This window comes from Anomalospiza imberbis, chromosome 1, assembly GCF_031753505.1.
Source record: "Anomalospiza imberbis isolate Cuckoo-Finch-1a 21T00152 chromosome 1, ASM3175350v1, whole genome shotgun sequence".
In the NCBI taxonomy this organism is placed as follows: Eukaryota; Metazoa; Chordata; class Aves; order Passeriformes; family Viduidae; genus Anomalospiza; species Anomalospiza imberbis.
Window position 1 is genome coordinate 57,940,214 of NC_089681.1, and position 144,179 is coordinate 58,084,392.

General features: G+C 36.4%; 1 long non-coding RNA gene across 1 annotated transcript; it reads right to left on the minus strand.

Annotated features, from left to right (window-relative positions):
• Positions 1 to 33,532: 33,532 nt before the first annotated feature.
• Positions 33,533 to 36,916, minus strand: LOC137478861 (uncharacterized). The gene is made up of 3 exons (XR_011001856.1): positions 36,176 to 36,916; positions 35,716 to 35,819; positions 33,533 to 34,961 (listed from the first exon to the last, which is right to left on the minus strand). It is a non-coding gene; the product is annotated as an uncharacterized lncRNA (long non-coding RNA).
• Positions 36,917 to 144,179: the final 107,263 nt, after the last annotated feature.

Genomic DNA, 144,179 nt, shown 5'->3' on the forward strand with positions numbered 1-144,179 from the left:
ATACCCTGGCTCACTAGGTATATAGTTTTAAAGAGGAAAATATCCTTAATCCCATTTGCAATAAAGTGTCTCCCAAGAGACAAGTTATGGTTGAAATGTTGACTGATGGCCCAAATCTTAGGCTTTTGGGATAATTTAGAGAGAGCACTACTTCTGAAGAATTCAAAGGAGAGAACGTTTTTCCTTTTTTTCTCCTGAAGCTGAGGAGTCAAAGAGAAGTAGAAGATATATGAACTTGACTGAGTTCTCATTGATTTATACCTCACAACTGACCCTAAAATGTGGATATCTCCAGGTGGATTTGGCAGCCTCAGGCTGAAATATTATGAATTCATCCAGAAAGAGCATTTTGAAAAATATTGGTTAACATGAAATCACCTTCAAAGCAAGTTTTCTTACACTCTGTCTCTGTATAAACAGAGACAATATTTACAAGTCCAAGTGGTAAATTAACATAAAATATAAATGTGCAAGCAGTCATAGCCTGTTTTATCAATATAAAAACTTCCCAATACCTCTAAGTTTCTTCCTCTAAGAAATACATTTAATACTAGCATTTGGAATAATTGTCTAAAACAGTATCTCCTGTGTAAATCTACCAGATTGACAGAAAAGGCAACTCTTCAATTTGTTTCAGGAACTGTAGACATATTTGAAACTTTAATATGTATTTAAGGTTGCTTTTTTTTTTTTTTTCTTTTTATCCTTTGTGTAATTCTTTGGTATTGCCCTAGCTTATTTAAAAAAATGTTAGCTCCCAGAATGACTAGAATCTTCATAAAGAGATTCTTTTGTTTTGGTCTGCTTTTTTTTGTTGGAAGTCAGTACACTCCAAATCAGTTGGAATATCAAGGGGGGAAAAAAAGGTGATTGCATATAGCCCAATATTTTAGGATTTATTTCTAGCAGGCTGGCACAATAGATTAATATATCTCTGAAATATTAATTTTCATTAAAGACTGCTACAGCAGAAATTTAAACTCAAAACAAATTATGCAATACATAGTAGTGACACCATTTAATAAGCTTAAGTTCTAGTTCTTTCTGTATACTTTCCTGCACTAAAATCAGACAGAAATACTCAATATCATTAGTAGATAGCAAAATACACATGACAACATTTTACCAAATTTTCATGCATACTTTGCATGGCAATAATAATGGAGAGAAAAGGTCAAATTCAAATCTATTTCCCATTTCATATTCTGTTGATATTTATCTCCCTTTAATATTTAGGTTAAATTACATAGCTGGTTATCTTACACCATGGAATCTCTGATAACACGAGTTATTTTCCTGCATAAATACTGACTACAATGACAACGTACCTGCAGTCATCCCACACAAGTCATTGTGTGTTCTGAATTATTGAACATACTGTTCTCCTTATAGTCAGTAAGGAAAAATCAGTCTCTGTTCTGTCAGTAGTTTTAACAGGAGAACTTATCCTGAAAGGGAAGAAACATCCCCTGAATAAGGAAAAACTAAGGCAGGGCTGGAAGAAGCCTCAAGATCCACAAGTCTGGCCTTCAGTAGAAAAGGAAAATAATGTAGATCATCTCTAACCAATATCAATTGTTTTTTACTCTATACAGCATGGACTGAAGAAGGTTCCACACTCTTTCTTGGTAGGCTATTCCAGTGGTTTATGAGCCTCACCATTTAAAAGTGGTTTCCTCACTCATCAGCAACATGTACCTATTATTTCTACTTTCTCCTAGTACTACTGGGTTGTGGGGAAGCAATTGCCATCTTTTTATTAGGGATTTGCATATCTTGCAAAATATATAATCTCTTTTTAAACTTACCAGAGTGGAATTCTTTCATGATTTTCACTGTTTTCCAAACCTGATGGATTTCTTTTCTTCTGAATATCCCTCACTTTAGCTATGCATTCATTTAAGGATGATACTTAGAGCTTCACACACTGTTCCAGCCGAGAGTTTCAGTCACATCAGAGAATAATAATGAACTCCCATGTGTTACAAGCAAAACTCCTGCTACTTCATTTCAATAAAAGACCTGTGATTTTACTCCTACAAAAAAAGAAAGAAAGTTTATGTGACCTTTTCCTTTTTCTAGACATGTTGCTGCAATCCTCCACTGCAGTACCAGTAATTAGCTGGTTCATCATTTCTCAAGGTTTATTCTGGTGTTTTCCTGTCATATTTAATATATACCCAACACAGTTATATCCAGAGATGTTCTAACTATATGCTGCATTCTAACAAAAAACCTAATTTTTAAAGCATTAGCTAGAGCTGTACCAAGGAAGACCCTTTCGATCTGAGAGAAAACCACAGAGTGTGGGGGACAGGATCAGCCAGTTGCACATGTTGCACTGATCAGCAGTTTCACCTGGGCAATGTCACTGGTCATTTTGCTCATATCACATAAGATGACATCAGAATTCTAACAGGGTAAAACGACAAAGGCTGCTCTATTTCTTTATCCACTAGATGAGCATTTTCCACTGAAGAAAGTAAACAGATTTTTTGACACACTTTGCTCTTGTCAAATTTATCTGGTTGTTTTCTTCTTATTTCATTATCCTCTAGCTTCTATAAATTGTTTCATAATTCATTTAGAGCATGTTTTTTCTTCCCTAGCACTGCACATTGAGCTCATTTTTTTTCACCCTAAACTACATTTTCTATATACTGTTTATTCTTCTTCAGTCCCCTAGGATCTAACCTGTCCTCCATCATTTTTCAAAAGTAATTAATGATTCAAAAAGTGCCTCTTTCTTTTTTATAAGCCCTTGAAGATAAAAAGACATTACAGTTTCCCAATTAAAAACTGCCAAATTAATGAAAGAATCTTAAGTCTGTTCTTTCTCTGCCCATATTAAAAATTAATGCATTAGAAATATAATTACAATGTATCTTTATTATTCCAAAACAAATGCTTTAATGCTATCATTTTTTTTTTTGAAGAATGATGAATGCTTTCCTTTATATCTCTAATTTTTCCATGAATCTTTTCATCTTTTTTGCAAATTAGGCAGGTTACATGCTAGTTTAGTTCTCTGCATTATGTATTCACTTATACTATCCCTTTTTATTGTCCTCAGATACAATCAGGATTCAGAAAAAATATTTTTGAGTATACAAAAAAAGTAAAGTACCTTCTCAGTCACTACTGATTAAATTTAAGAAGCAATGGAAGAAGGCTGAATAGCCACAAACTCAAAAAAGAGTACACAATTATATTGAAAGTATAATCAAGCAGAGGACCATGGGAAGCACTGCAGAAATATTGAAAAGACCCAAACCAAAACCAAACAACCAACCAGAAAAGCCACAAAATAAAAGATAGCAAAACAAACACAAAATAACAAAAAACCCCAACTTCTCCATATGCTGTCATATCTCTACTTCTGCACTAGCATAGATTGCCATTGGTTTTTTTTAACATATTCCATTTTCTCATATTTAGAGAAGGTATGAAGAGAGCTTTATTACTTAGCTATTTTTCCCAAGAGACCCTGATTTTCGCAAGTTTATTCACTTTACTCTGCCACTCTATTCCTTTCTGTGGGGTTGTGAACACTGTCATTTCAGAAACTCTTCCAGCACCTTAATAGGTCACTTAAACTTCTCCACTCCCTGTGGAGTGAGAATATAACTTAAAATAGTCACATTCTCTACCTCCTCCACCTTCTGAAACAAAAGCCTGTCAGTGTGGCTTTACAGTGCCATTCAGGTTTGCTGTGACCTGTCAGGCTGTTTCCCTCAATAATTGAAGTCTAACATTGTCATTAGCTTCTGTGCTTTGGATAGCTCTTTAAATTTCTCAGGATCAGACACATGAAAAATAGAGGAACTTCTTGTTCTTCTAATGCTTAACCAGTGACATTGTGTATTTGAAAAGCAAAGTTTGAAAAGCAGCCAAAGTCTTGATGAGCTATGGAATATAACAAGTGGAAAAACTTGCAGTTTAGTTAGACAGACTTTTCCATTTTTACTCATGCTGATAGTACTTTATTCCATAAGTAATTGCATTGATTTAGCTCATTACTCCAGGTTTAGGGATAAACAGTGCCAGAAAGAAAACTTTGGCTGAAATAACAGGGGGAGGGAGGAGCATGTGAAATCAGTGATATAGCACTTAACTTTATATTTCTTAATCAAACAGTTCTCTCTGTAGCTACAATTATGGGACTTGCAATTAAAGACTGTAAAACCACGTTAATGATTTATTCATGTCCAATGAGTAATTTAAACTGCTTAGATTAAGTATTTTTAATAAAGTACAAATAGAGGATGAAAACACACCAGATAAAGCAAACCAAGATGGATAGCTACTGCTATTTACATAAAAGTAGGCAGCAGACTGTTGATAAACACGTGTTATAGACAATATTTAATTAACAATTTAATTGGGGAATACAAACATACACTAGAGAATTTAAAGGTAGGATTTTCTTCAGTATGACTTGACTCTTATAAAGTATAAGAGAAGAGAGATACGCTAGGCACCAGAATGACATATATAATAGGATACATTGGAGACATTTTTGTCCTTCACTACCCAATACCTACATATAGAAAAGAAATAGAACAGTATCTAAAATGTTTATCTAAAATAAAAAATGAATTTTTAAATGCTCTTTTCTCTCTATTCACTATAAAAGAAGTCTAAACTAGTTTCAGTGCGGACATGAAAGTCCTCCAAAATATAATTAAATGAATCCTCTACAAATTACCAGTTTTATAGGTGTCTTCCTCAAAGCTCACACATAAGTCAAATAATAATTTCAACACAAACAGATAATTTCAATTGCATATATGATATAAAAAATAGAAGATTGTGTAATCCTAGGAGTATAAAGACTCCTACTGGGTGAGCAGAAGTGAAGCAGCGTGAAGTAAAAATGCTAAGGTGCACATGTCAGTGTAGGCAGGTGTTTGAGAAAGAGAAAAGAACATGTAAAAGCTGCTGATAAATAACACTTGGTCTGAAGCCATACCAATGCATCAAGTCTAACTAGGACAATCTGTGGTTTACTGCAGTGTTTGTTACCACGACCAAATGGGCACTGCCCTCCATCTGTGTGCAGATCCTCTTGCACTAGAGCTGCATGTGAAGATTTTGCTGACAAATAGATCTTCTCTGCTGCCAGGACATGGCAACAGCCACCTCTCAGTTGTTCTCTTGCCTGAGGGCCCAGCTGACATAGGAAAAGCCTCAAAACAGTAAATGCATACATCATACCATGAAGAGGAACCATGGGTACACCAGGAATGTTGGAAGATACACTGGTAACTTGTTCCTGCGACTTATCTGGAGCAGCACAGAAAAGCAGCAGAAACAGCTAAGCTGAGTCAAACATTTTGGGCTAGAAATAGCCCATGGGCTAATGGCTGCTCCTCCCTGTTCTCCAGATTCTATAAAACTTAATTAATGACCTACTGTGAGAGGTGAAATGTTATGATTGATCATTCAAACATTATTATAAAGGGCTTTTTGCCCATTATGACAAAACTGTATAAAGAAGCTGTGACCACCAAAGACTACTCTTGCCTGGATCTGCCTCCTTTCTGGAACTTTGAACTATGAATTAAGACACCTAAGGGAACTTGAAATAAGATAAAAGTGACACTATTGTCCAATTATCTCAGGTCTGGGGAGAAGTAAACAAGACTGAGGGAGAAGAATGTATTCACAAGAAAGCCACACCTACCAGCTGTCCTGAATATCATCTCTGTCTGGGTTCAAGTTGGGGGAGTCCATAGCCCACAGGCTCATCTGCTGAGGCCAGGTTTGCACATACTTCCCCCCAAGCAAGATGGGGGAGGAGATGTTGTGTAGGGGACTGTTTGAACTATCTATCAGAAGTAAATAATATTTTCTTATTTTCAGTCCTGGGCAGCAGAACTTAGAACAGATAATATTCAGAGCATAAAGTAGTGAGCTAATCATCATTAAAAGTATACTCAAACACGAGACAAGGGACCAAAGCAATTGTGTCAGAATTTATAAACATCTTCCATAGGTCAATGAAGCTGTTGGAACTTCTTGCATATGACAGAAGCAAGGGCCAAGCTAAATCCATTTTTAAGGTCTTAGGAGTAGGGAACATTAATATCGACAGACATTTGTAGAATATTAGGGCTATTTAAGAAAATGTTTCCCTTGGATTCATACACACAGGCTTTGAGTTGTGCATAATACATAAAGGTAGAATCCATTAATGAGCTAAGCTGATAGACTGATATTTATAACAGCCATCAACTTTCACTGATACAACCACACTGTTACATCTAAATTCCAGTAAAAACCAAAAAACCACACTTATCCCATACTATAGTAAGCCATCATATTTTTACTGTATGATCAATTATAGTGCAGAGATCCCTGACTTAGCAGAGTCAAAGGCACTGTGTTGACTGATTCAAACAGACATTCTTAACAACTTGTACTGAAGCTAATTAACCCTTTAAGATGCAATTGTTGTGGTTTGGGTTGGTTTAGTCAGGAGTTTATTTCATGTTAGTTAGGTACGTTCCTTATGCACCCCTACCTTTCCCTCACAGTGGTTTGCTCCAAGTTGTTTACTCCAAGATTTCCCACCGCTCAGATCCACAGTCAGGTGTCAATCTTGTAACCACTCCCAGCTTCTTTATGAAAGTTCATGTATCAATCACCCCACCTTAGCCTTTCTATTTGTCCCAGGACGCTGTGCCCACCTCTGTTATGTCACCATTGGTTGTGAAACCCTATCTGGTTTGTCCCCATTGGGCGAGGCAGGTTTCTACCCCTGTCCACCCACCCCCTACTTAATCTGCTGTAACCCTTTGTTATCCGGCATTTTGCATTGCATCTCGCTCTAAGAGGTTTTGTTCTGACTGCGCATGGGGGAATAAAAGTTCTTTGGGCTCGCAAACAAAGTGTCCTTCTCTCATCCCTTCATCTCCCTCTCAGCGCGTGAAGCTACCAAAGCTGCATTACCCACGCTGCAGCAATCAGCATTACCAGGGAGGCAGACGCAACTCATGTGGCAGCCACCCAGCCTCATACGGGCAGATTAGATCTGGTGCATTTCGACTGCTTGAAGTCATGGCAGGTAGCTGACGCATGCAATAGCACTTGTGACTCTTTAGAATTCTAGGATGCATATTTCTACAACCTGTTTTGGAGTAAACTTCAAACCAGGCATCCACAACATCCATAACAGAAAACCTGAATGGGCAAAATTAGAAGATCCATAGAAAACAAGAAGCTTAAACACCTCTTGCCTACTATGATCAGCTAAATTCAGAACATGTTTCAAATGCAGAGTGCTTTTTGAGTCTCAGCTAACTTCCATCTCAAACACAGACTGCTTTTTGAGTCTCAGCTAAGTTTCACCTCAAATGCAGCCTGCTTCTTAAGTCTCAGATAAATTCAACCTCGTAATAGAGTTATATTGAGACCTACTAAAATAAACACTCCACTTACAAATGAACTTAAATAGTCCAAATCTAGAATTCTGTGAATTTAAATTGCTGAAAGAACTTTCAAAATAATAATAAAAAAGAAAAAAAAACATATAGTGGACATCCGTGCAGTTACTTTGTGTACACAACTACCAGACATAAATGCACTCATTAAAATTTACTAATAATCAAACCTGAATTGGGGTTTCAATACAGGCTGAGGGATGAAGGGATGGGGAGAAGCCCTAGGAAGAAGGACTTAGGGTTAATAATGGATAAAAAGCTGGACATGGGCCAGCAATGGGCATTATCAGTCCAGAAGACCAACATACCCTGGCCTTCATCCCAAGCAGTGTGGCTGTTGGGGCAAGGGAGGTGATTCTGCCCCTCTGCTCTTCTCTGGTGAGACCCCACCTGGAACACTGCATCCAGCTCTGGTGTCCCAGCACAAGAAAGACATGGAATTGTTGGAGTCCAAAAGGGAACCACAAAATTAATCAGAGGGGTCGAACACTTCTCCTATTAAGAATACCTCTCTGTGCTGAGAGAGGTTCACCTTGGAGAAGAGAAGGCTCTGGGGAGACCTCATTGAAGCCTTTCAGTGCTTTATAAGCATTTAGAAAGATAGAGACAATTTTTAGCAGGGTCTATGGAGATGGAACAAGAAATAAAGAATTAAAAAAAAAAGGGCAGATTTAGACTAGATATAAGAAAGAAATTCATTACTGTGAGGGTGATGAAACACTGGAACCGGTTACTCAGAGAGGTGGTAGATGTCCTATCCCTGGAAATATTCAAGGTCAGGTTGGACAGGGCTTTCAGCAGCCTGATGTAGTGGACCATGTCAATGCCCATGGAAGGGAGGTTGGACAAGATGATCTTTAAAGGTCCCTTCCAACCCAACCTATGCTATGATTCTGTAGTCTGGTAATAGTTAACTTCCTAATTGTTGGCCTCTGCTCAAGTCTCTCATTCTGAAAACTGATTGCTCTCCATGTCTTTTCTCCCATGAGAGTTCTATGGTTCTCCCATACTGTTTCAGAGGATACAATAAGTCAGTGGATTTTATATGAACAAGACAGTAGTATTTACTTGCATTTTTTAGTGTGGTTGGTTCTAATAGAAAGCTGCCTGGTCCTCCACCCTTTGTTTATTCTTTGTCTGCCTTACCTAAGAATGCCCCAGAGCTGAGGACAGCAAGCAAGATGGGTGAAACATAACTAACTTTCTGGTTCATCTCCATGAGCCTTCTTCTCTTACTTCCTACAAGGTCTCTTCAAACTTTCTTGAGGCTTGACAGAAGTACAAAAAATCTGAAATGCATACATTAGTGCCTACACTACTTCGGTAACCAAATTAAGAAAAATTCCATACCATTTCAGTTGCCTCTGAAGTGTTACTTCAACACTCCAGGTCAGGGTACTACAGGAACTTAGATAATGATCCTGTTGGGCTCAGTGACTCTATGACTCTTTGTGTCACTACCCTTCTTAGGTTTCCACCAGTGTGAATGGAACTACCGGCCTCTGCGGCAAAAGTGTTCGTCATTCCCCACTTACCTACAAAGGTTTTTGTGCATTTGGCTGTTCACACCTAGACCATACCATTCTTAAACCATATTTTTAATGGCAGGCTATAAGTCAACATAAGGGTATAATTTATATTTTTCAGAGTTTACTACCTATGAAAATATTCATACATCAAATTTCTCATTTGGCATCCTCCACGGATGTTCAAAAGTGTTGTCCTTTGCTGCTGGGTATGTCAGAGTTTAATTGGGAGTATATACTCATTAGTAAAATGGCTACCTACCAAAAAACATTAATAAACCTTCAATCAGACATCACACTTCTCTAACAAAAAACATACTTCAAAGCCTTAGTTGCTAGTTAAAAGCCTTACAAATAACAAAATCTACAGGGAGCTCTGCAGAACAGCAATGCAATTTGTTTGTTTTCCTCCCTCTGTGGTCTTCTCATGAATTGCCTGGCATTTGAGAAAGACCATCATGGTAACAACAGCAGGAACACATTTTGGTTTGCTCTTTTTCTGAAAGCTATTCATTCCTCAGCCACAGATTCACAGCTAAATTTCTCTCTTTTACTCATAACACCACCAAATGGCAAAAAATGTCATTGTTCCATGATATTTGAGAAAATATGGATCATATTTTTCATGATGTTCCAAATACAAAATTTGTCAAGACACAAAGAAGTTGTAGACAATCCTGTGTTTCAGGTCCAACACACGTTTGTGCATGTTCTGGAGCAGTTTGGATGTGCTACAGTGAAACACCAACAGTCTAACATATTAAACATGAATAGGCCTGTTTGTATATTACATATTAAAAACAGGAAAAAGCAAGGGAGACCTTTGTATACTAAGAAAATCTAGTAAATATTAGTAAAATAACAAGCTCCTTGGAACATACTTGGCAAGGTAATTAAAATATGTAATATTACTTGCTATTCCTATATTATAACTTATCAGCCATACCAATAACTGTGTATCATATTGCCTTAGGGTCATGTTTTAGACAGAAATTTTTAGAATACCCAGACTCTATACCCACAGCCTGCCTTCTGTGACTGCCTTCTTCACGTGCCATTCTGTGTTCAACATCAAGCTCTAACTCCATTAATCTAAATTATCCCATAACTATTATTTAGCGACAGAAGGACTGGAGATTTTTGTTAAACCTACCTTGCTCTCCTAAAGTGTCAATGAAGATTGTTGAAAGATAAACAGCTCAGTTAAATCATCTCTAATGGACACAAATGCGTTTAACTTTTTGTATTTCCTGCTGAAGAAGAATATTAATTTAAATGAATCAAGAAATATTAATGTAAATATGTTGAATATTCATTGAAATATGAAATATTAAAATAAAATTCTGAATTCATTTTTAAAGTGTTAGTATAAAAGACATTTCTAAAAATAAATGATGATAGTGTCCAAATCAGTTCCAAAATGTTACTAAGAGATTAATAGTGCAGCCATTTATCAGTGTCTGTGTCCCTAAACAGTTCTTTCCCACACTTGCCCAAATAAAGAGTAGAACTGAATGGAAAATTGCTCCTCTGTCATGCTTATACTTACTAGGATCTAAGTTATCTCAGAGTGACAAAACTCTATTAAAATATGAATTAAATAAAAATGCCTAATGAATATTTTGCCCTCTTTAGAAAAGATGCATCTCTTAGCTAAATGTGCATCTTTTGACATCCTTTAAAAACTTCCTTCTTTTCCAATATTTCTTTTTATTAACTTTTGAATCTTATCAGTCAAGTCTGGCTTCATGGTCCCTACAGCATTCATGGATTATTTGAAATGCTTCTGAGTTTGATGCAAAAAGGCATTGAAAATATGTGCACCTCAGACTGTTTCTGTGTTGTTGATATTGTAATGACATCATTACTTTTTTAAGAAGTGATTGATGTTTAGGCTGCAATTGATCAATTTTATTTTTAGGTCATATTCTGCTACAAAGAAAAATAATAGGAAAAAGCCCTAAAGAGTCATTTGAGTATTTCTTGCTAATAACAAGGTGAAGCAGAGACAGTTTAATATGCAAAAACTATTTCTTATACTCCAAGAATTTCATTGGAAAGGAGACTATAAGCCCTGGTTTAAAATTAGGCTAAAATTTTTACGATCACTGCAGTATATTAAATATGGGGTTTTGAGATACCAAGAAATAAAGAATGATGAGTCTGGCAAAAAATACCCCAAACATATAACTATTTTTCATTCCTTCTCTGAACATCCTTAAATAGGCAGAGGATATCTAAATCTATTGTTTCTGTAAATCACTATGATTAGTGAGTATGCAGTGAAATACACAGATATACAGCCATGTTTTTTCTTCTTTTCCCTCTGCAAAAAAAAAAAACAAAAAAACAAAACCAAAAACAACAATAACAACAAAACAAAACAAAACCCCACCACCCACAACAAAAAAAAACTAGCAAAAAAAAACCAAAACCCTCAACCCAAATGACAAAAGAATCTTAGACTACACCCAAGAGAGAAGAAAATCAAATCCGTGTTTATTTTGTAACACACAAGTAAGCTGAGAGAGCAGCCCAGGTAAAGGCTGCAAAGGAGTTAATTACACACTGTTAGCAAGCAGTCTCAGTCTTACTGAAAAAATCTTCAATATTGGAAAAGTTTAACAAGACAGGATTCAATAGGTTTTCTCAGAGGCTATGACACATACATGGATGAGCTGCTAAGATTTCCTCCATGGATTTCAGCTGTTATTCTCTTCATATTCCTTTTTTCTTTCCCCTTCTCTTTCTCTCTAGAGGACTTTCTGTATCATTCTCGTTCCTCCATGGACATTGTACCTCCATGTGAAACAGAAAGACATTGTTCTTACTGCTTTACCAAGCAATACTTCAATGCAAGCTTCGTTACCAGCTCAGATCTTAACCCCAGATTTATCAGCATGTTAGCCAAAGTTAATGATCCTACATTTTAACATCTCCAGACCCAGCCAGGGTTTGAGTGTCAGTGCAAAAGACATGCAAGGACCAAGAAGGATGCCTGACTGTGAATGAAACTTGAGTAGTTTCTGAATTGTACTTCCCTCATCTTTCTGGAAAGGGTCTGTTTCTCACTCAAAGATTTATTTATCTTAATAAAAATGAATTTTTAAAAAAGGTAGTAATATTGCCTCTTATTTATGAGGCATCATAAATCATTCAGCTGTTAGCACGTCACATAGTAAGAAGAAAGCACCGAACTAGTGAACCAGTATCATAAGCTTTCTTTTTCTAGTGCTCAATTGCCACTGCTATTGTAAAGTCAGGACAAGACCCTAACACAGACCTTTTAACAGAAAATGCTTTACTTTTCCACTAGCTGCCACAAAGAATCAGATGATTATTCTGAACACTCACAAGACGACTATACCATGGCTGTTATAAAAGGACATTTTCAATCATGGAACAATAAAAAATAGTTGATAATTTTAGGGTAACGTGTACGTGAGCAAGCTTTTCTGAGTTTATCTGAGTTGCATTAATGTTGACTCTTTCAGAATATCAATCTCTGAGAAATCCAAAATAAGTATTTACTTAGACATTATATAACATCACTGTGTACTTTGCGTATCTATTTAAAGTAAACAACATAGCTCCCTCTAAAAAGAAAACTTCTACAAATATAGACGTGAAAAATTCAAACATAATAAGTTATACTAAATATTCCCAACAATTAAAAAAAACTGCAGAAAGGAATGAAACCACACACACTCACATTCACACACACACACAGCCTGAGGGGGAGCTACCCCCTCAAGGTATGCACTCCAGTATGCACTCCTAAAGAACATAACATTTCCATACAAGAAAGAGTTCACTCTTTGCAAGCCTTCCCAAAAATACCATTTTGGCTCATTTCGGAGTTAAATTAGGTAAGTATGTTTAAAGTATTTGCCTTGACATTGGAGTTTCTTAAGTGTACCTTTTATAAGACAGTTATCAGAAAAAAAAATCATTTTAAAAAGTGAATCTTTAGAAAAATATTTGATCCCTGATATTGGAAATGATAAGCTAAGAATAACTGGGGTTTACTTCTTAGTATGTGAAGGAGCTACTCCTGCTTATTTAGTCTGACCATGAAAACTGTGGTCTGGCTGCTAAGCAGTGCCAAATGCAGTCTTTTGTTTCTGGAGGACTTCCATTGAATACAATACAATGCAATATCCTTTCCTGTAATTTCCTTAAAAGTATTTATTAATCTTGTGCCAAGAGGTGCCAGTATCAAAGACGTAAGTGGCAACATGCACCAATATCAAGCTGTATAAAGTCAATTCTCAGTGCTGAGTTATAAAACCTTTCTAATACAAAAGATGAGCAGACTATTCTTCGAGATTACTATTGACACAATATTTCCAAAAAAAAGGATGATATATTACTTCCATAATTTTAGAGATACCTGAATTTAATCAATAGCAGGCAAATTTCATCCAGACTAATGCTGAAGTTCCCATTCAATCATAAGAGCTGTCATTTCACTTGAAAATTACTATGGATTCCATGATAAATAAAGCATCATGGGTAAGATCCATTAAACTTGACAAATTCAAGAGGAGTGCCAAGAAAACAACACAAATCAATATTTGCTATTTATCAGCTTGACAAAAAGCATGTGATAGAAGGTACAGAAGAGGCTCATGAACACTCATTGCTTGATCTATTTTTTTCTTAAAAACAGCCATATAATAATTCATCCTCAAATGTCATGTACAAGAAGATAATACTTGAGAAGAAAATCTAAACGACATGGCCTACTCTCAGCAGTGTCAGGTATGTCTGTGTTTTTGCCCTATGTTTAATATCTTTTCAGTTTTGGCAAATAGCAGCGAGATCAGACCTCAGTGCATCTGCTGTCTATGATTCAGATGGCAGACTGTGTGAACTTTGCAAAGGGCAAGTCAAAGCCAAACACTACAGCATCTATTAGGAGTGTTTTGCTGATGACTGTGAAGTACAAATAGCCTATTCGTAGACAGAGTGCTCTTAATCATTCCTCTGAAAGTGCAAAGCACTGAGCAATTTATGGGCCAAATCGTGACTGGCTTGAAAGTAGTATGAGGGCACAAAAGCCCCTAAGGCTGAATAAACCAGCATTGCTTTCAGCTTTGTGATCCTGAATATAGCCAGGATCCATAAACAAAGTTCTAGGTATAAAAGTTAAAATTGTTAGAAGCCAAAGATTTTATACAAATAACCTTGTCTTCATCAATGTGCCCTTTGTCTTCGTAATAGCGTCCCAAGCTACGGTTAAACCTCCTGTGGCTGCTTTAAAAAGAGGAAAGAACAGAGATTCTCTTAGAATCATAGTATTGTTTAGGTTGGAAAAGACCCCTAAGACCATTCAGTATACCCATTAATCTAACACTGCTGTATTCACCACCAAACCATGTCTCTAAGTGCTACATCCACATGTTTTTTAAACACTTCCAGGCATGATGATTCTACCCTGAGCAGCTTGCTCCAATGCCTGGCCAATCTTTTTGTTCAGGAGTTTTTTCCCTAATATCTAAGTTATCTCCTCCTGGCCTGTCACTTGTTACCTAGGAGAAAAGACCAGGCCCCATCTTGATATAGCCTCCCTTTATGTGGTTATAGAGGATGATTAGGTCTTCCCTGAGCCTCCTTCTCTCCAGACTAAAAAAGCCCAGCTTCTTTAGTCACTTCTCATGAGACCTCCTCCAAAAGAGCATTGAAGGAGGGAACTTTGGCGTGATGGACTCCACCACTGGCCCTGATAACCACTTAGATGTCTCATACATTGGGACACTCTAAGATCCAACCAAATGCAATGTTCTGCAGACAGCAGGTCCTCATGACTCAGCTGCTGTGGTCAGCAGTCCATTTCTGCAGAGTGGCAGAAATGTGAAGGAGAGGCACTGCTGTTGCTATCATCAGTCTTTCTCCTTCCTCTTCAGGGTGTAGAATGACCTACACCGCTTCATACTTTATAGGACAAGATGATGTAGTTGAATTAAAAGTGTCTAGCAAAGGCTGGGTGCACATGCAATATATGCACATGATGGTTTGATATAAATAGCCTGATGGTCTGATGGAGTTTCATGTACTTAGGCCAGGAGGTACACTTAAGCTTAGTAGTTGCACAGCCCTACTCACCCTAGTGCAACTCCTCAGTACCACAGCTTTGGTGCAGAGAAAGGACTGCAACACTGAGGTGCTGAGAGGAAAAAATACTCCTTTTGCCATATGGACTTCCTGGAGTTCTGAGAGTCAGACATGGGTGAAGATATTATCAGTAAAATTTCAAAATAATGTTAAAGAAATACTCATATATATTTGATTTTTCATAAAGTTATAGACAGTATTTCAGTGGCTGAAAAATAAAAATGTACACATATTTTGAAAAACTATTAAGAAAGATGGAATGCTTTCCATTACACAGTAAATGACCCCAAGATTGGAATCCAAGCCCAAACATGAGATGATCGTTCCGAAAGAGCATGAGAAACAGATCATTCTGATAGACAAAAGTGTACATAGTGTACATAGTGTATGATAGGCTAAACCTAAAAGTGCTAGGAAATTTCAAGAAATCCTGGAAAGTTCAGGTGTGGCATTAGTGAAAGCTGCACCATTGATTTCTTTTTAGTCAGGATTTTTTTCCAGGGAATTTATGGAGGAAGAACATTTTCTTAGAAAAAATGAGAATGCAAACAGCAAATTTAAACAAAACAAACAAAAAAGCCAGGGAAAAATCAGAAAAACAGATGGTTCATTAACAGTGTGGAATTAGGGCATTGCCTCTAGCAGTTGCAGGTAGTGTTATTGATAGTCTTCTCAGACTTCCACTAATTTCTGATTTTCAAGTCTTTAGCAGAGTCAACATCTCAGTAAAAGTTTACCATTTACCTAAGTTAGTCTGGTCTAGTTAACAAAAAGGCAAAAGATGAGGAAAATCCCATGCAATTCAACAGAGTGTGAACTTGGAGACTCAGAAATGGGACTATCCTGTAGTGGGTGGGTTTCTCCCTCATGAGTTCCTCTAAGGTATTTGTCATACAAAAGTGTCAGATCAGTGAAACACTTCTAGAGCAAACTTGGAAACCCAGTATACTTTTAAATTTAAAAACAATAAAAATAATAAAAAATTAGAGGTATACAGGATGGCACAGAGGGGTTAGAGAAGGAAACCCTTCTCCAGAAAACTGAAAAAGTCTGGAGCTTAAAAGCCTTCATTCTGCAATAGGCCAAACTTATTTTTAAAACAAAGTTTCAATTTCAATTAAATTCAATAATTCTTCTTTCACTGTTTTCATGTTTAATTTCAATTTTATAAATTTTTATTATGAAGAAATTACTAGCACAATTTTCTATTTTCAAAGCAAAAATATGAAATCTTTAATTTTTTTCTAAAACAATTAGGATTTCTCAAAAGCAAGGGGTTTTGTAATAAGTTTTAGTCTGTGAGTCTGTGCTGTCTAAGAGCTGCATAGCAAAATGTCTTGTCAGCTCCACTTGGTCATGAAGGTTGCTTTCTAGGAAACCACTAGTTTTACTGACTAAAGACTAGATGAATTCTCCTGCTCTTTCTATGTTGGAAAAAAAGACCTTGTGGTGGTAAACTGTGTGTGGTAAGAGAGGTAAAAATTCAATTTTCATCTCACACCCAGCCCCAGTTACACAACATCTGTGAAGTACGGCAGTACTTCTTGAAACTGAGCATGAGCACAGGATTTTTTGCTGAGCTTAAAACCCACAAATGGATCCAAAGGTCAGGAAGTTGTAAATACAGAAGTTTGAGCTGTCCATCAGCCCAAAGGTTCACAGTTTTACTGACATACAGCACATATCCTGTTTCAAAATGCTACATATTTCTGAAATAAACACTGAAAGTATTAATCTTTGCATATTGTTGATTAGCAAACAGTTAAGTGAATGTCTGAGGGATGAAATTTTTCCTTTTTCTTGTCTGACTCCTTTTAACTTTTCCACTATTCTTCACTTTTTTTCCTTTATCCATTGCAAATGGGAGAAAGTAATGAAAGAAAGAAAATAAAACTCTTTTCATCTATCAGTGGGTCTCCAAGAATATAAGCCAGCCTTTTGCACAAGTTAAAGATATCCAACTTATTTTAATTATATATATATTTATATATGTATACATATATATATCTCAAAGACATCACTTGAAAAGAATCTTATTTTAATATGTTGCAAAATTATACACTGTGTATAGTTGCTGGAAGATATCCTGTTCTTGATTGTGACAAACATTTTACTGATTGAGCAGCCAACAGAAATCATGGACTTCAGGCAGACATATTGACAATACCATACTGACAAACCCTGCCTCCTTCTCCAAAACCATGTCACAGGAAGAACAATAACCTTGCCAAAATATTGCTTTTTCCGAATATCACAAGTTTCATATAGAGCAAGCAGCTTTATCTTTCACTCTTGTAATTTAGCACAGAATATTTGCTAAATTTGTAATTTAGCACAGAATAGCAGTACTCACTTTCTGCAGAGCAGCAAATCTATCGTCGAAATTTTACTTTGAAATTTTCCTCTGGAGAAACCATAACAAACTTTGTCTAACCATAGGAACACTGGAAACAAATTTAGGGATAGGTTTTGTTACTTGACACTCAAATGTTTTGAAGTTGAAAATGAAGCAGATCTACAGAATATAGATTTGAGGTTGACTTCTGTCACATCAGCATGTTTCGCTTCAGCATTTTCTCATGGCTTCCTTAGGCAGCCAGGACAGAATGTTCTTTTACTAAAAATTATATACTACATGTCACTCTAAGTATCCTTGTAAGAGCTTCTGTTGCAAGAATTTCCAGCAATATCTGCAGTTATTTTATGTTCTCAAAGTCATTAATTGCCCATGATTTTCCAGTTCTCCAAGTTCCCTAGAAAGTGTAATATCAGCATATCTTGACATTGGACTTCATAGCGAGACAAAGAAGGTAAATAGTTGTTCATCATTATTTGAATAATCTCAGAGTGTGACTTAGGGAGTGAATCTCGCATATTTCCAACTTCTTCTGCTATTCTGGCTTACAAAACCAAAATATTTATTGTAGCGCTGAAAAAAAAAAATAAACCAACTAAGTAAAGCAGAAGAGCATTCTATTGTGCATTGTGAGAGAGCATTCCAGATTTTGGTTGAACATCAGTTTACCCCCAATATGAAGAGAATTTTTTAAATAGCCTTGGCAATTAGCTTTTTTGCAGCTCGAATTGAAAAACTTTGAGGAAAATAGGTCATACAGAGGAACTCCAACTTTCAGGTAGAAGAAACCTGCCACAAGTGACACTCTTCTGGGTATAGCAACTTTTCAGTAAATTTCATGGCTCACAATACAAGCATCTATTGCTTCATTCTTTCATCCAAAAAGTGTATATCTATAGCAGACAAAGGAATAATTGATGTCAAATCAATTCTAATATTTCCTATCTTATACACGACAAGCTCAAATTTAATAATGCACTCATGCTCAGTGGTCCAACTTGAAAACAGAAATTCTGCCTAGGAAAACCTATCTGAAAATTCCCAAAACAGTGTAGAGAGGGCTTTGCTATCCTTCATTACTTTTATCACCTCCTTATCCTGTGCAGTTGCCTCTTAGATGAAACGCTGAAGATTCTGTGCAGGCTTAAAATGAAGTGTGAAGTGAAGAGAAAGTGTTGCTATAGCAAAAATCTATTAATTTTTTTTTTTCACTAACAGTACTAGGGACAGATTCAAATTTTATTTGTGGATAAAGAAAAATCTGAATATACCTTTTTACTTAACTCAGTACATTAATAAAAAAATAATATAATTTTGATGGTTAATTTGCACCTACCTAAAATTATCATTTTTTGCTTTCTATCAAGTTTTTGGTGTGATGAACCATGTTTAACACCTTAAAAGCATTTAGGGGAAAATGTCTGTTAAATTCATTAAACCTTGGTACGCTATAATTGTGAATCTCTTCACATTAACTGTTCCTTTTGGGTGGATGATATTCTACCCATGAATACAAGCCTTTGAACTAATTTAACACTCATGATGCAAGGTTTAAAAATTATTATGTTTTTCATAACTGCAAAAATCATCTTTTAATAAGACAATTCTGCTTGCATGGCTCTCTCACAGTATTTAGTTAAAATATGAAAAGAGGAAGAAGACCTTACAGACAATCATCACCCGTGTAATGACACATCAGTTAGTTAATCTTGAAGTGCTTTGGGTAGAAAAATGCCTTGTTTTCACTATAAACACCACTGAAGTTTTCACACAGGAATGCTTGGTATATTTGGTATTGATCACTAAAAACAAACAAAAACAACTCTGTATTTACAGCAGCTGATAAGATTTTCGTAAGCTTCACAGTGAGACGACGCTCACACAAAGCATTCCCTGTATGGAGCAACATTTTTTTTATAAACTCTATTTTCAAAAAGCTCTTGAGAACATGCAATGCATGCATCTCACAGCATTTTATAGCATAAAAGATATTTCCAAACTAAGCACTTTTTTCCAGAGTTCCAAAAATCATCACTTCATATTAGTACCTTTTATCACAAAATTGAACAAAATTCAGGATACACAGTGCTAACAATAAAGAGAGGCCAAACATCTTACCACAAGGCTCCATTTACAGAAAGATAACAGGCGTGATTTAGAGAGCAAATTAATAAATGTTCTGAAAACTTTCAGGTATAAGGGACTCTGAGGAGTAAGTGCTTTAAGGTCTGAAAACCTGTGTAGCAGGTCTGAAAACCTGAAAATCTGCATAGTAAATTTTTAAATAGAATTGCCAGGTGGCAATAGAATTGCCAGGTGGCATACTTTCAGCTTTATTTTTTTTATTTTCATGTTAATATTTTTGTACAATTTTAATTGCATTTATTTGAAATTTTACTCTCTAGCATTTTTATAAAAATTCCATTCAGATGCAAAAGAACATTCAGCCACAACTGCATGTAGATAAAAATAAATTGGAATCAAGTTTTGAAAGAAACAAGCCTATTAGCAGCCCAGTGATGCACAGTATTATGTATTTAAAGTGTAAATTTTACAAAGACAAGAAATTAATTTAGATAATATCCACATAAATCTTCCTTTCTGAAGCATACTCAAAAATCCTAATACTTAACACTGAAATGTCTCAAAGTTGTTTTTTGAACTCTGGGAAAACTGAGCTAATATAAAACATCAGTGTCTTGGCACATTTATTACTGGATAGATAGACAGATAAACATTTCAAAGTGATAACTGCAGATGTAAATAAAGGTGGAAAGGATTGTTAAACTTTGGAATAGCTGCCCAGGGAGGTGGTGGAGAGACAGTCTCTGGAGGTGTTCAAGAAACCAGTGGATGTGGCACTCAGTGCTATGCTCTAGTTGATACGGTGGTGATTGGTTAAAGATTAGACTTGATGGTCTTTTCCAACCATAGTGATTCTGTGATTCTAATCTCCTGTATTCACATGCTGGTTAGCGGTAAAGCTGCATTATATTAAATTTCCAAAACTCCTTGTGTACTTGCTCTAGCATGAAACTAATTCAAATTATTACCTTTGCTTCTAAAGAATTTCCAGAAGTCTGCTCTATGTCTTTGATCTTCTCTACCTTTACAAATATTGACAGATACTTTTTCTTGTCTATCCAACTAAAGCAGAACTTAAATTAGCCTCTTCCATAATATTTCTTCACAGATGGTGCTACAGTGTCTCTGGGGACCAGCAGCACATTCATTCTCAATGCTCTGGCACAGACATACCCTGTGGTTGACCAAGGAAACCAGAAACTTTCCAGATAGCATCCCACAGAGTAAACTGGATACAGAGTGGACAAGTCAGCGATGCTTAAGACTGCAAAAGACAGTTAAAATCGTCACGATTTAAAGGGAGAATAAGGTCAGGGAATGGTGAGAATCAGGCATTTTGTGGGAATCACACTCAGAAATCTTCAGAGCAATTGCTTTAAAATGATTAGGAAAAATAATGGAGTAGAATATGTATGGGGATTTCATCCTGTTTATCAGCAGAGACAGTATTGTCACTTTAGGATTAAGCTCTAATAATGAGTAAATACACAGAGCACATTAACCAGGTATCTAATTATCTTCAGCTAGAGAAAAATGCCTTTTGCCGAGTGACAAATATTAAAAAGCTGAATAGAAGAGATATTAATTTAGTGATCTGAAAGACAGTGAGCAAGTTTGGAAGCTGAACTTTGAGGAAGTTATTGGACAACATCCAAGGATAGCAAGTTAACAGCTTCACACTTATTTTCCTCATGGTACAAAAGCACTACAATAATTCATTAGACAGATGGTTTTTTCAAAGCAGAACGATTAGAGGGGAGAGAGAGCAGCCCCATCTCAGCTCACAGGTTTGACTACATGAGCCAGAAGAAGGGCTGGCAAGAAGAGCTAGAGAGGATGGAAGCTATTTGCCAAAATGCAGGTAACAAACTGCTAAGAAAGCATGAAAACTACACAAGAGGCTCTTATCACTTGTTTGCAGCCAAAGCCAGTAACATATCTTCCCCATCTTTAGCACTTCTATATTTTTCTGTAAGCCAAATTTCATAAGGGAATTTATCAGGCTGGTAGAATCACCTAATCAGCTCCGAACCACCTATTGATCCCATGTTTTCAAAGGAAGCACTTTTAGCTCTCTCTGGCATATCACTAAAGATAGGTAAGGAAATCTTGGCAAGAAATTGCAGAGGCTGTTTGCATATCAGGAATTATCTGTGAAGAAATTCAGAATTAACAGAGTTTTTTTTTAAATAAATATAAGAATTTATTTGACCTATTGGAAAAAATCCCAGTGCAAAGACCCATAAAGACCCATTTTTCAAAGACACAGAAAAAGATTTTTCAACATTTTTCCTCCCCTCCCTCTAATTAGAGAGAAATCACTAGTAAAAACAAGTCAGAAATTGATGTTGGCTAACCCTCGCCACTGGCTTTAACTAGACAAGCTGATTGTCTCTTCCTTCTTACAAAGGAAGCACAGCATATTGATCATATTATTGATTAGATTATCTTTATCATCTCTCCTAGAGGTAAAGTATTATAAAAATACTTATAAAAAAAGTTTTTAAAACCATTATAAAAAAAGCTTTAAAAATACTGACATGAATGTAACAAGAATATAGACAGAATGGAAGAGACAATCCTCCAAAAATGTAATGACTTCTTCATTAAGCTTTGTTACTCAAAGATTATTCAGTGTAATATCCTGTGATTGTATCATTTAATCTTTTTTTTCCCCTATCTTTTAGTTTACTAAGATCAAGCTGAACTAAAGATTCAAAATCTTCCTTTTCTTCAGCGCTTTTCTTAATAGGCTTCCTTGTGTTTGAAGTTAGAACCATTAAGGATATAATCAGTTTTTCTGTTGACAGGCATTTTACATCACTAGGACCAGCTCTCTGAACTATCCTGTCAAAAAACTCCAAAACCAAAAACAAACCAGAAAAAAAAGGAGACATTCTCAGTAAATACCAAGCAGACATGATTTAACTCATAATTGTAAATGGCTACATTAAAGGAAAAGATAACAAAAACATGCAGCAGCACATTTAGTGGAGTTTAGTACTATTTCATAGTCATAGAATCCTTTATGTTGGAAAAGCCTTGCCAAAGGTGCATAGACAATGTGTTGTCTTGCTCCATAAGGGACACTGCACACCTGGACAGCACTGCAGCTCTGCTCACAAGTTGTAAAGAATTCTGTTATGTAAACTCTAGCTCTGGGCTGATACTCAGTATTCAGGGATGCTCATGTATTTCATGAAAGGGGAAAAAAACACAGAAGTTGGAACAAGAGAAAATTCTTTCGTTTGAACAGGTGAGTTAGTGTACATTCTGGATGAGAAGCAGAAAGGTGTTTCTGTTTCGGGTGAGGCAGAGTGAGGAAGGAAAATGCAAGGGAGTAAGATCAGCTTGCTGCATCTAAGACAACAGGAAACCTCTGGCCATGTCTGCTGCTATAATTTTTAGGATCACAAAGTTGGATTTCCTTCAGAAATCCCTTCTTAACTTGTGTCCATTAAAATGCTGTGGTTTTAACAAGGCTCATTCCCACATTAATACAGTACAAAATAAACAAAAATTACAAAAATATTGGTTAACTACCTTTTCACCTAATACAGCTCCTCCTTCCTTCCACCTTACCCAGCAATAGTAACAAAATTTACAAAAAAGGTCAAAGGAATCAATTTAGAGGATGAAAGTAATGTCAATATTTTTTTTAGGAATAAATTTTACTTTGAACATAAATAATTTTTCTCAGATGTTTAAAGTCAAAACTACAGTATAAGTAATATTGAATCAGATGTTAGAAATACATGCCAATCTGCAAAAGAAAATTAAAAAAATAAATCTAAAGCAATTTTAGAGGCTTTGGATTCTAAGATTAGAGGTAAGCCCTGATATATATGGAAGAAAAACAGAAGGATTATTTCTCAATAAAAATCAATCCCATGGAGAAAAACAAACAAATAAAAAAACCCTACATATGGCCAAATTTTCTGCATCTTTCTCTGAATATTTAATCTTTTCATATGAGAATCAGTCAGAAGCACAGAGGAAAGTCTTCAAGATTGTTAAAAAATGAAAAGAAACAAACTAAGCATACCAGCACTATTATATTAAGGCTCAAATCCTTACATTCACAATGAGAGATTTAAAACTAAAAAAAAAAAAATAAGTTGGATAAAAGATTAAATAAGAGATTTAAATAGACAGTAGGTTATGTATACAAATTATGACTTGTGAAATCCATTCATATAGTCTTAGGATCAAGGGCAGATTAGTTCATTGAAAAACCAAAGCAAACAGAAAACCTCTGGTGAACTGCAAGTGGAGGTAATAATATTTCCTTGCAGGGCTTCTTCCCCATCCTCTCCCCTTTTTTGCTAGGGATAAGACAATATTCTGAATATAGATTTCACAGCACAGAAACACAAGTAAATTAATCAAGGCACCATGTGCCCTTTGATATGCTACTGCACATTGCAATTGATAGTCACAGAAAATGTCACAGACTGTGGAGGGCAATTTAGGAAATCTAAAGGACAGTATTTGCTTCTAATCACACATTCCTGTCCTCCTCAATATAAAACTTAGTGAGACATGCTGATGTACCAGCTTCTTTTTTAATTTTTTTTTTCAAATGCCAAAAGAAAGAAGATGGCAGCAGTAGAAAGCTGAGAAAAGGTGAACAGTTTGGAGAAGGGTCTTGCCGACCAGATCTCTACAATCCATTAACCACTGAGCTTAGCCACTGTGATTTCAGGTGGCCAGACCAATAGCAGCAAAATTGGACAATCAGACAAAAAGCTATTCTGCTTACCCAAGAAGAATCAAGACTAATAAACCCATTTTTATGAAGAGACCTTTCCTTCACCTATGTATTCATCCAATAAATATATTTTATTATTGTGTATAGTCATTTAATCCATAATCAGAAGGATATTTTTCTGTATATAAGGTAAATTCATCAAAGATTAAAGTTGAAAAAAGTTTGATTTGGTGCCTTGATGTAGTGTTTACCTAGATTTTATTAATGAATGTCCCTCTCTCTTTTTTCAATTTCTTTTCTATTGCCAGACACATAGCAGCATTCCCAAGAGATGCTCTTCCACTAATTAATAACAGAAATTCCTTGGTCTATCACTCATAAAAATGTTAATTAAAATTAGTAGTAACAGTGAATCTATGTGTGTGTGTATTTGATTAGTTGTACTGGAAGGAGCTAATTAATGTCAGATAAGTACATTCAGTAAGGTTCTCCACATGCTTAGATTGATCTTTTTAACCAACAACAGATGCACAGGAAGCCAGAAGGTCAGTGGTCAGATGCATAGCAGTTGTTAAAGGAGCAGCTGTCAAGGTCCAATGATCATGCCATTTTGGGAAAGCTGGAAAATCTCTCCCAAGAGAATGAAGTGTTGAAAAAAGGGCTGCAAGTAGGGACACGGTGCCTTAAATTTGGAAGTTAGAACTGTAACTCGACAGCTAGTACAGCAGCCTGTGCACCAGCCATGGCGCCTGCCTGTAGAGAGCTCCTTTACAGCCCCTTGGCCTTACAACATGTCAGGCATGTGGTTCTGCTTCAGGAGAGAGTGGAATTTTCTCCAGGGGCTTTCAGGGCGTTTATTAAAGGAGAAATTTTAATATAAATTCCTACTGATAAAGGGAAAAAAAAAACGAAGAAAACTGAGGTTAATTGTGGAGTGTAGAAGGTAATCAAATGTACTGGGCAGTCATATCAAGAGATTTCCAAGATTTCCTCTCACTGCTCATGGATATTACGAGCATTTCACACTTCTGGTGGTGATGGTCTGTCATGACTGCATGGATTCCTGACTGTCTCTCAGCAAATGGTAGGACACCTCAGAAAAATAGCATTATAACAACAACAAAAACAACAAAAAAACCTCCAAACAAACAAAGAGAAGAAGCTTTCCTTTAAAAACAATAAGAGAAATCTACACTCATTTACCGTAGAATATTATCATCACCATTACCCATATCACTCTAAATCAGTCTCCGATAATCTCTCTGTTGATACTATCTACTATATACTATACTAGAGCTATATTTTTCAAGAAACATAAATATTCAGGGTAATGAAGGGACATTCCCTATTGCATCATGATTCCAGCATAAGTTATCAAATAAAGAGACAATTCCAGAATGCGGGTAACATATTTATGCTGTTTTTGGCAGGGGTAGACTTAATATTCTTCCCAGTGGCTAATATGGGGCTGGGATTTTTTGGATTTGTGCTGAACACAATAGTAATAATGTAGAGATATTTTTGTTATTTCTAAGCAGGGCTTACAAAGAGCCAAGCTCTCTTCTGTTTTTTGTACTGCCTTGTCAGGGAAATTGGGAGTGCATAAGAGGCTGGGAGGAGACAGAGCCAGGACAGGTCACCCAAACTGACCAGAGAGATATTCCAGACCATATAAGATCATGATCAGTGTATAAAGTGGGGAAGAAGGAACAAAGGGAAGCGACATTTGGAGTGATTGCATTTGTCTTCCCAAGTCACCATTACGCGTAATGGAGCCGTGCTGTCCTGGAAATGGTTGAACACCTGCCTGCTCATGGGAAGCAGTGAATTCCTTGTTTTGCTTTGTGTGCATGGCTTTCCTTTCCCTAATAAACTGTCTTTATCTCGACCCACAAGTTTTCCAGCTTTTACCCTTCTGATTCTCTCCCTGATCCTGCTGGTGGGGGAGTGAGTAAGCTGCTGCATAGGGCTTGATGAATGGCTGGGGTTAAAACACAACAGCAGTAAAAAGCATTCAAGGATAAGGCCATAGTTTCAGCATTATTTTAAACCTAATCTGAGTGCTGACAAATAAGAAATTCCCACCGACCCACCTCTGCTTTTCTTCTCTATGTAGCTTATACAGTTTAAAGATGAAGTAGCATATTCACTAAAACCCAACATTTCTCTCTATTCTGATAAAACTGGTTATTGTATTTCTTGATCTAATTCTATGCAACCTTATGAAGAAGAAAAGTGGCAGAAATGACAGAACTATCTTTGGGAACTTGACCAAACTTAAATCCTCTTAAAGCAATCAGAAGGCTTCAGCATTATAAAATAAATCTTAGAAATATTAGTGGGATTTTAACATCTGAATTTATTGTACAATTGCTTATGTATATGTACTGACACTATGTTAAAACATACATTTCAGATATATTTCAAAACATTTTGCAGCCTTCTACCTATTTAAAGATCTTTATATTTGCATTAGTTCAAGTAAATAAATATAATTTGGCCCATGATGAGCCTAATTTACATTCTTTATAATTATATGTGAAATTACAGCTCAAAACAGCAGGAAGGAATATAGAGAAATATGCAGCTGAAGGATTTTAGACAGTGAAATATCCTTCTGTATAATTTTTCTATAGAGAATTCACAGCAGCATTCTCTTTCCAAACAGTTTAGGTGGAAGCAGAAAACATGACAAACACACCACAGATCTTAATCTTCCAATGCATTTATGAACGAAATTTGGAAGAGTAAAGAAGTCTCTCTTTCTTCAGTCTTAGATTTCAGAAGCAGAGCTAAAAGGGAATTGTTCTCATTACAGAAAATTATTCAAACTTTGACATGAAATGTGCATTTAATAGTTTTTTGCTGCTTGTGAAAATTTTCCATTTTCACGAGGAAGGAAATGGAAAAGGAAAGATTAAAAAAAATCACTCACATAGGGAAGCATCTTCTTAGATTGAACAGAAAACTTTTTTCAAATGAAAAAATTACAACCAATTGTAAAAATAGTGTAAAATCTTTCATTAAGATAAGACCTAGAAAGAAAATACTGTTTGGACAAACCTAAAATAAAAGTTTACTTCAATTCTCTCTGAAAGTCAGGTTAATGTAAAGCTTTTAATATCAGTCTAGCTTTGGCAGTAGTTAAATACTTTTCAAAAATTGACACATTTATGTCAAAAGAAAATAAATTATTTTTGCTATTGGTTGGTCCATTCTTGTCAAAATCCAACTAGCTTTCCTTTTCCCTTCATTCTTGGAATGTCATTTCTGCAGTTGTCAAAAGTTAAGCTATATGGAAAGAATGAAGTTACTGGAGTACAGAGCACACCTTTTTTTAAAAAAGAAAAAAAATCACAAAAAACCATAAAACCATACCCACACACAGACACAGAAATTTGAACTGTTCACAAAATCTTTATGTGACACTTAAATAGTAATTTTCAAGAAAAATATTAGGAGTTTTGATGAAATCCCTATTATAAAAAAAAATCAATGAATAAAAGAGTAATGAAGAGAATAACAAAGGATGAATCAAAACCAAAGGGAATTTTATTTACGTGCCAGAATTGTATTTTGTATTGTCTACTAAGTCTTCCTGTATCTTGAGATGGCCAAGAGAAGTGTTAGGGGAAAAATGGATCCATCACTCTTTCTTTTACTCACTTCCAATAGAGCTACCAATTGTTAGAAGATGATTCTCTATTAGCACAGTTATAACCAATTCTGGGGATGGAGACAGTAAAATTTAATCCTAATAACTGACATGTAACTAGAGTCTCCTGCATTAAAATTATTAATAAAAAATATGCAATAATTGTGTTATTATTGATTGTCCACTACTACTAAAAGTAGCTAAAACTTTTACATGCACAAAGCCAGTTCCTTTGTAGCACAAAAGACATAGGATAATGGAAACAATTTTGTACAAGAAGTGAATTTATTATTTATTATTTCATGCCATCTTCTGCATCATTAGCAATGATAAATATTATTAATAATGATTATTATTATTGTTGTTATTTTATTAAGAGTCAATCCTTCCAGTGGAAGGATACTTTGCCTTTAAACATATTGGCAACATTATTTTAAGTGGTCTTGTAGTATCTGGCCTTTTTTAGCAGCCCTGAACTTATGTGGCATCCTACACAGAGCTGGATTTGAGCCTGTTCCCCAGAAGTTTGCACTGAATTCTGTCATGCTAGACTAAACTACTGCATGCCCAGCCTGGGATCTTCTTCAAGAGCCCAAATATCCCCATAGCAACATTACCTCTAAACATCTTTGTCTGAGAGACATACCTTACATCAGAGTTTCTTCACAGGTATTAAAAATCAGAATGCCTTCACTCAGAGTCAGAATGGAGTCCAATATCTTCCTCATATCTGACTGACCAGAAGCCTCAGCCCTGTCCCCCATTCAGTCTCCATTTAGCTGACCTATTTTGAAGTCTTTCAAAAAGAAATTGCTGGATCCCCAATAAGGCTAGATTTTTTTTCCCTAAAAGGACTAGCAAATTCAAAACAAATGTGAAATCACCTCAAAATGCCTAAAGGAAATAGAAACTTATGAGCTCAGACCCATATTGTATAATTTGACACATCAAATTAATATACATCAGTTACCCTTAGATAAAATGCAACAAGCTAAAATAAGAAATCACTGCGGCACTCCACAGTAAACTGCAATGCAACATGACATGAAGGTGAGAATCTTTTCTTCACAAGAAAAAAAGGTTCTGAGATATAAAAACAGTCACCTAGCTGGAAAGGGTTCAAGTTTATTACCTACTGCTGTTTTCTGAGCATGATAAATAGCTTGTTGTGCACAGGATTGAGATATAATTCCACTTCTCATGGCAAAACACAGGCATCCTTATCCTTCTAGCATATATCTGGCCTCCACACATTGCTGTTTTCAATATCCTCTAAATCCTAAGAGTTTTGAGCTAAGAACATACTAGGTAAAAAGATATTATTCTTTCCCAAAGGGACAATCAAGGAAAAGGTTGCAAAGTATCTTCAGTTCCAGTGATTTGCTGTATGCTAATAATCTTTTAATTCCCTCTCATACCTACCTCCTTGCTTTCAATACCATATTAAGATCTTTCATTTGGGTCAGTTTAAGAAATATAGCAGAGGTGATCTATTAAAATGGAACAGAAAAGGACATCAAGATAAAGGAAAAGCAGGAATCTGCTTTGTTTTTCTTTCTAAATAAAAGAAGTGATTCTCAAAACAAACACATCAATTTAAAAGCTGGGTAGAATAGTGTAATTATTCATTAACATCTTCACCATGTGTTCAAGGTCTTAGCTAAATATTGAGTTCTATAACTGAAACCAATGCAAGTCATCAGTGGTGACAACATAATTTCAAAACAAATAAGAGAGAAGCAAATTAGTTCCTTCTAAACATTACCAGAAGCTGAAAAGTTGAATTTATTCAATTAGTCTGATTGAGTATCAGAAGCAGAGTACCAGAAAAACACTGCCTTCTAACAATTTTTTCATGCTTTCTCATCAGGAACTGGTTTCTAGCTATAAATCAAACACTATCATATCAGCACTTAAGAAAACCACACAAAGTATCTAAAATGAAGCCAAATCAGAGTTTGCCTGTCTGATCTGAAAAAATAATTTCATCCCATGTGTCTAAGAGGTCTTTGGAAGCTTCTTCTTTTCCTGGTAAAGCATCAGAGCCACTAGCGTCTCTTCCTGGAAGTGCTGCCATCTTGCCAGAGGGACACACATCTCATTGTCTGCTTTCCAGCCACTGCCATGAGGAATTCATAAACTGCATGAAAACACTACAAAACTCCCTATCTGCACACACATTTTAAAAAGGTCCCTTCCAACCCAAAGCTATTGTAGAATTCTGTGATTCTAAGGGTGAGCTCAACAGCTCTATGTTTTAAAACTGCCATTAGTCAGTTTATCCATAAGACCAAAAGGAAGACGAGCTTCTTCCCCAAAAGTCCAGAAATCTAAGCATTTGCTCAGAGTGCAGCTTATGTGCTATCACTGAAAGAAGAATTTAAGTCATATCTTTTATTTGTAATATGAAGCCATAATAATTAGGCTTTATTCCTAAGTATTTGCTTTCTCCTAGATTTGTTTGTATCTATAATGAAAATCCAACACTTTGCTTTCATACTCAAAGGAACTGGAAAGATGATTAATTTGGATAAAAACTAAAAAATTTACTGTCCTTAAAAAAAAAAAAAAAACCCAACAAATAACAAGGCATGTCAAAGAAAAACAGGAAAACTTATAACAAAAAGAGCTTGATCATTGAAATTAATTTTTTCTAGTCTACTATGCCTCAACTACGTACATAATAAAACCCAGCCCTGCTACGAAATTCACTAGCACAACATAAGTGACAGCACTGCAAAGGCCAGTGCAGACTATGCTTAAGGTCTTTTTGGTGTGTCCTTAAACCCCATTTTATAAATACACTACTTTTTTTCTTCCACCAGTTGGTCTCACAGTATTAATTCAAACATTTTAAATTCTGGAATTAAAAAGCAGTGGTATAAAAGCATACTACTCATTTCGGGCTTCAGTATGCTCTTCTTCATCTTTTTAGAAAGAGAGTCCATTTCCAGTACATGCATATGAGAGCATTTATAAGAGAGCAAGGAGAGAAAAAAACAGAGAGAGGGCACATATAAGGGCTAGCCTAAAGCAGGATTTTCCTTTGACACATTTGCTTCATTGGCCTTGCTAAGCGCATGCAAGTGAAGGTTGAACATTTCATAACTGGTAAAAAAAAATAAAATTTTTCAGATGACAAAAATATCCAAAATGTTAAATTGAATCCTGTCAATTTATAAATAAGAGTGTCATAGAGACGCATAAAATGACTTTTAACCATCAGTGAAATTCATTATTTCTGCACTCAGCATGAGAGAAAAGAAATTTTACCCATTGGCAAGCATTGACATCCCCTATAAATCAAAATATTTTGTAATATTTATTCTAAAGGTAATCCTGTTATCAAGTAGCATCTTATATTTGATTAGTTTATGAGGGCAAAATATGGCAAGAAAAATCTGGGAATTATTTTTAAGGTAAGCACAAATTAAAACTGTTGCAAGGGAGAAGATCGAGTATATTGAACTGTGATAATGAATAGGGATCAAGGACTTTTTATTTTTTTAAAAAAACATATTTCTGTGGATCCTCTCAGGGATATAGTGTTAATGAGATCAGACAAAACTGTTTCTGATTATTTGATAAAAAGTAGTTTGCTATGCCACAGTTTGAATTTACCTGGTACACAGTATGTGAGAAGGATCATTTGCTTCAGCACTCGTACTGTTTTTACAGTGTTACTAAATTTTGCTTTTGCATGACCCATGCATCTTAACAGGGTCCTCTAAGGAATCAGACAGATACTGGAAATGAGCAGACAGCTCCTAATAAGAACACACCAGGCAGTGTGGGAGTCGGCACCATGAGAAAACGGATCAGGTTGTGTAGGAAGCCCTACCACTTTTCCTCACAGTCTCTTCTTTTGCCGAAACACGCCTGTGACAGACTGTCTCCTCCTCCTCCTCTTCCACACCTGGCAGAAGGTAATGATGCAAAGAACACAGTGCTGCTGTTGATATCATTAATGCCACTGCTCCATCAGATGCTGATACATGTGTTTGTATTATGCAGTTTACTTACAGCAACATAGCATCAGAAACAGCCAATAACTCTGTATCCTTACAAACCATTTCCAGACAGTGAAATGAGAAGACTGAGTTAAGGCAGGTCAAAGGAAAAAGTGTCTTAGCAAAGCTAGTTGAAAAAAACGCCTTCTAAAGCTTGTACATAACCTACTGCACTCTCAACAACAAATTTCCTGATCTTCAGTTTCCTTCTGGGTTATTTTAAAAGATATTCTAACATAGGTTTCACTTCAAAGAGCAAGCACAAACACGCACAAAAATACAAAATTGTACAAATTTTCTTTTTGTTGTTTCAAAAATATGAAACAGTACTCAATAACTTTATTATTATTATTATTCTATTTTCCTTCACAAAATGAATGCAGAAATGGAACTCACTGCCTTTCCCTGCATTTTTTTTTCTTGGTGGGCTACAGTTTCAAATGGATTCCAAGCATAAGGCAATTTCACACAATGAACCAGAAGAAATTATATCTGCAAGAGAACTTGAACAGTTTGTGCTGACATAACTTTCTGACTTCATCACTAATTGACTTCACATGGGATCAGACAAGAATCTGAATATTTGCAGAGTGGGAGGAGGGCAGTAAAGTAAGACCACCACCTTCAGAAGTCACAAAGAGTCTCACTGGCTTGACTGTGTCACAAAACCACAAACTCCAGCTATGTATGTGTCCTGATTTGGGAGGGAACTTCCCAAAGGGGTCTCCTCTAGAAAGCAAATTTCAGCAGCCCCTCCCCCAACCCATTTGAGAGAAAAAGCTAGGAAGGAAGCACATGAGCAATTTCCCCACAAAAAATAAAGGCACACAGATGAGGACTGGAATCCAGTAAAACTTGCTCTGATCTGGCAGGGAACTTAAAAGCACTTCCAGGTTCACCAGTCTAGAAGTAAAAATACCAAACGTATGTCTTTATCCTCTTTGTGTCTCTCAACAAATCTCAGCTTTACAGCAGGAACATAACTGTAGAATTAGCGCTTTTTTTTTTTTTTTAAGGTACTTGTTTAAATGTAATAAATTGGGGAAATAGCCATATCTACAGCTCAACAAAGACTTTTCATATGTAAATACTATCTTTAGAAGGTAATTCACATATTAATACATAAAGCCTTAACTTATAAAAAAATGTGGCATAGACTGGTGATAAGTCACTTTCAGCAAATCTCCCAATGCCTTAGATAAGCTTTAGATGCACATTTGCCAATCCCACTCCAGAGCTTTATCAAGAAAGCACACTTGCTTAGTGAGACTTTGAAAATTATACTGGCATCAAGAAACATGCTCCTTGGGCCTAAATCACAACAATATTGATGAAGGCTGATAGATATAATGATTTTTAGCTTCTTCTCTGGCATTACCTATTCTCCTGATATTTGAATTCTCTTGTCCAAACAATCAGCAGACCTTCTAACACTAAGGCCTCACAATAAGCAGCTTTCTTCCTGCTCCTGTAGCTTTGTTACTGTGATCATCAGTACAAGAATGACTTTTCTCTGAATGACACAGGGCACTAACATGAGGAAAAAGTGTGTGATTATTTTTACAACAGGCATGCTGCCTCTTTACATATGGAGGTAAGGAGGGGAGGAGGGAGAGAGAGACATTGATCTTCAGGAGTTTATTGACTTGGTTCCATGAATCCTTGTAGTTACACATACTGAAATCCTCCAATGTGCTGAACAGAGCTTGTACATGATCCTTCTTCTTAAAAAGCAGTGCTTTTTGCACCCCATTCCTTTCATGCATTCATCCAGCTAAATCCACCTGATTAAATAAAATTATCCTCTTGCTTTTCATCCAGTGAAAGAAAACAGAAAATTGGCAGTACTTGTCCCATTACACTAAGAGCACAGGCATTATTTAACTGCTATTAGTAGAACTGTACTATTTTCTACCTGTTTTTTCATTTCTACAGTCAAAGCTAACACAAAGCCTTCTCTCGCCTTTCAGGAGTAATTTTATTTCAAAAATTGAAGGAACAGCTACTACATAAAGCATTTTTCTTTAGTACCTGCCATTTATCAGCTGGCATCACTCAGCTGTGAAGAAACATTTACGCAAACACTGAACGTTTTCTTTCCCACTCTCAGAGAAGTTAAAGAAAAACAAAAGATGCATTAAAGAAATAATTCTTAACAGTAAATGGCATTTAGGATCCTCAACTCTTGCATTTTTCTTTACTACAGAAACATTTACTGCACAAAAGTTTAACTTGACTGAAGCTTCTTCTTCTGCAAGGAAAATCCACAACATAGAAGCAAAAACCTACTTATTGAAGAAAGATGCTTGTCATTTTTTCTAAAGTCAAAGTTGTAATCTCACCATCTATTACAGTTCTTCCTGAAGTGTCACTCAGCAGTTGCCACTATGATCTCTGAACATCAGCATCTGTAAACATGGTAACTTTCTTGCTTGAAGAAGCCATGATTCTCCTTTGCTATTCAATGGAACACAGTGTAAAGTGATTTCCAAATCAATTGGATTAGCCTGCAAAAATATCACTTGACACATCCTTTTTAGCCTTCCCATCTCACCAGAAAATTCATAACTAAGTAGATTAATTTAAAAAGGAAACCTCTCACAAAGATTTACAGGTTGAGAATACAAGGGGCTCAGTAGCCCAGTGTAAGAAATCAGTAACAGTGTAGACTTTGCAACTGAAAATTAACTGAGTTATTTTTCCCTGTATTTACCAAATACAGAGACTTATATATCCCACAGATGCATATTCCTAGGGAAAATGTGAAATGTCAAGGCTTCACCACTTCACCAGAGCAGATAATTAGGTAATTAGAACAATTAAACATTGACAGAGCTTCAGCGACCCCCAGGTGAATTACAGCCATGAATTATGAAAGCATGAGCAAGGGAAGAGGGAAGACTTTGGCACATATGTAGAATAGATTGAATGCAGTTATAGCACCAGGTTTATAATTTTTGCGCTTATCTTCCAGATGTGCTTAGCTGTCCACAACTTTTGTTGTCAAACTTCTTATTTAGATGTCAGGGGCAAACTCATCTAGGTACATTTTCTCTCTGAAAAAACTAGTGAATTAGAAAGCAGAGTATATATTAATCTACTCTCTCAACCTATTACACCACATGAAAGGGTGGAAAAAGTAAAAGAGTGTTTTAACAAATCCACATCCATCTCAGTAAAATACATCCACCAGTCAAGGCACCTGGGAAAGAGAATGTCAAAGAGGCCCTTTGCACAAAATAAACACAAATTATCAATCACTAAATTATGCCAGAGGCTTTATAACCTCCATCACACCTTTTGCTGGGGACTGTCTGCTCATCAGTAACTGCTTATATGCTACATGCAGAAGCACCTATCTGCTAAATAAGGAATTTGAGCAACACAACCATCATAGCATGAAGTTCAGAAATAATTTGCTTCTCTTAGTATTAGGGCAGGCTTCCTTTACCAAGTTCTTTTGGGATTAGAAATTTGGTTTATAATACATTGGACTGCCTGCTGTGATGAACCAGCTCTAGGTAGAATGAGCTGGCTCTGGGGACTGGAAGCATTATATAGATGGAAAGCAGGGACAGAAGCACAATTCCTGAGCAGGCACAGCTGCAGAGGGCAGGAGAGATGAGCAACACATGTAATTCCCAGCAGCTGTGAAAACTTCAACTACCAGATTTGCTGCAAGTAAGAGTGTGTGAATGTCTTATATGCTGCAATTCTTTTTAGGTAGAAAGTTGCTTTAAAAATGAAGAGAGAACAGGGGAAAGAAGAAGAGAGACCCACCAAAACGCCAATACAAAACATGTCACATACAGGAGATTTCATACTTTTGCTTCTCAAAAGCACATCTAATATTCTTCTGCTCTGAAATTGTAAATACTTAATTTCATTGCCTTTACCAAATGGAAAGAATTATTCTAGAGAAAATGACATTAAAGACTCTTAACTATTTTTTCTAAAATTAATTAAACCATTTTATAATAAAAATATAGTAAGCAAGACATTTTTCAAATACTTGAAATATTAAATATGAAATTAAAAATCTAATTATAATCTCTCACAGAAAACTATATACAATCCATATTTTATGTATAAAATGTCTGTTGTAATATATATGTTTACTTAAATATGAATTTTTAGAATTTTATGGCTTCAAGTAAAACCCTATATTGATGTGGTTTAACATATATTACTTAATTTAAAAAATAGTCTAAATTAGCTGATGACACAAAAAGGGTAGAAAGTATAAAAGATTATAGGGTAAGGAACAAACCTTTCAGAATGGTTTCTGTAGATTAAGCATGTGGGTGGATAAGTAACTCTCAGAGTTCAGAGAAGAGAACAGAGCAGTGTCAGTGTAATGAACAGAAGTAGGTGGATGGTTCCAGTTCCAAAAAGAACATCTCCCACTTCACCAAGGCTGCTGAAAATGATTCATTCTATGGTACATTTTACATGCCATGGACATTCTGTAGGTTTTATTTCCTACTTGTCAAAGCCATGAACATAGTCAGAAGAGGTGGCAAAGAAAATGCCCTTTTTTATTACCTTCTAGGATTCTTTTCTTTCAAAAATAAACAAACAAAAAGAAAACACACATACATTTGGAAACAAGGAAGAACAGGGAAACTCAAGCTTAAACTGAATTCAAGCAAAAAGAGAAGAAAATAAAAATCTAAAATATTAAATTGGGGAAAACAGATTTGGAGAGAATGTGGGAAAAAAATAAACAAACAGAAAAGGAAATTCCAAAAAGCAATATCACTGAGAACACTTACCTTGAGTTTATATATCAATCCTTAATTAATATCCAGATATTTAGCTGCATTATACCCTTATGAATATTCTTCTAGAGGTTTCCACAGGAGAGCAGACCAGCATCCATTGCACAGAAAGAGCTAGAAGGAAAAAAAAAAAAAAATCAGCCCTCTACTATTAGCCCCTAGAATCTGTGCAGCTCCTGGATAGACAAGAGTTCTCTGTATTACACTTTACTAAGAATACCATTATTGCTCCAACACAGATCATTAGTTTAAAAGAAAGTAGAAAGAGATGGAAAGCACAAGTTGGTAATTCATAGCTCTGTGAAAGAGACCTCTCTGAACTTGTAATGACCACTGACAGTGCTGTGCTATAACCCAATTATACGACTGAACTGATCATATTCTGCCTCTCATTAGACCTCCCATTATACCTAAAAACATACTGAAACTGATTTTCACTGAACTAGGAACCTAAGCATATGTTTAATTCTGAGCCCATGCTCTGCTAAATGCTGTAGAACAAAAACCCATATCCTGTGTAGTAAAGGAGGTTAAGTAGAGTTTAGAGCTTTTTCAGATTGTTATCTTCCACCATGCACATCTGTTGAATTAATTATGTATAGGAAAGTTTGAATAGTACTTTCCAGGTCCACCCTGTATTGCTAACAAAGTTATCCTAGGTTTGATGCAGAAGGGTAATGGTGATTTTTTGAATAATTGCAAAAATTAATTTTCAGGAAAAATTTCTTCTCCATTAACTTTCAGTTGTCTTACAAACTAAGAAAGAAAAGAAGGCATGTCCTTGTTAACTGGAACTGAAAACCAAGAGTATGCTAATGGCTATGGAGAATGCCCACTGACACTCCAGTTTCCTCAAAGCTGTAAATGCAGGGAGTGGATAAATATTAGCAGCAGTCACTACAGTCTTGTAACAGAGAGCAAGTCATGTCATTGTTTATTAGAATAAAACATATAGGTAGTACAAGAAACCATTTGCAATTAAAAAAACACACTAACAATACAATAATATTCAGGAATATACATTTCCTTTTTGTAACAATCCCCCTAAACTACTGGTTTCAGCAGAAAAACTACAGATGCATAATTTTAATGTCCGGTCGACCAAAAGATAATTTTCAGTTTTGCTTTCTTCCTCTTTACCCAATACTGATAATGTGTACAAGCTACTTCTTAGTGTTTTATAAATTAAAATGTAGCCTCTCTTTCTGTGCATGCATATGACTGCAGTATATGTTTAATTTTGTCTTTTGTGGACTCCTCACACATACTGTAGCCAAAAAAATTCCAGTCCACAGGCCAATTTTACAGCTGGATCTAAATTTATTTACAAGATAAAAAATCCACACTCTTAAACTAAAACATATGCTTTCTGCTTATCAGTTCTCCAGTCTCTTTTTTTTTCCCTCAACTCTTTCAATTTACAGGCCTCAAACTCCACAAATGTTTTGCATAAATCAAATTCACTGATTGGATTCAGCTATCTATGTAACATGAATCTTGACAGAAATCACTCTTTTGAGGATTGATCTGAGCCTCCTACAGGTACTTGTAAAGCTTCCTAGCAAGGGTCCTGTATGTTTCCCTTGTAATTTTTCATTTTTTTCAGACCACCATTCACATCTTCCCAACTTTCTGAAAAGTGTACTCTGTAGGATACTTAGTGATAACTAGATAGAAATATGGAGCGCCATAAATAGCCAGAAAGAAAAGCTCATATTTTAAAATATGGTGGGGTTTTTTTAATTTCACACTCGCCAGGTGAAAAGGCATATTCTACTACAAAACTAAATAACTTTTGCTTTTTTGAGCTTTCTTCGGGGCAGGTTTAATTCTCTGGCATTCAATCTGAAAAGAACTAAGAACTTTTACAAACTTTACTGTCTTTTAAATGCAAAGTGTCCTCTTTGATGTAACCTACCTGAAAGACGCTACAGGATATTTGTTTTCTAAAGGACTTGTGTCAAAATGAAATCTACGACAAAAAAAAAACTCTCCTTACATGAAGAAGATAAGAAAAGAGTAAACAACATATGAAAGATAAGAGTTGCATTAGTAATATACTTCTGGAAGACTTTGGCATATTCCAGAGAAAAATATAAGTATATTTTTATATATATAAATATAAAGGCAGGGAGGAGGTAATAACCCCGAGGGTGGGGGGAGGGGGAATATCTTTTGGTGTATACAAATATACACACAATAAATAAATAAACAAAACCCAAATATCCTCTCCAGCCAACACGTATCCTTTTAGTCAGTGTCGACTCTGATGACCTTTAGCTGGTGATAATCTCAACAGAAAGTTTTACAGTAGCTACCTCAGCTAAGGCTCTAACTGCAAATTCAGTGGCAGCTCTTCCTTTGGGAAGATCCTACCCTACCAAAACTCAATAACCCTTGGTAAAATGTTTGAGGCTTTTTTTCCCTCCTGCATTAGGGAAGGATCCCAATGTGCTACCAAGCCTGGCAGTCCAAGACACAAGCACAAGAAGCATTCTGTGCCTGCACAATGGCCCTCAGTAGGGAGTTCCCTGACTGCCCACATGGCCACAGAGTGTGACAAGTGAAAACTCAGGATAAGCACAGGCAGGGGAACTTAAGAGAAAATGAAATGGTTATTCACAAACTGACAGCCTATTCTTCTGCTTCCAGTGGGTACCAAATAAGTATTTCCAGCTCATTCTTATTATTTTCACAATGAATAACCTATACTGATCTTATCCAATGAATGTTGTACTCTTAAAACTCTGTTGTACAAGATTACTACAAAATTTTCTGTTGAGATATCCACCATTTAAAAGCATTACAGGCAACACTGGTTAAAAGGATCCTTCATGATAAGGGAGGATGTAGGGCTACAGGGACTTAATATCTCTGCTTCATTTCCCTTCATTAGTTAGTCAAATTTCACTTAATAGAGGGTAGATAATTCCTTAGTCATGTCTCCTGTGTTGAGCACAATAGAGGAAATTTGGTATTCCCAAACACTGTGCTGGGAAGCTCACACTAAAAAGAAAGTATACAGCAGGAAAAGGAAGCATTTGTCAGAGCAGCCATGTTTATGCAATTTTTGTTCTGTGGATTAAACACATTTTCCTGCTACATGTTTTGGAAACTTTGTATTTGGTTCTTGAACACTAAAGAAAGAGAATCTGCCAAAATTATCCATACCATTTGCACAAAGCTAAAAACTTGCTCTTTCCCATCTGAGAGCAGCTATCACCATGTTTTTTGAAGTAGTGCAAGCATATTTTGTATAAGGCTAGACCTTACAAACATATAAAAATATAGATATTATCTAAAACATTTTCACTTTCATCAAGTTTTATTCATGTAGGAAATAAATAACCAGATTTTCAGTGTATAGAAATCCATTGGCTTCTCCAGGATCTTTTGTAAAGAGATTTTTCTGGTTGGCTGGCAACTCCCTTAGAAACTGTACTTTTACACTGTGCAAAATGAGATGCAATAAACCAAGCACTCAAGATAATATCTACCTACTTCAGCAGGATAGGGACAATAACAAATGCAGCTATTGTTATGATTGCAGGCTATTTTTCTTTGAAGGGCCCTCTCTGAGAGCATAAGATAAGTACATTGTAAGAATAAGTAAAGATCACAAAAAAAAATCTTCCATTTTTAGAGCTCCTGTTCCTTTCTAAGAATTAGAAAGCAGAAGTGAATAAAGAGAAACTGGAAGAATTTACATACAGTTGCTGTAACTTTGTGCCCTCTGGAAAATCAGATCTCATTCTAGCACCTTCCAAAAAGATCCTGGTGGTGGTAAACAAATCACTTAAGCTGATTTCACTTTTCACCACGGGTAATTAAGAGTGCAGTCTTCACAGCTGACCAATCTCTATAACGCCATCCACAGCTAGAGCATACTGTCGACTAATTTTGTGAACTCACTGTGAAGAGCTCCTGTGATTTGTAAGAGAGAAGATCAGACTGTTCTAGTTGGTGACTTTCAACAGCACAGCACGGCCCCTTAGAGAGCTTTGGCAATGTTATTAGCCATGTTACTGTGCTCAGTCTCATGCAAGAGACACCTGACGTAATTCTCCCACCTGATGGGAACAGAAGTAAACTGTAGTCCTCAAAGAAATCTTGCTGTCACAGGAGACTCAGCTTCACCCCTTCATCATCAGTATCAGCCAGCTGAAAAAAAACTTATGACTAAATGTAGAATCTAAATACACTGCAAATTCTTCTGTATTTGTCCCAGGTGTTCATAGAATATCCTGAGTTAGAAGGGACCCACAATGATCATTACCTGGCCTGTTTTAAAAACTTCTGTACTTGGAACTTTTGGATGAGGCAGCTGAAAACAGATCTCTTATCTGGTAGCTCGGGAAGATTCAAAATGCTGAGAATTAGTCTTTCTTAACTGTAATATGTGTTCTGCTTGATAATGAAGAGTCAATTTGCACCTTAGAACATGTACTGCTGCCTGTTCATCTCGCTACCCTCAGCTGCAGCAGAAGCTTATGAAGAAAAACAACACCAATGCAAAAGCACTATTCAAAAGTTTGAAATGTGACAGTTCAAAAAACTAATTCAAAACACAACAATGCAGACAGATTCCTAACAGCTTTCAGACTACATGAGGATGTACCAAGATGTTTAAACAGCACTGTTCACCTGTATGAACTATTTACTGTTGGAATATGTAGTAACAGCTTATGGAAACAGCAAGCCTTTAAGCTCAGTGACAGCTATAAATGCAGATCCTTCTAAGCTGTACGTAAACTTGGGGTGAGATTGGAAGAGATTCAGGTAGACAAATCTAACTACCCACCTTTTTTGACAGGTAGAGAAGTCCAATCCCATCAATCACTTCTTCTCCTGAAACCACTCCACAAGCCTGTACAACACTCCAACACAGGAGGATGTTCACCCGGGGAGAAAGAAATAAAAATAGTTTTCTACATCACAAACTGAAATGACTCACAAAAGGGTTTAACAAGCTTAAAAAAAAGTGCATTAGCTTAGCTTCTTGTGAAAATGCAGTCTGAGCTTCCATGTATCTCAGTTTCTTCTCAGTACAACAAGAATATTCATAACATTGTATCTCAGAGGAGTTTGTAGGAAATATATTCAAATACATGCCTCAGAAGCACTGAGAAAAGTATGATGCACTATACTGAGTACTGAAGCAAAGTCCATAAGGAAATTAATAATTCCACCTTCAGTGCATGTTCTTATAATTTGAAATAAATAAAATATAAGGCCAAATACTGAATGAAGAAGATAAAAGAGAAAAATTAAATAGATAGTCATGAATGGTGAGCACCATTCATCCTGTATGCTAAACAATTCACCAGTCCTATTAAGCTAACAAACCAAAAAACAAAACCCAGATAAGACTATTTAATTAAAACTTATATTAAAACCCAATTGTACTCACTGTTTTTCTAAAGAAAATATGAAAAGACAACAGCAGATAAATTCTGCAAGTGGTGCCAAAGCTCACTCTAAAGCTAATAATGCTGAGAACACTAGCTGGTGATGCTGAATCTGGCCAGCCTAGAAAATCTAGAAGATGGGGCTTAGCTGAAAATCAAGCACTTGAGGACTCCCAAAACACAAAGCTAGGCACTGTGAAATGAACAATACGTTACAGGTCTAGAGTCCAGTGGTAGAGACCTACAGTACAGATGTAATACCCTGGAGTGGTAGATAATGAAACCAGATTGAGAATAATGCCACATAACCAACAGAAAACCAGGCCCCCAGTGTAAGGCTGTAGCTAAGAGGCTAAACATGAGGTTTTGGTGTACAAACAAGGGAAATACAGCAAGGAGATGACACTGCAGAGGATGACACAGAGCAGGGAGATGGCACTGCATAAGAACAATGACCTCTGTCTCTGAAAGTCAGCAATGAATAGTCAATTTCTTGGCTACTCCACACCAACAAAACACTTGTACAAGCTTCTGCAGCTGAGCCTTCCCACCTCTGCCAAAGAAGCTGGTGGTCCCAGGTATAAGGTTCCTGTTTATCAGCTGTGAGGGCCGTCAGAACAAAAGACTTACTCAGATTGATTAGTTACTGTTGGTGTTTTGTTTCCTACATCAGCAAGGTTCAGTCTGAGTAGCTAGTTGGCAAAACCAAAATTTAAACATAGAATTTAAACAAATTTAAACAAAATTTAAACAAAGTTGTTAAATGCAAAAATATTCAACAAGTGATGGTTAAAGTAATTTGATGTGTGATCCCACTGCAACAGGGATGTTAGAATCTGACAGGCTCTACAGAAAGCAAAATGCAATGACAGATAATACCACAGTGTCCACACAAGGAGGTGGCAGAAGAACATCCTCTCAATCCTCTCAGGGTTTTCATCTGCAGGGTCTGGAAATATCTTTATTTCTGGATGTATATTTGCAATAATATACTGTATGGACTTTCTCTTTTTTTTTCCTGGGCAATCTCACCAATATTTCCTTATTTTTCCTATTTACCAAAAACTAGAAGTCATGTATTTCTGCAAGTCTATGCTGACTTGCACAGGAGTAAGAAATTCCTGTTCCATTTACATTTTGGGCATAAAAAGATAAAAAATATTTCCCCCATTATAGAAATTCTACCAGGTGCCATTAAAAACAGATTATGTATTTTGGTTCCAAATGTATCAACAAAGACAAATCAAGGACAATTTTCACCCCAGAGAGATGGATAATAGATAAATTATTAATTGAAAAAGAATGTTGAACAAGAGAAAAAGTGTTTGAACCAATTACAAAAAAATAACCTATATCAAATGCTATTTTATATTGCCCCAGCAAAGGAAATGTTGGCAAGATATAAAAACTCTTTAAGGAACTAAGCTAACTTAGTTGACCAAGACAGAAAAAAAGAAAAAAAATATTAAATCAATTACATCCTATGTCAATACCATGCCAGAAACCATTTTGCAGGCAGGCAATCTTTCTTTTCTTTTTTTTTTTTTTTTTTTTTCTTACATTTTCTTACAGAAAACAAGCAGGTGGCATGTAAGAATGTTGACTTGAACTGAAATTCCAACTCAGAAACATTGCAGCTGTGAAGAAATTATCTGTCAGCATATGAAAAAAGAGATATTTTGCCATCTAGAATCTGTGTGTTTCAGACGCAAAAGAAACATTCAAGCTGGAAAATTTCACTCTTTGCATCAGTCTGAGCTTGACTGAACTGACAAAATCTTGTTTTGGGATGTGTGTTTGCTGTTTGCATATTGACCTACATGTTATTTTTCACTTTTTACAGCTCAGATGTTTTTATTTGAAGTATTAAGCCCAAAGAAAAGTTCTAACAATTACTGTATCAGCTTAAAACTTCTTGCTCACCCTTAGTTTTTCCTTTCATAGGTAAAAGCACAAGGTTTTAAAAAGAAACCAAATTAACAGCTTTTTGAACTCTGGAGGAACTCTGGCAATCAGAGTATAGCTGTTTCCAGTAGTATTATTATAAAAAAAGACTGAGAAATAGTAAATCCAATGTACATCCTAGTTTCCAGTAGTATTATTATAAAAAAAGACTGAGAAATAGTAAATCCAATGTACATCCTAGTAAAAGGGTCAGGCTGTAGACTGAGTAAAGTGCTTAAATGCCCCTAAGTGTCATCCTATCAGCAAAAATTCTTTAGAAGCTCCAGGGAAATCAGACTGAGTTGAATGGTGCAAGTAGAGCAAGTGACTGGACAAACTGAAGAAGAAAAGGACACCATGTCTCACAGGGTGACAATATACAGAAAAATATGTTGCACGCAGAAGAGCACATACCCCAGATGTGCATTTTCAAATACACACACGAGAGTCTTTATGGAAAAAGAGTGAGCAGAAGGACATCAGCTCGCTCTTGTTTTCATGGTCTGACATGGAAACTCTGCTGTCATCACTATATAATTGTATGTGTTGAACATAAGATATAAAAAATGCCTATATTGCAAACAATCTGCTGTCAATTAAAAAATTACATAACACATTGTGTATCTCACTGAGGCCCTTTTGCCTCCAAGCCTGATCTATGCTCAGGACCCTCCTAAAGTCAGAAAGATAACTTGATGATACAAATAGGATTTTACCAAAAACACCTTATTTTCAAAGAAAGCCTTGGAGGAAGGAGGAAGCCTTGTTTCCTTAAGCAATGAAAGACTTAGGAAATAACCCTGCTTGGCACTTTCAAAGATGCCCTTCAGCCAGTACAACTCTCTGCATAACTCACAACTGCTCCTTTCTGGTCTGAAACCTTGCAGGTAGGATTTCTGCTCAGATATCTACCAGTTGCTTCAGAAATTGAATCTCTGTGGTGACATATTTGGAGGGCCTGACTGGAGAGCTGTGGGAATGGGCTGCCAGAGAATCAGGGCAATGGTGGCCATGGGCCAGGAAATGGCCAGTAGTGAGAGTCAGGCAGAGTAGAATGTAGTAACTGATCCTACATGGCCCTTACACAGATCAAAAAGCCAGGCCGCTCAGAACATGCTTTATTTTTATATTTATTTTAAATGCTTTGTAGATAATAGATAATAGTTTGGTTATTCAAATATTTACCCAGAATAGTAAAGTTTGGTTTCATGTCTTGCTCATCTTCCATATCTTAGGAAAAAAGTCACCACTCACCATGCCATCAGAAGAGAAAAAAAAAGAAAAAAAAAAGAAAAAAAAGAAAAACAGAGGGGAAAAGGAAGATTAATAGGCTTAGCGGAAGAGTAAAGCAAGTCCAGGTTCTCATAGGTGGGACACCAACTGGAACATCAGCATAGGATGAGGAAGCCCAGATTCTGATTCATGCTTACAGAACAACCTCCATAAATGATTGTGAAAGCAGAACTGATAGACAAGATTCCCCACCCTCATTCCCCACAAAGTAAGGGTCCTGACTGCTGGGCTACACAGCCTGTTCTACTCTCCTCCCTTCTGCACTTCCTACAGATATTTAGGTAAAACATGCCACTTGGCAGAATGGTTGAATTGCCTAAGTCTGCCTTGATGGATAGAAGGAAGATCTGCTCCATCCTTTCAAAACTAATGTCAAAGTGTGTGTGTCTTAGGATGGCTTTTAGTCTCCATACCTCAATGCAGATAAGTTTGTGACATCTGGAGAGAAAGGAGCTTTGAGACATACTCTTGCACTTTTCATTTTCTCTGGCTTTTAGTCCAGCATTCAGGATTTTCTAATTGTTTTTCTGAGCCTTTCAAATATCAGAGTGCTGTCTGTGAATCTGGCTTAACAGAATCAAAGAATAGGTAAGGTTGGAAGGGACCACAGTGGGTCATCTGGTCTAACTTCCCTGCTCAAGCAGGGTCATCCTAGAGCACAGAATTGCATCCAGATGGTTTTTCAGCATTTCCAGCGAGGAAGACTCCACAAAATCTCTGAAAAATCTGTTCCAGTGTTCAATTACCCACACAGTAAAGCTCTTCCTCATATTCAGGTGGAAATTCCTGTGCATCATTTTCTTCCCATTGTCCCTTGTCCTATTGCTTGGCACCACCAAGACCCTGGCTCCATCCTCTTGGCACCTTCCCTTCATATATTTATATACATTGATGAGGTCCCTCCTCAGTCGTCTCTTCTCAAGACTGAAAAGGCCCAGCTCCCTCACTTGGGATTTTGTCCTTCCTTTGCCTTTCAGGAAACAATACCTTAAGTGTGAGTAATGTCTAATACATTAGCATTTTAGGCCATTTTTTTAATTCTAGTTCCTAGCATAGCAAAGAAGACCTTTTATTGTCCCCAGGTCTCTTATTACTCATTTATTTTGCATTCCCATGAGCTTTAGCAAGATTTGAAGACACTCTATAGACAAAAGTCAGTCACATTTTTCTGGTGCACATTAGCCCTCTTCACCATGCAAAGGATTGAAAGGTTCATTGGTAGTAAAATGAAAGTAAAAACTAATAGAACTGGACAAGTAATACGCTCCAAATAATGTCCATAATAAATTCTCCTCTCTGAAGATTTTAGTGCCTTTTTCTAGCAAGTCCAAGTGAATTTACCAAAATATCTGAATGGACTGTTCACCATACATACAATATTCACCATGCAATATCTGTCTGAAAGTGAAGCAAAAGAATTCTCCTATTTTCTTTAAACCTTCATTTGTAAACAGCTGATGTTACCTTGATTAAATTTAGCTTTTCAGACATTATCAAGTCTGTCCTTCCTGAGATATGTTATCCTGCCAAAACAGTCTCCAGTATCAATAAACTGAGCTATACTCTTATCAGCAGGAGAATCATATTGATGATTGTATGTTAGGTTAAGGCAGTTGTCAAGCATTCACTCTGCAAGAGAATACAGAACTAATAGTGGAAATCTGCAGCATTTTCTGCTTGCAAAAAAGCTGTTAATATATTTATAGACAATATTTTCCATTTTCCCCTTCTTCCTTCTGTTTGAGCTCTAATGTCTTATATGTAAGATAACTAGAGACATCAAGAAAATTGTGGTTTTACTTCCATGACAAGCATAACATAGAGGCGAATAATAAATCTAATTTAATTTAACTTAGTTTAGCATATAAATTCAACCGTTGCCTGTACAGTTCATCATTATGCCTTCTTCTGCATCCCTCCTTTCCTTCATGTGTTTATGAAATTAACCAGATTTACAACTACTGAAACTATGGCAGCTCACAGCCCGCAAAGTGCCATCAAACTACCAGCAAAAGAAGCTTTGCCATCTTTGAGACACAGAAGCGCTGACTGTGGAAAAAAGCAGAGGTTCTAGTGTGTGGCACTACTGTTACCTCCCTCTGTCAGAGGTAACATTCCACTCTGATGTGCTAAGCAGCCCCCAGGATGCCTGTGAACCTAAGCCACTCCAGTTGCCTGCCTGCTGAGACACTCCTAGGGGCTTTCACATGCCAAGAGGATATTTTCCCGCTGCATAAGAAAAGCAGACTGGCACAGCAAATAGTTCTGACCCATTCTCACAATATCTCTTAAACTGCAGAGCAACCTAAACCTGATATCACTGGGGTTTTTCAGATACAAGAGTCTCCTGGGCATACAAAAGGAAATTACATCAGAAGGCTACAAATTACTTTATTTTCCGGGAAAGGAAAGGACAAGGGGTAAGAAAAGGCATTAAAAAAAAAAAAAAAAGGAGAGAGAAAAACATTAATGTTAATTTTGTTTGAAGGAAAATGCATTTTAATGTGGTTGATATATAAGCCCCAGAAACTGATGAACTGCAGTCAAGACACATAAATTTATGAAATCAGAATCAAGCAAATTTCTATTTCTAAGCAAAACAAAATCAACCAGTTATGACAGGTGTGAAATTACCTCTTTAACTGCATGCATTTAGTTCCTGCTAGAGAGAACACTGATGTTAACATAAAGAAAAGAAATATTATTATGAAGGAAATTGGAAAAATTAGAATGCTGGAAATATATTGAGGAGACAGTCAAGTAAAATGTCAGTGGGAAATGAAAGTCAATTTTATTTTGCTTATGCAAAATTATTTGTATAGTGAAAGGAGAAGAAATGCTGTGGAGAAATACTATTGACAGTAATTTATACACCTGTAGGACTTGACAGAATGAGAAAACCAGAGGAAGGAAATAGCTTTTAATGGTTAGGAATAAACACTGCCAAGAAGGTCATCACAATCAAACCAGGTAAGAAAAGAGAAACACGTTATTACTGAGACAGGAAGATGCCCTGCTGTTAACCTGTTACTTTTCTTCCCTCTACCTCTCAGAAAACCTACTGACTACCTGTTGCAATTGTGTGTAATACTACTTGAAACAGAAGTCCTGGTCTCATTACAAAAACTCCAGTTCACATTCCACATCAGGGACACCAGCCAGGAAGGCCCAGGTTGGCCGGTTAATATTCCAGCAGTGAGAAGAGTCCTTAGATATTAATTACCATGCATTATGTAAATACTCTGAACTAGAGACAAACAAAAAGAAACCCCAAAAATATTCTGATTAAGAGACAACATTAAGATAAGTGCTTATTTTTAAGGTGTAATGATCAAAGAGAAAATCACTTGCTTACAATTACAGGAACATAAGGTAGAGAATCAAGTAAATTTCCTAGATCATAGGTAATTAAAAGTAGCTTGGTTAGAGAACAAAATTGATACAATATGTGCTTTATAAATTTATAGCACAGTATAAATTTCAGCAGTTGGCAATATGCTCCCTAAGGGAAAAATTGGAAAATTCAATCTTGGAAAAATCTTGGGGTAGTCCAAAAAGCTTTTCTGTTTCTAAATCATATGGTTCACAACTGTGAAAATACTGGTTTAATGACATTCTTTCTCTGATGCTTTGCAGTATAAAGGCAGACATCACTGGTTGTCTTTAGAGGGGATATGAGTACTATGCACAATAAAATGGTTAATAGACAACATTGTTAATTAGATCCTTTTCTATTTAATGAGTGGTTGATAATAAGGATAGCTCTGTGACTTTTTGATTCTAAGGAAAATAAAGGACTCCACTTTGAAAGTTTTTTTACTTCGTCAAGTTATGTGTTGTGCAATTTCAATTAGGAGGTCTGTGTACCACTGGAAGGCAGATACTAATAGCAAAGATGGGAAAATACAGGCAGCAGTGTAACCTCCTGTCAACTGTCACTACTTATGACAGCTTTTGCTACAATGAAAAATGTAATAGGATACATAGATAATACTGGATTTTTTGTTTTGATTTTACATTGTTTACTTGTTAAGTGATGTGCAATAAAGCCAAGACACAAAATGACTGACATGGAGAGTTCAAATTTATCTAATTCTTCCAAAGTCCAGATTTCTGTCAAATATCTACAAGTAGGGAAAGCAGAGAAGGAGAACTAGACAATGTTGTTACTTTGCCTAGAGGCAATCCCCAGGTCAGAGAATTATCCTTTATAAGGCAGTATATGATGCAATAAGAAAAGTAATTTCTAAAGGGACTTTCAGGGATTCAGGTTGAGTTTTGTAATACCCACTGTGGGAACAGAAGTCACACAAATAAAGCCCAGTCATGTACATTGGAAAACAGGAAAGAAAAGCATAGAATTTTAAAAAAGCCAAAATACTGCTCTTTCTGTGACCCAAGTGGTATGCAAATTGTGACCCTTACCACACCCCCATGGCCAAAACTCTAATCCACAGTAACGCGTGGGTTTTTATGAGAAGGAGAGTGTAAAAAGCAAGGGTGGACCCTCCTGAGAAAGAGAGGAAATTAAAGGCGATGGGTCTTTCTGAATCAGCCCGGAGGAAAATAACTTCATACAATTGATTTTCTTATGATCTACCACTAAACAGGAGGCTGAGTAAGGAGAGTAGAAGAACTTTTAGTCAGCTCTGTACTACATTTGGTAAGCCTGCTCAGGACTCAGTATGCTCCTGCTGTAAACCAATAGATTCCCAGGTATCTTTCCAAGTCACCATTTTACACATTACCTGACACCTGTCCTTCCCTAGATCATGTGCTGCTGCCTCTCATGACATTTCAGGCACACATTGAACATACTGCCCATTGCCAAGTTAATTCAATTAACTAAATCAGCAGCAAACTCATTTTCCCTAAGGAAAAAGAAACCCTGTCCTGCTGAGACAGCAAACTGAGCTGGTTTGGAGAAGAGCTGTCAGTGAGTTGTCACTGGAAGGGAGTGGGGTTGTCCCTTTTGACAGCAAGGAATCATGAGCGTAGCTCAGCTGTACATACCTTCAGATAGCAGCGAACTTAGCAGCAATGCCCCTTGCAGAGAAGACATTTATAAGGGCCTTTTGATTCACTTCAAAGAACCTTTACTCAGAGAAATAGAGAAAAAGCAGTAAATCAAATCAAGCCCAAATAGCTTCCAGAAGCTCTAACCAAAACACTTACAAAAGCAATCTTTGGTGCTGCTGACCCCAGACAGATGACAGCTTGCAGCTCAAGCCCTTGTTCTTGGTCTATAAAAAAGGAAAATGCATTGGACATTACTTTGCTTTTAGTTTAGAACAACACTCCAGAATCTTGGTGGACCACAGCTACTGAAATAAGGACTAAAAAGTAGCTTACCCTGTTAAGCGTCCTCTTTACAATCAACGAAGTCACCAGCCTCTGGTGTCTCCACCTCTCCATTTAGTAAACTGCAGTAACAGAGTGACACAGGTGTGTCCTATATATTAAGCTCTAGATATTTTTAAGTAAAATGCTTCAAAACAGTTCAGACTCAAACCATGAGAAATTATATGAACAAGACAAAATGCTATTTTTTCCTCAAAGCTCTCCTTGAAGATAATCATGCTAAAATCTCTTAGATAACACCACATCAATAAAACTGTTTAAAGTACAGATATTCAATGTCATTGTTATGTAAAAATCTTATTACCAAGAAAAGATTTTTCATAATAACTGGGGGGGAAAAATGGAAGGTAAAGGGCTATAAATATTATTATGAAGAAGGAACACATAAATGTAGAGTTTGAAGATAAAAAACATCCTTTCAAGAAACTCATCTGGATGAGTTAAAGCCCAGCCCCCAATATGTTTACAGTTTCACATACATCAGTGGGGCAGCATTTCCTTCTGTAGCAACATCAAAGCAGACAAAATTGGCCACGTGTAGCAAAATAACCACATGTAGCACCAGTCACACTGGTGCCATTTGCTTGCATATCTCTATTCCATGAAACCACTTCCTTTCATCGCTGTTAATGCCAGCACTTATGGATGTACACAGAGCTTATCAAATGCTAAAATGTTCCCTTGAATTGAAAGCTGGAATCACTTTCCTGTCATCCTGTTAAGATCATTACAGAGAATTAAGGAGGGTTTCATCACAAAATATATACAAACATTTCACATATTTAAAAACTCCACAAATCTCACTAAGTAACACCCTATGGGTACTCAAAGTCATATGTACATGCAGCCAAGTGGAGAAAGCATAAATCCGAACCAGCAGACAAGGGAATGGAATGATCTAAAATTGCTGCCATAAGAATCATCCTGTCATTGCTCTTCTTAAAAATCATGCTCTGAGTAGCCTGTAGCAGCTTTAGAGAGGTAATCAAATTGTTCAGTCTAAAATAAGTTGGTCCTGTACAGTGAGAAACTCTTTTTATGAAAAGGTATATATGGGAATGGTACATAAAATTCAGAATGGCCTTGGAAAGTACAAGCAGAGTTCCACAGCATTATGAGGAAAATGGCCCAGACAGCAGGGACTTTAGACCCTGCAGTATTCAAATGCATCTCCTCTCTATTCCTCTTCATGCAGCACTATCACTGCCAAGGGCAGAGCGAGTCATGGACAAAAGACATCCACTTTAAGGACAAGATGAAAGTTTTGCCAGTGGATAAGGAAAAACACATGCTGGAGCACTTCAGGCACCTTTTTGTAGTTTACTGCAGTTGAAACACCTTCCAAATCTGGAGCTTAGAAGTGCTCCCAGATTCCTCTCCCACACTAAGCTAACACATCCCCCAGCTACGTTTTTCTTTGGTTGAAAAATCCATCCTGTACTAACTTACCAATATTCAAACATGTAACAACAGGAGTGCTCTTTCTCCTCAGTTTTGCACATGATCAATATCACAAATTGTTTGAGACTTTTATCTACAGGGTTTTTACCCATTACACAGAAGCATGGAGACAGTAAACAGTGTTGCAAGTAACAGTGGGAATCCCAAGGTGAGACAGGATGAAGAAGATCTGGATTCCATGGTTGCATTTTAATGGACCAGATAAGGAGGTCACTTATTCTGAGTTTTTCCCACATGGTCAGTAACAGCACATTATTTTATGGGTGTTCAGCGTGAGGCATTAAAATGTGATTAATTGCATAATATCCCAAAGTATGAACTGAGTAAAATTAGGATAAGAAATTAAAGTGGTGGATATCCAACCTGGGCTTCAGATGCTCCATGTTCCTATTGTGTTTTTGTGTGCATAAGCCTAGATGAAAATTTTGTTTGAATTCCAGCTTCACCACTTTAAGAGCTGTGAAATTTCTAGGACATAGGGTCTTGACAACCTCTAGTTACCAGAGGGAAGCAATCCCACTGCCCCAGTCACTTATATGAAGGGAAGTAAGAAAAAGTGCTTTAGGGAGCTGATCCTTATTGCTTTTGAGTACTTAGTTGCTATTTTTCAGATCTAGTCTTTCTTCACACTATGCCTCTGGGCAATAGCAGACCCTCTTGACAGTCATATGCAATTGCTGCCTTCTCCCAGAGTCCCCAGCACTTCAAAACAGCATACTGGAACAAAAGATTATTATGGAAAGATACATATATTTTGACATGACACCAATGCTTTAAAACATTCCAAACAGTACTCTTGAAGTCCCATTTCAGCTGCTGATTGCATATTCATTATGATAAATGTATTCATTGCGGTTTTAGTTGTAGTATGTTCCTCAAAGTTTTAATTTTTTTTATAAGTCCACTTATACTATCCTAGAGATAATTAACATAATTTCCTTTTTTCCAAATTTATGAGAGGTGTTACTGTGAAAAACAAGCTCATTGAGCAGTCCCTGTCCCGGATCCTTCCACACAGCTTCTAACTTAATATCAGAAACAATAGCATAAATATACTGCTGCCAGAGTCCAGATAAGGCAATGTTTTCCTGATCCTCAAAGTCATGGTTTGATTGATAAGCTGATAGGTTTCAAAGATTTTTTCTTCATGCTAACCTGAAAAAAATATTTGACCAAAAAAAATGAAAGGACAACACATCTTTACCTACCTGGATCTTTCTCACACAATCTCCAAAATTCTGATCTAAGGTTCTATTCAAATACCAGAGGCGTTACAGATCCAGCAGCACATGCTGCTGAATTACACTTCACAAATGGTTTTTTTTTATTGATCTTCACAGCCACTTCACTTTGGGCTCCCAGTGCCTCAGGATAAGTCAGGCTGTGTTGAGTAATTGCAGATATGGAGACAACTGACTTTCTACTAAGATAGGAAGGTCCTGTGATTATGGTGTAGGAACGTGATCAGGAAATGTGCTTCAACAAGCAACAGTGCTATAGATTTTCAGTCAATTACATTCTAAGCTCTTGAAAGATAAGCGCAGAAAGCTGCTTAAAGATAGGTACTAGATTTAACATTTCCTTCATGTCAGTTCCCCTCATCTGTCAAATGGAGGCAACATAATTTCATTACAGAGACTTACAACGGCAATTTTTCAAGGCTTGTTCTTTTCATACAGTCATTATGCTTCTTCAAGTAACCTGTGGGTATACATGTAATCTCCATGCCAGTCTTCTGCTGCACCTTCCTGCATTCAGGAAACTATTGTTGTATAGATAATGGGATTCTAACAAATAGGGTCTCATAATTTCTTCATAAACAAAGAATATGGTTTCCATTTCCATAAGGAACATGCATCTTCAGACTACTAGGCCAGTGTCTTTGAAAAAAATATGAGTAAGTAAGTAAAGCTCACTTGTTCTTCTTATCATACCCCAGAACATCCTCTAAAGTTTTCAAAATCCTAATATTCTGTTAGACTGTGCAGAAGAATTTTAGAACTGAAATGCTTGGATGTGATATGTTGTTACAAAAATATGAATCTGGACTGCATTTTAACTACCACCTTTACCACATCTACGAATATGGGCTCCCATATACAGATATGCAGAGTTTATGATTATGGCCAATATATGTGTCTGAATAATGCACTTATACAAACCATGTTATCATCCCAAATTGTCCTAGTGGGTGAGAAGCGAGTAGGTAGGATTTTTTTCAGATATTGGCATCAGCTGGAATTGTGAGGAAAATCTGAGATAGTGCAGATGATTCGGAGTCTATTCCTTTCCAGCTTACATACTAATTGTGAGCTGAGGAGGTTTTCAGCTACTAAAATATGACCATGTAGCACTTCATATGTTTAACTTAACATTTCAAAAGTCCCAGCAACAATATTTAAAGATAAGCACTCAGAAATGTACATCCCAAGTCTTTCTTTATGCAGGAACATTATAAACCTACTGTTTCTGCAGAGATTTGTATCTGAGCTGTGTATACCTATGTATTTCTATGTGTACTCCTTCTATTTGTTAAGATGTCCATTAATCCAAAGCAAGGGAACATTGAAAGAAGGACCTGAGACATTAATCTCAGGGCTCCAAATCACAGGCATGACATTGATTTTTAGTATTTAGAAGCTACGGTGGAACTCTTTCATCTCCATCATCTCTTTCCATCATTCAAAAAATAACATAAAATTTGTAAGAGATGACAAATAGACATTGCTACAGGAATATGCCAGGAAAGATCAAAGGTAATTTTGTGTTTTCCACTCCTGCAGCGGAGCATAAGGACATCAACCTAGGCACTACTCATGTTCCTGTAGAGTACTGAAAGGAAGGAGGAAGGATAATTTCCTATGTTTTTTCTTCTAGTCAGCTCCTAATGCTTTCACAAGCCTTTACAGACATGGAAAACTATGGTCCAAATATCAGATTAACCAAGGAAAACTCTACCAACCCATAATAAAATCAATCATGTCTTATAATAGGATTTGCTGTGCAGTCACACCCCATACTTACTGCCTAAGTCCGTACAGTACAAAGCATCCAAGTAAAGCTGATGTAAAGAAGGAGGCTGGATGCACTTGCTTCTTCCATCTCATTTCTCCTTCAATGTTCAAAAATCACACCCCTTAGCTGTCAGACATCTTTTTCATCTTTTTCAGACATCTTTTTCAGGTCACACTTACTGCCTATTTCGGTATTACTCATAAGAAATTCACCTGCAGATTTAAACTCTCATTTTCTTCCTACACTTTAGTGCAAAAGACTATAAGAAATCTAAAGCATTTCCCAGGCCCGGATGGGCAATCACCTCTGAGGCTGAACAATAACTGTTGAGACAACACAAAGTACATCCTTGCACATGAATTTAGTCTGAGTTAAAGAAGATCCCTAGAACAAAATACAATTGTAGGGAGAACAAGTTATGTATAATATTATTATCTATAATTAATGCCCTGAGAAGTAACAACAGCTTTACTTCATCTTTAGGATACCTTCCGACACAAACCATTCTATGATTCTGTGATTATCTATGGGAATCTCACTGTATAGCACAATTCTAAGTGTTGCGACAAAACTTGTCATTTTCAGCTCTAATTGAAATATAAAAAATAAACTTGGCTGAAACTCCAATTGTTTTTTGATCTGAGAACTTTCCAATTTTGTCTACTGTGGAAATGTGGATCAATCTGGACATTTATAAGAAAAGAGAGGTGCATCTTAAAATTACCTTATATCTGACAACCTAACTCAGATATTATGACATATTAAAAATAGTTTAACATGGAAAATTACGTGTCACCATTGATGTATAATAGCCAAATGATGAAATGCTTGAACTCAAGTCTCAAGGGAATGCTGGCTTGCCATAGGCTCTAGATAACACAGCTGCTTCACCACTGTCTCTTAACTTCATTTTTTATATTCCATGCTAGCAAAAAAAAAAGCAATTTTTTTTAAATTTTATTATTCTACTGATACTATTGGGCTATCCCATAACCCAATTCCAGTAGCTTTAAATCCAACAGTGTGTACAATTACTAAAAGGAAAAGTTTATTTTATCATAACATTATATGACAAACAAAGCAATGTGTTGTAAGTCGAAACAGGGAAACATCACAATTACGATCTACAAAAAGGATTATTCTCCCTCGCAGATACAGAATTTCTGAATCTCTGATGAATGGTGAGGGATTAAACTACACTCTCTTCCAAAAGATCCCATCTTAAGTAATGGTATTCCTGTGCAACAGAGAAAATACATCATCTTAAAGAGTAATAGTTTCTCTGTTTAAGTGTTTTTCTTTATACCACTTCAAGTAACAGCTAAATATTGGAATATAAGATAAACTGACATTATAAGATAAGATAAACTGATAAAGGATTATATAAGATATATAATACATTTACACATTGAAATATGTATACACTAAGACACGAAGAATATCTTTCCTGTTTTAAGTTGTTGCAGAATCACTTTCTATATTAAAAAAAAACCACAAAAACAAACAAAATATAAATAAATAAATTAAAATTACCATAAATTAATTGTAGATTGTTAGGAGGGCTTAGTATTAAAAGGGAAGGAAAATGCCTTATTAAAAAGATACCAATTTTTATTTTCACTAATCAGTACAAATACAGCTGTCTTGATGAATCAATATATAAAGAATATTCCAATAATACTTACTTGTAATATGACTGCACAGAAATCAGAATTGGTATGAATAAAAGTGGACCAAAATTATTCAAGTAATGATTGGAGTTGTGAATGTTGCACTGAAATTAAAAAGACAAAATGAACCACTTCAAGCAAACAAGCAAACGACATCTATTGTTAGTATATTGTATATGTAGTATTTCCTAGGATAAAGGAAAACATTGTGGCACACTCACTTGAGAAAATAACCCCAGAATGCAGCTAGATGTCCAAGCCAATGGCAGTGAGTTCTGCCAATGTTTATTTTTTTAACCTAACCACAACTCAAAGTAACTAAATGTTCCTCTTATCTCACTCTCACTTAAAATGCAGTTAAAAAAGGAAACCAGAAATTGTATCAAAAATAAGTCTTTACCTTCTCTTATATTCTAGAAACTTCAGGTAAAACTGCAGTTTCAAGACATGTGTAAGAATGGTCTACAGAGAAGCACCAAACCATCCTTCTTTAGTGTCATCATTTCAATCATGATTTGCAATATTCTGATGATACTCATTGTATTATTTCTGCCTTGCAAAATACCTCTTCTTTTTCACATAGTTGTTTGGAGTTATCCATTCACAGGGAACATAAGTTAAGAAGGAAGAAAGCAGACCAAGTAAACAAGCCAAACTCCAATTTCTTAAATCCAGCTAACAGGCAATCCATCATTATCAAGTTAAATTCCCTGACTGAAAAATAAAAACTTTATTATCTGTTGCTGCCCATATAAATTAATTTTTAAATTGCTGATTTAGAGATATCAGTTTAAACACACTGAAATATTTATGGACCCATTACAAAGCAAACTATTTACTTGGAGTTCTTTCCACTGGAAACAGGAGGGCCTTTATATTCATTGTACACTCTGATGCTGTCTTTTCTTATAATATCCTTCATTTTTTTTCATTTTTCACGTCTTCTTTTCAGATTATTTCTATCTTCTCTCTAACCATTAGAGTATCAAAACATTTCCTAGTCATCAACAACTTTGTAAGCAGAGCTACTCACTTGTAGGGCAGAATCTAGAGGATCAAATGAGCCAGAAACACACTTGTAAATCATACAAGAGTCTTCAGTTAACAAAAGAATAGGTGGTATTTATTAACATATGTCCTCCTACAAGCCTCTTTTCTGGAACAGTCACAAAAGATATGCTAAGGAAGCCCCAAATGATGGATGCCCTGCAGGGACTAAGGGAACAGTTTTCATCGCTGTGTTCTTAAACTGTTTTTCAATGCTACACAGAACTGAACTTCCCTATCAGAGGTTTGACCTTCCTCTGTGGTAGGATGTGCATTTCTGTCAAGTTGTGCTATGGAAGAATACGGTCACCAAAGAGATCATTCATGTTATTTTGCCACAGATGAGTCTGAATTTCTATTTCCACAAGTTAAAAGCTAGAGCTGCATAACAATTTTCTGTATGCTCAGTATAAATACTTGGAACTCATTGTCTCTCACATGTTGATACACAGGGTAAAAAGGAAAAAAAAAGTGAAAAGATAAAAGCTTGGCTTTTCACAGTACAAGTAACTAAAAAGCACAATATTAGGATGCAGAGAGGAGTCTAACTAGGAAAAAAATAGAGCTGCTAGCTGCAGCTCAGGTATCATATATGTTATTAACACAGGCACCAAGAAGTTTAAAAAACAAAACAAAACCAAACAAAAACAAAAGCAACAAACAAAACAAGAAACAACCAACACAGTATTTATTCACATGGAAACACTACTGGACCACCCTTTCTGCCCATTCTTGCTATATCAATTCCAATACCGATAGTTTGATTCAACCCTCAATTGGTATACCTAAAAGCTCTTTATATATGCAGAACCTCTGTGCATATCAAAACATGGTTTGAACAACAAGACTTGAGACTGCTTTGTTTATAAACCCACCCACTTCAGAACAGCCAAGTGGAATTTCCTGGTTACTCAGGTTTTTCACAAACCCGATGTCGCTCAGATGTTGCTAAAGAGTAATGTTGCAATTTATCAATTAAAAGGAGTTGGTGCCGTCAGCCTGAGTGTTATTTGGAGATGCGTGAGCAGCAGCTCTGCCCTAGTTGACTGAAAAAAAGGAAGCTTTTGCCACCACTTGATGCTCCAATTCCAGCATTTCAGTCTTAAGTGAATATTGAGTCATGTCTTAGGAACTGTAAGAAACAGCCAAGCAGATGCACTCAGTCAGCCTTGTCAGCTTTTCCCTTGTGCAAATCCAAATGTATCAAAGTTTGATTAGCACTGTAGAGAAAAAAGACCATCTGCTAACAAACCAAATGCATGTCTCACTGCAGAAAAGGAGCAAAGAGCTATTAGCTACCTGCAGTGCTGAAATGCAAAAGAAGCAAGAAATTGCCATTTCTCTCAAACAACTGTGTGCCCAAAATAATATGGTAAACTGTGAAACCCACACAGAAAAGGTAAAATCAAACATCAGAGGACTTTTTCTTACAGTCCAATTTTGCTGCATGCCAAACACAGGAAGAACTGCTGCTGCATCCAGTTTTCTAATCAGATTAAGGAAATCCATTATTCACTGGATAAAATGATCATGATTATTTTTTAGTTAATCCTAAACAATTTAGATTAAATTCCTAAGCCTGCATCTGCTTAAATTCCTGCTGAAAAACTCGTGGAACACCCTTTATAGCCATATGCTTAAATGGATAATATAAGGTCACATTCAGTAGAATTTTTCAATGAAACATATAAAATCTTTTTACAACTCTGATGCTTTTGAAACACTGGCTTGGGGTGAACAGGAAAAAGAATAAAGGTCTTCACATCAATTTTGTTTCTGTTTATCCAACAGCTATTGCTCCATAAAGATTGTTAGGAAAACACAGAATTTGGAGTGATATTTCCTTCATCTCTGCAATATCTATTACTTCATGAAATAAATGACCCTGCAAATATGTCAGTTTATATATTTTGAAACAAGTTTTAATTTAGGCCTCTTGTCACAGTACAGAGCAATATCATAATTAATGATGTGAAACTGGTGGCTAAGATGTCATTACACATGGGAATGTCACATTGAATCAAGTTAAACTAGCCACTAAAAAATTCAGCACTGGAATATTAGTTTTTATACGCACAGTATATCAAATAAATCTTTGACAAGCTACAAAAAATGGTATGGATTAAATATGATATGGGATGAGCAGATTTGGAACATAGCTGGCCTGGAATCTCAAAGTGCCAGCAAATCAAGGCCTGTGGGTAAGTCAGGCTATTTATTTGCCAAGCTGACCTACTTCTATTACCCTTATCATTCTTCTGAATGCCATTTACAAGTCTTTCTGTCACAGCAAAAGACAATGTTAATTCATCAGAGCTCTCATGTAGTTTCTAAGAAGGCTGCATGCCTCCTGAAGTTGTTTTTACAAAGATTTCTCGGAAGTGCTCTGAGCTGCTCAAAAAACCTTTATCCTGGTACCAGCAAGCTTTTTTTAGATCAAATTAGCATTATACCTAAAAATTAGGTATAAAATCTAATTAACACTTATGCCAGATCTAAAAATCCTTTCAGTTGTTTTGTTTTGTTTTGTTTTTTTTTTCATTACAGAAATACACTTGTTAGTGCCATAAGTTACTCCTCATCTAAATAGACACTACCAAATTTTTAAGACACCATAACATAATTGAATCTGCCTAATATCCTGGAAGTATGGAATCTGCTAGAACTAGTTAGGAGCCACATAGTCCATTTCCCTTGTGGCTGTGTCCTTGGGGTTCCTATAGGAACCTATAAGTAGGTAGAGGAGGTGATGGGACATGTTTACCCAACAAAATTCCCAGGCCTAGGGACAGAAGTGGAAATTACACTGCAATCTGAGCTGTTGCTTTTTTGTAAAAGTAATTTGTGGCTTACCTTTATTCCATTGTATTCAGTACGTCTTCTCTCAAACAGCACACATTATTCATTGACTGACTGGAACAGAACAAAGTCATTTAAAAACAAACAACTACAAAATCTCCAGGTTTTACTTATTGCATATGCATCAGCTTATGGCATGAGACAATTACCTGTCCATTATTAGCATGCTCTGATATATAGCCATTCTTACAGCAACAAATGAGCACATATAAGAGCTATTGCAGCACTTATACATGATGGTGGCTTTTTGATCCATTTTGTGTATGAATTTTTTTCCCTTTAATAATCATCCTTTATTAATCTTCTTTTGTTTAAAGTTTATTTGTATGTTTGAATTCAAATTTTCCCCACAAGTATGGACTGTACTTCAATCAACAGTTTCTCTAGCCACTCATGCTTATGCAATCAGACATTGCAGCTACTGGAAGGTTTGGCTGCTACCTGGGGATGTAATCAGGCTCATTAAGAACTGTTTTTTCAGACAAAAACTTCGGTGAGGATTCAATCTCATAGGCTTCCTCCTGACTCTCACTTCATATAATCCAAACATTTCCACAGGCTTATATTTAGAAGCCCACACTGCTCCCACTGCAATCATCAACTGCTTTAACCAGAAAGAGCTGTTGGCTGCAAAGCTAGGCATACAGCATTCACTTCTCCTCTATTTTATAGATTCACCTTTGGGCAGTATAAATATTTAACAAGGATGTTTTGGGAGAACCCCTATGGAGAGTGCTTTCTCACCTCTCTCTTCTCCAACAGATATTTAACTTTCCTCTCATGCAACCCCAGTTCTCTGCATCTTACACCCATCACTTAGCTCTAATGAGCTCTTTGGTACAAACACACTCAGGCAGGACTTGTGGCTCAGAGAACATCTGAGTGTCCATCTGCTCCATATCACTCTGCTGCCTTGATACACAGTTCAGCTCCTGAGTTTGTGATGTGATCATTGTGTGGAAACTTTGTGTAAAACGTCACATTAATGAAATGCACAAGAGTGCTAAGTGATGGTAACTGTACAAATAGATGCTTTTTATTCTGTTAAAAAAGGATGCTTTCAGCAGTAATTGTATTTTGATTTACACATTGTCCCATTTTATTATGATCATAAGGGTCTCAACTACCCATGCAGTCCTGTAGATGACTGAGAAGAGAGGAGAAACGATATTTTCTTTTGCTTTTCTTCTAGTCAGCTCTTAATGTTTTCACAAGCCTTTAGAGACATCACTGCTATAAGAGGTAAGATAAGAACAGTTATATGCTTACTTGAAAAAAGTATTTCATGCTGTGCATGCTGTCTCAGGTCACCAGTTTTCCAACTTGTTCTCATTCATACTCCAGGAGACTTTTCTTTTATTCTTTGTTTTTGTAGGAAGGGGCAGTTAAAATCAATCAATCAAAATTTTCTCTGGTTTTAGCATACTAGCACCAAAGGAAGGGCATAGAGAAAGATAAGGGGTTGGGACACGACAGGACATCACCACTCATATCATCTCTGGGGAAGACTTAGTGCACTACTGTTGCTTTGCTCTTACCTCTATGAATATAGGAAATGTACATTTGTAGGAAAAGGATATACCCAAAATGTAAGGCATAGCCCTGTGTTCACAGATAGGATGCCAAACTCAGTTGATGCTCCCCTCCATATCCCACAGTCCTTATTCCTTAAGTATGTAAGGAGAGGATGAAGCCATTACTTTTTTCTGAATACCTTCTCTCTAACCTTTTAAAAGTGGGGGTGGGTTGAGGGGGGTGGTGCCAAGAGGGGGATTGGGTAGGGTTGGCAAGAGAAATGTGCCTTGATTTGCACTATAAAGGTTTTCATTCCTTAAAGTAGTGCCGGGCAGATATTGGACAGGTAGGCTTTTAGTGTAGTCATTAATTCTGTACCTAAAAGATCTCATTATGGAGCAGGAAAATGCAAAAAGCAAAGAACCTCACTGCTCACTGCCGTAAAGACATTACAGAGAGTCTCAAAAATCAGCACAATTTTTAGGGCATGCAAAGGATAACAGATCATAAGAGTGTGCTATGTATTACGCAGTGTGCCTTCTCCTCAAGTACCATACAATTATCAAATCTAACAAAGGACATTTTATTCAAGTGACCAGATGACAGTGAGGGAGGTCACCTTGCCAATCGGAAGGCGTTTATGGTAAAACACTGGCAGCACAATTTTGAAGGTGGGAGAGGAAAAGGAAGTGAACATATTCCCTTTGAAATTCAATCTTATTCAATTTGAATACCCAAGAGAACACGGACAATGTATAGAGGTCAGCTGCTCAGTGCCAACCACTGCAAACTGGAAAAGGCTCAGACACCTAATTATTATCTTTGTCTGCTGAGATGCAGAAGCTATGAGGAAATATTTAATAGTTATAAACAAGGAATAAAATAATACTGTATCAAAATATCAACTCTTTCAAAAGGCATCTGCTGGCCAAAACAGGCAAGTTTGAATAACACCCTACAAAAAATGCAGCCAAAAAAAAAAACCAATCACCAAACACAGAAAATCATGCTACAATGGTAGTTCACAGAGAGACTGAGTAACAAGATCTGTGCTGTGAAGAGCCTCCAGTCTCAGCTGACAGTTATACAAACCAGGACAAGGAAATGGAAGAACAAAGAGGTGTGAGGATACACATTAAGTATCATTTCAAAAAACAGGGGAATCCCAAATATCAGTTTGGGCTGAACTGCTGCTGAATGGAGAAGTCCTTCTCTACCTCCTCCCCTCCACATTTTTTGGCTCATATCCTTACAACCAATCACCTCTCCAGCATCAAATTCTCTTCTGCCAGAATCAGAAAACTTAGAAGGAACCTTTGGAGGTCATCTGGTCCAGCCCATAAATCTCTCTCCCTTCCTTCCTCCAAGATAATTTGGTATATTGCAATACCTAAAAGATACTTTAATAAACCAAGTGGTTTTTATCATCTTAATGAGTCAGACCACATCCCCAAAGGAACCTCTGAGGTTCCTGCATCTTGTAAGGGTAGGAACCCAAAACTGGGAGAGGAGAAACACAAGCAAAATTCCTCCTTCTGAAGGCAACAAGACCTTGCTTAAGTCCAACTACACACACAGTCATCCCATTCTCTCTGATCCACCCCTTGTGGAATATTACGACATTAGTTTTCTTTTTTTATTTTTTTTCTGTTTCCAATAAAGTAGCTGATTGGATTCAGGGAGATAGTGCATTGTGTGTCTCTCTGAAAGTGCGCAGACAGAAGTGTTTTTATTTTGCTCTGCCTTAGGAACTTTTCTCTAGCAAGGCAAACAGACGTTTACTGACACTGCTAAGACAATTGCAAATGAGAGATTAAAGATCCATTAGATTTGTCCCCCTAAATCTCACAGGTATAGTTCAAAAACCCTGCTGTATGACTCTTGAGGTTATTTTCCTCTAGCACATGTTTCTATATCTAAGCTCGCTGCTCTTTGAATGACCTCACTAGAAGCACTTCAAGGGATTTTCTCTGGTGCTACACTTCTGATGTAGCCAAACCATGAGGGATTGCACCGGGAGCCAAGCCAAAGTAGGTGCTACAACCAGTCACTGCTACATGTTGCGGACTGCATGACTCTTATCTGCTGTGAGCATGGCTTTCCTTTTGATTCCTTTGCTTTAAAGATGTGTGGGTGTTTGCTGCCTTGTTGTTGTTGTTGTTGTTGTTGTTGTTTTTATCAACACCCACTACTATCTTACTTTTTCCATAACCAAAATATACTTTAAAGGAAGTGGAATTTTTGGCAAATAAATTTAATTCTGCCTTGCCCCTGATTCAACATTTATTTTCCCTTCTTTTAAGGACATCACTCTGGGCACTCAATTCCATTTTCAAGCCAATATCAGACAAGTACCAGTTCTTACCCTTTCTCAGACAGGTGGCCAGCCAAGAGATTTTGAAGCATTAGTGCTCAACTCATTTAGACTTCCTTCAAGACTGAGTGATTTCTGGGAGGGAACTCAACCTCTATGACCTCCCACTACACTGTACTTTGCTGCTAATCACTCTGCCATCAGTCCTCGAAATGAAATTTTACATAATCTGCACTGGGCAAAAGGAATTACAAATATTCCAACAAGCCTGCTCTACTTCTGCAATCAAATTACAATGTTATTTATGTTTTAACCAGGTATTTTCATCTGCCTTTATGTACAGATGAAGCTCTCTGTATTTATACATTTTTATCTGCATATATATACATATGCATTTTTATGTGCCTGAAAAGACAACCCACTTAAAAACTGTGGTGATAAATTCAGAAACTTAAATAAAAACTATTAAAACAGCTGAGGCATGCAATAATATATAATGGGAAGATGAAATTTGAATTGAAAATATTTACACTTTCTTCAGTATGTCACATACACTAATCAGTAAAAATCCTAAAATCACAAGATAAGAATGAGTTGTTTGAATGAATACTGAACTTTTACTACTACTTTCATAAATCCCAGTTATGAACTGCATGCTGGACGTTCTGGAGGCTCCAGCTGCAGCAGCTGTTTAAAACGCATGGCTCCCTCTCTTCAGATTACCAGCAGTCCCTTGCAGAAGTCGCAGAAGGGATCACACCAGTGCCTCAGTTGCCTCCAGCATGTAGGGCACTGCCACCTGATAAGAGGCAGCACAACCACACAAGCACTGACAGGTCTAAACTGGAGCAGCTGAAAAATGAATACATATAACTTCAGCTGTTCCTGCCAGGGAGATGGTAGCTTTAAGCTGAGAGCTGTTTGTCTCAAAGTACCACAGCTGGATTTCTCCAACTGCAGGAAAAGTGACTGCAGGTTTTGGTGGTGTTACTTTACAGTGGGTGACTGGTGATACTCAGGCCTGTCAAATGTCACATAAGATTTGAAAGATAACATGTACAATAGCTGTGCTGTATTTGAGGATACTTTGCCATTTAAAATCAAATGTGGGAAACACTTCTCTGCCAGGAAAGCTGAAGGGTAAAATAGGATCATGCCTTTCTTGAAACCTTTACATATCCCTCTCCTGTGTGCATTACACTTCAGCAGAACTGAGCAGAGTCTTGCATGCAAGTGTCAGGGCTGAATTTCAGGTTGCCCAAGAGAAGGTGGAGAGGAACTGAAGGAACAGTGAATGACCGATGTAGTCTGTAAAGTAAAAAGCAAGTGACCAAGGAGAAAATAGGAAAGCATCAATGCGAAAGTGAAAGTTAACAAGGAAGACCAAGCTGCCAAAGGCTGATTTTTTTGATTGTGGATGCTTGTTTTTCCACTAGTTTCACCACAATGAGTCATAAATGGTCAGCAAGAACAGTTCTCTCTCAGGTTTTGGCACCTAATTTCAGAAATCCAGACCAGTGCTAAGTGCTACAGCAAAGAAAGCAAACTCACCCTCGAGCTAAGCATTGCATTCATATTCCAGCCACCTCCTTTCACAAGGAAAAAAATTGTGTTTGTCGTGAGTTCAAGAGTTTGACAGTAACACTTAAATGCTCTACAAGTAACACTGCAGTTAGAACTGCAAAGGAAATATGGAGATCCTCACACTTCTTTGGACTGATAGTGGCAGCATCCTGGCATTTTACAAACCTAATGGAGAAAGGCAAAGCAGAGAGAAGCTCTTGGTTTTGGTTTTTTTTTTTTTTTTTGGAAAAGCTAGGCTAGAGAAGGGGTTTCTACTCAAGAGAAAACATTAAATAAGTGTTTGTAATATATGCCGATAACTGAAGAACTGCTTAATCCTGTTCATAGGTCTCATAGCTTCTAAGGGAATTTAAATATGTTAGTGAGGTTTAACATTCTTCTGGGACATGAGCCTATGTATAACCTTGTATTTAATAATTAAAAGTCTTTTTGATATGTCTTTTTGATAATTTTTATGTAGTCCTACATAAAAATTGATTATAGTAAATTGCAATCTGAACAACTACTTGATGCTATGAATAATGCAGGAAAACAAGACCAGACTTCTCCTGTCTGGATGGTCTACTGAGGATATTGGGCAATGGAGGACTTGGCTGAATAAATGAGAACCACATGCTCTTGAAAAAGAGCTTCACCCTCCTCCTCATTAGCACGAAACACAGAGTGGCAAAATGTGCATAAATTTAGCAATAATGTGAATGGTATAATAAAAATAAAAGAAACTTAATCCCCAAGCTGAGCTGAATGTCCAAAGAAGAAAAAATCTGCCAGAAAACTGAGACAAAAAAATCCACAAAGGAACTGGACAAAAAAAGGAAATTAAATAGGTAGAATGAACTGGCATTATTGTGTCTAAGAAGTATCAAATGGGTCAAAGGAAGGGCAATTCAAATAAAATAATAGCTCAACCTGAGACACAATGACATGAGCTATTTTACTTCAATAACATACTAATTTATTTAGATTAAATATTTTATATGTCATTTCAGTAACTTAGCTAGCTATAAACAAATACATGTGTATACAAGTAGAAGGAATACTAACATTTAAACATAAAAACCTTGAATCTCCAATCTCCATCTTTCTATCCCTCATCACCCCTCTTCCAGAAATCAGTCCCTTTATTCCAGAAGATATAATTTCAAATTAGGAAGCAAAGAGTTTGCCAGTAATGTCAAAGCTGAACAAAGAGAAACATTATTGGGGAATACAGAAAATGGAATTTCAAAAGTAATAACAGTGTAAAACTATTTTAGAGCAAGAACATATCAGTATTATGTCATGTGAAGGAAGGCATTTCTACATCTCAAGCCGCTCTGAATTCTACCAACACAATAGTCGTCCTTTATCCTCAAGCCCTATTCACACAGAAAATACCACATTCTCAGTCTTTTTCTATTATTGAGCTCCAAACCAGAGAGACATGTCATAATTTTCTTCATACAGGGAAGTGATAAAACAGAATTACTCCATTCAGCTCTCTTTCCATTCCCAAGTAGCTTTTCTATGAAACATCATGGACAATGTACACTGAAAACCCAAAACACTTTCATAGACAATCAAGACAAGGTGTAAGTATTATAGACAGAAGTCATACCCTATCAGCTTTACTAGATTTTATTTCTTAAGCAGGTTCTATTTAAGGATGTGTCATAGTTTAACCCCAGCTGTCAACTAAGCACCACTCAGCTGCTCACTCACTCCCTCCAGCAGGATGGGAGATTAGAATTGAAAACACAAAAGTGAGAAAATTAATTGGTTTCCAGCACAAATCCAAAATATAGTCCCATAGTAAGTACTACGAAAAATTTAACTCTACTCCAGCCCAAACCAGCCCAGGATGTTTATAGGTAATTTTTCTTTACAAAGATGAAACCCTGAAAGATAAGCTATATGATCATAGCCTTAGTTCATAAATAGAAAGCTTGAGAAACACCTTAGTTTAAGTGACATGAAAGCATTATTTGTTGGTTCAGATTTTGTCAGCAGTTGAATATTGACTGACTAATTTGTAAGAGATTTTTCTGTAAGTTACATTTCTAGGCATTTAACTGAATTTTCCCAAATTTTTTAACATAAAGAGCATCACAAGTTTTGGGGGTTTGTGGTTGTTTTTTTTTTTTTTTTTTTAGTAAAGGTAAAATAGGCAGGAGACATATGATAATCTTAAAAAAGAAGACTAAGATGAAAAGTCACCCCCATGTTTTCTGCACTTCTGCAATTAGAATTTTATACTTTGATAACTGTTTCCAGTTGGTTCTCTCAAAGGAAACTGTCTTTAGCAGTGAAGATGTAGCTGTTTTATTAAGCAGTTCAGTTTACAGAATAAGTTCTATCATCTCTACAGCAACTTATATATAAAGAGTCATAAATCTCTTTCTGTACATGTCATTTTAATGTTGATTCCAGTAATAACACCAGATAAAAATCTTTCAGAGCTCTTGTGGTGTCCCACCTCAAAGGGGAAGGGAGTACTGAGGATTCATAGATGCCCACAGTTGAAAAGGAATGTCATAACTCACAGGGTCTGCAAAAAGTTACAGAGTTTTATTAGTAAATAATACATACAGAATGAAAATTGGAACAAGCTCGTTCCTTGTCTTCTGGTATAAACACATGGTGGTGGATTTTTAATAAGCAGTAGGATGAAAGAAGAGAAAGAGATTAAAAAGAGAGAGAGGGAGAGGGAGAGGAACTAAAGCCAGTACTGGACACCAGCAAAAATACTAAAATGTACTATAGGTAATTTTTTTCTGGTAAATCATATCCTGTGTTTGCTAATTACAGAAATATTCTGTGTATGTGACTAGAATTTTCCATCATGAGACATAGCAAGGCCAAGCTTCTACTGTAGCCCTGCATTTTTTAAAGTATCTCTTACAGTCATTTGACTGCTGTATACACAGCACACAGACAAATAAATAAGAAGAGCATTAAACAAAACCTGGATAAGAGGTGATTGCTGAGAGCTGTGAACTAATGATAATGCTTTTTTTCTGGTTTTCAGTTATGTGCTCAGCAGAATACCTGCAATGACTAAAGTAGCAGATAATCTCCCTATCTTCTTATAGAATCCCAAGGATGCCAATTATTGTCAGAGGGCTACATTTTTAGCCCTACAAATAGCATCCACTGACTTCAATTTTTCCCTTCCAAAAGGGCTGAAAATAGTGACATCTCTTTTATATTTTTGTTGTCATTGCAAATCTATGTCTGCCCATACTACATCAATATGATGGCTTTTCTAATTGGATCTATTTGTGGGAGGAAGAAGAATCAGTAGCATAGAGAGACATAGAGATACATTTTCAGAGTTGAACTAGGAAAAATATTGAAGCTAAAGTTTCATCAGTATGACAGGAGTTCTGCATCTGATTTCCATGAATATGGAAATATAGACAATCTTTCCTTATAAGAGTATATTTTTAGAAAGAGATGAACATTTAACTAAATCAGATGCTGTAATTATTTTTTAACCAAAAAAAAAAGTCTCAAAGCACTCACTTAGAAGATTTAACTAAATATCTGAAGATTCAGTAATTTCTTATGAAGAACAATGGAGAGACAGAGATACAGCCCATGATGAGCAGCAGAGAGTGACCTAGGTGATCAGAGGCTGAGCTCTCCATAGACTACAGGTCTCTCCACTCTCAGTACCATGACAGTAAAAAATGTAGTAACTTTACTAGAAATACAGCTTCTATGCTGGCTTATTACATCAGCCATTTTACAAATATTAATGTCCAAGTATACAAAATGTCTTTAACTCCTCATCTTATTTTAATGCAGCAGAATAAAATCAATAGCCTTTTCCTCACTTGTGAATTCACATGAATTACAGGTATTTGGTAAGGAACCATAGAAATGGTTCAGCTCATGACTCACTGACTGTATTACTTATGGATCTGGACTTCTGCCAGTCCCTTAAAAAGAAAAATGGTATTTTTTTTTTTTTTTTTTTTTTTTTTTTTGTCTAGCATCAGAACAGAAAGTTATTGGTACTAGAAGCTGTCAAAACAAAACCCCAAACCACTCCCTTCCCTCCCTCAAAAATAATAAAATATTATGGGGCAGGGTGGTGTATTTGTCAAAAGTACAGTTGACTTGAAATGGTTCATTGTTTCAAAATATCATAAGGTTCAAGTTATTAAAAAAACAAACATACATTTTGAAATTCTTTTGCTCAATGAGGTAGCAATTAATGGTTTGGAAATTATAGTTTTACATCAGGTTATGGGAGACAAAGATGCTATTTACTGCTCAGCCTGAGGAATGGAAAATTCAAAGCTCATACTTTTCACTGCCCAAGTGTCTTGACCATTGGCTAAAAGAAGATGATCTCAAGCTCCTGCTGTGAAGGCTAATGCATTCTGTAAAAGCTACAAGTTCAGTGGCAGCAGGAATAGCACCAGCGCTCAAGTGGCCAACTTCCAAGCAAGATATTTTTAGCTCACAGCACCTCTCAGATTGCATAACACAAATTTTGACTACAAAACTCCATAGTTTTTTCCCTATTATCTTAAAATGACAGGATTTTAATTAAGTCTTGGAAAGATAGAGAAGAATAAATTAAATTAAAATGTCTTTTCTTTTCTCACCAAAATATATAAACTAAAAATTTCAAAGTCTATCTATTATCTACAAGGTAATTTACAAAATTTCTGTATAATATTTTTCAGCACATGGAGGGGAGGGGAATGATGTTAATAACTTGTGAGCAACCTTTCCAGTTGCAGCTGTTATTTTCAAACAATAGTTATTTTTGGTTCAGCTGTTTGAAGCACAGAGGCTTTGTAAGGTCAGTCTGAACACAGAGCTATTGGTTACTTGTAATAGCATTTCCATGATACTGTCATTTAGTTCCCCTAAGTGACTTCACAGGGGGATATCTTAAAATTCTTGTCTCACTGTCTGTAGTTCTGCTTCATGCTAAAATGGATCTCGCACTGCGGCATTTCTGCCAATACTGCTTTTTCTTACAACAAACATCTCCAAACTTACGAGCTAAAGTCTGGCTGCTGTTGAGGTGCCCCCTGAATTTCTGTTTCAAATAATAAACATCTGTATCAAAAAAAAAAAAAAGTGTTATAGGTAATTACTGGAGTCATGTTTTGGGGTAATATCTATATTCCCTTACACAGAATTGTATTTGTTTCTTTGATTTTTGCAGCTTTTTTACCTTCTATTAAGGACGTGAATTATGGGGACAAATTTATTAGGGCCTGTTACAATAGGGCAAGGGGTAATGGTTTCAAAGTGAAGGAGAGTCTATTTAGCTTATATATAAGAAAGGAGTTTTTTACAGTGAGGATGGTGGTGAAAACTGGAGCAGGTTGCCTAGACAGGTGGTAAATGCCCCATCACTCGAAACATTCAAGGTCAGGTTGGATAGAGCAACCTGATCTAGTCAAAAATGATCCTCCCTGCTCACTGCAAGGAGTTGGAAGGAGATGACCTTGGAAAGGTAGTAACAGCTTTGTGTTCCCAGCTAGATACAGAGGCTGCCAAGAGTGGAAAAGTGAGAATTGAGGTTTAGCAGTTCTTTTCAATTCTTTCCAGTATACATACATAAGTCCATGGGTCCTAATGGGATGCACCCACATGTGCTGAAGGAACTGGCAGATGTCATTGCAAGGCAATTTTTTATAATCCTATTGATTATATTGACTGGAAGAAATTCCTAAAGACTGGAGGAAAACCAATTGTTGTCATATTGCTAAGGAGGGCAAGAAAGCAAATTGAGGGAACTGCAGGCCAGTCAACCACCCCTAAGTCCTGGAAAGGTGATGCAGCTGCTAATCCTGGAAAATATTTCTAGATATATGAAGGACAAAAAGATCATCAGGACTAGTCAGCAGGGCTTCCCCAAGGGGAAATCATGCTTTACCAATTTGATTAACTTCTGTAATGAAATGACTAGGTTTGTAGAAGAGGAGAGAACAGTAGATATTGACTGTCTGGACCTCACAAAGATCTCCTGTAAGATGCTCACAGACAAGTTGTTGGAGTATGGACTGGATGAGTAGACAGGGAGGTGGGTCAAAATGGCCAGGCCCAGAAGATGGTGATCAGAGGCATGAACTCTTGTGACAGGTCTTATTAGTGCATAAAGATACCTAAAAGGAGGTTGCAAAGATGGAGCCAGGCTCTTCTCAGTGGAGCCCAGTGACAGGACCACAGGCAATGGGCACAAACTGAATTACACTTTGGGGAATTTTTAGCAAAGTCGATGGGAAGAAGGAGAATCAAGAAGAATTATTTCTCACTATACTTTATTTAATTGCTTATTTGTTTTCCTCTGGGTACAGGGGAAGGGAAAAGATAAGCAGTTTACTTCAATCAAGTGAATTACCTTTCAAGTCAGAAATTATAAGATTACTTCCCTGATGATTAAGGCAAAACTGTTGTCAGTATCACCACTAATAGGTTTTAAACTGTTCTTGAATAAGTTTGCAAACTAAATGTAGGAATAGTGCTTCAACTCCAGGGTTTATCCCAGCACAATTTATAAATCATTGCTGTCTCACACAAGTTAGATCTGTGACTGGGTTTTTCCTCAGCTCTATCAGTGGTCATCAGATTTCTCTTTAAAACAGTGGTATTTTTGAGATTTATACAAAATCTTTGTTTTCTCTGCTGCTCTGCTCCAATGTACAATCAAATGGTGAGAACAGAGAATGGAATACAGAAGTCCAAAGTTGGGTCCAAACACTACCACAGAAGAAAACAGAACCTCTCTTAATTAGACAAGGACCTGTCTTTGGTAGAGGACACCCTGGGAGGAAACACAGTGCCTAGAAAAGCTCACTGAAGAGACCTTTACAGCCTCTAAGAAAAACATGTGCCTCTCACTACAGGAGTCACAAACACAGTAGTAGTGGGTAATTCAAACACAACTGGGGTAAACCATGGTATACCCATGGACTGCTTACAGGAATAGCTGCCTCACTGGTGCTTCCACAAGCCCCTTTGCTGAAGGACTCATGATTCAAATCAGCAACCTTAGTATCAAGAGAGATGAGAACGAACAGGTTAATATGCACAAAAGGAATTTTAAATCATGCTAGTTTGATCAAGTCACATACACTTATGCCTTCTCAATCTGAACTGATAAAAAAGTCCCTCTTTATCTTAACACCAGTCAAGGTAAAAATATTTTTCTATTTATTTTTCATTAATAATTGAAAATTAAGCATTTATCTATTTTTTTGTTTGTCAGGATCACATTACCAACTATTTTTTTACACAGCTTTAATGATGACTTCTAAGAAACTGTCTGCCTGCAATTCAAAAGCTAATGGCACCTCACAAGAGGTGCCATGTTTTCAGACAAAGTATCATTATAATTAGCGATTAGAGATTCTTAAAAACAAATGTGATAGAGATAAAATTATAAACTTTAGGAAAACCACATTTACCAACCTGTGTAAGTTCAATCACAATAACCACAATTCATGTTATAGCAGATTTAATATACAAGACAATGTATTTAAAATAAAAATGCCAAGTTTCAGCCAAGCTTCTAGATCCTCCAAAGTAAAAAGCTTAGCTGTGTGCATCTAGAAAAATAAAAGTTGCAGGGTTTAAAATATCTTCATTTGATCTGTAAAATCTCAGCAATTCTAGAAAAGCATGGACCCCTTTTAAGTCTCATATAGACCTTGGCTACCAACAGTGTTTGGACAGGATCTTTAAAATTTCTCAAAGGAATAGAAATAATATCAAAATACTTCTAGGCAAAAGTTTCTAATGCATGCATTTATTTCCTATGACATCCCTAGATAAATGGCAACATTTTAATTTTTGTTTCCTGGTAGTTAAATTTTTGGGGGTTTACTATTAGAAAGTTACTTAAAGCTGAAATCTTCAATATGTTAATTTTCAGTAGCATGAGGCTTCAAATAATAATGTTTTATAAATCATCTTCACACCAAGAAAAGGTTTTCTCCCATTTCTCTCAAGATTAATTTTTCCTCTTATAGCTTACCATCCTTAACCACTTTACCGCTCTTCCCCAACCTTGCATGCTTAACAGATATCAGTATTTGTGGGAATGTTTTCATGTCTCTTAAGCCTTTACATCCTCTTGTCTATTAATGCACCAATCTATTGCAGTTGTGTACAAAATAAGTCCACAAAGGAGCTTTCAGCCAAAGAGAAAAGATTTCTCTGAGAGGACAGGGGGCGTCTCCACTAGTAAATTTTATTTCTCTCACCACATTCTTACTTCTTTAAAACCCTTTATGTCTCCTACTACTCAAAAGGGACCACTTAGACTATTATCCAATGTCTTGCATAGTTCTTGATGATAAAAGCAGGAAACTATACCTAATCTCAACACCCTAGAATCTTTTTCCAATAGATATTATAAGTCTAAATCCAATATGCTATGTTTTCTCAGTAATAAAGATCAACAAAATTATTGCATAATGACATTTCTCTCGCACAAGAAGTAATCAGGATTTGAATTTTCCATCTTAATGACACATTTCACCAAGGTCTAAAAACTAATATGATAACAGCTGCAGGCTTACCTGGGTTGCAGCTTTTGTTTTTCAGCCAGCACAAAGAACTACAAATACTGTTAATATGAGAAAAGAAAAAAAAATTCAAAGAAAACACTTTGAATCAAAATCCCATTGGTCTGTTCCAGCTACTGCAGAAAAGATCTCATGATATCAATAATGTGAATAGCAAAGAAATTCACTTTTATATATTTCTTCTCATATTTCACATCGGTAAGTGTGATTTTGTATTTGATTTTTCATCTGATTGATATGATTTTTTTTTCTTCTAGATAAGAAACACAAATCCTGGATCAATTAGAAGTATTAACACAATATAATAAAGGATGGAAGATTCAACCAACTCAGCAGTTACCATCTCCCTAGGTCATGTGGAGAAATGCCAGTACTGTGGAGAAAGCCAAAGTCTTCATGAACAACATGAAAACCAGTGCAAGGTCTCACGCCTTCTGAAGTGGAAAATTCTCAGAAAGCAAATTCACACAGCAGCTCCAAGAAACTTTTTAAATGAAGGTGATCTGCAGTCTTTGAAACCTTTGTTGCTATAAAGTCTCCCGACTATTTTCTCTGCCAGAGTGTTTATGCAATAAATACTGATATCTCTAAGGGTTTCTTACAGCATACAGAAGCCATATTTTACTACCTTTCTGCACAAAACCACTACTATTTATGATTCTGTATTCAAATAAGAGACATATTTTTTTATTTTACATAGCTAAGCTATCAAATGAGATTCTAGCAATAAAATATTGGAAATGTCTAGTAATTTCTATTTTCTTTGACCTCAGCATGATTTATTTTACCTACCTGTGCTTACAATCCTTTCTGTTTGGCTACCTACTGATTTCACTGATTTCCTAAATTATGCAGTTAAAAAAAAATCTTCTCTTTTGTAGCTAGTTCTACCTGTAATCTTTTTTACCTCTTTTAACCTTGATACTCCAAAGACTTCAAGAGAACACAAAACTCACAGAAAGTGAATTCTGAAGGAAATATCTGAAGCTTGCCAAAAGGGAGAGGTGATTTCTATTCTTGAATGGTTCTTGAATGACGGCGGGATGAAGGCTGCAGAAACCAAAGAGCCCAGTTAAAATAATTTCAAGATAAAGCATTTTGGGGGTTTTTGTACTAGAAATACTGGTTTACAGATAATTTACAGTCACCTATCATGTTTTTATTTCTCTGATGAATACCTCAAAAGTATTTCTAATTTTTCGTGGACATTGAACAGTTCTCAACAAGAACCAGTCAAAATACTCTTTGAAGCATCACCAAACTCTGACTTCAGGAGCTCTGCTGCATTCTCAAAGTGGAGGAATAAGAGTAATGTACAAACACTGAATAAAACCTAAAAATCATTCATATCAACTGTCTCTCACTTGACCTAAGAAGCAAATAAGACCCTTTGAACACCAGCTGGGGACTAATTTATAGCTATCAGCACTTTGCTTTTGGTAGACAAATGCATGATATTTGTTGGTATTATATACGCCATTAAAATATTATAGCATGCCCATACTTTAAATTCACAACCCCCAAAGAGCTTGCCATTATGGTCAAACAGAATTCATTAACACACTAACAAGGCAGCAAGAATACTTCAGGGAAAATAAAATTTTACTTTGTTATCAGCTTCATAAAGTACATCAAAGAGCACAGATGGAATGGCTGTTCCTGTCAGTGCATTCACATGCCCCATTTATTATCCTTTTCATAGCTTTTCCTACAGTATTTCTTATTTAATTCTTAGCTCAAATCAGAGATCAGCAAGCAAGGTACACCATGAACTCACTAATTTACCTCTCTGTTGATAAAAGAATGATATTGCAGGGAATCTGCTTGGGTTGGAGTTGATCTTCCTGGCACCTTGTACAGTGCTATACTTCGCACCTGAGGCTACAGAAGTGCTGGTGCTAGACCAAACGGAGTTTTGCCTGCTGTGGAGCAGTGCTTACACACCATCAGGGCTCTCCCTCCAGCTCTACACCACCCAAATCCAGGAGGCTGGGAATGCGTCGATACTGTCTGTGTTTGGTGGTGTTGTGATGACATAACTTTGATTTTGGTGTGAGGAATTTTTTGTTGTTGCTGCAAACAAAATTCCTTAAAAGTATGTAATAAATTTAAATATTCTTGATTATTCATAAATATGTGTTTCTAAGAGATGGGGCCAGAATATACTGGATATAGTTGAGGTGGAGGCACCTCTGGGAAACCATATTTTTAAAAAGGCACAGGAGGTGCGGGAGATAGGAGGGAAGAAAAATGTGAGAGAAACAACTCTGCAGATACCAAGGTCAGTGAAGAAGTAGGAGGAGGTACTTCAGTTTCAGGAACAGAAATTCCCCCCCAGCCCATGGTGAGACCACAGGGACCTATCCTTAAGGACAGCAGCCTGTGGGAAAGACCCACACAGGAATAGTTAGTGAAGAACTGAATACCCCTGGAAGGACTCCATCCTGGAGAACAGGAAAATTTTCCCCAAATCAAGATATGTTTGCCCATAATGGTAACTGGTAAGGGATCTTCCGGTTTTAGTCTCAACCCACAAGCTTTTCCATCTTATTTTCTTCCTCTGTGTGGTTGAGGAGGGGGAATGAGAGATAGGTTGGGTGGGTATCTGACAACAAGCCAAGGTCAACCCAAAACAACTTATTCAGTGTATGGACTTCTCAATCCGAAATGTTCACTGTGACATTAGGCCATGTATCCTGTGTGCATATTATCTCACTAAAACCAGCATGAGAAATATAATAGCAAGGAATTTTTGCCATTCCACACTTATTTCCCACTCACAGCTTGAATAATAATTTCACTCTGCCATGAACATATATTCAAAGGTTTAAATGTCACCAGTAGAACTTCTTCCTTCAAAATAATGATATTGCATTTCAGTGTCTTTCACTTCATCTATCAGTAGAAAGTAATATTTTGTCAGTAATTCAAGCAATTCTAATTTACAAAATCTGTGCTCTTAATGTGTGTCGGTCAGGCATCATAATTGTAAAATCAGTTTTCACCAGAACCATCAGCTTAATGTAATGAATAATATTGCAGAAACACAGCATAAGACACAGAAGGAAATTAAGTGGTAAAGGTGGTGAAAATTTTGAGATTCCCAGCTTAATGAAAAAAAAGTGAATGTTTTGTACCATATCAGTTATGGAAATATTCGGGCATATACAGTATTTATACTGTTTATTATACCTGTTTTGTACATAGTCAAATATCTCTAAAAGAGGAAAATTAAAAGGAGAAAAAAATTACTGAAAGCAGTATTGTATTTCTAGCCTGTACATGCTGTATTATTATTGTATATGATGTAATACATGTAATTTATATTCTAACCTATAATTTACAATAACAACACAGAAGTATGCTTACATAGTGCAATAAGAACATCTAAGAGCAAGCGTTACCTTAGAGTACAAAATTTATTTAGTGTTTGAACAAAAGTTCAAGAGACTTGCAGAAGGATAAGAAAGTTCTGGGAAAGTACTAAGCATATGCATAATTTCTCAATGTGTTCTGTGTTGCTTTATGTGCAGAAAAAGTCACTGAAATATGCAACCAAAATGTGCTTCACCCAGATCAAGCCATTAGATGTATTCACGTTGTATTCAAAGATATTTGTACTGAGGTAAATTTATGGTAAGTTTTAAATAGTTTTAAAATACAACCTCACCTTTAAATTAAAAAGCATCTCAAAACAGATGTGAGGAGAATGCATTACATATTAACTGAGAGTTTAAAAAAGATTTAAAAAGTCATCTTTATGATACTACAATAGCAATTTTCTTTCAATGGGTTAATAAGTCTTGCAAATACATGTTTCTGTACTCTAAACTGGTAGCTTAGTAAATGAAAATAATGGAGTTTAGAATGGGATTTTGTATCTCTATAGTATTGCCCTAGGGCTAATCCTAAATCTTATAACTGCTTAAAATACTGTATGTTGTTTTAATAGAAAATAGCCACTTAACTCACTTTAATAGCTGACAGCTCAAGAATGTTCTTGCTTATCTCCTGAAAAATTTAAACAGTGACAGTATATGGAGGCTTCTTTTCTATATCTCCTAGGTGACTCTTAATATGAATTCAATTCAGATCATCCTTGTTGTCAGTCAAACAGGAAAAGCAAAAAAAAGTATCCATGTGCCTATACCCATTAAAGAAATACTGAAGCTTCCACAGAAATCAGTAAGCTTCTCTTTATTCCTAAAATTTATGGTGAAAGCAAAAAAAAAAAAAAAAAAACCAAACACAAACAAAAAATACCTCAAAACCTGATACTTATAAACTAAATAAAATAGAAACTATATATTCAGATGAACATCTTGCCTTGCATTATTTATTACTGCCTCAAGAGTACTGCCTGGAAAATCCCTGATTGGACAATATATTTTTTACTGCAGACAGATCTGGCAGTTTACGACCATGGTTTACTGAGGTTCTTCTTTTTTAAGACCTCTTTTAAGACCTCTTCCTTTTTAGAATAGGAACAGTTATTTTGCATGCCTCAATTTACTCTATATTAGTGTGAAGACAACAGAATATGGGAAACATACCTTTTTATGTCTTTCAGTCTCACCTTAGAAATTATAGTGACAAACTTTCACAATGGAGCAGAATGTCATTGGACTGAGTTATTATTGGGTTGCATCTTTTATTATACATGTATCTATTTTACATTGGCTTAATTAAGTCTTCAAAAGACAGCTATCTGCCTTCACAATTCAAGATAAGTCATTTAAATACAGTGCATATTATTAGCCTGTATAGAGCAAAAACATGAATCTAGAAAACACTTCTCTTTTGCTATTCACTTTGACATTTTGATCTCAAATGTGGAAAGTACTCCCATCCCATTTTTTCTCTTCATTCTTTCTTTAAAACCAACACTAAAGTACAATATTTTGTCAAGAAGGACATCAGAACTACTTCTACGTGAATGCTAACAAGTGGTATATTTATTACATTTTACTTGCTTAAAAACTGAGGGAACAAAACCCAGAATATTTCATCACTGACTCAGGAAATCCATCCTATAGTGTCCCTCCTTACAATACCTTATTTAGTTCTGTCATTATTTCACACTGTTAAGTTATTACACAAAAGGTATTTGTAAAACTACCAGTAAGTTCATTTTAAACAAAGAAAAAAAAAAAAAAAACTAAAACACATTTCCAAGTACAACAGAAAGCTATGCATTACTATTAACTGCAAATTTGTTTTTAGGTATATTTAGGAATTTCCTCTGAAAATCATTCCCAGTATATATCCACTGCAGTCATTCATCCAAACTGTCAGAATATTACAAGAGACAAGAAATATTTGATTATTTTCTAAGAAAAAAATAGCATTGATTTTAGTCTTAGATTCTTTCATATCAATCCCACATGCTCAAACCTTTATCAGAAAATAGTACAAACCTAATGATTGTTTCAAAGCTATAGTTTTTAAGACTTTCTTCTTAATTGTATAAAATCTTTAAATCTATTTATAGTTTCCCCCCCCCACACTTAAGACATTTATAATTCTTACATCAATATTAACCCAAGATATTGAAAATATTAACCAAGTAGACAAAATGCATTTTTTAATACAGATACTCTTTTGTCTCCTCTAATTACTCCCTGCTGAACCCTGGACTACAGGTGGGACAAGTTTCTCTCACACACAGAAAGACCAGAAACCATTTTGAATCTCTCGAGCTAAGCTTTAGGCTATGTCCAGGAGCGTGTTTGCACTGAGGCACACATCACCTTCATACACACTCTCCTCCAGATGAAACAGGATCCAGCCCTGCTTCAGCATCCATATCATAGTAGCAGAGTGCCATGTTGCTAAAGCTCTAGAAGAAATGGAGAATACTAGCCTGATCATGCCTGTCTTTAATGCAGCTTCTTAGATTCTTAGTTAGAATCAAAAGTTTTTTTGGAGCATCTTCTGATTTGACTCTTTCTGTCCAAATGCCTGGTAATAAGGTAAAAAACTTAAAAAAATAAGAATCTTTAAAACACATGCTTTGAGGTCTAGTTTAAAATAAACAGATTTTACTATCAGACTGCAAATTTTTATACTTTTAAGTCCACTCCTCTATAAAACAGTTATCAAAATTGGTGTCTATTTTATTTCTTTTCGACTGATAAACAAATACAAAATTTCATATTTAGCATGTGGTTAAAATTTGTGTTGCTACTGTGTCTCTTGGCTAGCGATGACAGGTGAGATGAGCCCTCAGGTGCCAAGAGGGAAAATGCACCAAACTCTGAGTCAAAACTCCAGGCAGCTCACTTGAACTCTGAGTATCTCAGCCTAATGAGTAGCTAAAACATATTAGAATTAAAGCTCCCACAAATTATGCAACAAGAATAATGTATAAGAATCAAAACATATTTACTTTTCATGACAGATCAAATTATTACAGCCTGTTAAAAGTATGTTTCTTCAGTCAGTGAAGTTTTGTTGAAATTTCATTGACAGTTGCACTGAACTGGGACAACAAAAAATGCTATGGTCGTATGTGGTCTTCAAGCAGACCTAATGGGCTATTTTGAATGCATACTGGAAATGGGAAACAATGTTTTCAACTATTTTTGGAATGCATTTGAGTTAACCTTTTTGTTCCACTTCCTGACTATTATTGTCCTTCTCATGGTAATGCAGAGTGCCCTATCCGGCAAAAATACTCACGTAATAAATATAGACTACCTATGACCCTAATATATGTGTTAGACTGTAAAATGGCCTTTTCTGTCAGTTTGGCTGAAAGTATTTGGGTCAAGTGCACTGTGGCAAAATAGGAAATATACTTTCTTTTTTCCCTGCTCAATCAGAAAGGTGAAAGTTATATTGCCACTTTTTGCCCTGGAACAGGCCTCTGTTCCTGTCAATCTAGCATAAACTTCAGCAAAAAAAAAAATGGAACTACACATTCAAAAGAGAAAAAAGTCAAGGACAGATTTATTTTGTATCACTTAAAGCATGACATGAATAATTGAGTGAGTTATTTTTCTCTTTGGTGAGAAGAAAAAATGTATAAATCCCATCATTCAGAGTGAAACACTACCCCCACTCAACTGCTTACAGATGTTATTAGAAACCATAAAGTAAAAATCACATGCCTGAAAATCTATTTAAAAAAAAAAAGTGAACTTGTGAAGAGCATATATTAATTACACAACTTGCCTTGGAAGGACTAGAAATTTTATATTACTCTAGTAAGAACAAATAATTTTTTGTTTGGCCTAAAACTTGCTTTAGACACTAATAGACCAGAACTGTGTAATGAAATGTTATTGAAGAAAACATAAGGAATTATAGCATTGTATATTATTTGTGTAAAGAGGCATAATACAGAAAAAAGAGTTCTGAAATACTTTCTTCAAAAATGAACAATTCACAATCTGTGGATGAAGAATTTGGAAAGCACATTATAGAGTCATTTGATAAAGTGCATTTATACCTAATCTGAAAACTATTGCTTAAAGCAGTCCCATGATGCTCATCACCATCAACGCATGAATACTAAATAGCCAGGCAGTTTTGTTCATAGCTGGAGTTTTGTAAATCAGGCAAGAAAAGCTTTTTAAAATAAAGAGACCCTTTCTGATTCAGAATGACCTCCAATGCTATCCAAAATGATGGCTCAGCCTTCATTACATTAGGAAAATACAAGAACTCACACATAGAGTTGCATTCTGACATCTTAATGCAACTCATTCCTGCACAGTGCCACAGCTGTAGTTCCAGGGACTGAATTTCCCCGTTGTTGGCACCCAGTCGTTTGCTAGACTGGCACAGTTCTGGCCAGCTGGCGACACAGGAGCTGGACTGAAGCCCACAGGATGCTCCTGGCTGCCAGCTCCCTAGAGGACACTGCCTGAGAAGCCACCCCAGGGGAAAGGGGCTGCCACCACAGCCCAGACCACCAGCCTGTGGCACAGCAGTGACTTGGCAGCAGTAGCTGCCACCACTGCCTCCTCCATTTCATCCCCTTCGACAGTGGCAGCCCATCTCCCTGTGCCAGACACAGCACACAGTAACAGACACTGGCAGTGGGAAGAGAGACTGAAGAGACACAAAGGCGAGGGAAACCTCAATGAAGTGTTTGTAACATTCTTGTAGCAAACAAGATTGCAATATCGGGCAGAGAGATCAAGCAATGCTGCGCGGCAGAAGTCCAATCTTCCCTCAGCTCCAGAAGAATCATCAATATAAGCCAGACTCTTAAAAGCCTGTACATGGAGGCTGGTCTTTCCTGCAGAATTTGCTCAGGATTCCTCATACCTGAAGTATAGGGGTGTATATATATGCATAAGTGGATATAGATTAGATATAGATATAGATAGATATAGATATAGATAGATATAGATATAGATAGATATAGATATAGATAGATAGATATAGACACACCCCTTACCCTATAGGTATAGGTATATATAGAGAGTGTTCCCATTCCTGCAGAAAAAAGGGAGGAAAGAACAAATTTTTCATCCATCAGTGAAAGAGATCATTGGAAGTACTTTAATTGGATGTATTTATATTTCGGTATGGGGATGAGCTTTCTAAATCCAACTTCACTCCCCTAGAATTCCAGCTACAAACTCAGATCAAGGACAGAGCATAACTATTAGGGGGGAAAAAAGAATTTAAAGGGTTCACCTGAAGGGCCAAAGAAGTCAAAGAGTAGGACAAATCCTGATAGTCTCTAACCTTGCAGAAGTTTGAGGCACTTTACCTGCCCTAGCATCTCAGTCTTGAGCCATCTCATGAGACTGACAAGTCTCAGTTACGCATAATTCAAGGTTTTTTGCTTAATTGTTGGCTGTATCCAAGCTCAGGATAAGTAACAACCAGTCAATCTCAAAAGGTTTCAAGGTTTAATTGAGAGAAACATCTGAAGGGCCTAATACCCCTTGCAGCCTAATGAGCTGAGTAGCTCATGAGAATCAGGTCTCTGTTGACATTTCCAAGAACTTATTTTTAACAAGGATTGAAACATTACAACAGCTTCTCCTATTGTGTCAATATTTCTTTATATTTTCCTAAGGAAAATCAGACAAAATACACAAGGGATGTGAAGGGAGGCATAGGGAACAGAGGGAGAGGAAGGACATAATGAATAGCAGAGAATTAAAGAAACAAGTTTAAAATTTAAAAATACCTCAAAGCTTTAATCAAAATATTCAAAGGCTTTTAGGTAGCTAGCTAGTTATCCATGGTTTCCAATTTTGTTGTCAATTTTTTTCCCCAAACGTTTCAATCAAGAATGAAGAAACCATCTGACATTGTATCATAAAAATATCACACCTTGGCAAAGATGTGTGATCTCTTCTTCAGTATTGTTTTACTTGAAATGTGCTTGTTTGAGATACAAAGCTCAAACTAAATCTGAGTAATTGACCGGGAGTAACATAATCCTTGTCTACAAAGAATACTTATTTTCCATAGGTCACAGCCTGATACCTAAGTTCTGCTTTAGTCTCAAGTATGGACATAATACCAGATAGCCAGATGTGTCACTGATTTGCTATATGCAACCTTGAAATTCAGTCACAGATTCTATAACAAGCAAAAATTCTGTTCAAATACACATGTAAGCTTTTTAGAAAAACATTTCTTAATGTATATTTTTCTTAAGATTTAGGTCTTTGCAAAGTGTCACCCTGTGTGATTTCCAAACCATGTGATAGAATTACTCATTGCCCACATACTTGCATCTTTGAAAATTCTACCTCCCCCCACCCCTCCCCCCCCCGAGTTAACTTCTGTTTAATAACCAGTTTTATTCCTGTTCTTCATGCAGTGGTTGTCGTCTATAGCCGTGGCATTACATCACCCTATGACACAGTTAAGGTAAAAATGTATGCTGGAACAGATTGTTCCCTGCCGCAACTCCTCTAAAGCCAATTCATTTTCATCAAGGGTGAACTCAGATCACAGTCTTTTAAGATGAACTCTTCAGTATTTATTGAAGGCATTCCAAAGAGTGACCAGTTTCAAAACAATTCACATGAAAAATCTTTATGTACCACTAGGTACTGCTTCAAGACAAGAATGGTTTATTTACAGCATTAGCTTAATCTAAAACATACAATAGCTTCTCAACTTTCCAAGACACAATTATTTTTTAAGTACCTGAAGTGAAAAGGTCATAGCAAAGACTTCCTGAGTGCATTTAATGAACCAATAATAGGTCTAGGTCTCCAGTTCTTAAGTAGGGTTTGTATTTGGTTACTTACTCGTAGTTTAGAGAGTACAGAAAAGTTTACAAGTATTACTTTATCAAATGTTAAACTAGTTATTCTTACTTTTCTCTTAAGCATAATGTCCTTTTTCCATTACTTTTCATTTGCCTTGTGTTGCTTATTTTTTTGGCATCTGAATACAGAGGACAGGAGCTATTCCAATTGTATTTAGTATTTTATGGTTTAGAGGTTTTCTCTGTGTCTTAATCTGTCTCTTTGTAGGCTAGGGGGTTGCATTAGTCTCAAGAATACAGAAACAGCTAAGGTTTTCTTAGTGTCAAATCAAATATAGTATCAATAGTTGAATATAATACAAATATAATACCAATACCTACAAAAAGTTTTGACATTTTATGTAATGTCTAAATATGAACCATGCCACTCCACTTGAATTAGAAGGGGTATGTACGTAATCTCATAACATCTACCATATTTTGACCCACAATACATTTAGTACTTCAATGAACCAAGGTGATAATCACACAAATTGTTAACAGATACAAGATATTCTTCTCTGACAGAATATAAAAATAACAGGACAAATATTAAAACCCAAGGAAGGTCTAGCATGATACAGTCAAAATTATGTATATGATTGGAACAGTTTTCATCTTGAAATCCAGATGGTTTATCCCCAATAAGGCAGAAATTAGTTTTGAAATATTCTCCTTAATGTTGGTCCAGCCTCACCTTGAACATTGTGTGCAGTTCTGGGCCCCACAATTTAAAAAAGATGTTAAGGTACCTGAACTCATGCAGAGTAGAGCAACAAAGTTGATGAAAGAGCTGGAAGAAATTACCAAGCAGGCTAAAGCCACTGGCTTTGCTGACTTTGGAGAAAAGGAGGCTGAGGGGTGACCTCCATTCTCTCTACAGCTTACTGAGGAGGGGAAGTGGACAGGAGGGTCCTGAGCACTTTCTCTGGCATCCAGTGACAAGACACATGGGAAGGGTTCAAAGCAATGTCAGGGGAGGTTCAGACTCGACATTATGAAACATTTCTTCAGTGAGTGTGGTAAAACAGTGGAGCAGGCTTCCTAGCAATACCTCAATCCTGTTAATGTTGGAGAAGCATTTAGACAATATCCTTAATATACTTTAGCTTTTGGTCAGTCCTGACATGGTCAAGCAGATGGAGTAGATGATATTGTAGGTCCCTTCCAACTGGAACTATGCTACACTTTTCAATTCTGACTCTTAAAATTTTCAAAACCACATAGAACAAGACAGCCATCTCCTGATAACCTACATTCCAAAAGAGTTTTATTATCCATTAAAGGGGTAGGACTTGACCAATTTTTATGAAGCAAAGAACAATACAGATCACTTTTCACCCAATAAAAGAGCAAGAGCTGAATGTTGCCTTTTCACCTCAGTCATTTTTCAAAACACACTGCAATGCTGGTATGGTAACAAAATGCTGGTAACAAAAGGTAATGGTCAACCTACCCTCTATATCATACAATCTCTAACCATTTTTACCATCAGTCACATAGCTTCTGCATCTCCATATCTCATGTTTACATAAAATCAGGAACCCAACAGAACTGCATATCCGTTGTAATGACTGACTGTGTTATTTTTTATTTCTCTAATTCAGTGGAAGAAAATATACTTTTTAGTGCATCTGACTAAAGCTAAAAAAAATTTTAAAGAATAAAAATATGGGTTTTTTTCCTTGAAAGAATACACCACTAATAGAAAACACTCTGCAATTGGGAATAGATTAGGTATTTATTTATTAGGTACAACCTTAAAAGTGAACACTCTCCAGGCAGAGAGATGATTCCACTTGATACCAAGTCACATGCATCTTAGGAACTTGGCTTGAATTTTGTACTAAGGTTGCACAAGAAATTATCATAGATCTTAACAAAGCTACCACTTCTTCTGTATAAATAAAATATTGATACTCAATACACATAGCATTATTTGGACATATGTCAAAGTTTCTGATTGCAGCTGGCCGGTTACTGTACGATTTTAGATACTACAGTGTCTGTTTTTAATTTTGTCACTTGTCTGCTGTGCAAAAATCACTTACAGGAGGGGAATCTATAATTAAAACTTGTGCAATATGTAACAAGTGGCAAGAATGTGAATGTGTATGTCACAGAGTAGACTAGGTCAGCCTTTGGACTACATGTTTCCTGAATTTAATTGCTCTGCAACAAGATTTCATTGCTTTCCTCCCACAACATCTAAATGCAGTCACCTGTGACAAAGAATGAGTTCACTCCCACAGGAAAAGAAAGAAAAGGAAGGAAATAAAATTAATGTTGCTGTATACACAAGACACTTGTACACCGTCATGAAATCAAGATAATGAAAATGCAAAAAAGCCTGTCATTGTCCCTGCCTTGTATGTTAAATATTCCACAGTGTGCTTTTACACTTCTTCATCTGACACCCAGCCTACTAGGAGTTAAGGAACTATATGAGAACATCAACACTCAGTAATTTCTAAAGTCTCTGCCTTCACAGCTGAAAAAACATTTCAATACACCAGAGGAGAATTGTTTAAGTCAAAGTCAGAATGCTTATTACCCTTTAACCTACACAGCAGATTCCCTCTCTGCATATTTCTTTCATGGCACTACCACTCCTGAAGGGGCAAAAGAGAGTCTGTGAACCCAGGGAGGCCAGAATACTTTTGTGATTTGTGCTTAGACAAGGTAAGGTTTTGCTCTTGGAAGAGGCTGCATGGCAGGGTTCATATTCATAGAGAGAAGTCTAAGTGTTCAGGCCAATTGAAAGTGAAGATATTTTTGAAAATATAAAGTTACAATTCCTTCAGAGATGTTTGAATATTTCCATCTCTGCTTAAGAAAGTGTCAATTACAGGCAACAACAGTATCTCCTGAGAATGTTTTGATAATGTAGAAACATCAGAACATGACACAATACACTCCTGTAACAATATTTAAACATATACCTTGAGAATAGTTTGTTCTGTTCATTCCAGACTCTAGTTCGAAGATTCCTCTTTTTCTCCAAGGACTTCATGCTTAATTGAAACAGCAGCAAAACTTGCAGGAGAAAAATGTGACCCAAGGACTCATTCTTAAGTATGACACTGGCTCTGATCAGTCACTAGATCTGAAGAAGAAAGAATCCCCAGACAATGACTCTCCAGTTATACCATTAATTGCTTGTTGAAAGAGAAGATAGGCACCAAAATGTCTCCAACTGAGCTGGTGACAAACAAGCAGAACAAAAACATACATATGAGAAAATCCTCCATATTAAGAGAATTTGAAGTACTTTTTTTTCTGGTTTGTCATGCTTCACTCTGAAAATAATAAACCTCTATAAGCCCTAATTTATACAGAATGTGCACTGCCCATACAATCCTTATCACAAAAAAAAAATCATATTTCAAGAGAATATTTCTAGCATTAAAGTGCATACAACAAATTTCTGATGATTTGTGGTGATGAATTTCTACAATTCTCTGGACTCTTGTTCTAATTCAGCTATTTGATACTTAGGTAAACAAAAGCAGTGTTTTCCTGCATTTTTTTCACTTGGTTATTTGTAAGTCAAACCAGAAAAGCCATAAGAATCTGTCAACAATAAATTATTTGATAATCAAAGAGACCATCTTTGATACTCAGGTAGCAATGGAAAAGACTTCAGGGATTGTGATTAGACTGTCTATACATTCTATGCAGAAATCAGAATTACCCTTAGATTTATCCCATTTTTTATTTTTATTTCCACATCTTAAAAAAGAAATAATTTTAAAAAGTCCTTGGTTATGAGTAAGATAGGGAGAGAAGTCAATGAAGAGCTTATGGGTCAGGATTTAAGGGAGGACAGGAAAGAGTGTGAATACTGCTACAGGCTTACTGCACAATGGAGACTGAGCAGGTGATGTCGCTGTGGCAGATAGGAACAGCCTCACACTCACAGTCCCCGGTCTTCATGAGGGACTTCAGCCACCTCACCATTTATTGGAAGGACAACACAGGAGGACACAAGCAATCCAGTAAAGAAGAAATTCTTTACTGTGATGGTGGTGAGGCCACGGACGCCCAGAGAAGCGGTGGATGACCCACCACTTTGTTTGTTAAAGGTTAGTCTGTGCTGGGCTGGGTTTGTTAAAGGTTAGTCTATGCTGGGCTTTTGAACAGCCTGGTCTGGTGGAAGATGCCCCGGCCAAAGGTAGCAGGGTTGCAACTAGATGACCTTTAAAGTCCCTTCCAACCCAAGACTTTTTATGACATATCAAAAAGTCATTGATGGGTATACTTGCTGTGGAACAACAATAGAAACAACAGAACTTAATGCTTATGAGAAAGACACCCTAGTATCAGCAAGTCAACAGGTCAGTATTAAAATATTATTGCTAGAAATAATGTTTTTAAAGAAAGTGTTCATTTTCTTTTTCATTGATCACAATCACCTTATTAGCATAGCAGAAAAACAGATGCCAATACCTCTCAAGTGATCACTTGTGTTCCTGATGAAAAAGACTTAAAATAGCAGAAGAGAAATCAACATTAAGAATTGTATGTGCTAAAAGCAAACTTCTGGTACTGTACACTATTCTTTACTAGACTTAGAAGAGCTAATATCCATTGTCAAGTGTTTTTAATGTCCATTATCATTTTGGATATGATACTTCACCAGTTAACACTACGTGAGGAACATAAAATGAAAACATAATATCTTCTTTTCTAACTAAAACAAGAAGAATTGTTCTTCCATTGCTGCAATATCCCAAAGTCAACAAGAGAATAGATTCCAAAAGCTGAGATGAGCAAATGTCTCATTTTAAGTTCTAACTTCCACTGAGGTTGAATTCCTTCTGAGAAATTCAGTTCTACCCATATTTTCCTATTGAGCTCCGTCTTGAAAAGGTTCAACAGATTATTTTGCATAAAAACACCTTCAGATTATCTCCTAACCAGCTTCGCAGGATTTAATCATCAAGTATTTAGTCATTTACTGAATGTTTTGCCATGATAAAAACTTTTTTCCTTAAATTCCGTTATAGTTTTTTATACTTGCTGCACCTACAAAACCCACTAAAATGAGCTTAATTCTCCTTACTATAAAACTGAGTTGTCTGCTAAACCTATTTCAGAGACAATAATTTGTTAGATTTATAGTGAGTCTGTTCCAAATTGATCTAATTTGAGTGTCTTGAGAATAAAGGTTGCAAGAACTTTTATGATTAAAGCACTAATTTTAGCAATTTATGTGGGGTGTCTTTTTGTCAAATAAACTCCTTTGGAAGTACAGTTGTTTATTGGTTTGCATCAGCTCCATAACTTGGGGAGGGGTGTGGTACAGATCAGTTAGTTATCCTTACATTTGTCACTGGAAATTATTAGAATCACTGCAATTTTTTGTGATATTCTAAATATTCCGAACAAGTGTAGAAAAAAACCTTCTATTTCACAACAATAATCCATAGTACATGGGTGGGAAAAATTACTTATTTTTGGTTTTTAAGATAGAGATCTCCAAATTACATGAGAACTGTTACAGGTCAGTTCTTCAGTTTTGGAAAGGCAACAGCTTTTTTTTTTTTTATTGCTGCTGTAGAGAGACAGCTAAACAGAAGATGCCATGTGCCTGTAGTAAGATTGAGAGGAGTTGTTTGGCAGGGAGTGGATCAGGAAACAGGAATGATACTATAAAGTGATAGCACTCTGGGTGAATTATCTTCCTGGGATTGCTGTGCTGCCTCACTTTGTCAGGGACTTAATTCTGCAAGGTCCTGAAAATTTCGGGGACTGATTCAGCAAAATATTGTGACATCAAATATGTCTTTAAGTGTATCTACACAAAATGCCCAAGTATAATTTTATACAAATCTTTAAACCAGTTTAATCACCAGGAAGTGTCAACAAAAGTCACATTGTTGCACATAACCTCATTACAGAAAGGTACCAGACTAAGATTATGACACCTGCACAAATATTCCAAAATACACTCTGCAGGACAAATTAGTCTGATCTATTTTCCACACTGTGTCTGAAAATACCACCTCAATGAGATCAAGTATTTTTATACTATACTCCACTTTCCACTATAAGCAGGACACGAGGTAATAACATCAACTAGACAGGGAAAAAAATGAAACAAAGCAAAACAAACCCTTGAAGTGTGCAAACCAAGGCTTTGCCTTGTCTTGATGCTTAGATCCTTACTCCACAACCACACTCATATTGCAGTGTAAGGATGCCTGTAGGCATGTTAACTATACCCCTGGGCCCTTCAGGATCACTAACCATTAAAATTCAGCAAACTGCATCAACAGCCACTCAACAGAGAAAGAAGGTACCAAATGCAGATGCCCCAAATGCTGACCATACAAAGTGTTGATGATACAGACAAACTCAGAAAAAGCAAAGCAGTTGTGGGGATTGTGTGAACAGCCACATAACAAGGCTACTCTTGTGAGTGTACATGGCTTAGTTGGACAGAAGGCTGTTTAATCTTCTATTCTATTCAAAAAAGCAAAATACTTACTAATCATTGCTGACATATCATCTGCCACTATATAAGAGTATCCTGCATAAATAAGAGGATATACGTTCACTTGCAAGTGGAGAGACAGCGGATAGACTCATAGCATTTATGGGTTTCAGACAGGGTCAGGATAGTAAGTGAGTTATCTGTAATGAAGTTCATGTGGGTTTTAAGAACAGGCAGAACTAGAAAACAATTTCAATGTTTCTCTTTCTTTCCCTCAATTCCTGTCACAAGCAAACAAATAAAAAACCTTAACTCTTCCCCATGTATTTCACTGAGGAATGGGTGAAATGTAACAGACCAACTTTAGAGAAAATTTGTTGCAAAATAAATCACCTTGAACAGAGAGGATGCAAACAAGAGGCTCCAGTATGAAACACTGATAAAAGGATCCTGGTACTTGTTTATTCTTAAAGCTTATCAAAGTTATTCAGGGTCTCCAGCTCTTACTGAAAATTGAATTACTTCTTCTCAGAAACTATAAACAGGAATGAAATCTCTCAAACAATTTGCTCATTTACACTTCCACAGTTCTTCAGTAATTACTTTCTAACTTGAAATGAAAGGGCTTTTAGGTCATGACTTGAACAGTTCTTTTGTTTCCTGAAGAGATGATGGATGAAGCTCTTATAAAAGGATCTGCTGTTGGAAAATCTAAACCACAATACCTAAGTTTAAGAGTGGCAAAATTGCTGTGCATTAGCCATATTTCCAGACTCACAGTCAGTGCCCAAGAAATAGTGGCAGACATGTTTGACTATCTTCATGTCTATCAACCTGTTCTTTATTTCAGAGGTATAAATCTTGGTAATATGGACACATATTACCTTGGTAGCTGCTTAAAAAGTTTTCTCGAGTTTCAAAAGCCAGCAAAATTTGTCAAGAGGCCTTAGTCAAAATGGTTCCCACAACCCACACTGCTCCACAAAATCTTTAGTACCAAAATATCCCATGTAAAATCAATCAAGGTACACCTATATGACCTCCAGCCAAACCTTGCAACCTGAGCAGTGATGGGTTATTTATCCTACATTTGTTTTTTATAATGAGAGGTATTTTTACAAAGATCCTTCTTATAACATAGGTATAAGAAAGACCTAGCAAGACAAAGACAGTGCATCCCTAGTGATCCAAAGGATTACCATTTTCATTTTGTTAGATTAACAGATACAGCAATTTCTAATATCAAACCACTCAGCACATACTACACAGGTTCTATCACTGTTGTTTTCACTCACATGGCATTTTTTAAAATATAAATTCCACATATTACAGGTCTACAAGGGAAGAAGCAAGAAAATAAATATCTCACCACAGTTTACAAAGCAGATTTTTTAGGTCATGGATAGTTCATAACGCTATTCACCTTCCAATGTCAATAGTAGTAGACAAGATGAGTGCATGTTTTTCAGAGTCATAGGATATACTTTTTTTCCTAGAGTATAACTCATAAGAAGCTCTACCAATAAATAATTTGGAGTTGAATTTCCCTCCAGTGAAATTGTGTTCTGAATACTGAGTGCATAGAGTATGTTAGAAATTGGGGTTTATTTCTTTTCACTTAAGAAACATGCTGTATTTCAGAAGGCAAAAATTCATCTCTACAGTTCACAATTTTTTAAAACCACAATATTACAGTGGAGAAAGAAAATGCACTTGGGTGATCTCGCATTCTGCTGCAATAACAGTGAGCACAGTCAATACAGTGAACTATTCTTAGTTAGCAGCAAATTCGCAAGCATCAGCTGAGGAACAAAGAGACATGCTCCACTTTAACTAAAACTGAGGCACTAACTGGAACAAAATATTACTTTACTCAAAGAAAAATCATAGGTTATAGCTGCATTACTGTTTTGAGTCACCAGTTAGACCCTAATAAAAGGGGTGAGTTTTAGACCTCGATTGATTTCTGGGTGCTGTGCTGAAAAGAAAGTATTGGAGCACAGTCCACCCACAGTGCACTTAAAGTGATTCAGAGCTGACAGGCAATAAAAGAAATATTGTTCCTCTTCTCATTTAGTAGAGCAAGAATAGCTGTATGCAATTTCATTTCTGAACTTGGTAAGTGAAAAATGACTCATTTTATTAGATAAAGACCATTTTAAAAAGCTTGTTCCTATAATTTGCATATTTTGAAAACGAAATTAGTTCATCACTAAATGGTTAAATATAGTATTATGAGATAGGTGAAAGCCTTTAGAATATAAAAAATTGGTTACACACAGGAATTAAATAAAAAGCAAATGTACTAAAAAGGAGAACCTGTCTTGAATTTTATGCCCCTTCCCTGCATTTACAAATGAATGTGCCAATCAAAACTGCAACTGCAAATTTCCTTATCATACAAGACACTCACAAAGCATATAAATAAATGACCTTGTAGCTCTATTGCGTTGCTAGTTCTGTGCTGCAAATCAGACAGGTAATGAAGATTTTACAGGTTGAGAGGATGTCCTCGAAGGCATATACTGTTAGCTCTCTCACATACACACATACATTTCAAATTATTGTATATTGGCTGTATAGCTGTCTTTTCTCCCTCCACCCTTTTCTCAGTTGTGCCATCAAAAAAGAGTGAGCGGTGAAGAGGTAAGATATGATTACACACCCAAGCCGGAAACAGTTCTGTCAGGCGATTCACCTGGGTGGAAATAAATAGATATGCAATGTAAGATAGATTTTGAAAAATCACATTGACCCCATTAAAAACTCACAATAGAACTACCAATTTTCTATGTACACTCAAATTATGAATATCCTCTCTGTTGTCAGTTGTTTAATTTTAAAATTTTAATTTAAAGGGAATACTGGAGGACAAAATATAACTTCTAGGAGTCAGAGTCAGAGTCAGAAAAGATGATACAGTTTTTAAGTCACCAAACTGGAATTCAGGACATGCAGTTCAACCACATTCATTCACTACAGACTTTTTTGTGTATTTTTAAAACCACCTAATTGATAGATATTTTTTGCCTACAGTTTATTCAGGCTATATACAACTTATTCAGATCTCTTTGGGGAAAGAAGCGGCGGTTTATGTGTATGAATTCTGTATGTAGCTCACAAGGCTTCTCAACAGCCACTTCTACCTGGAAAATGAATAATGAAGTTGCATGACCTTTCTGCTTTCCCCATTACTCATGCCTGAAGAAGCCCCCAGTGAACATCTGCAAAACAAATTGATTATTCTTCTCCCCAAACCTTTGTCCCTCCAGAAGCTTACAAATAAACACAATAGCATCTAGACATGGCGTGCTCAGAAACCAGTGTTACACCAACCAGTACCATCTTGTGTTTTGTTTTACTTTCCCATTTTCCCCTTGCTTTTAAAAGCAGATATTTTATCTTTGTCCTGTGTTCTAACAATGTCTACAGCAAAGAGAATCCGGATCCACTGGGTTTATGGCACTCTTGTGTTACCAAAAAAGCCCAGTTCCAACCCACTGCCCTGTTGGTTCCTGGGGAGTCCCTGCCCCTCCCCACCCCTACAGAGCCCCCAAATTATGCAGCACCTGGCTGCAATTTTGGTACATCTCATTGCCCAGAGGAGTTGTGGATGCTCCATTGCTGGAGGTGTTCAAAGCCAAGCTGGATGGAGGTCTGGACAGTTTGGTCTGTGGAAGATGTCTATGCCCATGGTCGGGCAGATGGAACTAGATGATCTTTAAGATCCCTTCAAATCCAAACCATTCTGTGATTCTATGATTTTTACTCATTTAAAAAGCAGCAGTACAATGGAATCCAGTTTAAACCTCCTAGCTTTACAGTAGTTTACATTAAAATAATTTTACATTCTATATAAAGCTGGTAATGATAATCACTGCCACTGAAAGCATTTGGCTACAAATTATTTGACAGTATTATTTCTCTAAATTTTTCTTGATTTGAGATCTCTACTTCTAATGAGTCCCTCATTGGAACTCAACTCAAAATACACCTTTCCCTACTTCGCTTAGGGTGTAGCAGGAGAGAGGGAATTGTAATCAAAAGAATTACAGAATTTTAAAATTTAATTGTATATTTCTTTCTAAATAAAAATCATTTTAATGCTGTTTAATCTAGCTGACAAAGTTAAAATTAGTGCAAAAGCACAAGGGAAGAAAATGAGCACATCTAGAAATGAGAAACAGTGAATTTGAACAAAAACAAACTTTTGAACAAGAACTGGAAGGAAATAGATTAATTTTTTAAAGGAAGCTTCCCTTTAACACATTTTAAATCATTACTATATCATGAATAATTTTCATTAAAATATTAGTAACTTTTTACTGTCTAAGTGATGCAGCATTCTAAACTTATAATTATGGAAAGGAGAAACTACTGTTAAATTTTGTAATGCAAAATCCTCTTCTTAAAGAATGAACTTAGATATTAATACATTTATTTTATTTTGTTTTCATTTGGGGAATGTTACATATATTAAACCAAGTCAGTGGCCCAAATGTCCGTAAAAGTCTATGAAGGAAAGAGAAAAACTATAACACCCCAAAAGCCAGTCCAGCTTTTCCTAATGAGATCTTGCTGATCTGAGTAATTTTAGGAACATACTTGGCCTACGTTAGAAGTTGGAGAATACTTATTGAATTGGTGTGGAGTCCAATTATTTTGTGTAATTTCACATGTGATCTCTTACATCCACTTAATGACATGACTTAATGACATGTAAATTAGTAAACCAGCACAGAGTGAGGTGGAGTTCTGTATCTAGCACAATAGTCCACAAGTTAAGGGTTCTGTTCAGAAAATTTCTCTCTCCTGACAAAATTTACAGAAAGTGCAGCCGATCCGAAAATAGTCTCATTCAAATTTGAAGTACAGATGTTTGGTGATATAGATTCTGTCAGTATAGTTTTCATTTTAAAGGTTGGAAACAGAGTGAAGGCTTGTGATTGGCACCAATTATTTCAGTAGTATAACAAATAATTCTGGTTTTTAATTCCAGCTCAGTAGATGATAAAAATTTGGCTTTAAACATCATGCAAAGATTGCAGGTGGTCAGTAGATAATGAAAGTTCCTGTTTACAGAAAAGAAAATATCTTAGTACTAACAAAGTGATCTTTACCTTAAATTAAGAAGCAGTGGAGTTTTTTATGTATTGTGATAGTCCAGAAAATTCTCTTGTGATGTTAGAGATTCAAATTTGGGTTAGAGAAAATACTGCTGAGAAAAGCTTGAAGGAACCCTGCAAGTTGTTCTGGAAAAGCACAGCCTTAATCACAGCCTTGCTCTTTGTATTTGACTGCTGTCAAGGACAGCTCTGGGCACAGATGAAGTCACAAACTGCCCAAGGCAGGGCACTACAGAAGGCAGCAGTGTACCATGGGTGCTCTCTCTCATCAGTCTGTGACAGCTCCCCAGTGTGCCAAGCTTGCTATTACACTTATCTAACAAAGAGGCAGAAGGTCTTTCTTTTGTGGGGGGAAAAAATAATATAAACACATACATATTTCCACTTCTTCCTCATTCTTCACCTTGACAGTATGTTTACATCAATGGAAAAAGTTTAAAGATAGGTAAACATATATATCTATGTCAAAAAAAAAGGAAGAAAAACCAACCAAACAAAACCCCCTCAAATTATGAGATCCAATTTTTGATCTCCAAATTAGGGTCTCAAGCTATAATTAACACTTTTCAGTCAGGAAGATGTTAAAATATCTGACTTGATCATAAAAAATGTCATTTAAATGTGTATGTCCAAGATACAGGCAATACATATCTCTTTTTTCTCTAATATAGGCAAGATGTTTTTGAAATACTAAGTTCTGTGAAAGCTTCTCCATTAAAGGTCATCTCATTTTAGATTAAACCTATCTTTATTAAATCAAGTTCTTTTAAGGACAAATTGTTCACTATTGACCCAATTATCTAGCCTGTGTGTGTAGTTACCTGCCCACATGTACTCTGGCAAATGCTATAATTATCCTGATGAATCACAAATAGAATTTACATTTTACCTTGCAAGTACCGGAAAGCAGTGACTAGACCATGACTTGATTATATAAATGGTACCTTATTTCCAGAAATGACGACAGAGCTGGTAAAAAGTGTCCTTAAATATAGCTCTAAATGAGCCACTCTGTTTGGCAGACAAAGAGAAAACAAAAATCAGAAAAACACAGTCAAAGAAAATAACAAAAGAGGAAAGACATTAAAAAAGTCACCATAATCTGAAGCAAAAGCTGTCAGACAAAGAAAACACCAATAAGCTGAAATTTTTAAAACCCTCTGTAGGAAGTATTTAAAAGTGGGAAGACAGAAGAAATGTTGCGTAATATAATACACAAAAGGCAGGAAACGCAAGTGTGATTCTTCCCCTGCAGTTTTCTAATGTACTTACAACCACTCATTTCCACACAGCCTATATACACAGAGCCACTGGAAAGCCCCAGCAATTTCTGCCAGTGTTCATTGAAATTTACACTCAGCAGATTACCCTTGCAGAACCCTGAAGGGCTGTTTTTCAAATCCCTGTGGCTGAAGGACATTATTTTTTTTTCCTATAAATATGTAGTGTCATGGCAAAATTGAGCTATGTTATGTCTTCTGACAACTCTTCAACTTGTGTGGAACACAAAATGCTAGAAGGAGATGAAACGTTTGCAAAGCTAATAAGAGAAGTGTATGAGACTGCCCTTGAGTTCTGTGCAGTAGGATCCAGTGGATAACACCAGCCCTGCTTTCCTTTGGCTTTTCTTTTTTGAAAGAAGTGTTAGAAAATACTAAATTTTAGAAACTGATCAGTGATCTTCCATCTCTGGTTTAACTGTGGCTACATCTCCATACAGTGGCATCATGATTTATGAAGGCATGTTTATTTAGAAAGATGTTTAGACAAATACTTCATAGGAATTTTTCAGGGAAATAAACATTTTTTTCTGAAGCAGCTACTGATGGCCATAATAACTTCTAAACCACCTCCAAATTATTAGGTTACCAATCAAAATCTTTGTTTTTTTTCTTAATACAGATTCACATCTTCTAATTATAAACTTCAAAAACATCTAGAACAATAATATATATTTGAACTAGTTTAGGTTCCAATGCATGGGATTGAAATGAAGCTCTGTTTCTCACTTTTTATATGTTGATTCTCTCTTTCTTAATCTTTCTTAGGCTATATTAGTGGGAGGAGGGTTTGTTTTGGAGGGGGTTTTGTTTTTTTAAATTCTTTGTTCTTTTAGGGGTCGAGGGTACTATTCTACCAGGGACAAATCCAAGACTGACTTTAGTAAGAACACACAAAAGCAAACAAAAAAACAATTTCTGAAAATTAAAAAGGCTGGAGCAGAAACTGTCATGGCTTTGGCAAGAACTAAACTTGTTAAACACATCTAAATGCCTTTAGGGCAGGGTAGCAGGCCTTACAGATAGAAGAGGTGCTGTACAGCTCAGCCTCTGGCACTGTTACATGTGCATTTTCAAAGCAAGCTACAGAAAACCAGTCAAACTAAACTTTATCCTAGGTGGGTGCAAAATAAAGGAAAAAAATCACTTGCAGAATATCAGTGGCTCACAGCGAAGCTGTGATGAACTGTGTATTAGCTTACACTGGTTACTGGTACTGTTCACTACAGACTATGGTAAAGGTAATGGGCTTATGAGTTTGAAAGAAGTGAAGCTGGAACAGACTGCACATACACTGAGGGAAAGATTATAACTCCAGAGAAATAAGAATAATGACCTGAAAAAGAGGAATACAAAAATAATTAAAGATACATACTGGTGGGAATAAACCAACTAGCACAAATAGAGAATGGCAAAACTGATGTTGAAATTTAGTCCCTAGTGAATTGTGACCTGAAAACATTCAACAGGGTGGTGTAAAGCAACTGCAAAACACAATGCAGTATGCATTAAAAGGAGTCTAACAGACAAGTAATGCATCTTCTCCAGACCATTCTATTAAGTCTTTAATAATAAGATCTTACCCAGTTGGGATCCACAGCCCAGGAAGGGCACAATTGATGACAAAGAGTCCAGAGAATGATCCCATATCTCAAACCCATTCTCTGAGAAAAAGCTCTTAGGAAGCCTGAAGAAAAATATGAAATGTATAAAATCTTACTTCTTCCATACCTTTGCTCAAAACATCTGAAAACTGATTCTTCATTGGGATTCTTCCCACCCGACTTTACCACTACCTATTCTTCAGCTGTAGTAAGGCCATAGTTTTGTAATGAAAATAGTTTTGATTAAATGCATTAGAAAAATCCAACTCTTGCTAAATGCAAAATAGACTTAAAACACAATTTATGAGCAAGAGGAGAAAAAAATCCAATGGTAATGGTTTCTTTAAAGAATCTATCCATAAATCATAACAGAAAAGATCAGCTAAATGCTAAAAAAATTTAGTTTAGTCATATTTCTATTCAACAGTGAAAACAATACATATACGAAAAACCGCCTCAAACCCTGATGATAATTACATTTAAAATACAGCCAAAGGTTCTAGTTTACTTTCAAAATCTGGAGACATTTTCTTTACAGTCAAAACCAATTAAAGTTTTTGTCATCACCTGATGTTAATTAATGATTTTGTACTGACCTCAGTGAGCACAGATGTTTTGCAAGGTGCATTCTGTTAAAAGCAATTGATAAACAGTTCATAGTAACTACTTCTGTCTTCCTCCTCCCTGTCACATACCCTAAACTAATTAAATCTAGAAGTGTTTACTAGTAATTTAATCAAAAACTCAATAATCTTCACAATCACAGAAATTGCTTTGACTTAGCACACTTGTGTTTTCCAAAATAATCGGTGAATTAAAGAAAGATCACTCAGTGTTAGCAGGTTTGAAATGTGAATTCCAGAGTGAATACAATCAGAGGAGGTGTAATTATTCACAGGTATGAAGAGAGGCTGCAGGAAATTGAGATGTGAATTAGGCAGTTTCATTTCTTGAAAGGAAATGAAATCTTGGAAGTGCAATGAGGATCAATTCGGCAAGGACTGGTCCATTTCCCTCCACTCCATGTAATCCCATGCAATTTTACTGTTTTCACTTCGCTTCAGAATATTCCCTTTCTATTTTAGTACTTCATTACACCAATTTCTTCCCCTGTCTCTTGTTTTCATTTTCTTCCCTGACTTCAGCATTTCAAGGAGCATCATTTTGGAAAGGTTTAGTGCATTTCACTTCAAAAAGGAGCACCACACTGCTCAAAGATTGCTCCCTGCACTCCTTTCTTCTTAGCATCATGCATGTGCTGGGCCCATCAGCAAAAGGCTGGTTTTACTGATATGCTTAGGGTTAGGCTTGAATAATCCACAAAGCCTAGAGTTTCAGGGACACTGACACTACAAAAGCATGCCAAGAGGAGCATGGCACTGCCCCAACATCGCTCCCTCCACACGTTTCTCCTAGGAAACACCCTTGTGATTTGCACCTCAGCAAAAGGCTATTTTTAAGGCCATGATTAGGGATGGATAAGTTTAAAGATTAAAAAAGAAAAAACACTAGACCATCAAAGATGTTGAAACTACAAAAGCCATGCAAAAGTGGAGTACTTACTCTCCTCTCAATACATTTGATTACAACTACTTATTTTCTGAAAATTTTTTATTTCATTCACTCAAATTTAAATTCCTTTAAAGTCCACCCTAGGAAGTTTGTTTCATTTTCTTCTCTGATTTCAAGTTTTCATTCCCTTTCCTGAAAGGAAATGTTTCCTTTCCATTTTCTCAATTGCTTCTCCTGTCTCTTTGTTTACATTTCTTCATTGATTTTGGGATTTCAATGCCAATAATTTTAAGAAATTTTTGTCCTTTTCCCTACATAACATTTCATCTCAGTCTATATTCTAGTCAATGCATTGCCAAATATACTCTTTTTATTCTAATTGCATTTGATATTAACATAAATCCTAGCTAGAGTGCTTGTTCCACTTTTTTCTCTGATTCCAAGATTTCATTCCCCTTCTTGAAAGGAAAAATTTCCTGTCAAGAAAAGGAATGACATCTTGAGATTTAAATGAGAATCATTTGGGCAAGCTTCAGTCCATTTCCCTGCACTTCATGTCATCTAAATCGCTTTTATAAGTTTTCACATTGTTTCAGAATTTACCTTTTATTTATTTAGCATTTCCTTTCTTCAACTCCTTCTCCTGTCTCTTTGTTTAACTCTCTTCCTGGATTTCAGGATTTCAATAACAAAAATATTTTCAAGCTTCAGTCCATTTCACTGCATCATATTTCAACTCAGTTCATTGGGTTGAAGTCAGTCCAATGACAAATTTACTTTCTATTTTACAATTGTATTGCATTTAATCATGTCTCCATTCCAGAGCGTTTGTTCAAATTCTTTTCTCTTTTCATGACTTCATTCAATTTCCTGAAAGAAAGAAATCTTGAAATTCGAGAAGACAATGGAACAAACATTCTGGCAAGGAGATATAAGCAAATAAAATGAAATTGAAAAAAAACAGAAAATTTGCAAATTGACTGACTGTACTGAGTGTACTGAGTCATCAAGTGTCCTGAGATTAAATGAGGTGCGGTGAAAAGCACCGAAACTTGTCAAAATTATTCCCATCAAAATACCAAAATCAGGGAAGAAAAGTAAACATAGAGACAGGAGAAGAAACTGAAGTGCAGGGAAACAGACCGTAGCTTGCCCAATTGATCCTCATTGAAATCACAAGATTTCATTCCCTTTCAGGAAAGAGAATGAAATAATGAAATCAGAGAAGAAAGTGAAACAAACATTCTGGCAAGGAGATATGATCAAATAAATGCAACTGTGAAAAAAAAAAAAGCAAATTTAGAAATGGAGTGACTACAAAAAAAGGTACTGAGATGAAATGCTGTTGCATGCCAAGTTGGTTCAGTTAGGGAATTTAATAAATGTTAGTTAGATGTATGTACCCCTATTTCCCCCTCATAACGGTTTGCTCCAAGCTGAATCACAGGAGCTCAGTCATGTCAATCTTGTAACCACTCCCCTTCCCCACGGAAAGTTCTGTATCGATCACCTCACCTCTGTAATCCCATTTGTCCCAGAACCCTGTACACACCCCTGCTATCTTCCCATAGGATGCCGTGCTCCATGTCACTCCCCTGTCCTCTGTCCCCATTGGGTGAGGGGGGCTTCTGCCCCTGTCGGCCTGCCCCCTATTTGATCCCCCGTTCCCTCTGCCCCAGCGCCATTTTGCCCATGCTGGATGGAGAACAGCTGCATTGTCCATTGCTGCAGCCATGCGGGAATAAAGAGTTCTCAGCCACGTGGACAGAGTGCGCCATTCTCTGACCATTTGTCTCACCTCAGCGTCTGGCTATGGCACGGCAGACCCACGCGGAGGCTCAGCCCTAGAGCTCTGCACTCACACGGCAGCCCCGGTCCAGCCGAGAAGCAGCGTGCTAGCCGGACACCCCCAAGCTGCCCAGGACCAGGGCAAAGAAAAACCAAATGCCACAAAACGTGGCACAGTGAAAAGGAAAAAACTTGCCAATTTTCTGGTTTATTTCAATAATTAAATTATTTCAAGACTATGCCAATTCTTGAAGTCAGCTGAGCAGGGATCAGGCTGCCTTTATGCCGGTTAATTCTTTTATACTCTGACCAGAACTGGCTACATAGTAAAGCTGATACTAGTGGGCCCTTGATTCATTTTTTTTACTCTGTTTATTCAAGGTGATGTTTCAGAGTGGTCCAGTCCAGTGTCCAATGCCCTTCCTAAGCAATAAGGTCAAAGTACTTTTTGATTCCTAAAACTGTAAAATCAAACACCGGAGCCTTAAAATAATAGCAAATTTTTATTCTGCATCCTAAAGTGATTAATCTTAATTTGTTTGCTCTGAAGAGCAACACTTTAAAATGTCAAATTCTTCTTACATATACCTTTTTTCCCCCTTTAGCTCAAGTTTATTTATACTTTCTAGAATACTTGGATCAAGTGGCATCCTATATGAAACAAGTCAGGTAATCCAAAACCAGGTCAAAGGACTAATACTGTTTTCCCCTCAGTGGAGCTTCAGCAAAACATAACCAGACAATGCCACAGAATTCTTCCTGGGATTTAATCAAAGAAGGGCTGAAAATGCCACAAACATAAGCAAGAGATGCTGGAAATGTCCACAGGGTCATATTCAGGAGTTTTCTACCTTGACTATAGTTACCTTGTCTTATTTTTCCAAATAACATTTTGATCCCCAGCTACTACGAAACTCTGAAGCTGGAGCACAGCATCTGTACTTTTTCCTCTCCTCAGCTTGTGAACAGCTTACTGAAAACCACTCCTATTTATGCCAGATTTTTTTAATTGCAGACAGCTTTGGCAATCAGGCAGCTGAGTGAGATGTTCCAATGCAATTCCTGGAAACTGAAAATAATAATATAGCTATTTAGAAACCTGATAGAAAAGGATAAGTACACAGATTTCCTCTAGGAAGAGGAACCTGTTTTCTTTATTCCAGGTTCCTATCAGTGATCCTGATTTTCAATGGAATCTACACATAGCTGCATCTGCACAGCAGAAAATATACTGAACCACAGCAGGGAAACAAGCCTCTAGGAAAAGAGGAAGATTTTGCAGATGAAAACAAGCTCACCACAAGCCTATGCAATGACACTGATCTCAGGGTTTTCTATAATACCCTTCCATTTGTCTTAGAGATAACTTGTTAAAAAATGCATACAAAACATCTATCTTTTTGCAATAAACAACAACAACAAGAATGCTGTTCCTTCCCTAGATTTCTAAATACTTTAGCCCTCACTAAACATTAAACAAGCTTACATCAGTCAGTGGAAAGTCTTTTAGCAATGCTAATGAGCTTTGTATCAAAACAAATGAAGGTTCCTGCCATTAGCACCTGTTATCTATCTGTTAACACCTTCTATCTATAGAGTCAGATTCAGGCATTCAAAATAGAGTATAATTAGCTCCTAGACTTGCTTATAATCACCATCATCTTTGTTCCTAAGTGAATTATAAGAAATATTTGATTTGTTGGGTGGGCTTTTTCAGCTCTCACTCATTTTTTTTCTTCTTGGTTTTTCTAACACGAAATGATAAGATTTTTATATTGCCGTTGGCACTGATGGAAAAGGGTGTTGATTACAACATGTGTTGTTTTTTTCCAGTCTCCCAGCTCCAGGTAGCAATTTCATCCTTTCCTGCCTGTAGCGAAATAATTAGCTTTTCAATAATTCAGCTTCTGGTGGAGACAGAATTGAAGAATTAGAATTTGCCTGCACACTTTCAGTGCAAATGTTGCCTCTCAGGGGACTATTACATCTGTTTCCCAAATGTAGCTAAAAGTATGCATCCAGCAAAAGAAATGTTTACAGAAGTACTGGCTACAAAAATCAGACCAGATGCTGCAGCAAACTCAGCTTAAATCACAGTCTCAACAGTGTTTTGGGGGTTTTAATTATTTTATTAATAAAAAAATTATCAATGGAGAACAAAAAACTGCAGCATGGTAAACAATGATGTCAGATAGTAGATACCAAAAAAGAATTTTTTTACCAATTCGAAGGGACCATGGCCTTGCGCAACTCCCACTGGGGCAGGGACAAAAGGACTAAGGGACTGCAGCCACGGTTGATGCACAGGTGGAGCAGAGGAAAACCAGTAGGAAGAGCAGAGGAACAACAGAGATAAAGAGTAACACAGGGTCCCCAGCCTGCTGCACCAAGGGTTTGTGAGGCACCAAGTGCAACACCCAGCAAAAGGGAAGGTGAGACCATAATGGTGTTGGACTGATATTGAGCTCAGAACAGGGGGAGTTCTTCCTCAAGGTGCTTGATTGTTTATTTTCTGTCTCTTATAACCTGAATCAGTGATGAAATGTTTGTGCTAACTAGAAATAATTAGGAAAATTAAGTAAAATTCCTCGCTGAGCTATTTCTGTCTGCAACAATGTGTAATACACATATTATGCCCATATCTGCCTATCATCTGGATGCCAATGTTGTATGACTTTTAGAGCTTGAGTCAAATTTTTTTCCATTTCATGCCCATATCTCATGACTACCATTACCAACTGAGAGGAGCACAACTTATGTTCAGTCCACTAAAATGAAAAAGAACACAAAGTGCCAAGTTCAGGCTACATGTAAAGAGCTAGCTGTAAAGAACCGGGATTTTCCTGTCCTGGTACAGTCAGGCTGCCCAAATAAGCTTCAGCTGATGCTCTGACATATCATTCTCCTTGCTAGTAAGAGATCTCTTAAATTATGGTTTATATCACCTGACTGGTTGATAGGGGAAAAAAAAGAAAGCTCAAAAACCTGAAAAATTATGAATGATAAACAGACATTTTAAACATGCTATTTTGCTGATACACACAGAACTAAAGCAGGATATATAAATTCTAAGTTGGAAGGAAGCTGTCAATCCTATTTCACCAGTGTTTTGGCATAGGATCAGTTTTACAAGCCTTAAGTCACTAAAGTCTCATATAACTTTTTTTTTTTAAATACTATGAGTGTGAATGTTCATTTGTTTGAAATTTATTAGAATGCCAACATTCAAGGATATTTACATAAGTCAGCTCTCAGAGAACTACATAAAACAAAATATAGCATCACACCTCTCAGAAATTGCATTTTCACTTGCATTTCTGGGCTTAGGTTTTTGTCATGTATTTGGATCTAGAAGAGAGAGACTGTAACCATAATACATAAACAATGGAAATAGCTGAAACTTGAAAGCACCATAGGACTAACTATAAGAATTAGAATCGGTAAGATGTAAGCAAGAGTGAAAAACTGAGTGGTTTATTTTTCTTTCGTGTTTACTTTTGGGTTCAGAAATCATCTTGTATAATTTACTAGCACAGCCATCATTAGGGATTTAAAGGGCTTAGTAGTGCAGTTGCCCATTTGTTGTGAGTACATTTTGCGGACAGCCTACAATCACCTGCAACTAAAAAGGTACCAAATGCCTTTGTGGACATAGGCATAAACTCCTAGGAGCTGGTAAGCATGGACATGAAGAAAAACCACAATTTTAGAGGAACTTCTTCCACTTTTCCTAATAAACATACCCTAACCATACACCCCTCAGGAAGACAGGTACCCCATACTCACCTCAAGAGTGCATTCACTGGAGTCTTTCATCTAGGGCAGGATTCATCTTTTTCTGCTTCCTAGAAGTTCAGTCATTGGTGAGTACTTGGAAACCATTCCTTACCCTGAGCTACTGGGAACATGATCAAATTCAGCATAAAAAGTTTGCAATTATTATGTATTAGAGCTCATTTGGATTAAGTCTGTGTCATTCCAATAGATTCATTACTAATTTTAATTTCATTTTGGAACCAGCTTCTTTCCCTCCCATAGTGGTACTCCAAATGTATTCACAAAAGAAATAGTTTGACACACCACATAGGGATAATTAAAGCTCTCATACACATGAGGATCTTGATAGTGATTTAATTCTACATAAAAATATTTATGAAGAGTAAGTTAATCACTGCCATATAAGCAAGATTTTATCTACTCTTAAAAAGTATTAGAGTATTTTAAAAAGTAAACATTCACTTCCCTCTCCTCTGAAAAAGTAATTAAGACAGCAGCATACGTAGTCTAAGGAATCTTCATAATATTAAAAGCCCAAATCATATACTAGCTAAAATCCAGAATTAAAGTTAAAATAACATGCCAGAAACTGCAATTATAAAAATGGGAGTATTTTTATCTTGAATATAGAAATTAAGATCATACTATAATTGTCATAGCCAGGAGGGGACAGAGGGATAAAGTACTTTGTTAGTAGGTAAATTTAGTGCTAGATTCAAATGTCATGAAGATAATAGTTGTGCACTAGAAAAAAATATTAAAATTTCAGTTTTATACCCCACAGTACTGATGTTCAATGTTACAGCCAGCATAGCTTTAAATATATTTTTATCCACATCAGAATTGATTTTATTTCCAGAGATGCTCATTTCTAATTTAAAAAAGCTGTTCACTCTGGTTTCTCTCAAAAATAACAGTGATTAAAAAACAGGATTTAAAAATTGAATTAAAATGATAACATTTAGCTGAGTGTTCTAAAGGATTACCCTGGTGACTTCAACTATAAAAGTAACTCTGCCCATGTTATTTTATGTAAGGCTTACTATTACAACCAGAAGATCAAAGTTTTTAAAAAAAATCTACTTTTTGCAAAGTGGAATACATTTAAATTTTTAAGACATCCGCTGGTAAACAAAACATGGCCTGGTAAACATGGGAGAAATTTTACATCAGGCAAATGTTTTGGTGACTTTGGGGGATTTTTTAGAAATATTAGGGATAAGATCAATATATACAGCAAGAGAAGGCCCCAGCACAGGCATGCCAAATCTTAGTGAGAACTCCAAAAACATTTTTTCCAGAAAAATTTGTGGGTACTATCAAGGTAGAGAAGAAAAATGATAGATCTACAATTGCATTGGGTCTGGGAAGCAGCAGCTGAGGAAAAGAGCTGGCTGCAAAGGCACCTGTTCCAGAGAAAGTTTGCATCAGGGCCATGCATCCCATGCTGCACAGATTTTTTGGGATTATTTTTCAGAACATGAGTTGAGGCAAAATGAAAGCCTTCATTCTCCTGATAGTGAAGCTATCAAGCACTTGTACTCTTAGGTGTGTGCTTCCATGGCTTCTGAGCTGAGGGAAGCTTTCCTTCACTTATTGAATTAAGGGGTGGTAAGTCTGAGTTTAAGGTAAGGTTGTTCTCCTGTTTCATCAGGTCAAGCTCAGCTATATCAGCTGTATTCTCAGAAGAGTTCAGTCATCATGATCTTGGTGGACTTGACCTTTCCTCCACTGCCCTTTAATACCAGTATTCAGCTGTCAAAAAAAAATAGCCTCTGGCCATTTTACTTAATATTCATCTGTTTTGCATTTTCAGCAGTTAAATTCACTGCCTTTGGTCATTTTATTCTATACATTTTGTCCTACTACAGCAATAGAAAGGGAGTTAGGAAGCCCTACTTGTTCTTCGCAGTTAAATTCTCCTTTTAGTTACAGTGGCATCAATCTGGTACATTATGTAAAATAGCGAAGTTATTATAGTGACTAATGGCTGAAAACTAATTCACATTGCCTGAACCATAGCAAATGACAAGGTGTTTCAAACAGTTCTTAAATCAACTCTCCTCTGTCCTGAGAGACATTTTAACCTGTATCATTATGACACTGTCTATTAATTGGTTCAGTACCAGTAAGAAGCAGCACTATTGGAAGATAGATTATAAGGGATCTTCCTAACAGCAGTCGTGCTTGTTATAGCCTGGTCTTTCCAAAACCATGATTCCCTTGTTGCCTCTTCCTCGGGTTCTCTGCTGGATGCTACACAAGCACTTTCTTCAGTAACCATGGGAACCAAACCCAGAGCATTATTTGGGATGCAAAGGCTTGACCAATGTTTTAAACTCACAGTGATGCTTTGTTTTAAGGATTGAGGCCTATTAACATAAAGGTTTTTACAGATTTGTGATTTTCCCACTTGAAAAACACAGTAAAGGTCAGCTGTTGAAAATAATAATTCCGCATTTCAAGCAGAGATTTATAGTTCTGTGTAGAAAATTGTCATTTTCAGTGAATAACTGCAGCAGTAAAAAATAAAACCATCTATCATGAACACATTAATTTTTTAGTACTCCCATGATCAATTTAAACAATGCATCCCTGAAAATGGAAATCTTGAGTTCTCTTCCTGTCTAACACATTGGCTGTTAACCTTGTTTGAGACAAGTCAAACCACCTGTGCCTCAGATTCTGTGTATTAACCTACATCTAATACAAAAAAAAACCTGGTTGCTGAGCCATTTCATCCATTCAGATTTTTAAAGCTCATTTCCCACACAGAAGTAATACAGAAAATATTAAAAGTTATAATTGCTCAGAGTGAAATGTCATGGCAAAGACAACTCTAACGTAAAAAGTCCTATAACCTACAAAACCTCCTGAGTGGACACAACTGGATATCTAAGAAAAATGTGGCATCACCTGAAACCTATTCCATATTCTCCACTTTGTTTATACCATAAATATTCTAAGCACAGTCTCTTCCTCCATTAGAGTCTCCATTGATTTACTTTCAAAAATATTTGATTTTTATGTTTATATTTAAGGAAGTTTTGATTAGGTTCAATTTTTTAAGAATTACTCAGGGCTACTGACTAGTAGATCCCATTTAAATGACTTATCCACACCTAACATACACTTTGAATAAGCATTACATAGATATTTTCACCAATACACAAGCAGAATATATCTAGTGAAATCTGAGGTCATTTCTACTTTATCTAGGCAAATTTCTAGTTTATCTATATGATTATTTTCTGCTTTTCAACAAATGTTTAACTTACAAAAGGTGATGCGATGCAGACACTTTTGCATTAAAAAACAGTAGTACCTTGCTGTCACCACAAACCATAAATTTATTTGTGACGATGCTAAAATCTGCTTTTACTCTGTAAAAATGTAAACCAAACATTTTTAAATAAGGTGATACCACTATGCACTTATTGCATGGCTTTTAATAATTGTTGATGGTGTTATAATGTCAAGGTTAACTTCTTAGAGGCCAGTAGCTGTCAAGTCTACATTTACTTTGATTCTAAAGCTGCCTTCTAATCAAGAAGCCAAATCAAAGTTCACAGGTCCAAGTTAAAAAGTTAGGCAGCAAGTATTTAAAATTAAGTTGATGTGGTAAAAATACAAGCTCCTCAATGATGGCCTTTATCCTAGAGGAGGAGCTAAATTCATACCAGATGCCATTTAACCACTCGCAGACAATTTCAGAGATGAAGGGTTTTATTTTCCTAAAATCAAAACCACTGGAAAATATCTTTATCCAAAAGCTGGGACTCAGTAAATTGAATGAACACAAATACTCTGTTTCTTATTTCCAACATCTTATTTCTATTTGTAAACTGTTTGGCATTGTTTTTTTGGGTGTTTGAATCCCCTTCTACCCTCAAGCATTACCTACCCCATGACACACACACTCTTTTAGTCAGAACCAATCTTGACAAGCATCTATAACTGATAAACCATTCTTCATCATGTTGAAATAAATGTTAATAAACTCATAGGCACTACTGTAAAGTAACACATGGGGTAACAAAGCACCTCAAGATTTTTCTGTGGAATCTTTATAGGAAAGAAAACCAATTTCCCTGTGAAAAGAATTTGTGAATTCATCCTTGTATTATCTCTTTCAATATCCCAGATCTGTGTACAAATCACAAACTAGGCCTTTAAGAATGCAAGGTAATAAATGTCAGTAGACTGTATCTTCTAGTGCTGGAGAAGAAAGAGGGGAAAAAAAAGAAAAAAGCTTTCTAGAGGCAGATCCCAAAATCAGAATTCACTCCTGCCCCCCACACCTGTGCCTTCATTGCATAGAGGTATAATATGGGATATACATTACAGGATGAGGTACCGCACCTTCCAAGCAACCCTTCTCTCTGGCTAGATACTTCAACCAATATAAAGACAACAAATATAACTTGGGTGTTTCTCCAGCAGAAAATCAAGCCAGCATCAAGCCATACTGCTTTTCCTGTAAATCCTGCAGTGCAGATGCCAGGATGCACACCTGTGTGCTGGTAGACCTGGTCTGGGGTAATTGTCAAGAAGTGTCAACACATCCTCCTGTAATGACAGTAAAAAGGTCATGAAAGTTTGATTTCTTTCTTTCATTTCTCTTATTGTTCCAGTATTTTTAACCAGTCTTTCCTCCTAGTCAGGCAACTATCATTTGGATTATATTTTTTGATTTGTATAGACCTTTAAAGAGAGAAGATCTCAAGAGAATATTTGCTATGGATCCTATACACCAAGTCTGGACATCCAAGGACAGGCTCTCACAATGTTTGGGTCCAAAGCAGCTCATGAGAATTACTGATCTTTAAAGTATCAATAACATTGTAAGACTCTGAACAAAATACATCCACGTTCACTTAGATTTTTTTTTTCCACACCCATCAGTGAAGGAAACAGACAACTGACTGCAGACCTTATTTGTTTTTTTCTTTTTTCTGTCAGAGAACAACTTAAACTCCGCAGGTTTCTTGTGTTCATGGCAATTCACCCCCAAGCAAGGCACAGGAAGTCTCAGGAGAACAGTTCACAGACCTAATGCACAGTCAGCAACAAAAGACCTTATCACAAAGCAGTGCTTTTGGGGAAAAACTTTTATCCCGTTTGTCTTGTGTTTAGTACCATCATTTAAGTCATTCTGTTTTGTGAGCTTGTCTCCAAAGGAACCACTTTCCTCCACACAGGGATTGCAAATTCAACTCCTGCCACTCACATTGTACCTGTGCATCCTCCTTAACACTTTAAGAGCCATCAGCCATTATCATCAGCAGTTTCAAATAACTCCCCTATGAAAACTACAGTTTTATAATACATAGACTCTTAATTTATTAGCTTATCATGAATGTCACTAGAAAATGTTTCTAAAATGACAGTTAAAAACAACATAAATGCAAGTAAAACAGCCCAACTACCACTTAATATTTTTGACCAAATATTGATTTGAAATGACTATAAAATTAGTTTTTACTGTCTAAACCATAACACTGAGTTGCATTCTAAGATTCCTCCACTGTTATGAATTCACAAAATGGTGCATATAGACATTTAAAAATCTGGCCCATATGCAAACTGTGAACAGACAACTACTCATTTTTAGCTGCACAAAACAAGTCATGACAATATACACACAGCTAATTGTTGGCTTTATTTGGTGAAAAAATGAGCTGGCATCAGGACATTTTGTCCTCAAACAACAGAGCAGCCTATTCAAAGGGACGTAATTCCCATGTTGTTAGTAAGAAACAAACATCAGATATGCTACACAGGAGGGAGACCACTGGGGTTTTTTTTCCTTCCCTGTATCAGGGAGATATAAAGTCTTTACAGCTGCCTTGAAAAAAAATCAACATTAGAAAACTAAACAACACAAAACCACTCTTTCCTTATTAGAACATACTGTGCAGGTTGTTTTCTAAAAATTTCCCAAAATGGAATGATACTTGCATGGATTTTGATTTTGCAAGATTTTGTCTTCAAATGGAAGACAAAAATCATAGAATCTTTAATGTTTGAAAAGACCTTTTAGATCACCAAGAGCAAGTGTTGTTGGAAAATGTTCATCCAAGGACCAGACTCAAAAGTATACTATCTGCCATCTCTCCTATTCTGTGGTAACAGAAACACAGTCTCATCTTCAAAATTTGCTTTCACTGAATTCTCCTCTTAATTTTTTTCCATTTATTCTCATAATATTCTCAAACTAATTTCAGATAATATGTGCAAAGTAGCCATTTGCACAAAATTACATGTAAAACAAAGTGAGTATTTGCAGATTAAATATTTTAAACCAGTGCAATTCATTAATTTTTTTTCCATGGGCTTGAAATTCCTTCTACCTATGACAAGTGTGTGGTGAACCACAGGCTTTCCTCAGGTTTTGCATTTCAACTCCTGATTTAGACAGAATTTCCTAAAACCTTTAGTAACACAGTTTTAAGTTGTCTTCATAACCTGCATGATTTTAAAATATCTCTTACTCCTAGTTTTGACAAAGTCATTCAGCACTTGGATACCAAAGTTAATTTTGGGTAGCTAGTGTTTAAAATATCCCTGATAATAGGGCAGATATTTTTGAAATTTGCCATTTATGACAGATATATGTCTTCCAAACACTATTAAATACCAGATATATTTTTCTTCTTAAGTATACTCAGCATTGACAACAGAGAGAATGAAGGCTCAGTTTATGAATTTTACACATAATTCAGTCACTGGTCCAGTGTCAGAGCATAATTATTTCAACAAATGCAACAAAAATATTCACTCCCTTTCATCCAAATTTATAAATACACAAAGTAAAAAACAAGTATTACAAATTAATCCACTGAAATGTTTGTTTTTTTCTGAAAGACTAGATTTATATGTAGCAGCAGTATTGTGTGTGTGGTTGGTTCGCACTTGGTTAATATTTGGTTATTTAGGGGAGAGAGGGGAAGACTAGATTTTGGACCCATGAACACTCTGTCTGAAAGGGAAGCAGGAAAGTCCAAAACAAGACACATTTTAAGCATAATTACATCGGTTCTCTGAAGTCACAGTCAAACCACTTTAAAGAAAAGCAAATTGGACACAGTAGACATAGAGAGGCCGTGCCATGGTCGGTTAACTCTTGAAATCCATGGAACACACAAAAGGCAGTAGGTGAAGAAGAGTATACTGTGATACAGAACTTAGGGTCCAGCAGAATCATTAATTTGATATTCCATGCTTGGTTTTGGATTCTGTTCTTCCTTTGAGGATCAAGAGCAAGAGACCACATCTGTTCTGTGAAACATTCTCCCATTAATAACTTTTTTAATTGTGTGTGATGGTGAAAAATTGTTGTGCAGATCCATCCACATTTTTTTAAATGATGAAAACCACTCTAATCCTAAGACCAGAAAATGCCAGATTCAGTGACTGACTCAGAGTATTCTCAAGAAGACAATTTCCAGTGTTATTCTAATAGCCATATTGTTCATTGCTTCTCTATAAGGTCAAAAATATACTTTTAACAATCCCAATTTTCTGATTGATCCACATGAAGATAGATTTAGCATTTTTGGGGGGGAAACATTCATATTTAAAAAAAATAATTATGGAACATTTCTAAATATCATTTCAAGAACAAAGTTCTTTGGTTCTTTGGTTACCCAGATAACCAAAGCCAGTAAAACATCTGCTACTGAAGAGATAAGAGCTAAATTTTATCACTACATTTTACATCCACAGCTAGAGAGTTTTGTGGTATATGGCATATGTTCTTTGCTTCCTATTAACACTAAAATAACCACTTTGCACATCTGAAGGAAGTGACACCGTGTCTTGCAATAGGACAAACTGACTTTCTTTCCCCTCTCCCAGAGACAAATGAGAGGAAAGGAAAATTTGGACTCCATAGACAGCTTCACAAAAGAAAAGAGCAGAGGGAAATTATTATAGATTATTCTTGATTACAGAAAGGAAAGGGAAAAGAGAAAGAATTAAATAGATAGAAAAGAGGGGGGAAGACAAAAAGCTTTCTAGTTTCAGTGCTCCATTCAACCTTCCTACTAAAGGGAGGTTAAAAATCACATCAAACATCCCAGAAGTTGAACTTGGTAAAAAGTCATGGGATCAGATCTATTTCTATAACATGCATATCTTGCCCAAGATGTGTGTTTGGCTCACATAATGCATAATTTTATTTTCCATGCAGCAGCAATCTCTTTGCCATATCCCTTTGCCATATCCCTTCTTCAGTAAATTTCATAGCAAGGAAAAATATGTTTGCAGCATAGACTGGAAGTACAACATTATAGTCCTCTAACACACTGGGGGAAGTTTTAGGCTTAAAGAAGTCAGAGAAAATGGGCAGAAAATAAATAGTAATTCTAAAGGAAAATACCATTGGTCAGTATATGAGTTCATTTATTTTCTGCTTTTGAATTACCCACTGCTTACCAAACAGAAACACAGGGGTTTGTTGTCCAAAGAAAAAAATACATTTGTGGGAAAATGAAGGCTGCAGTCTTTTAGCAGATGTCAGGTTATTTTTATATATTCTGGTCATAAAGACAACAAAATAAATGATTATATAGAAACAGTCCTCACACTCCTAAGAGTCTGCAAAAAATGTACACAGAATAAAATGATCTAGCACATTCATTGCCAGGTTTTAAAATTGCTTTACATAATTTAATGAAATTTAAATACAATTCACAGGTAAATATTTGATGTTCAAACTCTTGTTTCAGTATTTTCTCTTTCATGGATTAGGCAGCAAACCTTAAATGAGAGCAGCTTTAATTAACTTTATTCTATTCAGATTTAGAAATTAGACAAATAGGTGGCTCAGAATGTACCTATTTAGTTTAGAATAAAAATCATTCCATAAATTAATAAAAATAATAATTTTGTACTGCAAAGACTGAAGTCTGTGTGTCAGGAGGCCTTATATTAAAATAATCTAGTAAAGATTATCAAAACAGAGATGTTAAGGGGGTTAGATTTTTCTCACATCCCACTTTTTTTTTCTATCACTTTTGAGCAAGCCAAGTAATGCAGATCTCCTATCGAGCAATGCCAAACAAATTTAGTTCTCCTGAAAACCATGATTTGCAATAAGTCCATTTGTGCACTTGAGCTTCTCTCCCCAAGTAGCTCTTCCACTCTGTGCTGTATTGCCTTTTTAATGGGAAACCTAAATAATGTTAAGCAAGCCTGAGGCAGGAATACTGGAGTTTTTTTACATCCAATTTAAGGCCCTAAGTAGAACAGAGCTCAAATTCTGCTTCAGAGTTACTTAAAAGTAGCCAACAATTCCACATTTACTCCCATTCTAGGAATGGGAGCAATGACTCTTCTGATCTCAGTACAAAGAAAAAACTTGGACAGCTTTGGGAAGTGTCTCAGTATCAATTGCCCACAGCTGCAGGTGCCTGTTCCTGGCTACAGTGTTCCTTATTGAGACGCACCAGCCCGCAGCACACAGCTTGAAGCACATCTCAGAGCTAACTCAGGCTGGAGCTATTCACCACACTAACTCTGCTGTAGCTGCTGCGGGAGCTAAGCAGCTGGGGAATGCACAGAAGCAAGGAGTGTGGCATGCCCAGGGACTCTAGCCTGCTCATCACTGGAGCAGTTAAACTCACTTTAATTGCATTAGAATTATTAGCATCAGTTTTAAATAAAGACAATAGGTATTTCCTTTCCTGAGCTTTTCAAGCCACCACACAGGCTCTGCTCCTGTCTCAATTGCAATCGAGTGAGTTGCAATTTAAAGTGAGTGACCTTTTCAAGGTGACAGATTAGCCATACAGTGGATTTTGCAGCACCTTTAATATTTCTTCTGTGCACTGTCAGTGATGAACAAGACATCATACAAGCCTTGATTCAGAAAAGCGCTTGAGCTGACCATTTAATCCAACAAAAGTAAGTACTGGCTTGAAATTAAAGGCACATTCCACTACTTTGCTATTTATAAGTGAGATTGTTTACCACCACGCAAGGAGAAACACAACCCAGTAAAACATATCCCTGCTTTGTGTAGAAAAATTACGTTCTCAGATTTAATCCTTGGAGTATTCTTGAACTTACTTCCAATTTTCACATTTTCCCTAAAGATGTTCTTGAGAACAGGTTATATTCACAACTGCACTGGGGAAAATCAAGTCAAAGATTTCTTCAGGCAGCTCTTCATAGTAATTTCTTTAAGTATATAGAACCCAGCAGATTCATTTAACTCAAATGTCCTCTCTATTATCCTAAAATCCACTAATCTCCTTCTTCTGCTCTCAATATCAGGAGCAATTTTGTACCACATCTCATTATGATAATAAAAGAGAAAACTTGTTTAACATAGAAAAGTTTAAACTTGTCAATCACATCAGCCCCAAGTAAACTGATGTTGCAATCAAAATGCTCTACCACACCAGAGGTTTACCAAAAGAAACACTGAGACAGAAAACAAGATTTTGGCAACAGATGTAAAATACAGGTATTTTAAAAATCATCTACCCCTTATACTTTATTTTTTTGAGTTGTTATACTACTAAACCTAAACTGTTCTTGTGAAAAAGCTGCTTAGAGGGGTCTCATGTAAGGAATATTCTTGAAATAGCCAACCAATTCTTTTCAGTAAAGATTAGCATTGACTTGTAAGGCCTGCTAATGAAATTCTGGAGATTAGACAAATACACTATGCCTGCAGTTCAAAAAAGCTCTAAAAAATAAACAAACAAGAAAACCTACCAGAACTAATATTAGAGACTAGAACAAAACATTGGAAAATGCCATAAAGGAACAAAATAGTGGTAATGACTTTGAGATGAGGTGCTTGACAACCTGTCCAACTCACAAGTACTAAATGCCACTCACTTTCACAGATCACTAGTAACCACACTGGTAACTTGAATCTCCACTGAAACAGATAATTGTGAAATACCTGCAAACCTGAAACATCTGGGAATGTTTTTGCCCATCTCCCAGTTTCTTCATCCCAGCCATGCATTACAGATCCTGGAAAAAGGAAATATTATTTTCATTATCTTATTACAGTTCAAAAATGGTAGTTCTAAATTGGACAGTGTCAATTTAACAAGCCAAAAAATATCTGTACCATTTGTGCCCATCCTTTCTAGAAACAGCCAACTAAGATCCTAGGTCAGTACCCCCACACAGTAATAAATAGCATTAACAAGTGGCTGTGAGAGCTGCATTCTGATGACTGTACCAGTGTGTCACAGCCCATAACTGTGTCCTGTAAATATCCACTTCCTGCAATGAGCAGATCCCTCAAATTCTCTGCATAGTTCCCTCTGTGGCCACTGTACCGACTACAGTAAAAAAACCAGGAACAAACCAAATGAGACCAATGCAAACTTCAACTAAAGAATGTTCTAGTCATCACATTTCCTTAGTTACCCCACTAATAGCATCCTTTCATGGAAGGTATTTGACAACAGTCTCCATTTTCAGCCTGTAGAAATAGATTCAAATCAAGAGAAATTTGATAAGGCGAAAAGCTGGGATAAACAAATATAGTTTGAAAAGTAAAGCTGCTTATACACTTTTGCAGATGTCTTTATGCTCACCAGCTTAGAGGAAACATGAGAAGGCAGAAAACAGAGCAGCATCTAGCTACAGAGCTCCAAGAGTTTCATCCAGCCAATACTGGCTCTGGGAAGAACATGCCAACACCATCCTCTGCCTCGGCAAGTGTCCCTTTCCCTCACACCACCCACAATATGAGGGCAGAGGGAGGAGGAAGAAGACCAAGTGCAGTAGACAAGATTTCATGGAAATAAAATATACGCAATTTAACATTTTACACCAAGATGCACACTCTAGAAAATTCACCAAACTGTAAATGTTGTCAGCTGGCTAGGACATCTTTTTTTTAAACAACATATAAAAAATGTTACTCAGAATATTTCAAGATTATTATTGCTGTTTTCACCATTCCCCTGCCTGCCAAACTTTACCACTAGGGAGATGGTATGCACTCAGAGACACTGCAAGGAATCTATTATATTTGTTCTTGTTTTTTCTTCTAAAGTATATGAATCCCCCATAAAAGAAATATTTTCACTTTGTCTCTCTAAGACATAGTTTTAAAAGTCATTCCAGAAACAAAGAAAAATCTATGTAAAAAAATGCAGAAAATTATATACTTCGAAGTAAAAATGGGAAACACTCAGCTGCATACTTTTATACATTGTACTTTAAAGTATCATTCTAATTATATTTTTCCTTTGGAATTGTGCAAGTGCTAGCTGGAAAAAAACATTCTGAGTGGGCTATCAACTACAAAATAGAAAAATTAATTGCAAAAATAATTGAGCTTTTGGAGTTTGGAATGATTGAGACATAGTTAAGGAAACACGCACACTACTTTGATTACATAGCAGCCTCTATTCCATGTACTCAAGTAATATACTGTAAAACAAGAGTTCAGACAACATACTAAAAATTACATACAGTATTCCTGCATCTTATCTGATTAGGTTACTATATCCCATGTTATGGTCCATGGAATTTTCATGCTTTCTTATGTTGTCTACATAAAATATTATGATATTTGATGTGTCATAAAGGTGGAGACACACTGAAAAATGATAGTAGATCCATTGTAACGCCTTCAATGCATAATTAGCTTATCTAAGTGTTTGCAACAAATGTGAGCTATCACAGTAAGCTTATCAGTTTTTCAAACCTCAATATCACACAGTCATGGGGGTTTGACCAGATCAGAGAAGCTTTAAAGCCCAACTAAGTCACTTTATGGTCAGGCTACAGTCTCACCGTGACCATTTAACTCCTTCAATCCAGGCCAGACCGCTTGACTGGAAGAAGTATTAATCAATAGTCTTGGAACTGGAAGAAGTTTGCCTAACTTCAAAAACCTGCTCTCTGATCCACAAAGATCCTTTTAGTGTCATTACGTGCATGCAGAGTAATTATATTTATTTTACTAATTAGTCAGTATGGGTAAGACTGCTTCCCATCCCTTTCACCACTATAAGCTGTTTGAAACCCCAGAAAAAGATTTAACAACTCTTGGTAAAATTTGTTCCTCTTTGGACTCCATCCAAGCCATTTTACACAATTCCATTAAAACACAGCAAGCAAGGCTAGGCATTAATGCATAACTGCAGTAGGCTTTATGCTGTCAACATGGATCAGATTCAGACGGGCTCCTTCCCAGAATTATGCTTTTAAAAGCTTATTTAGTAACAAATTATACAGAAGATAAACACACAATTAACCAATCCCCCAAGAAGCTAACAATCAAAATACTCTGTGCTGAAATATTAAACATATTATGCTGTTGCCTTCTCTCACCATCTATCACTATGGCTCCTCTGTATCTAGGCTGTGTGACTTTCTGCCAAAGCCACTGTTAATTAATGTAAGTGCATGCAACCATTTCTCAATTTTTAATTCCATGTTTGGAGTATGTTTTCCATCTTACTATCCACAGCAGTATGGAATGTAAAATGGAAAACAGATCAAGGAATGCTCCATATGTATGTTGTCATTTTCACAGTGCTCAGAAGGGAGGTCCACAAGTACACCGATCATGAGTGTGAATGCATATGCAAACTATGGGATATGAGTGACTTCCAGTGTTAGTACCTGCATCTGTCACATTCATACTGCTACTAATTTTCATTACCTCAAAATTAATTGAAGGCCAAACTCCAACTGCTTTATTCTTATAGTTACATTAAAATCAAAGAGATGAGGCAGCTTGGAGTTCAGACACATCTCTGTAAGTTTTCATTAGATTAGACAGATAGATATTGGATCCTATTTTCTTGTTTCTGAGGAAGATTAGGAATGAAATTGGTAGATTTTAAGGTAGTCACTTCTTGGTATGGTCAGGAACAGGGCTTTATAAACCCAAAGTCAGTGGGTGTAGAGCAATTTCTGAGAGAAATGGGTCATGATCTGGATGTGCGAGATTTATATGTTTAAAGTGAATGTTGAGCTACCCCAGCCTAGGCCTCAGATGTGGGCCTCAGTGAGGCCTTGGAGCCTGTGGCGCAGTTAAGAATAAGTTTGTGGCACAGTCAGAAATTATGTTAAGGTATAACACAGTGTACTGAGATGTCTAGGTGTGAATTAGTACAGGTCTACAGTGTGAAACTTTAGCCACCTTAAGACAGGAACAAACAATATTTGATTGCCAATGAGAGTGTGCTCACGATTGTAAACTATCTAGAAGTGTATAAAAACTACGGTCTGTAAACAATAAAGGGAGAAGGTCGGATTAACCATATTGGTTTGGATCTGCGTTTGTTCCTGTCCAGCTCACCTTTTTATTTTTGGTCCCTGTTTCAAGTGGGCAAATGTGAAGCAATTGTTCAGTCCTTATTGTGCATGCTTTTAAGCTTAGCAAGAGTCCAGATAGGAAAAGTAATGACAGAAAATAGAATAAGTCACATAAACCTGTCTGTATGGTTACATAAGAAGGATTTCTCAAGTTTGGGCTCCGCTGTGTCAGGTTAAGATTAACAGTAAACTGCCCTAGTCAGAAAATACTTTTGTCATATAATGTCTGGGACGTGATATTTTATACTTCTCTGACTTTCTATTACAAAGGATCAGCTACCTTAGCCTATATCACTTCAATGCATTTTTGTACATCTACTTCCTTCTACTGGACATCTCGCTTTCTCCTTTCCACAGCTCTGCCACAACTGATTTTTTTTTTTAAATCCCCTATGTATAGTTTCAAGACTTGAGCATGAGCATCTTTTCCTCCTCTTTCAAAATCATATGACATTGTTTCTATTCTTCCTATGGAATACTGATTATTATGTACGCACAAAATTATTACCTATATTTATTGAGGCTACAGTTAACTATAGCGATTGGTATTGGGATAAATGACACACTGCTTAAAGGCAGAACCCTATCTAAGGGGTGTTCAACCAGCCAAATTAAGAAATTCCTCTGTCAGAGGATAGTCAGGAGTTTTTTTGCATTCACCTAAGGCAGCTTCTCTCATTTTGTCCCTAAATGGCACACCCCTCCAAGCAAATTTTCTTTGCAGTATACTTTTCATGCTATTCCAGCTTCTGAAAAAAATACCAGTGGAGAGTATATCAGTACTAAAAAATCCCCAAACATGTCATCTCAAACAACTAAGGAAATGAATTGAAATTAGATTCCATTTAATGTTGCATATTCTTAACAAGAGAGGGGAAGAATTTACTACAATTTACTAGAATAGCAATAGTAAGAATGAGACATAGAAAATAACAAATGACTCTTACAATCAAGCTTCTCTTCAGATACTTCAGTTTAGCATTCTTATGAAAGAGTTTTGGTGGAAAGATTCAAAACAGCTTCAAGGCACAAAGAAAGTGACCAGATTTGCAGGACTTGAGGAAAGAAAATAGAGACGACACATGGACAGATGGGTGTATACCACTGTAGCAGAAGCAAGAAACTTCTAAAAACCCATCTTGAAAGCAGATCAACAACCCTCTGACCTGTAACTATCATACCTTGATCCAGTGTTCCCACCAGTTTCTTTTCAAGCTAAAGTCTCTGTCCATCCATGCAGTGCCTAATCTTTAGGAGCTCTCTGAATTATCCTCACAGAGTTCTGGCCGGAATACCTTAAAAAATATTACCCCACACTAAACAAAGAAAAAAGAATTTGGAAAGGACAGATGCAGTCTGTTCCTGCACCAACATTTCCTCTGGTTTTCATATAAAAATATTTCTTTTCAACTCTCATCTGGCATTGTAAGTGACAGAGAATAATATCAACAATGGATCCAAATCTGTTTAATATGTCACTCCCATACAAAGACAGCATCAACTGCCACCCTGCATATAAACAGCTGCTACTTCACCAGCACCTCACTTACTTGTCACTCAGCAGCTGAATCTAATACTGGACAAAGTTTGCTGGAAGGCAGTGAAGTCTGGCAGGTTTGGACATGACCAAAGTGACTGTTGTGCTGAGCACAGACATACATCAGAGCCAATGCATGGACACACCTGCCTGGGACCACTTTCCAAGACAACTTCATCCACAGAGAGGATTTAACAGCCCCAGACCTGAAAACAGTTACCAGGGTCATGAATCCATAAGGAGAGTCTGGATACAGTTCTGTTTCTTTGAGGCTTCCCTTCTGGTGCTCCACATAGTCTTTTCTTCCAAGTCAGCTGTAACATCTCTCTCCTTATTTAACAGCCCCTCTAGATGAAGAGGTCTGCCTGTCTTCTTTCTCCGGGCTCTGAAGCAAGCTGACCTCATCTTTCTACCTAAATCTCTCAGTTCAAACAGAGACAACCTGTTGAAGAGGCAAGTAAGCACTGCTGATTGTACTCTCTGACCCATGTGCCATGCTGTGCCCTGAGAGGAAGCCTAACCCCACACACTTCCAGATATATCTACCACTTTCAGGTGGGTCCATACTCTCTTCCAGGTGCTTCATGTAATCAGAAATTAGTGATCTTTGCCAGGAAGTCTTGAAGCTCTCTTCATAAAGTAGCAATGCAGACTGTCAACACAGAAGTTTTGGGACGGGGATGAAGAGGCAGAGATAATATTATGCCTTAGTCTTAAGTGTTGGGAACGGGGCATTCTGTTCTGTGAAAGCTTTCAGCTGAACCAGGGAGTGAGGAAAAAGGGCTAACCAGGATGGTCTATTTGAGTTGTCACATTTGACAGCAAATATATGCTCTAGGGAAGCATACAGAAGGTTGCCAGCTGACATCTTTGGGCTGTTTCAGGGACAATTTTCTGCTAAGATTGTGCTGGTGTAAAATAACAGAAACCCCACATCAAAAAGCAGTGGTAGATAGGTCACAGCATACCCATGGTACCAAACTCAGAAGCAGGACACGTGTTGAAAGGACCTGCATGGTGCTTTGACCCTCTCTGGTTGTGAGGTGCCCATTAAAGGCACTCTATCACTCCTCTCCCTATTACTGGACAGGAGAGAGAGACTATAAAGGAATCTCAAGTGTTGAGATAAGGGCATGGAGAGATCACTCACCAGGAACCACCGTGGGTAAAACAGACCCATCTTGGGGAAATTAACTTAATTTATTAGTAACCAAGCTCAGAGTAGGATAATATGACGTAAACAAATCTTAAAAAACACCTTCTCCTTTCCCAGGCTTACCTGTATTCCTGATTCTCTAGCTCCTTCCCCTCAGCTGCTTAAGGAGACAGGGAATAAGGGTTACAGTCAGTTCATCACCTTTTGTTTCTGTCACTGCTTCCTCCTCAGAGGGAGGAGTCCCTCCCGTGCTCCAGTGTGGGTATTGGGTCTGACTACACGTAAGGCAGTTGGCAGAGTTATCTGTACAATATTATTTTTTATTACAATTTTTTTTCATTGACCTATTCTTTCCTGTCTGCAAAATTCTTAGATGTCAAACAGTAGCATCGTGCATACACTAAAATTAGTGAGGAAAATCCAGCTATTCATACTAAACAGCTGAAGTCCAAAAGTATGATGCAGGCAAATACTTTTTTAATCTCCCCTTTCAGCTACAGGCTTTATACATACCTTGGACAACACACGTTCTGGAAATTCAGATTACATCCATCTGCAAAGTCAGAATGGTACTAGTGTGCAGATATACTACAAGCATAATGGTCTGATGTATGCAGAAAGACTTAAGCTCTGCAATAAGGACATCATCCCTTAAAGTAAATGGGAAGGCAGTGCATATGTATGTTCATACACATCCAAGTGAATGACAAGACAATTTGTTCAGCAGCTCTCCAGCAGTGTCATTTGCCCATGTTTTCCCTCACATATATCTTTGCCCTGTGTTATTACTGACAAGCATGACAGCTGAAGAAACAGCCTAGGTGCAGAAAATGCAAGAGAATGTCTGTGAGAAGCTGAAGGGCTTCAAGACAGCAACACAACAGCAATCATTCAAGGATCTGTTACACTCACTCTTCTGCATTTTTTCTGCCAAGAAGGAGCAGAAGCACAATTAAGCAAATCTTCGGAGGTGTCCTTATCATGGCCACTTGGAGCAAGCACAAAGAGACTTTGTTCTCTCTCTACCAGGCATTATCCAAGCTTTCTACAGAAACAATGCACCATGCCTGCATGTCAGAATTCAATTGTATAATACAGATAAAAACAGAGAGCAAAAACTTTTAAACATCGCCATTCTGTTAATGTTTTCCGTGTGCTAATGTTGGCCTCAGCAGCAGTAAGGTAGCAAATTTAATATAGTAATGAAATGTTCCTTTGATACAAATGACTCCTTCAAAATCAGGCATGCAAGTCATATCTTTATCTCATTAACCCTTTCCTCAGGAAAATGCACACTGTATAACTGGATAACTAAAAGGGTTTGAATTTAGGATAAAACTATTTTTATTGCTTACTCTGTAACCAAGCACAATGCCTTTTGCAAATCTCTTTCTTTCTTCTTATTATGTAAAGCAGCACAGAGCATTTGGCCAGGTTGCAGCATATAAAAGTGAGACCTTCTGAATGTATCCACAAGAACTAGTGGCACACCAGGTTCCCCACTTCAGAAGACAGATAAAGGCATGCAGGCTGCAGGAAAGCACGATTCACCAGAATCATCAGCAAATCCTTGACTATATATATGAGGCTTGAATTTCTACTTTAGGGATTTCATTTTGCTCCTGTAAAAAGTTATTCTGACAAGAGTCCGACTTACTAACAAGGGGCTGTTCTTGTCATTACCAAGCACACAACAGAATAAGACAATCTATTTTTTTCAGAAAAGTTCCAAAAATGAAAAGTTTGCTCTTGCATTCTTGCAGCTGTAAATCGTTAGATTCTGCAACACAATGGTCGTATTTCCACAGCTCCCAAATTAGAGTCATAGAAATTTTTAAAAAACATGTCAAAATATTTTTTTCTTAATGCTTTCTTGTGAATCTGTCTGGCCATCTTTTAAGCAGCTCTACCACATTACACTGTACAAACAAAACTAAGATATGGATCCCATCTTGCAATTCTCACTTGCTTTTAAGAATTCCTTAAATTACTCCATGATAGAAACTGAATCTCTCCTGCTTCCAACTGCACCTGCTCTACTAGATATCCTGTACTGGTCAAGGCCCCACACATTGCCCCAGTTATTGGTCACTCCTACTGTTCCTTAGTATTCCAATAGCAAAAAACCAAACCAAACCCAACCCCATATTTGCATATGAAATACATGTAAGGGAGCAAGTTTACATAAGTTAATATTTCTACCAAACAGTTCACACTTTTGCCAATATCAAGAACTGAATCCTTGCTGCTAACTAACTGCATGTCATCTTAAACATCTTCACTATGTTACCTGTTGATTATTCTGACACTTAATCACCTCTAAAGACAAAGAAATGCATTTTGTTTGTCTTTAATTTCACAGGAAAAAAAAACCTCTGTATGTTAGGCCCCCATCCCCTTAGCAGGTACCACCACTCCATGCTGGGAGACCACAGCCAGTTTTAAAATTGTTCCTGCCACAAAAAACTGCAGGAAACTGCCTTTTGGTGATTAGAAAAGGAACTGAATACATTGCACAGTCAGGGTTAACTCTTACACACAATTGCATCCACATAATTAGTACCTTTTTTTTTTTTTTTTTTTTTTTTTACTTTTCCATAAAAGTAGAACACAAACTTCCAAAGTTTTAGATATTAGTTTCATAAGAGCAGGAATCCTACAAAAATACATTCATATGCAAATAAGTTGAATAACAAACCTGTATAAAAACAGTAGAAGAAAAGCATTTGGTAGAAGAAAAATATCAGCTGGTCATAGAACATGAGAATACAGCTATATATTCATCTGGTTTTTGCCAGCCGCACACACCACACAACTTTCTATGAAATTTTTGTGTCTTTGCACACAAATTAATATCTATGATAATGGCATACACATATTGATGTATATGAATATTAATGTATATGAATTTTATATTCAGAACCATTTGCATAGTTAGACGTCACACCACATGAACTTGGCCCAGCCACGGTGTTACTCTAGTTCCTCTTTTACAACCTTTGAACTGGCAAATGGATAAGCAGAGACTTTCCTCTTCTACTAATTTACTGTAGCAGGTACTTTCCCTTTCCTGCCCTGCTACACTTATGCTCAGACATTGCTATCAGGTCCTAACAACCTTTTCTTAAAATAAAACAAATAAATAAAATATTAAGATTTTAATATTTGCAAATCCCCCATATTTCTAAACAATGTATTTCTAAAACATATTTTGCACATAATAAAAAGAAACAAATAATGCTGACAAGTACTTTTTGCATTCCAGAACACTAAAGTAAGATTTAATGCAGTGTCACTTCACTGTAAGAAAACACACAAGAAAATAAATCATGACAGCCTTTTAAAATATGTTAAATCTATGTTTTGTATTGTGTGTTCAGACCTTACCAGTTTTCATATTCCATGAATTTTCAGAACTGCTAGGGACCTGCAGAGAAATGCTCCAGTGGCAGCCAGTTTCTTTGGAAAGGCTCTTTTCTCAGTAAACAAGTCACAAAGCTGCTATTGCTGATAAGAGGTAGTCTGATCTATCAAACCCCCAGCAACAAAGCCAATCTTCCCTTCCTCCTCTCCTCCAGAAGTTTGAAATCCTTTGATCTCAGAGCTAGGAAGATGTTTACTAGTTTTTCCAGGTAGCCGATATTTCCCCTACCCTTTCCTATGCCTGAAGAGAAGTGGTGTCCATGGCAATGACTGCACCAGCAGCTGACCACTGAGGCTGGGTTCAGGGATCCCAGCCAACTTCTGAAGCTCTCCTGCCCCACCAATATCTGCTCTCCTAGAGACCCCATGCTGCTCATGTGCTCACGTGTTGTCCCTGTTCTTACTCGTTTCCACTGCTTCTAAGGCGTCACTGACTCTTTTTCCCTTCTTTATCATCACAACTCGGAAGCACCGAGACCCCAATTTTACAGGTGACTTCTAAGGATGTGAGGAGAAGTCAGTGGAATATTCTTATCTCCAGTCCCTCTATGGCACTTCCTCCTTTATCTCATGGCTGGCTGATGGGGATGTTTCTTCAGAAGTTCTCTTGCACTAGTAAAATTGCTGATAGCAAAAAATGAGTTTGAGTGTAGGCTTCACTATGAGCAAGGCCAATATTTAATAACAACATTTCTTCGAGTTTTAGTGACATTGACAATGTCAAAGCCCAAAATTCAAGGACTAACAAATGTCTCCTGTTTTGAAGCAAGATGCTTTCCCATCATACACACATCATTGCCTTCTTTCACAGGCTGAAATAAGAGTTTTTGAAATAGGCATCTGTGGGTGATGGGAGAATGTATCTACTGACTCCAACTACAAAAGAGGTTGATATGTACCTAAACCAATAAAAATCACTATCGCTGCAATTAACAAAAGAAATGTAGACACTCCTTATGTCAACAGAAATTTTGCTATTTGAATATCATTAGAATTAAGATAAACTGCAAACACCCTGCTGGGACAATGGTTAAAGAAATACCACCTACTTGGTATTTTTCATCCTGAAAAATGCCATCTCTTTGGTATCATCAGCAGAAATTAAAATATAATGACAAGATTATAATACTACAGATGCTGCTCTGTGGAAAGAAAGATGATCAAGTATTTAACAATACATGTAAACCTTATTTCTGTGCTTTACACAAAAGTACAATCCAGTATAGAATAACCTTGCAAAATAGCAACATAACTCCTCACACAGGAAATTAAGTAGGATGCAAGGATCTAATTTTCACCAGCTTTTCAATAGACTCCAAAATGTTTTGAAGTATTACAGATATGATTTTCTCAGCTGAAAAGGAAGTCTCATCCTTTAACCTCTCATCACTTGTGGGTGTCTCAGATGTGATTGCTGAAAGATTGCCTTTTCCTATATTTAGATAACTGTGAAGATCAAATGGTCTAAATGCAACGAAGTGGCTTGCTTGAGTTTTTATCTAGTAATCTGGCAATTGGGACAAAAGCATCTTTCAATTTAGAACTCAAAATGTTATGATCTGGTTCTCAGAATTATTAAAAATATTCAGTTGTCACTGAAGAAAAGACCAGTTTAAAGGGTCATGGAGCAGGAGGGGTGATGTCCCTTTACAATATGTTATCAATGTTATGTGGCTTCCTCTCACTTCAGAGTGTACTAAACACATCCTTCATCTTTAAAATAAAGTTCATAAAATCAGAGGGGGGAAAAAAGCAACCTTCAAGTTTCACAGTTCTTTTCTCATGGCATCACTTGAAAGAGTGTTTTGGTTTCAGAAGAGATTATATTATTTTCTAAAAATGACTTCAACTCATACAGTACCATAAATACTCAGTTCCCACTGGGTAATATCAACACAAGAAAAAAGTGGTTTAATTTAACATTTTCTACATTCCTAAAGATTTCTCAAAACACCATGGCTTTTCTCCACACACTTGGATTACATGTGGAAAATGTGATATTAATATGAAATTTCAATACAGAAAAAATTAGTCTGACTCTTACCCTTCAGAGCCTGTTACCTTTGAGATTTCTCTCTCTCAAATGCTGTTAATGGCCTTAAGGCTATTCAAAATAATTTCATTTAATGTAATACATTTTTTGTTGTTCTTTTCTGTTTTATTACAATCTCAAATTTCCATGGGGATTGCCTTGGGTATATCAAGACATGTTTCTCCATCAGTGCAGCAGAGGCTGTCACTTGCTACTGGTATTACATGTTTCCTTGCTAAGTCATAACTGGAAAATCCACATGGGATGTCTGAGATTAACATAGGAAAGTTATTATAAAGAAGCTCAACTTAGTAGGAAGTTGTCTAGAAGTGTCTTGTTGGTTCAAATGAAGTAAATATTACTGATTTTTAGAGGGGCATTACTTCAGAAAAGTCTCTAGGTAGAACAACCCATTAATTCCAACCCGAAGCCACAAATAAAGCTCTTGTTTAGAAGTAATGGACTTTATTTTTGGATAACAGTTTACCCAACAGTATATTCACCAAAAAAAATGAAAGCCTTACTGGTAGATTTTAATAAAACTAAGCATGCACATAGTACCTATGCAGGATTAAAGGATTAATTACTGTGATTATGCTACATCACAGTAGCTGAGAGGTTTATGTTTCATTTCAAGCAATAATGTAATAGTTGTGTTTTGACACCTCTTCAGCCTACATAAGTATGTTATTTGATTCCAATTTTTACATTAAGATACAAACTGTACAAAAGACTGTTCAAAAGCTTAATATGCTAAGCTCAGTTTGATGCATTTTTTCCTTCTGAAAAAAACCAACCAGATTAATGCATACACCAATGAGAATTTTATCAAGAATGTATTGTAAGAATTTTTATTCCAAGATTTATCTACAAAGGACAGTATAGATTGGCTTTTCTCAAACTGGAGAGTAAAACTGGCTACAATCACACAATTATTCTCTGGTTTACTACTTTTGGTATCATACAGTTGGATTCTTTAGAGATACCACTACAAAAACACATGCAACTTAAACACAAATAGTTTCACTGTTGTTTAAAAAAAAAGAAAAAAAATTAAAATATAAATCTCAGTGGTAACTATGTGCTTTTGTGTATGCTTAAACATCCCAGTCAAAATTCTGACAGCAGTAATGGCCAAATCCATGCTATTGTTTCAGATCTACTTGAAACTATATTACAGTATGTCTATATCATTAAGAACTAGTTCTAGTAAAATTCCCATACAAACACATCCAGCTGAAAAGCTACCATTGAAAATATGCCAGAAACGGCAAGGAGTAAGGTGCTAAGCAGAATTATAAATAAATAAATAAACCCAAACACAGATCCAAAGAGGTAGGAAGACTTTAACACATTCCATTTCCTAGATGTTAGTTCAGCATTTGCAGTAGAACAATCTTTTTACTTGCAAGTCAAGTGAACTGCAGAGAAGACAAGGTTTATTCTCAGACTTTACCAATTAGCTATTTCAAGTTCGAAGGTAATGCTCTGTGCAAGCTTGGCTCCATGGGTTTATATTAATAGTGTTGAAAAGAAAAACTGCCCTTATGTGTGAAACTTCAGAAGCAGTTTGCTGAACTCTCATTTTAGTAACAGCCCATGGCCTTGGCCAGCACAAAGGACTCGGTTTATGGGAGAAATCAAACACTTCTAAAAGTAGTAACGACTCACATCTCAGGGTAAATACTAAGTCAAAAAGAAAAGAATTTCATGAACAGCTTTGTAATCTGAGCCCAAACTCTGATTTATCTTGTCCATCTCACAGGCTTTAGTCTTTTCAGTATCCAGTTTGTAGGGCTCTGCACATGTAAGTTAATGTATACTGGCACTGGAGGTGGATTTTGATGGAGATGGGCATATATGAGGAGAAAAGGATTAATGACAGCAAAGAATCAAGAGTCTTATTGAATTTAATTTGGAATTTTTGATAAAACCAGATTAAATCCAAGCCAAATTTAAAAACATAAAAATATATAGTTCAAGGTAAAGTTTTTAAAATGTGAAAACTTAGTGGTGTTACATTAGCTTCCTTCGTGTGACTTATTAAGTGTTCAAATGAAAAAAAAAGAAAGAGATGTGCACAAATGTTTTTACTTTATCAATTAATCCCAATAAGTTTTTTAAAGGCCTGTAAAGAAAACCTTGTAACACAAAGGTTACTGCCACACTACTAAATATAAGAGACATGGGACTCCCCTTAGAAACCAAGCAGCAGAACACAACTTAGTATATACCTACATGGCTCACTGTCCTCTGCTCAAAATATCCCAAAACAGCCACAGCCCAGCTTTATGCTGGAAGCAACTCACAAGAACTGTGCCCAGGCAGCAGCTGGAAGAGTGCTAGTTGGCAGGAACCAAACAGGCTGATGAGCAGTGTAAGCAAAGATCCTCCAAGGCATTCCTTTCTTTAGCAGCAAAGGCATAAAAAAAGATTCTTTGCAGCATTCAGTGTTAGTGCAAGACTCTAGATAACACTAATACAATCCATGCAATGAGTTGAGAATAATGTCCATTAGCAGCTTATTCATCTACTTACTTTCTCAAAGCTACTTGATGTTTAAAAAAATGTACCAAATTACATTTTACTAGTTTTTATTAGATGTTCTTTTGGCACAGTCAAAACCCAGATGATGATATATTTTAATTTTTCAATGCACTTATTTGATGGAGAGTCTTTTAATCTTTTCACTTTTAATCAGTCAGTCATTCTATATTATTTGCTCCAGATGGAATTTTTTAAATTCATAATTAGCATGAAATAAACTCTTCATAACTGAATAGAATTTAAGTGAAAATTGAAGATCAGTGGGAGGATTTTAAGAATGAGCAGTGAACTTAGAGGACTGGCACTGCATTATTTCTCAGTCTCCTACACTAAGTCTAAAACCCTGCTATAGGTCAAGCACTCACTTAATTAGGAATTAAACAAAGGAGGGAAAGGGGGCAAGAAGGCAGGTGACAAACCAAAAGCTGCCAAAATCTCCATAATCAGAAAATTTTGGCCAACAAGTTGCTTTTGCCATCCTCTGCTAAGATGACTTTGACTTATCGCTGAGTATTCACACTTAAATCAGTAGTGGGGAAATCAATAAAAAGTAAAGCAGCCACAAAAAAGCTAAATATTTTCCTTTTTGTCTCCCCATGAAGAGTAGCCATTTGAAAATACTAAACAGCACTGGCAGCAGTAACTTTTAGCATGTCACAAGAAGGTCAATACGGTACTAACTTTATAATTCTTTGCGTAAGAGATGAGACACGTTGAAGCAGCTTTTGGTTCATTTGCTATTATCCTCATTATAGCTTTATCTGGCATGAGGGATCAATATTTTTGAACATTACACTACTCCTGAACAGACAGAAGAAGATATTGTTTATTTGGCTGCCTAGTGATTTCTGACAAAAGAACCTATCAATTAAATTATGATATGAAGACCAGTGCCAACTAAAAGGACTCCTAACAGAGTACCACAATGGGGTTACTTATGAGGTGATTATTCAGTAGCAATCAAAATATGAAACCTAGAGAATATTTAATCTTAGGCTGGCTCTGTAGCAATCTCTGCTTCTTTTAACCTTGCAGGCTAACTTGTCACTGACTTCAAATATTCATTTATGAAGTGGTGCAGGATTCCCCACAATCTACTTGATTTCAGCTGCCAGCAGTTAAAGCCTTTGGCAAAAATTACCCATTTAAACAAATACAAGAGCAAGGCAGGAGATGCAATTACATTACTTTCCTATAGTTAGTTATGTTCTTGCCCAGTATGTCCATTATTGTCCAGAAGATTTTGCAAGCATCATTACCCTAGATCCTTTAAAATTTGTCTGTGATGCAAGGTTAAATATCCCAACTGCATTAAATTTAATTTCAAACAACCTCATCATTATTATACATGCATCGCTATTACAGACACTCAACTGTGCAACTAAAGTTGAAAGTAAATTTGGCTTTACAGCAAATATCAGGTGCAGAAATGTGATCTGAGTCCAAAAGTGGGATCATCTGGATCATATTGGTATCATTTGGATACTTTTGTCCAGTCAGGAGCAGACATCACAGTTCATTAAAATGAAAGGATGTTCTGCAAATACATGCTTTTCCCTACTGCCCCATCTCTTGCAATGAAAACCATGTTCACTCACCAGCTCAGATAGACAGAATATTCTGAAGTGACTTGAAAAAGAAACCTTAATGCATATGAGGCAAAAGAAAAGAGAGAGGATGAAACAGCCTAATACATGTGATATTACTTTTAGGAGTGAGATCATCTGTATTGCAATACTTCCATTATATAAAGTCTTTCCTCTGCATCTCTTGTGACATTTGAAGATCTTTTAATACATTTATGATATATAATGAGCTGCATCTCATGCATTCTAAAATATGTTACTAAGGCCAATTAAGGCTTCCTACACATGGAAAAAGTGTAAAATTTAATTAAGACATCTGTAGAGGAATTTCTGAGAGAAATGGGTCATGATATGGATGTGCGAGATTTATATGTTTAAAGTGAATGTTGAGCTACCCCAGCCTAGGCCTCAGATGTGGGCCTCGGTGAGGCCTTGGAGCCTGTGGTGCAGTTAAGAATAAGTTTGTGGCGCAGTCAGAAATTATGTTAAGGTATAACACAATTTACTGAGCTATCTAGGTGTGAATTAGTACAGGTCTGCAGTGTGAAACTTTAGCCACCTTAAGATAGGAACAAACAATATTTGATTGCCAATGAGAGTGTGCTCACGACTGTAAACTATCTAGAAGTGTATAAAAACTACTGTCTGTAAACAATAAAGGGAGAAGGTCGGATTAATCATATTGGTTTGGATCTGCGTTTGTTCCTGTCCAGCTCACCTTTTTATTTTTGGTCCCTGTTTCAGACATCTATCTTTAGAGTATAGAAATTGCATGAGGAGTCAATACAATGGACATCATCTGTTTTGTTTCTTAGCTTGAAACTATTATCCACTCAAAATGGGACAGATAGAATCACGGAAAGCCCTCATGATGGAGTAATAAATTACTTCTGCTCTGTAGAGGATGCTAAGAGATAAAAGCTTTTTAGATCAAGATGAGGCACACTGAGTTTGAGATGGGAAAAGGCAGAGTAAGAGACTAAGGATGGAAAAAGTCTCCAGCACTGTAAAGAAACTAAGGTATTTCTGAGTGGAACAGGAAGGAAACGCAACCCAGTCCTTCCTGGTGGACTACAACCCATGGGAACACACAGGCTTTGCTGGAATACAAAAGACATTAAACCTTGCAGGCAAGTCCAGACACAGGAGACAGGACAGACAAAGTTATTTATAAAACTTTTTGGTTTTTTTTCCTAAGCTTCTATTTTAAAATTATCTATCAAATTTTTCCTCCCAGTAAATACTTTCCTAAAATTTATAGAGTCATATAATCCAGGCTGGAAGGGTCACTGATGTGTTTTGGGAATCCTCACTGTAAGGAAAAATAAATCTACCTCACTTCAAAGTGTAAACATGGATTCTCAGTCAGTAAAAAAAAAAAAATTAAACAACATAAGCATAAGATTCAGATGCTTTAGCTTGATGCTTGATTCAGATGAGCTAAAACTTGAACTCACTAACTTCGTTTACCAAATAGCTTGGAGGAAAACTCCTGTTAAGGAAATATCAGAATCATTAAGTCCTGAACTTAATGCAGTAAGGTCACTTTTCTCGTAAAAGCAATAGACACAGTTATTAGGCAAGGTTTCCTTATTCTTGGGAAAAGCTTCTTTTCCCCCTGTAATAGCATCATAACAGAAATTTTTATCACCTATTACCTATTGCGTCAGTCACACATAATTTAATGCAAGCTTTCCTGTTTCTGTCAGAGAACTCTCTATTTGGCCATGATTCTTACCAAACTGAGCAGAAGAGTGGGCAAGCATCCATTGTTGTTTCACTATAGTTTTACAGTGTGGGAGCAGATGCAATGCTGTACTTTACAACTGCTTTCTTTTACAGAACCTTCTGCTGGAACACATTTACAACTTTGGCTCAAACTGCCAAATTTATTCTTTCAACAATCAAAGTATGCTTTTGGAAAGGTTAAAGGAAACTGGTCAAGGGTTTTTTTTTAATTGGAGCATAGACTTACAGTGCTTTGCAAGTTTACACATTTTACACATAAATAAAAATTAAGTGTTATGCACAAATTTTTGAACGGATCTTCAAAGCAGACAACAAGGGGTGCAAGGATATTTTCATTTAAAGGAATTGCTCCTTGTAACACAGCAGAATTCAGTATGTCATGTTAGAAAAAGAGAAGAATCTTCCTAATTAAATTATGAGGCAAATTTTCCACAGATATGCTGTCTGCCACAATCACCATCATTAATGTTTATCTACACTACTTAAAAGTAATATTTTCCATGGCTTTTTTGCTGTTAGCCCTTATGTTATGAAACCAGAAAAAATAAGCAGCTACACAAATGCACAGGAGCACCCTTCACTCCCATTCTTTTGTCAACACAGTGACAGCTAACCAGGTGCAAAAAAACTGATTGCAAATTGTTACATCTTCATGTCTTGGAATCACAGCAGGAGTTTTTGTTAAGGCCATAGCTGTTCAAAAACACAGATTTCAGAAAATTTTTCTGTCATATTGCTTATTTTAGACAGCAATTAACAGAGCTGCCAAACAAATTGGAATATGCATCCCTTGGATGAACAAGTGCAGACTTTGGGTTTTGCTAGCTTCTAATAAGGTTATTACAAAAAACATAAAAACAAACAAACAAAAAACATCAACCCACTTGTGAACTTCTCAACAACTGGTTTTCATTATTTTGGGAACCACTAGGAGTCCAAACTACATAGATACAAATTTTGCTGTCCTATTTTTTTGTCTGAAGTTCATGTCTAGTACTTTGGCAAAACATCTGGCAAGAGAGGCAAAATGTGTATGTTGGTGACTAAAAGAAACAAACACTTTCTGAAGTACTATGCCTGTTTCTGCAGAGATCAGACAGGTTTTACTGATCTCCTAACTGTTTCCACCAGGCCTTCACTTCTGGTTGCCACAGAAGTGGCACAGAAGTGGAAGCCCTATGCCCCTTTCCATTGACAGGAAGTTCATTCTGTGGATTTCATGCATTCCCTTTTTTTCCCCGTCTCATATCTTAAGGACAACAGAAGCAGAGCATCTAGGACATTAACAGCACACTAAATAGAACAGCAGGAAGGTAAATGGAGCCACAGTCAACAAAGAACAAAAAGATGAGGGGGAAAAAAGCCTGGTGAAACACTTCTTCCTCTCCTTAGCACTGAACTACATTAAAGTAACCACAAAAGTACTTATTTATTACAACTCACATGGCATACTGGATGTAGGTGCCACTGGAGAGCAGTGTCTTAAGATTTGGCAAAGATAGTCTAGACCAAGGGCATCAATAAATTCTAACTGAATTAAAGTGTACTTGGGATGATCTGGAATCGGGGAAAAAAATAATCATCCATACTGATGTTTCACAGAGTGTCTATCCAAATATGTAAAATCTCTCCTGTTTCTCTTTTCTCAAGATGAGAATTAATGACTGTTTCGAGGTACAAAACCTGACAAACAACAAAGCTAAAAAAATAACTTGCAACAAATGAGGTAGCCAATTCACTTGCAATGAAGACTTTTTATATATATATATATATATATATATATATATATATATGAAGTAATTTTAACAGCAGATGGGTGTCCTCCCTCATTTAGCTGTAACAATACAGTCTGACTTCTTGATTTCGTAAAAAAATTTTCGAAACCAGTAGGTGCATGTGGTATATTTTTATAGTTCACTTTGGATTTTATGTCAAAGTTGAGGGGTTTAAAAATAAACAAAATGCTTACAACTTCAACTCTTAAGTTCCTATGTACAGTTGTTACTGCAATCCTTTTTATACATCATTGTAAATCATATGTAATCATTTTATACATTGTATGTAAATTTCATGATCTAGATGCTACCAACACATCTCTTATCTCTTCTTTCACCATTTTCACTGATGCTTTCATACTGCAACATTTCTATTTGTTCTTTCTTTATACCACCAGTAACATTTCTATTGCATATTTGTATTGTCCTTTCTCCTGAAACTTAGTCTAATGTAATTTCTGCTTCAACCATACAACTCTACTGAGAAGCAATGTCATTCTTTCCAGATTAAAGCCTTGAAGGAAAAAATAAAGTACGTCATGAGCTACCTAGAGACTTTCACTTCCTCAGAGTGGTACTAAATCTAACTGAAGTTTTTAACAAAACCTCATTCAAGATCAACTTTGTAAATGATAATAAATGAAGGGCAGTAGTTGGCATACAAGAAGGTAGAGATGTTTTTCAGAGACCCTGAAAATACCTAGATGCTAAAAAATGACCCTACAGAAACCTCATGAAGTTTGACAAACAGAGAATTCTACATTTAGAAGCATCAGAACAGGCTGAAGAGCAGCATTGTAGAAAAGGACCCTGGAGACTTGGTGGACAAAAAGTTGAGCACGGGTCTATACATGGCTTTGCAGCAAGGACAGTCATACTCAACTGCCTTAGGAAGAACATATCCAGTCAATGGAATTCCTCCCCATTCAGACTGCATTTGGAGTGTGCCCACACATGGAGTTTCAGTCAAGGAAATCATTGGCATTCTGTAGCAGGTCCAGGGCACACCCCAGTGGAAAGCATCTGTGAAGATGCATGAAGTCAGCCTCGTCTCAGAAGTGCATAGTGCCAGAATGAGAGGCAAAACACAAACTGTGACATAGAAAATTCCTATCAGGATTCAGGTAAAAACTTTTTAACCATAAGACTACTCAAAAATTGAACAAGAGTCCAGAGCAGCAGTATTATTTCCAGCCTTGAAGATGTTCAGCATTCAACTGGAGAGAGCGTCAAATGACCCAATAAAATTTGACCCTGTTTGGTGCTTTCCAACTTAAATTATCCTATGAATACTAAGGACATCTCTAAAATCAAATCACTCTCTTTAGTTTTATTCATATGAATGAAATCTAACATAAGAATATCGGTAGAAACCTTTGGTTAAAAACAGTAATTATATTGTAGTGGGAAAAAAAAATCAGGTTACCTAATTTGTGTCAAACATCTGGATGCATGACCAACCTACTTTTGATGCCATTTAGCAATTATCCAGATATTTTCCAAAGTCTGCATTTTAGTTTCTATCTTCTTTCACAGACCTACAAGGTGTTTTCCTTTTAATGAAACTGTTGAAGGGGGGAAAAAAAGTCTAATTTAATGAAAACTTCAAAGTTACATTGAAGGTCCAGGGGCGAAAAATGAAACAACTTCATAGTTTTCCAACTACAAATATTTTTTTAATTCCAGGAATGTATATGAGTGTCCCTGTGCACCTGTGACAGGTTCCAGGAGGGGGAAGTACAGAATTTTTATCCTACTGCTGCAGTCTCAAATCTGGCTTCTAAACATTGTCTTATTGGTATTGATATTTTCTGTGAATGCTGACTGGTTGCCTATTTGGCTAAAATGGCAAAAGTCCTCATTACAAGAATCTGGAATCGTAAATTTTCCCAGCAGGGCAACAGTTACTCATAGGTAATAGATTTCTAACTCTAATAATCTTGTTTTTTTCAGACAGCATTGGGAAACAACCAATCCTGATTTCGCTACTGTGTTTTAAATTTTTAAAACCCCGAACTATAGTTTAAGATAGAGTACCTTCGGGGGGGCTATTTTAATTTATGCAACTTATAACAATTTTAATGGCAAACTGTTTTCTTTTGCTTTTAAACAACCAAATCAAGGGTGTAAATCAGACACTTAGTATCTTTTCCTGGTCAGGGATGGAAGATTATCACCCCAAACAATGATTCCTCCTCTTATAAAGAGATACTTATTCAAGAGCTGCCAGACATTGCTAAAGAAGAAACCTAGATGACTAGAACTTCTCAGAGAGATAACATTAAATGATCACACTTTCTCTGGGCCTCCCTGGAGGGAGGACATGCAAGGTAATACTTGCCTGAATTAGTGTTGGGGAAGAAATTGCACACCGTCCCTCCCACTAAAAACAAACACTCCTATACCATACCACAATCTCAGTTGAACCCATTAATGAGAATATTCCATGAGGGTTTTAATGTAGATTAGTTTTCCCTCATGTCTGAAGGAGTTAAATCCTACTGCAAATATCTGATTTTCATCTAAATCATTTCATACTATTTTTCAATGTCATGACAGCCTCATACTGCTCTTTGAGTTATTGTTAGTAAATAGAAGCAAAAGCTAAAAATCTTTAAACTGTCCTTTTTTCTTTAGAAAAATGTTTTCACTTATAAACCAAAGCCTTAACTACAGAGTATTTCCACATCCACCTAATACCCACCCTACCTAACAATATAGAGGTGTAAAGCCAGGAGCTGTATATTAATTTAACAAATGCATCTAGCTTCTTAGTATTCAGATTAATACATATGCCTATATAAAATACATAATTTTTGCATGTGTTCTTTAGTCCAATTCTCCCAAAAGTTTATCTATGGCTCTGCGAATTTGACAATGCGTGAGATACTAGGCTGAGTAGCTACAACTGATCCTGATAAGTAAGAGCAGTGTCAAAAGTTCTTTTCCTTTGCTTTTCAGTTTTGCAGCTGTGAAAACTAAAATTTACAAAAAATCAACAGAAGGTGTGATATACCATCAACAACATCCAGCAAATACTTGCTATTGCTCCTATTTTTCTAGTTCTATGAAGCAAAATCTAATCTTTATTAGATACCTACTCTGGAACTATTCAATTAGTTGGGAATATTTTTACTCAAATAAGCACAAAAAAGTATGAAAATTTATTTCTAAAGCCCTCAAAAAGTTAAGATGAAAAAGCAAAGTTAAAATGCTTGAAGTCCTACAAAAGACTTTTAAAAATTATGGAACTAAATGACATGCCTACTTATCACTGAAGTTCACTGAATTTGGGAACCTCTTTCCCACCCATTGAAAAAGCCAAATGTGCGGTCCCCTACAAGACACTCAGCTTTCAGAAAAAATGAACAGCTTCCATGAAATGAAAACAGCTGCTGTCTACTTTTGAAGTACTTTCACAAGTTCAAAAAAATCAACTAAGTAAAGGCCTAAATGAGGATTCTTTCTCATTTTATGAGGAACACAAATACCCCTACTTCCATGCTCTCCATGTGTATTTGGGACAGATTTACAGAATAATGAGAAAAGATTATTTGAAATCATGTGAAGATCAGATTTAGCTTCTATAAATTAGGTACATATTATTGTCTACCTCTATATTTTAACAAAGTTAAAAACTGTATTTCAAGTTGACACCTGAAAGCAGACAAGAGGGAGCAGAAATAGGGAAATATCAGGTTTCTTGTCCCTCATCCTTCCCCTTTTTATTCTTTCTGATATATGGGTGATTTTTCATCTGTCACTACTGTGTTCTGGCTGTAAGACTCTGTCATGGGCTGCCATCCAACTCTCTAAGCAAAGGTCATCAGTGGCAGGGATTGGGAAGTATTATAGAGCTTACAAGGAGACAGAGATAATGACAAAAATCCAATGTTTTAAGCCTCCTGCCATACCCCTCCCACTAAATCCTCATAATGAACTTTCTATGCTACGAGATTTTGGGTTTTTTTTAATCAACACTCCCTTGTAAGTTTCACTGAAAATATATTATATATTCTGGTACATCTCTTCATAACCTGGTTCAATCTTTTGGATTTTAGCTACCAATGCACAGAACAGATTTTAAAAAAGCAAGCCTCAATCTCTAGAATAATCTTTATAGAAGGCACCTGATGCACAAACATGCCTTAACCTCAGAACGCAAAATCAGGTCAATAGTGAATTATGGTTTAACATATTAGCATCCCAACACACCTAATAACCAACAGAGTACCCAATGAGCCTATAACTCTATATGTAGATCAGAAGTTAAAACAGTTTTTCACAGTGCATTGCAAGAAGAATGCCTAATGGCTTTGCAATAGGAACAAAGGTGAGGTAAAAGCAACTGAAGGGTCAAATGCCAAATTATAAGCTTGAAACCTCCAAAATTCAAAGTGTTAGATGAGAAACCATAGTAGCATTTGAGGAGTTACTTGGTTGACTCAACAATAACATCAATTATTGTGGAAATTATTCAGGTGACGTGCAGTTAATTTGGCTTGCTTCCCACCTATAGTGTATTAGTTCCCTGATGTAAGGCTCTACAGTTATTATACTAGTGATAAATAACACAATTATTATATTAGTGATTAATAATTTTGCATATGGTTATACAGGCTATTATCAAGGTGAATTAATAAAATAAATAAGCAAAACTTGCATCTTGGTGATTTTCTTGAGAAAACCTGATTAATCATCTTGCTTAAAATAACAGTAATGAGCAGTGACAGAGTACAGAGCTGGAACCTCCAAAATTCCAAACAGCAGCCTATACTACCAACTGAAAAGAGGCTCTGGACCACCAGGATGAATCAGAGGGCCAATCCACATTCCACATCCAGCCATTGGCAACAAAATAACATCCCACTTCTAGAAAATCAAAGTGTGAAAGACAGATAGGGACCAGGTTTGACTGCTTTCTAGTTTTTCTCAGAAGACATTCTCAATCTCAGTCACTTCCTCACCAGAGTATGTACCAAGTAGAGTTAACAAGCAAGAAAAAATACTTCTCCATCCACCTCAAATCACATCCTTAAAAGATGAAGGCAATTCATTTTCAAATCCATCTTAACCTTATCTCACATTTCTTTTATCAAAGTGCTTTAATTGAAACCATATTGTTATTTATGCAGCAAAATTAAGCATATGTTATGATTGTTTTATTCATCCAAAACTCAGAACTTTAACACAAATTTTGCCCTTTTTGAAGTTAATGCTCCATGTTCTGCACTTGTAATTGATTTCCTTAACGTAATCATGAAGCCCCAAAATAATTTCTCCTGTCAAAATATTGAAAGGTGTCTTCATTTTAGCCATTCTGCCATATGCCTGCAGCATAAAATCCCATTCCAGGCTATAATCAGTAAGAAGAAGAGCAAAATTAAGGCTATAGATGTTCCTGCATATCCTATTAGGTAGAAGCTGGCACAGAATACTGCACAGGACTCTTTCATTCCTGATTTTCCATCTCTCTTCAAAGCAGGCTTCCCACAGCAAAACAAAAAAGTGTGATTGAAAACTTTTACTTTGGTCCTAATTCTCAGTTTCTCCTTAAGTTACAATGTGACCACATGCCAAGGACTTTGGGGTATACTTGATTTAGTCTCTGCAGTAGTATTCAAATTAACAATTCCACATAGAGAAGAAAAATATTTCCTGAACAACTCATAATTATACTGCTTGTAATTTTTATATTTTGTTTCCATCAATATATTAGTATTAACTTTGCTAACAAGTGTTCATAAAAATTTGTGTTGCTTTGCTTACAAAGAAAAGACTTTAAGATTGTGCCAAATCTCTTTTAAGTAAAGTTTGGTATTTGCAAATATGTACTGTGTCAGTCCATTGCCTCCTGTTCCACTGATTGAGTCCTAAAACTAATTGGTACAGTATGAATGGCAAAGTTAACCTACCAATTATGTTCATTTAGTGATGTAAATTATAAACCACCCTTATAATGCACCGGGTGTTACTTAATCTGCTATCCCACAAAAGATCCTCAGTGTGTTTCTGCCTAAAGCAGTCAGAATTTTACCACCACATTTCCTGAAACAGCCAAAGCAGAGCTGTACAGCTGGCTCTTCTGGACAAGAGGAGAATGTGATAAAGTCAGCTGAAGTTGCACCAAATTACTCAGCAAACTATTTTTTCCACTGATGGTAGTTCAAGGCTACTTTTAATACAGTTTGAAAAATGCAGGAAAATAAAGAGGAAAAAATGAGACTATTAAATTGAAAAGACAAAGGTGAACAGAAAGAACAACTTCAGGTCTAATATTTCAGATGCTACTGAACAGTTGCTCAGTGGTAGCACTGGGAACAGAGTTGTAGGGTTTGTGTTCCAAGAGTCAGTGAAATTCCAGCTCAAGCAAAGTGGTGTCTCTCAGGTAGTTCTAAATCAGCTTATTGAGTGGCAGCAGCAGCTACACGGGCTCTCTGGTATCTTACTGCATTTTTGAAAGCTAGGAAAAATTCTAGATCAGAGATACACAGACTTGCTCTAAATGAAAGCAAATTATTTATCCAATGATAATTTAAATGACCCAGAGCTTTTAATTTCAAACATTTTCATTAATTTAATCCAAATAAATATTTCCATTTGCACAAAGTTATGTAAGTCACCATAGCATAAACAACATATAAACCAATGAGAAAAAATAGTTTCTTTAAATCAAAGCAACAATTTAATATTTTAGTAAATTGTAAAATAACAAGATTATAAAGAAACACCTGTGACCTTAAGGGCTCTCTTTATGGATGCTGTCATTCTAATCTATTATTCCACCAGCTCTATCTTATTATTCTACTAATTCCAGCAAAGGGATGAAAGACATGACAAGTGTCACCTGTTTTTTTCATATCCATTGTGCAATATTCACCTTTCTCCCAAAATCAGCCAGCTTATACAGGACTCCATTTTGATATGACCAAGAGATACTTGAAGATATTTCAAAGGATTTAGACAGGGGTTAGACACTGCACACCTCAGAAGGTATGAGTGCAGTGTAATTCTCAGGAGAGCACAGAGCAGGGACCTAACCCTGAAGAGAAACTTTCATTACAGGACATTTCCTCCCTTCTGCTGTGTTCCCATACTGACATAAAAGTTTATAGTTTGAAATTAACACAGAATGCATTTTGCATTGAGTATCTCTTCTTGCTTTCAGATTAAGAACACAGATTCTATTTTCCTGCTCTTAAGATCAATTACCTTTCACGCTGCAGTGAGCTCTCCCATTTGTAATTTTCAAACAATTCTCACAGTCATTTTTGTTAGAAGAAAATAATGCAAATGTCTTCAACATTAGCATTAACAATTGTAGACAGGTTATGTTAGGCTAAAGTTATTTACATTCATATTTAAAGTTGGTTCTTAAGGGGAAAAGAATTTTTAGAGAGATGATCTGGTCTTCTTGCTTCCAGAAACATGCTATACAACAACACAAATTTTCTCATTTATGACTATAAAAGCCTATAATTAACTGTTGCAAGTCAAGAAAGATTGTAGTTTCTGATTCTTGGGCCTTTAACCCCAAAGTCCAAGAGAAAACAAATATTTATTTATAGATTTATGTCTCAAATTCACCTAACACCTGCAAACAGCAA